Genomic DNA, 144,179 nt, shown 5'->3' on the forward strand with positions numbered 1-144,179 from the left:
TTTGGGGAAAAAAATCTATTTAAGAGAGGCAGTAGAGAAAGTAAAGATTTGGGTACGGTTTTATGAATGATTCAAATATACTGTTACAAAATGCAGTCAATCACATTTCTAGTGTCAGCACCAGCACTCCTTGGTCTGACTGCAAGCTAGCTGTGTGAAATAAACAAAGCTTGAGCTGTTTCTCTTGACCAGAAGCAATAGTACAAGGGATAGTACTAGGAGCCTCCTTTGCACAAGAAAGGAGATTTGGAAAAATTAGACCATGAGTGAGCTTGAGGAGAAAGCTGGGGGCCTCTGTTTACAATGGCAATTCTAATTGGTTTGTGAAACCGCACTTCTTTGACACTGATTTGAAAAATGTGGAATCTGCCAGAAACAGCCTGCTGCAGAGCTGCCTTTTTTTTTTTTTTTTTTTTTAACAAAGCAAAGAAAACAAACAACAAAAAAACCCTCAGGCACTTAGAAAAACTTACTTTGCATGTATAGATCAATCCATATATTTGGAGCAAGAGCTCTTTATTACAGACTTTTGTATGCACTTGTCATGTATCAGTACTTCCCTGGTTGCTGTCAGGATGTTTTTAATCTTAAACTGGATGGCTTGACCCCAGGATGCTTTTCCTCTGTATTCCAAATGCATAGATACTGCTTAACCACAGCTGAATTCCTCTCCAGAGGCTGATAGAAAGGTGAGGGAAGGGAAAGCATCTTAGAAAACAAACAGATCTGCTTGACACCCACGATTCACAGCATAATTCTACATGAAAGCTACATCAGAGACTACCTGGCAGGAGTATTCAAGAAGATACTCACAGCAAGTGTCTGAAGCAATAACTTCTAACCTATCCCCTCAAAGGAGTTGTAGTATTGCATCAACATCCTGTGGAGAAGTACAGAAAAAGTCCAGAGAAATTGCTTCAGGATTTTTACATTACAAATAGCTTATGTGCAACAACAGCAGATAAATGCCCAATTATTTTACAGGTGGTGGGCTCTTATTTAGCAGAATTGGGCAGTCTCTACGAAGCTTGGAATTCAACAAGCAGGAAAGAGATGACAAAAGAAATGCTCTCTTTCAGCATTGTTGTTTTGAAACTTTAAAGTGCATGCAGTACTGAAACAGTAAGTTATTACATATTGGCAAGTAGTAATGCAGTTTAATACTGCATATCCTGTTTAAAGCATGTTGGCAGTTTCGTTGTCAGACTTGGCAGTAAGATATTCCACACTTCATGTGAAGCCTTCATTTTATCAGAGTATAACATAATGATTTAAGGAGTTATGACATTCAACATTACTGATTGTGAGATCACTTCAATAATTCTCTTTATGTCATGGTAGGAAATTTGTTAAGTTTATTAATACCTTATCTTGCATGTCCTTCCTCATGAGCTGACATTTTGTGCAAAGTAATTCATTAAAATTCCCCATTTTCATTTTTTTTCTCTTCTGGGTGTATTAAATATAAAGTTTAAAATCATACTTATAACAGTGGAGGTTTGTTAAATTAGAAATGCATTTAAGATTCTGTTCATTTGTGCCTTGATAGCCTACTGTTTTTTTTTCAGGTAACTCTATTTCTTCTTCCAGCAGTCAGTAGATGAGGATAAATAGACTAAAAGCCCAACAGAATAAATTATGTTCAAATGAAATAATCTTGTGCCAGAAGAATGAAGGGTGATGTCTTGATTTATAATGTGAATTCTTTCTATTAGAGAGTGTGAGGTAACAGAAATATAGTATTTGATAGTCCAAGCTGTCTTTGATTTGTAGTGGTGTCATGGCTAACCCCAGCAAGCAACCAAGCACCATGCAGGTGCTCACCCAGTAGGATGGGGGAAGGAATAGGAAGAGCAAATGAAAACTCATGGTTTGAGATAAGACAGTTTAATAGGTAAAGAAAAAGCCACATGCACACAAGCAAAGCAAACCAAGGAATTAATTGATCACTTCCCATGGGCAGGCAGGTGTTCAGACATCTCCAGGAGAGCAGGGCTCTATCATATGTAGTAATGGTGACTTTTGAAGACATACGTCCTCATGTCAAGTGTGTCCATTTCCTTCTCCCCCCAGCTTCATAAACTGACTATGATGTCCAATCACATGGAACATCTCTTTGGTCCGTTGGTGTCACCCATCCCATCTGTGTCCTCTTCCAACTCCTTGTGAACCCCAACCCCCTTGCCAGCATGGCAGTGCTAAAAGCAGAAAAAGCCTCAAAAAAACCCAGCAAAAACAACAAACCTGTCTTACCAACGTTTCCAGCACAAACCCAAGACACAGCCCTGTACTGGCTATGGTGAAGAAAATTAGCTCTACACCAGCTAGAACAAGGACAAATTGCTAGCTTTAGGCTCACTCAGACTTATTCTCTAGTATGAGAGTGTGATGGTATTTTTGCCTAGACATGCATTATCTAACAACCCATGTAGAACAGGTCATATAAATTATATAGACTATTTTATCATCAATTTGAAATAACTGAGAAGCTATTCATACTTCATTTTCTGAGTAATGAAGCACAGTTAGTCTATTACTTTGATAAGATAAAACTTAAAAGTTCTCTCTTCTTTCATTACAATTCTGGGCTTTGTTAAGGAGTGAAATAGAGCACAGGATAGTATTCTATCCACATCAAACCTCTTAAAATGCATTGACTCTCCTTCAGCCATTTGTTTTTCATGGGATGTGGAGTGGGTGGGGAAGGGCTGGGGAGTTGGAGGCATTTTCATGTAGGATAGTGTTTGACTGAAGTTTAATATAATACTTGATCCCAATTTAAGCCTTCAGATTTATCACGTGTTGTGCTACTAAAACTGAAACAGGTTCCATTAAGAGCACAAATCCTGTGCTGTTCTTCAGGGAGCAGAGGGTAAATGGTGAATGTATCTTGCTGGTTACAACAGCTCTTGCAAGAGGAAAAAAGTATTACATCTTTGAAGCTTATAACAGTAAGATTTTTCTGCATGCCAGTCTTGTCAGTTTTTCCCCTCTGCAGTAAGAAATGAGCTTGGAGGAAATTATCCTTGCTGTGGAGACCCAAACAAGTACGTCTAAGGGGTAAAGAAGTGAAGTAAAAAGAATGCATGACAGAGGAACATCTCTTAATTTGAAACATCTCAGTCTTCCCTCATAGTACAATATTGCATTGTAACTGCAAGTGCTACAAGTCCTGCTACAAGCATGACAAGTGATGCCACCCAAAATGTTGCAGTAAAAATTTGCTCTGCATTTGAAGGAGCTCGGCACTTGTATGTCATTAAAAAATGAAAGTTATTCACAGTATGCAGAAAATACACAATATTGCTTCAGTCATTCTGGCTTTCTGTTTTCTTTTTTAAAGACTTCTCCCATGATAAATGGATCTTGTACATTAATTTCTCATTGCAACATAGTTGCTGTATTCTGTGCTTTACCTGTAACAACTTTTTTGCAGTATTAGGGTTCATTTTGAAAAAAAGTAATTTGCTTTCCTGTATTCTATATAACCCAGTGGGAGTAAAATTCCCACTGGTATTACTGAATGCTTGTAACACGATAGGTGGAGGAAGAACGTGGAAAAAAAGCAAACTGTCCGCAACCAGATGCTGGAGAGAATGCAGGAAGCCTGCCTTTGAGAAACCTTTACTAATTCTTACTATAGTAACCAGTCCATACGTTTAATTGCCAACTCAACAGCAGGAAGAGGGGGCTGAAAAAGCAATAGGCTTTGTCAAGCAGCATACCTTACCAGAATGGCTGGTTGCTATCTCATTAAATATGGGTAAAGGAGATGGTCTGCAGCCTTAGAAACCTTTCCTTTTAATTTTAAACAAAAAGGAAAAAATCTAAATACACTGTTATCTGCAGGTTGTAAGATGACACATTTGTCAATCCATTTTCTATTCAGACTACCATTGTGGAACAAAAGACTGTGTACAAGTGGTTTGACATGTTAAATTGCAAAGCCAGCAGGAATTGAATTCTCAACAACTGAAATTATTTTCTAGCACAGAATTTTCCTTAGCCATATTCTAATGTCTGTTAGGGAGTTATTTTGGCCCTCAAAAATCGTCAGACAAGTAAAAATCGTCCTTAGGACAGAATTAGCAATAAGTCTGTAGATACAGGAGGAATATATTCTCGTGTGTCACAGAATCAATTAGGTTGGAAAAGACCTCTAAGGTCAAGTCCAACCTGTGACCTAGCACCACCTCATCAACTAAACCTTGGTACTGAGTACCACATCCAGTCTTGTTTAAACACCTCCAGGGACAGTGACTCCACCACCCCCCTGAGCAGCCCATTCCAATGCCCAGTCATCGTTTCTGTGAAGAATTTCTTTCTAATGTCCAACATCAACCTCCCCTGGTGCAGCTTAAGGCTGTGTCCTCTTGTTCTGTCACTGATTACCTGGAAAAGAGACTTATCCCCACCTGGCTACAGCCTCCTTTCAGGCAGTTGTAGAGAGCGATAAAGTCACCCCTGAGACTCTTTTTCTTCAGGTTAAACAACTCCAGCTCCCTCAGCTGCTCCTAACCATATACCAGCTTTGTTGCCCTTCTCTGGAAATGCTCCAGCACCTCAATGTCCTTCCTAAATTAAGAGACCCAAAACTGAACATGGAATTAGACGTGCAGCCTCACTAGTACTGAGTACAAGGGAATGATCACTGTCTTTGTCCTGCTGGCCACACTATTCCTGATACAGGCCTGGTTGCTGTTGGCCTTCTTGGCCACCGGGGCACACTGCTGGCTCATGTGTCCAGTAAATCTGCAATCTGTCTTCCTGAAACTCTGCAGTTTAAGTAATCATTCAGACCTTTTCCCATTGTTTTCACTGAATTTTGCTTGGAGGTAAATTAATTTTATTTCTGATCAGTTTTGTTTGTCTTTCCCATTCTTATCCAGTAAAGTTCATATATGACAAAAAGCAAAATTCAATGTCAAAGCAGACTATGATATCAGTCTTATAAGGAAATCCAAATAGATTTGAACAAATTAACAGGAAACGAACCAATTAAGAGGAAAATAAAATATGCTAGCTGTGCTTGAGACACACAGTGAAGGCTTTGAGCTACAAAGGCAATCATACACTGGATTTAAGATCGTGAATGAAGAAGCACCATTGTCTGTCTCCTGGAATCAAATTTTAAAAGTTCTGAAATAGTTAACTAACAGGAGAAAGCAGTAGTAACTTTCTAAAATTCATATCATAGATTTATAGACTTTGTAGATACTGGGAAACTGCATTGGTGATTTACATTTTGGAGTGATTTTCACCTCTTTGAACTGAGTGTGGATGTGAATTTACCATAACAAAAGGGGAAGAGAAAACATTGAAGACAGTAAAATATCAAATTCTGTAATGTACTAAAACACCTCAACAATGCCTACCTTTCTTGGTATGATGTGACTGTCCTGGACGACTAAGGACAATCAAGTTGCTTGTCCATGACACAAATTCCTCCCCCGCTCCCATTCACAGCTCGGCCGAATTTGAATTTGGGTTTGTTATTAGTGTGTTTCATCTTGTTTAAATGTAACCACTAAAGGAAGGTACTGTTTCTAACTGAATTTGCCTGGTGATCACCAATCTCCCATTGGTAACTTTTTGGTTTTATGATAATGGGGGCTAGAGAGTGGGGGGATGTTATTTTGGCTTAAACCGAAGGACTGAGGAAAATCTGAAATCTTGAAGAAAAAATCTGAAAATCTGGTATAAGAGCTATTATTCGCATAGCGCATCAAACAAAAATCTGAGAATGTTTATTGCATTACAAAGTGGAGAAGAACAAAAAAAATCAAGAAAAATGTGTTAGTTAGAATAGGAACAGTGAGGGTTATGCTGCCAGACTTTGTGTTTCTCAGTGGGTGATCTCTCTGTATTCAGCATATAAATTTTTTTTTGTTTCAGTTTGGGTCATTATACCTGAAAGTTTTTATAACAAGAACTGTAAGGAAGTTCTGCATAAAGGAGGAATAATCCAATGAATGTGGCTAAATTTTCTCAATAACTTGAGAATAATCTAAAGAGAATCCGTATGACAAAGGTCAGTGTTTTCGCAAACTTAGTTCTTTGAGTTGCTGCTTGTCATGCATTCTTAGACTTTACGTAGTTGGTCAAGTCTGTAATTGGGATCTCATTGTACTCTACTCCTATGGAAATCCATGAGTCTTACAAAAATTCTTAGTTTTTGCTGTCTTGAGCTCTAGAGAAATCTTTCTTGGGCATCTTGCGGGGGCTTCCTTCTCAAATCCATTTCTGATGTTTCTTTATCGGGTAACTGTTGCAACACAGTGCCACAGCCATACTCATCCATTGCGAACACAAGCAGCATCTGAAAAAAATTTTGGAGGATGTTTAGTGCATTTAGAATGAATTTTGAAAAAGTTCAGAGACTCTTGTAAGATGATGCCTTTTATACCTCCTGTTATTCCAGCCATTGAGGGAAAGAAACGTGCTCCAAATAGTACACTTGCCTTGTTTTGACACTGCAGCTTTAATATACTAAAGTTTGACATTTAGTTCCTGAAATTAAATTGTTATTGATATCCAATAATAAGATTAATATCTGAAATTAAATTGTCATTGGTATCCAGTCATAAAACAATCTTTAAGCCATTAAATCGAAAACTGATTGTGAAGTGCAGCTTTTTTAATATGTGCTATACTTGCAGTGAAGTTATAGGTTTATCCATAGAAAACTTTTGAGGAAATATTTACAACATAATACTTTTGTACATTATTGCAAACACATTAGTACAGCCCATTTTGGCCATTTGATTATGTAATGCATGAGCAGTGCCTTCATTACCAGCTCAAATCGGGAAATTAAAGTATTTGACAATTGACTGTTCTTTGTAATACAAATATTGTGAAATATCTTGTGGCGGGAGTAATGCAACTTGGAAGTATTTCAATTGTAATAAAAGCTTGTGCAAATGAGTTCTAGCCCTTCATTTGGGCTAGACAGTGACCAAAACTTCCCTTAGTTTGGTCATTTGAATAGCTTTAAGCCTCCTGATTTCTCCTGTAAGTTACTACTTACTTTATTAAATATTAGAACTTAGATTTTTGTCTGCTTTATATTCATAGTTCAACAAATCTTCTGCGTCCTGAGATGAAGGTAAATTTATGAAACCCTTTGGCATTACAGTGAGGAAAGCTACTCGAGTACACAAACCAGTAATGTTTCTCAAGTAGACAAGAACCAGGCCACTGCTTTGTATTTTTTGTCTAAGAAATAGTTGTTATAATCTCAGAGAGGGACAAGGAGAGAAAACAATGCTTGTTGAATAGTGAAGGCAATATTTCTCTTCTTGCTTCATGGGAAGAAATTCTTAACTTTTGAATTGAGCAATTTACCTTTGCAGCTGGTGAGTTCAACTATCTTCCAGTGTTGTCATGTTCTGTTTAGTACAAAGAGAGAAAATAGAATTCTGTTGATCAAATAAGAAAGAAAAAACATTGTATTGTAGAAGGGAAAGATTGAAATAGAAAATGTTCCTGCACAGTGGTCATCAATTTAATTTGATGCATAGTCATTTCATGTGACTCTGTATTAAAATTCAAGATAAGTTTAGGCAAAGGGAATTAAATAATTGAAAAAAAAAAACCAAAACAAAACAAAAGCTACATAGTAAAGGCTAAAATTAATGGACTTTGAAAGGGAGAAAAGATGAATATTATTTGGTTAATGGGGAAAAGTGATAGGTGCTTACAAACAAAAACCTCCACTACCAAGGAAAAAGAAAAAGCACACGTACACTCCTCCCAAAAGACAGACTGGTTTATGCAGAGAAACAAGATTAGATGAGGCAGATGGTCAGCTTTGTGTGCCACCTACTATCTCCAAGGAACATCATTATTAAAAATGTTGTATTGACTGAAATGCTATCTTTTGACAGCATCTTGGACTTGTAATATGGTCAAAATATTAACATCTAACACTCATTTTTTTTCCCAGTCTCTGTATTGGCAGTAATCAGCCCAATATCTCTGACATGCCATATGAAAGATAAGAGATATGTGGAAATTAGTCAGCTGAAAAGTCCAGTAGGGTGACTTACATGGGATATCTGAATTCTGATAGCACAAGTGACACCAGGTAGTCTGTTAGACTTGTGACACTCACTTGATGCTGCTTCAACACACATTTAAGCAACATCGAAGTATTTTCTAGTTCAGTCTTAACTATAGGCACTCATGAATACTCTCCTAGCAAAAAAAAAAAAAACCCACACAAAAAAACTGCTAGCCAGCCAACTAAAACTCCAAAAACCCCCACAAAAGAGAAACCCAAATACCAGACTGAAAGACTGAATTAAGAATGCGTAAGATTTTAACATTACCAAAGGAGGAAAAAAAACAAACATATTTTGATAAATTATGCATGTAATTGATCTTATCTAGGACTGATTTTAAACATTAAGGTTTGAGCACTGATGCAACTTACTGTTCCCTGATACTTTGATTTCATCAGAGCTTTGCAAATGGTCTGGGTGACTCGATGCAGAATAAAATGTGGTGTCACTGAACTGACACTCGACACTTGAGAATTAAAATTGTTGAAATTGAAGTTACTGGGAAAAAAATAGGATGCAAAATTTGTGAGGAGATACATTAAAGCAGAAATTTTAAAATTGTTCAGTTATAAGATATCAAACAAATGTTCAGGTGGCAGCTATTTCTAAAAGCTCAATAATGGATCTTTAACTGAGCCATAACCCAGGGATATCCTGCTGTTCTGGGAAAAAAAAAAGTAAGTACTATATTCTGGTATAAGTGAGTTTACATTCTGTAAGGCCTTTTGAAGTAATCTTCTCTACCAAATACTACGAGGATCTTGGCTTCTGTCCAGTTCTGAGCTTTACACAGCACAACTGGAGAATGCTCAGAGGGGATAATAAGGGTGATCATAGGTCAACTAAACATGGCTTACAACAAAGATATGATTCAATTCATGTTATTTTGTTTAAGAAGATAGTCTTAAATATGTAGAACACTATTGCAAAGAGAACTGGAATAATTTTTTTCCATGTGCATGAGAAGATAAAAGATTATTAATTCATGAAAGGGTAAGAAAGATAAAGGTTAGATATTTTAACTTTTTTTCAAAATGCTTAAGTAGGTAAGCACTGAAATGAATTGCCTGTATGTAGCTTCTAACTGTGGAGGACAAGCAAATAAGCTGGTCACACAAATTATGTAGATAAAATTATGCCTTAATGTAAGGCAATAGACTTAAATGATAAAGCAACATGTCTTTAAACCCCGTAATTTCATGGTAAATGAGGAATAAATATGTCAATCCTTTAGCCTTAAATAATAGAAAAGCTTTCAATTATCTTCCTCTCACATTTTTGTCAGGGGTATGGAATCCTGCACCTTTCTTTTCTCTCCCTCTGTAGCTGCTTGTAACCTTCTCTGGCTGTTCCTGTACTCTCGATCTCCTATTTTCCTTGTCTGTAACAAGGTAGTACTCAGAATATTTCAGTCTTGCTCCTGTTTTTTTTATCTGGGGATTCAGGCATTAGCAAGGATATCCCTTGCTATCACAGCAGAGAAATTACCCTTGGATGTTGCCCACTGAAGAAGGTAAGGTTGTTTTGTTTTTTGTTTTTTTTTCCCCAGGCTTTGTGTTTGCTTTTTCCCACTGATAATTTTATATTCTCCTTGATCGTGAAGTTAGGATGAACATGTATGCATGGTAGTCATTCATTTGGTTCACCCAACTCTTTCGTTCACACACTAGTAAATATTTGTGACATATTTTAAGGATTTAAAAACGTGGTGGTTTTTAACACCAGGTCATCATCTTTCTTATCCAGAAATAGTTCTCTGCTAGTAATAGTGTCCATCCTATTGATTTGAGAAATTCAGCTGGAATGTGCAGAAGATAATTGAGTTTCTAATGGAGAAGGTGCTGCTTGTCAAGAGATATATAGTCTCATCAGTCCAGATGATCTAATTTATCTGATGCTTTTCAAGAAATCTGATTGTCTTGACCAGGCTAATATTTAGCTACTTTTCAATTGACATAGGTATTGCTGCATTTGCTCTTTTATTTGAGTACTGTTTTCGACAGTACCATAGAGCTGTATATCAGAAACACAACAAATCTTCTTAAGATCTGGAAAGCATTAAAGGTTCAATATAATTGCAATAGGAAACAAATTTAACACTTCCTAAGGATCTGATAGCTCATACTTACCAGTTACACCATCTGTGGTCTTTACATAACAAAGGCTGCAATTCTGTCACTGAAAGGTACTGAGTCATGCTTAATTGTGCAAATATTTCTGCTGACTTTCTCACAATTCCTTTGGTTTGTAAAATTCACAGAAGATTAAATTCTCTTATGCCCTCTTGTCTTCTACTTTTATAAAACTTGGTTTAGTTTGGCCATTGCAAACATTAACTCCTGAATGAATAATGACCAAAACACTATTTTTAATACCTACTTACAGTGAAATGAGGCTTTAAAAATGATGCTTATTTTCTAGTAGATTTGAGGTACTTCACAGTATTTGAAATACCTTTTCAGCCCTGAGATGAAGATAATCATGAGCAATCATCATGATTACTGAGGATCTATGCTCATATGTTAAAGTATGTGTATGCTAGGGACACCTGATTCCAGTCTCTCTCGGTTCTCAAAAAAGTTTTTCCTCTAAGTTTTAGTTACTTGCAGCTAAGTCCAAAAAACTGATTGAAAATTTTAATTTTCACATAACTGATTTTATCCCAGTAATTTTTTGTTTTGGTTTTTGTTGTTTTTGATTTTTTTGGTTTTTTTAGAGATTATTTAGAGAGTAGAATTGCTCTGGTTTTGATTAGCTGGGAAAGCATTAGACTTGCGTTCCCTACTTTTTTGTTTCATGGAGAACACTACCACCAATGCTAGATTTCATCTTGCCAGTTATACATCCTTATTCGCAGCAATAACATTTATATTCCAGGCAGTGTGTGGGATGTGTTGCTATTTGTAAACCATTCTAATTAACTTATTCTCCAGCTTAAGTATAATATTAGGTAAACAAAAACTAATTATCATCTGGTTGTAACAGAATTAATCTCACTTCTTTCATTGACTCCTCATCACTGCTTCATTACTCTGAAGGAAGAGCACTTGTTTTTCTTTCAGACTGCAAAGATATTCCAGTAAATATCAATCTCCAGATTTTTTTAAAATAAAATATGATTAAACACCTTGTTAAGTACACAGCTCTATGAAAAAGACAACCTAAGCATTTCATTGCTTCTAACTTCAGCTTCTTTTCTCCCAGGAGATGTGTAACACATTTACATTTATACAAAATGTGTGTCATAAATATTGAGATATAATTGTGAGTTTTAATAGTTAGATTATTTGTACTGTGATTAATAACAGAGATCGGTATGCACATTAGGTGGCCTTTAAGTGATGTTTTTCTGTGTAGATATTATAACATACCTGCACACACCATGTTTCAAAGACTTCAATTGACTTTGCTTTAGAAACAGAGTATTTCCTATCTTTCCACAGTGACTTTGCAAATGGCCAGAGAGTAAAATACATTTGTAATTTTGCAGTGTAAGAAATAGTCTCTTCCAGAATGTGAGCATAGGAAGAATAAATGGGCTGAAATACAGACTTAATAGTGTAAGTGAATGGGATCCATATTTCTGCCTGAAACAATTTTTAAAATATTCTTAGATGTTCCATTTATCCCTGGTTGCAAAGTGAGAGACTAAGGCACTTAAAACTGACTTTCCATTTATGAAGGAAGCATCACTAAGCTGTGTCCCAAATGGCCTTACTGGTAACCTGCACTGGAGCCCATGAACTGTGACAAGAAAAGTACTTCTGTATCTTGTGGTCTTTGCCAGCCCTAGCATTTACCACATTTCTGCCACTGTAGTGGCATTTGAAGGTCAAGTTCAGATCACAGGTCTGTATTTCATCTCTTGCTCCCCCGTGTCAACTTTCCTACAGACAGGACCCCATGCTATAAGCTCATCTTTGTATTCTTCTTCAGGGAGGACAGAAACAGGAAACAAAGTTATTCTCATCAACCTGCATCTTGGCAGTGTGCAGTTGCCAAAGAAAAAAAGAAAGTAAAAATAGTATCTGCAGCTCTGAAACTACTCTGGAGAACTAGTGTGGATCTGTCTGTCTCCAGTCTTGCACACTGTTGCAAAACATTGAGAAGGCATATTTTTCAGCATGATATTCTGTTTATGGAATTGTTTGTTTTGGTTTTTTTTTAAAGATCTCTAAGAGCATCAGGTTTAACTGTTAATCCATCACTGTCAAGTCCACTATTAAACTTTGTCCCTAAATGCCCCATCTATGTGCCTTTAAAACACCTCCAGGGATGGTGACTCGACCACTTCCAGGGGCAGCTTGTTCCAGTGTCAGAGAATATTTAATGTGAAGAACTTTTTTTATAATCCCTAATCTAAACCTCCCCTGGAACAAACTGAGGCTGTTTCCTCTTGTCCTTTTTCTTGCAACTTGGGAGAAGAGGCTAACCCACACCTGGCTATAACTTCCTGTCAGGTAGTTGGAGAGTGACATAAGGTTCCTCTTCAGCCTCCTTTTCTCCAGCTTAAACAACCCCCAATCGCTTTCCTGCTTCTGAAGCCCTGTGACCTATCAAGTCTTACGCTCCAGACCCTCGACCAGCTCCATTGCCCTTCTCTGGACAAGCTCCAGCACCTCAATGTCCTCCTTCCTGTGAGGGGTCCCAAACTGAACACAGGATTTGAGGTGTGGCCTCACAAGTACAGAGGGACAATCCCTGCCCTGGTGCTGCTGGCCACGCTATTGCTGATACAGGCCAGGATGCCATTGGCCTTCTTGGCCACCTGGGCACAACTGCTTCATGTTCAGCTGCTGTCAACCAGCATCCCCAGGTCCTTTCCCATGGGCCCCTTCCCAACCACTCTTCCCCCAGGAGTGCTGTCTGGGGTTGTTGTGACCCAAGTGTGGAATCAGGCATTTGGTCTTGTTGAGCCTCACACCACAGGCCTCAGCCCATCAATCCAGCCTGTCCTGATCCCTCTGCAGAGCCTTCCTAACCTCCAGAGGATCAATACTCCCACCCAATTTAGTGGAATGCATGAAATTATAATACAACACTAGTGTCATAATGTTGGTGTAGTGTTTCAGAACTGTTCTTTTTTATTGTTTATTGTTCATGATACCTCAATCACACTGAGGGTTATGGGGGATGGAGGTGTGGAAATTACTGTCAACACCAACTGTGTTAGAAAACCTGTATTGTTTATAGTGATTTCAGCATCACTTCATATATGAGATTTTTGAAGTGCGATTGTGCAATATTGCAGATCACTTTTGTTTTGTTTTTTTTTTTCTGGAATTCCTATGCTTTTGGAACTGATTGCTCAGCCAAAGAAAGGGAATTAATATTACGCAATTTATTTATGTGGAACAGCAAAGGAACTAAATAATCGTATTTATACTCCTACTTCTCTGAAAGTGTTTCAGTCTCTCCTGAATCCCCTTCTGAAATTATGCAAATGTTTGAATGCAATAGTGTCTGATACCTGGATGTTTTATTCAGAGAAGCATATGAAACATAATCATTGGTTCACTTCAGACTTTCCAGTTTTTTATTTGCTGTTACTTTTCTCTTATATCCTGGATATGTATACCTGCCTTCCTGTTCTGCATATAACACTCAAATTATGTCCCTACAAAACAATTGGTAAGTGTTGCATCTCATTCTTTTGACGGTGCTTCAGGTTATCAGAATAATTTACCTGTGGAAAAGGTTTTCTTGGTTTTATTTTGGTGAGTTTTATTTTCTTTACTCCTCTTTGCTCTTCTTCTTTCCCTTTCTCCCCTGCCCCCACCTACAATTTAATTCATACTATAAATATGCCTGCACGGCTAAAAAACAGTTCATGAAGTTTCAGAAGTGTGTGGTCAGAATTGTTGCATCCTGAAAAGACTTGTAATTAAGAAGGAAAAGTTTAGGAGGAAAGAAGAATCATGTTCATTGTGAACTGGAGGATTGAAACACAAGAGTCAAGTATACATATTCATGTACAGCAATCAGTGACTGGCAGGGTAGGCATTTAAACCAAGATCTTCAGAGAATTGGAAGTCTCTCTCCTTTTACTGTTACAAACCATTAAACTGCACACAAAAATTCAAATGCAAATTATATAATCTTTTCTAAATTGGCAAATACAAATTCCTCACTATCCATGAGTGATTTGATGAATGCTGAAGATTTTACCTTTAATATCTGGATAGTTAGAAAACATTTTTGGAAAATAAACCCATAAAAATAGCACACTGTATTAAGTAGTGTTTATTAATCTTGAAAATGTTAAAAATGCAAAGAAGGAACAACTGCAGGTGAGAAATTATCACTTGTTAGCACTGCCCTCTGGCTAGATATGAAATGCCAAGTATGCCTATGCAGACACCTGAGCTGTGTGTCTGAGATCTGTTACTAAGCCCCATAAGAAGCTCTGATCTTTGCAAATAAAACCAGTAGTGACAGTAAACCCTCCTTAGACAAAAGCTACAGCCTTGCTCTACAGTTACCAATTTATTTATTGTGTATCTAACTTGAGACTTCGTGTGAAGAGTAGGAAAGCATGTCTGTTTTCAGCCTTTTCATGATCTATTGGTGACATATTTGAGATCAAGAGACTTTATCACATCCTTCTTCAACAAGTGACTTTTCAACTGAAGCTCATTTCGTGATGAAATCACAATCTAGGTACCATAGAATTAAATGTAAAGTTGAGTATGAAATTGTCATCTCACTAATTAATATTTCTTAAAACATGAATTCCTTGAATATGCAGTATTGTAGCTGTATATTTTGTGCTGTCTTGCAAGGGTTTTTCCTGTGATAAAAGGTAGTTAAAATAATTGAGTCTTATGAAATTAAATTCATCATATTAAGCACTATCAAAGGTAAGGTTACTGATACAAGTTGTCTTTATGATCCTTCCATGAGACCACCTCTTGTTCTGTTGGCTTGAAGTCAGAATAAGCACCAACTATTTACTATTAATTTCAAAACAGATACTATTTTAGGACAAGGCAGGGCTTTGTATCAACAGGTATCCTTTTTTTGCTAGAAATCCTAGGGGTTTTTGAAAAGGATTGCGAATTGATTTTCAAACATGCATTATTTTTATTAGCCTTTTGATGGAACTTTGGAACTTTAGGCAATTACTTCCCAGCAAGCAATATTTTCAAATAGGTTTGAAAAACTTGCCCAGGCTGAAAAAGGAATTTTAAAAATGGAAACATCTAAGTGGTAGTAATAAAGCTTCTGATGCATGCTGCTGTTATCTTAAAATAAAGTCAGTGTATAAACACTATTATACTTAACACTACCGTAACAAATAAATTTACTGGTTTTTAGTTCAACTCTCTACTAGAAATTTACTCCCTGTGGCAAAATTAATGGTCCGTGTTGTTTACTAGAAGAAAATGGTGTAGTGATATTCTTCATGTAAAAGAGAAGCTGAGGATCAGTAACCCCAAATTCAATTGCACACCACCTACTTTTTACTGGTAATGATCTAGTAATAATTACTTAATATGCTTGCACAGTTTTTAATGCCTCAGTCAGTTGATGGAGAGTATACCAGTGTTACATGTGTTCTCTCTAAAGCAGTACAAGCAACTATCAAAAGGAACAGAATTTTACCCTATTTTAAAGTAAGGATTGTCTATTGTAATCCAGGAGGGGAATTGCCAATACTAGAAAATCTTTTTTTGTAACTAAAGCACTCTCTCTCTTTAATTAAGAGTGGACCAGACTATGTTGCAAAAGGAAGGAAAAATTGGTTTGGAGTGAAGGACTTAATCTGCAAGGAGCCCTAGGTAGGGGAATTCAAGAGAAAGCTCACCTCTAGAAATAACATCATTGTTAATGCCACCACCATCCAGGAGATCTGAGAAGGGAGTTCCTTTGCAATTTCTTGTAATTTTCTAGTTATCCATCTAAATATATTTACTTTTTATGAAGTATATGAATATAAGATGTGAAGAATGGAGTATATCTTAAAATACATTCAGTACAATCCTACATTATTTTTTCATTTTCCTAAGTGGACCATATTTCTTTTTCCTGACAATGATCTTTCTTTTGTCGTAGTGAAGTCTAATATGATCATATTCAAAATGCATAAAAACACAAGAACTGCATCTCTGAACTGAACTTGGGGTTCATTTGCTGATTGCTGCCTTCAGTAGTGCTCAACAAAGGACAAAAGAGCTTGTAATTGCAATTAGATAGGACATGGTGAATGAAGCCTGAATCATCAGATATAGCAGCTCTTCTAATCTGCTTTGAATTATTAAGAGTACTTTGTCTTTTTTCAGTATTGGCTCACTTTTTTGAAGTTCTATGACAATCATGGCTTTGTTCTGCCATCCTGTGACAATGTGCAATAAGGTGGTCATACAAGATGGTCATACACAGTGCAGAAGGAAATAGAAAAATGCAGTCAATTAATCTAAATTTACAAGCCCTTACTTGCAGATTAGGACTACCTAATAATCTCTACCCCATTCTTAAAAGTCAGGGAAGTAGCAAATGTGTCCTTGTAATAATTATTTTAGTCCTCAGCATTGCCAGTTGTGGTTAGGAGTTATGATAAGAGCTTCTAAAGAGTTACACACCCAGGTTTCATCGGTACATGGTTTGAGTGCTTGGATATCTGAAAAACATTTATAGGTCTGAGATTCAAATATTTTGACTGCACTAGGACTTGGTAGTGACAGGTAGTTCTCTGTCATCAATATCAAGTGTTTACCTACATTAGAAATTCTGACTGAAATAATCAAACTCTTAGCTAACTGTAACCACCTAAGTAAATGATGATGATAGAATATGATCTAATCTCATATTAATGAAAAAAGTTCCCCAGTGTCAGCCTTATCTTTGCTTTTTAACTACTGTAGTAATAATAATTTCCATTTTTTAGTAATCAAAAATTACTGTGCTGAATAAACAGCTTTTTTAATTGGTTAATTAAAGAGGTCTGAGTGAACAAAGTTTAAATATTGAGATTTACACCTTTTGAGACATAAGAAGCAAATATTTTTATTTTTATTACTATATTTAGTACTTCGTTAGATAGGATCATTACTAAAGTTTAATTTTGAAGTAAACAAGATCTCATCAAGACACAAATGATATAGAAACCTGCTGCAGTGAAAGAAGTTATTCCCTGTTGAATTATAGAGTCAATGAAGTAGGAAAATCCTGACATTTAATATCTTAAATGAAAGCCTCTTTAGGGAATGTTTCAGCACTTTAAACTAGTGTCTAATAATTTTTTCTCACCTGTCTAATCCAGTATCCCAGTACAGATGTCAACTTTTCAAACTCCAAATTTCTGGTACTGCTATCAGATTTAGAGAGAAAAAGACGATAAGACAATCTGCAATAATAAATGTGATATTTATAGGTATTTCTAATCATGACGTTTTTATGAGCCATAATATTTATGCAGTTTAAAAAGCCATTCATTTAAGCATATTGTAATATGAATACTACTCCAGTTAGAGTTGCACAGCTTTTCCATTTCTTTGATAGTGATGAAATATAAAAGAAGGTGAAATTTTTGTGCTGTATCCAAATAAACTCTTTCTGTAGGACATATATGATGGCGATTTTGGGAGGATTGCTAAACTCACAGGAAAAATTTCACCAGAAATCAAAATTATTGAATTTTAAAACTTAGTTCTATAATCTACCTAGACCTCAAAAAGGGCCACATTTTTTTTCTATGTAAAATGTCCCATTACTTATTTTGAAAAGCGGATTAGTCTTATTCCACCAACCATTAAACCTGACATGTTTCAAAGGACTGGGTCTTGCTCTTGGGTCACAACAACCCCAGGCAGCTCTGCATGCTGGGGGCAGAGTGGTTGGAAAGCTGTCCTGTGGAAGAGGACATGGGGGTGTTGATTGACAGCAGCTGAATGTAAGCCAGCAGTGCCCAGGTGGCCAAGAAGTCCAATGGCATCCTGGCCTGTGTGAGGAATGGTGTGGCCAGCAGGATGAGGGAAGATTGTCCCTCTGTACTCAGCACTGGTGGAGCTGCCCTAGAATTCAGTTTTGGGCCCCTCACATCAAGAAAGACATGGAGATGCTGGAGCATGTCCAGAGAAGGGCAACAAAAAAAAGCTGAGGGGTCTGGAGTGCAAGTCCTATGAGGAGTTGCTGAGGGAGCTGGGATTGTGTAGCCTGGAGAGGAAGAGGATCAGGGAAGACCTTTTAGCTCTCTCCAATTACCTGAAAGCAGTCTGTAGAGAGGTGGGGGTTGCTGTTTTCTCCAGAGGAGCAAGTGACAGAACCAGAGTAAGTGGCTTTAAGTTATGCCAGGGGAGGTTTATGTTAGATATTGGGAAAATTTTCTTCACTGAGATTGTTGTCAAGCCTTTATACTGGCTGCTCAAGGAAGTGGTGGAATCTCCATCCCTGGAAATGTTCAAAAAACATGTGGATATGACACCTGGCAACATGATTTAGTGGTGAAAATGGAAGTGCTAGCTTGATGGTTGAACTCAAGGGTCTTAGAGGACCTTTCCAACCCTAAGGATTCTATGATTCTTTATACTTTTTTGTTTACTGCAAGAGCGTATAAATTATGGGGGGGAAAAATTCTATGTCAGGTTTCATTTGGTTGGTGTTTATGCACTGAGACAGCTTTATAGATAATAATTAGTAAAAGCTAGTGGCTTGGAAGCCCCTTTACACTCACAAACAGACAAGGCAAGCAGGTATATTATGAGATCATGGAGCCTGGGTATCTTTGCATCTTTGACTAACATGATTATGTACTTGGACATTTGAGTGTGGCAGGGTAACTTTTTGCATCAAATTTACTGTAAAAAAAATAGGATAAGCTCTATTTCAAAATTAGGGGAAAATAGTAAATGGATGCATTAAAAATAGCTGTCTTTGTTTCTCTATGCTAGGATAAGAAGAAAATACCTCAGATATGAATGGTGAGAGCTCTAGCATATCAGTATCAGAATACATAATGGTATTCTTGTCCCACTCCACAATTTCATAAATGTACAAATTTTGTTGGAATGTTTCCCCAAGTATATGTCTCCATACCAAACTAATGGAACATGCTTTATCTCAGACACTAAGAGAAGTTTAGATATGACAATGGAGCAATAAAGTAACCTGCAATCATGTTTTATTTGCTCCGAATATTTATTATATTCCCTAATTTATTATGTGTTGAACTGTCAAGATTTTACATTTCTTTAACTTGTTACTGATAAAGGCTTAATGCTTCTTTTCAATGAAAACAGTAAATAATCATGAGTCAAAGTTTTAGGGAAAAATTACAGAAGAAACATGGGTTACGGGAGTTGAAATGGCCAAAATCCAAGGTGTTGTCCTAAGATTCCTCAGGATTAGTACAAAGAAAGGTAACTCTAAGAGGCAAATCTACAAAGGCATGTTTTTTCCATGTACATACATTGCTTCAAATTGCAGTCCAATTCAGAACTTCTCACAACTATTTTTTTTGTTTTATTTTTAGCAGTATTTCCCAGTTCATATTTTCTAATGTGATTAGGCTTAACATGCTTACTTATCTTCCATGGGAAAAACAAAGCCACCATCTACTGTAATTGGGGCAGGTAGAATGTGGTGCAAATACTCAGATTGTTTTTGGTCTGAAGGGAAAGATACCTCAAAAGTGTTTTTATGCGCATTTACTTGATCCAAAGAGGATAAGGCTAGATTTCAATGATTCATACTGTACTCTGAATCTAGCTAAGACCAATACAGGTTTAGAAGCTTGCTTATATCTAATTTATAGGCAGAAAAAAACAGCGTAAGCTGTTGGGGAGAGAGGATTAAGGGCCAGGGAACACAGTGTGGAGTAGTATCTTGTATGTGCAACTAAATATCTATAAAACTGAGAGGTTATGTGGGAGATCTCCCTAGCAAAGAGTCAAGCTGGAGTGCAGAGGGAGAAAGCAGCAGGTCTAGGAGAACACTGGTTATGCTGCTGTCAATTGGTATGAAAATCAATGCACCAACTGATGGTTTTGATCACTACAAAGGTAATTATATTCTTTTTTTTAAAGGCCTTTTAACTGAAAATTTTAGTCTAGAAGATCTTCATGACGATACCTTCATATTAATGAATCACATGTGCTTAGCTCTGAAATTTTTATCATCTTTCCAGCGATTAATATTCATTGTGCTGGGGTTTATATTTGTAGACCACATTATTATTAATAAAACATTAATTGCCAAGCTGAACAGCAGGCACATTCTGTAGCAGAGTAGGGTATGGTAGCCTGTGGGGGAAGGGACTGGCCCTGACCTGGGGAAATGGCAGGCAGTGCTGAGACCTGCAAGGGACTGGCAGCTCTCAGGGGAGGGACTGATGAAACTGTGTGTGGGGCCAGGAATGATGGTGTCACCCCCAAGCTCACAAAGGGCAGCCCTGGGGAGCACAAGTGACTAAGAGCAGAGTGGCCTGGGTGCTCAGAACAAGACAGGGTATGTCAGCCAGGGCATGATGAGGCATCTTGCACAGGAGGACATGCTTGTAGGGTGCTGCTTTGAACGAGGAGCAGTCCACTGGCCACGCGGAGAGACTTGCCCCAGTATCTGCTGTAAATTCCTGGGATGCATTGACGGTAGCTTCCTTCTCCATGTGATCATGGAGCCAAGGAGGAGAGGTGCAATGGTGAGCCCTGTTCTCACCAAGGAGGTGCTGTGGGGAACATGCAGCTGGTTACAGCTGCTGTAACCATGAAATGGCAGAGTTCAAGATGCTGAAGGCAGGGAGGAGGGTGCACAGCACACTCGTTACCCTGGACTTTCGAAGAGCAAACTTTGGCCTCCCCAGGAGACTTTTTGGTAGAATACCACGGAATAAAACCCTGGAGGGGAGCCCAAGCAAGCTGGTTGATATTCAAGGATCACCTCCACCAAGTTCAGGAGTGATGCATCCCAACAAAGAGGAAGATGGACAAAATAACCAGGAGGCTCATGGACAGGAAAAAAGATCTTCTGGACAAACACAAAAAGCAAGCCTGCAGAGGGTGGAAGCAGGGGTAGTCTGGGAAGGATATAAAGAGATTGTCTGAACAGCCAGGGATCTGGTTAGGAAAGCCTGGCAGAATTAAAGCTTGGCCAGGTGTGTCACTGGCAAGAAGTAAAGCTCCTATGGGTATGTCTGTGATAAAATGAGGACTAGGAAAAATATGGCACACTCCATAAGGTAATGGGAGACCTGGTTTTCTGGGATTTGGAGAAGGTAGAAATACTTAACTTGTTTATCTCAGTTTTCACTGGCAAGTGCTCCAGCCACACTGCCTGAGTCACACACATAGAAAGCAAAAAAGGGACTGAGAGAATGAAGAACCACCTGCTGCAGTAGAAGATAAAGTCTGAGGCCATCTAAGATACAAGAAAATGCACAAATTCATGGGACCTGATAAAGCAAATCTGTGGGTCCTGAGGGAACTGGTGGAGGAAGTGGCTAAGCTGTTGTCCATATTTGAGAAGTCATAGCAGTTAGATGGAGTTCCCACTGACTAGTAGTTACCCCTTCAAAAATAGGAGTTACCTCTTCAAAAATGAGGGTGGTAAGGCACTGGAACAAGTGGCCCAGAGAACCTGTGGATGCCCCATCCCTGGACATGTTCAAAGTCAGGTTGGGTGGGATTTGTGCAACTTGGTCTAGTGGAAGGTGTCCCTGGAAGGGGGTTATAACTAGTTGATATTTGAGTTGTCTTCCAAATCAAATAATTCTATGCTTCAATGGTTTAAAGAATGTTAAGACAAGAATCAGAGTATTTTAAAAACTGTGAATTACTATAAATAAAGGGAAACTGTGGCAAGGAATTTGTTCCTGGATGGTGAAGAAAGGCTAGAAAACATTATTTTGCTCTTCATGAAGGCAGAAACTAACCACCTTTCAGCTCTTCATCTCCTCAGCTGTTTGTTCAGTGAGAAATTTTGTTTAACAGGAAAAAAGAGCTTTTCTTCTGCTGTGACATCAAACCACAAGAAGCTGTATAGAAGGGTTTTCTGGATGATTTTACTTTCTTGATAGCAAGACTTCCAGACTTCTATTCATGCATCACTTGAAGATTTAGGAAAAACAATTCAGTGCTTCTTCTTTGAAAAGTTGCAATACAGAATAAAGCTAAATACAAAGGTCTTCTAAAGTTGACTTCCACTAGCTCTTAAATACTTACAACTCCATGAAAAAATCTTCAGTCTTTCATTATTTGGGAGTTCTCAGAAATTATATAGGCTAGTATAAGTGTTAAATGTGGAGCATATGTATGTTCTGCAACAATTATCTTGTTATTCAAATAGACAGTTTTGGGAGGGCAAAGGAATATTTTGTAACTCACACATGGAAGGCATAACCAAGATCTTAGACCAGGATCCAGATATTGACTTGCATCTAGCTTTGCTTTAGAGTGTTCCCATTCACTTTATATTATTTTAATAACTATCACCATTACAATATAAATTGATGTTCCATTTGATCAGGGGAGAATAACCTGACAGTATTTCATAACACTTTCTTTGCCTTGTCAGGCACCTCCAGATATTAAAGGACTTACTGACATAGTAAGTATATTAACAGCTTTTTGTTTTAATTAACTTCTAATGGCTCACCCATTAATACATGTAAAGAACAATCACAATTCGAGAGATAGCTGACATTCCATGGCAGCACAGCTAATCAATATAAAAGCAGCTGAGACAACACAGCTCTGGCACTGTAATAAACTCAATCCTTTAGGTGTACAGGTCCCCTGTAAACAGTCAGATGCCAAATTTTCACTTCTAATTAAAAGTAAACATGGCGACCCAATCATATACATCTCAAATATTGACATTTCTTTCTCTAAAAAAAAAAAAATCTGGTTTGAAACTTTCTTCTGTATGATTCTTCTTGCATAGTTATAAAGATCACAATGGTATTAAAAGAAAAACCCACACAAATAATCCATTCTACTTTTAGGCCTGCATATACATATTAATAAAAATTGGATTAAACATACTTGCTCTTGCATTCATAAACTGGACAATCCCCTAAATTTCTAGTTTATTACTAAAATGTGAAAACTAACCAACCTGATAAAATGTAATTGAGAGATGCTTTTGTGAGAAAGTAATGACTTGTTTACCTTTCAGTCTACCCTCACCTTACAGCTATTGTTACATCTGTATATCTTTTCTTTTTCTAACTTCGATTTTTGGTTGAAGTGAAGCTTTTGGATATCTTTCGGTTGCTTAAACTTTCAATCATAAACACTTCAAAGTGCTTGTAGGAGACCTAAATGAGGCTTTCATTTACTTCCTTCTTGTATCACAACTTTGATATCTGTTTTCAATATTAGAATAAAGTCTTGTTTTTGAAAGAAATTTCTGAGCATTTATTGTTTCTGCTATAAATGACTATTCAAATCTATGCTATGTCCAACAGGGTGAGGATGCATTAGAGTAAACCTGGCCTGTCTATTTATGTAGAACAAGAGGTTGGCGCATCAAGCACCTCAATTTATTTAAATGCTGCTTAGCAGAGCATAGGCTTAATCTTAAGAAACAGCATAAACAAGGCTTGATCTACGTGCTGGAATGCTTCCTAAAATTTAGACAGAATTATGGAGGTTAAACGTAGAGCACCATAACCTTACCTTGAAAATACTCAGGAATGGAGATTACAAATAATTTAAACACCTAACTTCCATTTAATTTCACTAGTGTTTGGGCTCCACAGTGACATAACGACTGGAGCTTTAGAAAACCATCTATGTTTAAAAATGGGTCATGAAGGTGACTGTGGATCCCTCTAATGTACAGAATTATCTGTTTAGATAAAATTCTGCAGATTGCAGTATTGAATAAAATAGTGTTCTCTTTCTTAAGAGAAAGATGAAGGAGAAAGAGGAAAGTAAGCCATGAGAATGTTTTCTTCCACTAGAATACAGTTAATGAAGGTGAACAAAGTTAATAAAGATTAATATCCTTAAGCTTGAAAAATTGATTTTGATGTCAGAGACTGTGGATGTGTTCACTCTTCAAAGTTTAGCAATTTAACTTCAGGAACTTATAAAGGGCATAGGTATCTTGTTTAAAAATTAATGGCTATGGAAAAGCCTTTGAAATAGGTGAATGATTTGGAAAAGAAATCTCACACAGGTGGGACACCTGTGTAATGTCATGAAGGAGCTTAAATTTTTTGTGTTCTTATTTCAAGTGGTTAAAGCTGACTCTGTGTATCCTTTCTTCCCCATGTATATTACATTCTGATCTCATATTCTGTATGTTGGTCATATAACTTGAGTTGTGACTGTAGTAAAAATGATCCCTCCCCTGAGAAAAACACAAGACCTTCATCTCTTCTGTAGACATTAATCTTTTCTGTGTTATGCATGGCCACACTTTCTTCAAAGTGCACTCTGTTAGTGTACATCATTCAAAGCACTGCAAGGAATTAATGGTCCTCTTAAGCAAAGCACTTAATACCTCTACTTCATTTACAGCTAGGGTAGTCTAAAAGAACAAATAGGATCTTCTATCTCCGTAAACTGAGGGTAATAGGTACCTTGGTTCCTTAGAAGTTACTTTAGAATTTTAAAACATGTTTGTTTCTGTTTAAGATCTTTGGAAGACGATTTGATGTCGATTCTAAGTCAGCTGAGAATTAAATTATCTTTAAACCATGACACTTCAGACATGCTTATGACAGAATAAAAAGTCAGGAGAAAGTGAATAATTTTAATTAATTTTTATTTGTACTATCTTAATTTTCACAGGTCTCATACATTGAATGATAATAATAATACTTAAAACTTCATATGAAGGTTCCTGTGGATAGTTCAGCTCCTCTGGGAAAATAGGATGGGAATAAATATTTGGAAATTTATATTAACATGTGAACAGGATTGCATAAGAAAATGGGTGTTTGGGATTTTTTCCATTTGGAAGTTTGATTTTTCAAAGCCCAAGTCCTTTAATACCTCATTTTGGACAAAAGATTTCTTCAAAATGTACAATAAAATAGGATAATAATATTTAAAGTACTAAGATACAAATCTTCTGTAAAAAACATGGAAGGAGAAAAATTATTCAACTAGGCAGCATATCCTTGTTCTTTCAAGTGGCTGATTGTAAAAAACAGGTTGTTTTGAAAATTGCTGGTTTTATTCTCACACTATTACATCTAAATATATCTTGAATAAATAACTTGACCTCCAAGTGCTGAAATATTTAGATATGTTCAAGTACCCTAGAAATATTTTAAGAAATATTTGTCTCCAAACATTTGGAAAAATATGTATTTGAAAGTAAATAGCAAATAATATTCTATAACAAACTAATACTTCAAACTCTGCTTGCATACATTACAGTAATATTTTTTCACATGCAAAGGTAAAAAGCTCTTATGGACCTGTTTGCATTGCAGAATATCTAAAGAGATTTTTTTGGTTTTTTTAATAACACTAGGAATAACAGTACTTGTGAGTACTGTTCTATAATAGTTACTGTAGATAAAATCTCTGAAATATTCTCCAACAGGTATATAAATAGATTCTGCTGTTATGGTCTGGTTTAAATTTGTAAGGGGTTTTTTTTGTTTGTTTTTTGTTTGGTTTTTTTTACCCCTCAGATTTAATTGACAAGCAAGTAAAAAACTCTCTTTAATTCATAAAATTATGATTATAAGACTAAGTCTTTCCTCATTCCTCTTTCCTCTTTTTTCCCTTCCTCCTTCTTCTTTCTTCTTTCTTTTTTTTTTTTTTTTTTTGGGGGGGGATTTGTTTGTTGTTTTTTTCTTTGTTTGGTTGTTTGTTTTGTTTTGTTTTGTTTTGTTTTGTTTTCAGAGGAGAAAAATAGTAGGATGTATAAAGATGCAGGACCAAAGATCAGTTTGAATATAAGCAACTCTCACCTTTTACTATGTTGCCCTACCTGTCATCTGAGCTAAGAGGATTAGTTCACTGAGAGCTAAATAGCCTACCTGATTGATACAGTTTTGTAAACCTTTGCCTCAGGTTTGTGGAGCTCTGATCATGAAAATACAATCTATATTCTGTACCACCATAGTATTTCCCTTCTTTGATTCCTAGTTTTAGACTTGTTATCTGAGTATCAACCACTAAACAACACACCAGTATGGGACTTTGGGACTGTCAGTCCCCAGGCTCATGCTCTTTGCAATGCAATTGCCCAAAGCCTGTCAGTGATGTTACTAGGCACTGTCCTACTTGGAATAACACAGCACCACTTTAGCACTTAAGAGTACTCTAAGAGTGAAGCATCCTTATTGATAGAGAGCCCAGCACAAGTGGCATGAAGTGGCTCTATTTAGTTCCCTGTAATTTTGACTTTTTCTTTGGCAATGTGGAAAAGACTATTGCTGACTTTTAAATGCTGTTTTGTGCTGTAGGTATGCTGTTCATCAGCCTGCTAGCTGTTTTTTTGCTGTTTTTTTTTTTTTTTAAGCCTGATAGAATTGCCCTAGTGCTGGCTCAGAGATCAAACAAAAGAGGCATTGCTCCCACTTCATGTTCCAAGGCCTCACATGTTCAATCAAGTTTTCCTTTCAGTTTACAGAAGCTTTTGGAACAGGGCTCTCTGTGTGTTTGTAATGCCATACACGTTTCATGTTACAGGATGGAGTAGGCAGAAACCTAGTCATTAAGTTATTATTCAAGTCAATAGAGAATCACAGAATTGCAGAATCAATTCGTCTGGAAAAGACCTCTGAGATAAACATGTCCAACCTATGACCAAACACCTCCTTGTCCATTAGATCATACAGTCATTCCTTAAATACCTCCAGGGATGGTGGCTCCACCACCTCCTGGTCAGATGCACTACCTAACCACCCTTTCTGTGAATAATTTCTTCCCAAATAAGAGAGAGATGGTCTCTGGAATCCATCATCTTTTGGATTAGTCTCTCAAGTGGATGAGCTTTAGTCTTCGGATGGCTTGGTAAACATGAACGTATGCAACATGGGCTTGCTCTTTTGCTTATGAAAATAAATGAAATCACTTTTTTTTTTTTTTTTTAATGAGAGACTCTGGTCTTCTTCATTATGATAATTAGTCCTCTGACATAAAATTAATTATTGGAACCAATGCTGAGGAAAGTGAAACTGTCATCAACAGGAAGTATTTAATACACAACCCAGTGTACTGAATAATGTAAATTTTAAAACATAAAAGGTAAAACAGAATTACTAATATACAAACAATTACCTTGGTATTTAAAAAAAATGCAAGAAAAATGTGAAAGGGACTAAATACTCTTTTGTGTGGGATGTTGACAACATACCACTACATTACTTGCATGACCATTGAACAGCTGCTTCATTTTTTTCCTTTTTTTTTTTCCTCCAACAATGAACTGGAAATTAGGGGTGTTTGCCTGTATGTTATGTTTTTCTTTCTGTTAGTGGAATCTTTTCCACTGAACTAAAAAAAAAATATTGAACACTGGTTGGTGAGTTACCTGGCTGTAGTAATCCATAGGAAAGGGATAAAGATATCTTTCAAAAGCTCCCTTGGCTCAAGAGCAAATGCGAATAAAAGTTGCTGTTCCTATTGAAACAGGATCATGTAAAAATGGTATTGCTATGAAATCTGCTATATAAATAAACCAACAAGCAATAATCTGCAAAGGTGTTGAATTGTTTTTTGATCATTTATGCTTGTGCATATTTTGCAACTATCTATGAAGATATAGCATAATAATGACATTGAAAGATGTAAGATAATACTTATCTATATTTTCCATGTCAAGGAACACAGAAAAGAATTCTATTATGAAAATTCCAGTAAGCACAAATTATCCTTTTCTATTTTTAAAGCAAATTAGAGTTTGGTATATTTAAGAAAAGTAGCTCCTTTAAAATGCGAAGGAAACAATCTCATTATCATGCTTGTCATGATATCATTCTTTTTCATGTTTTAGTAAGTGCATTACTGAAAATGCTCAATAAAAAAAAGCAAACAAGATGACTAGTACTGCAAGATGTTATATTTTACTGCATTGCTATAGAAATCTGCTGTGTCACTTTAAAATGGCTTGGCGGTTGTAAGGTACAGAATGGTTGTTACATGGATAGGTCCTTATATAAATGGCCATGAAAACCAAATGCCTCTCCTTTACTCAGCTCTGGAACTATCCTACAAAATTGCTTTAAATATTTGGATGGCTTTGTCAACATTTAATGAGTTCTGGCCATCATAAATCTCAGATGCCCTCCCTGAGTAAAACCCAAAATTATCACAGTTTCATAGCCTAAGCTGCCCTTGCCATATGGTGAGTGCAAATGTTTCTAAAGCAGCAAATGTTCTGTCAAGAGTTCCCAGTGTTGTTTTGATTGGATTGCTCTATTATCTGAACAAGTCTGCCAAAAGAAAGCACCTGCACAATGAAAAGTGTGCAGGAGCTGCCAGTCTGTAGCAAGGGAAGGAAAGTGAAGCATGTAGTGACAAGTTACCTGTCATCAGAGGATATGCTGCATAGTTTACAGTAGATTCTACAGCACACCTGATCTCACAAAATATCTCTTGCAAAAGAAGGAAGATGGGAGGCATGTGTGTGTGAAAGAACTAGCCTAGCTCCAGTAAACTTCTGCCCCTGAAGGTGCCAAGTCATAGTGTAATGTGCTGTAACAGCTTACAAAACAGTAAACTCCTCAGTGGCTTTTTAGACAGACCTTTTCAGAGAGGTTATCAAACAATAACTCCAGAGAGGGTAAGTTCATTCCTTTTCCATATTCAGTTTTGTTTCTGTTCTAAGATGCCAGTGTTGTATGCAGATTTTTATTCTCTTGAACAATCTGGCCTGGAGCATATCATTCACTGGTTATAATTGATAGCTGAATATGCAAATGCATTGAAGAACTGACAGAAGTAAAATTATTTTTGCTCTTCTGAGGAGGAATACTTAATGAGATCCCTTTGCTATAGTCCACTTTTCTGGACTGTATGTCATCTTTAAGTAAATTAAAGTTATATTTTGCATAAAAAAGTTTCACATGAACGTGTGACAGATACTATCAGTTATGTATGTAGGTTTACAGTTCATTACAATTTGTGTCAATGAGAAGGATGTGCAGCTATAGTGCACCTGTTGTTCTCAAGAAATCATAAAATTTAATCTTGCTAGTAGCCAGAAGGGCGTGAAGTGTTACTAGGACATGATCTCTGTGTAAATCCCTCGACTCGGCCTTTGTACTATAAATTTTGCTGCGTACTCTGTCATGGAACTGAGAGAAGGGAAGTGGTCCAGAGAGGGAATTATAGATCAGGGGAACAGAAATAGACCTTGTCAGAATGGAAAAAAAGAAAAGAAAAAGGCAACTGGATGGTGGGAGTAGGGTGGGGGTTGGGAGATTTCTCTTTCTGTAAGGTAGATTAGACCTGAGTGGGAGTACAGTAAAAATCCAGGGCATGGGGGATATGGGGGGAGAATGTACAGGCATTGGTATTAACAGTTTTATGAGGACCTTTTGGGATAGAATTTTTATTCTATCCCCTCTGTAGAAAAGGATCAGTTCATCTGTTAATGGATTTTAAAATTCCAGTTTAAGGTTTATAAAATGTAATTGTCCTTCCAGACATACCTTTGGATATTGCAGTACTAAATTTTTCCCACAGTAAAATTTCATCAAAAAAAAAAGGGAGAACTGGAGTCTGATGGGTGAGTTGCCTCAGTAAAGCATTCTCTCAGCATACCTGATCTCCTAACACTCACAGGGTCAATGCAGATCTTACACAGACACTGCATCAAGCATCAGCTGTGCATTGTCTAAATGCCACATGTGTAGATGTTTTGAAAGACTTATGTTCTAGAACATGCTGTAACAAACCTTGTTGAACATGGCATTGGTCTTGGGACTTGTAATGTTCTAGCCCTCAGTAAAGCATTCTGTTAAAGAAGCTAGTTCAAAATTCCTGGAGGTTGTGTCTCATTCTTTAAAATTCTGACTCAGAATAATAGCAAATGTGAGAAAAAATTGTGTTGTCTTTTGGGATCTGTCTGATAGAGGCCGAGTGATCTCTGCTACCAGCATTTCCATAATTCATGGAGTGTTGAAGTGATATTCTCACTTTCCCTCCCCCAAAATCTGCTTTGGGTATTTAAAGACTACCCATTTTGACTTTTCTTTATTCTACTCTCTATATCCTTTCATAATTCACCTGAGTTTGAAGTCGACAAAATAGGAGAAAAAGCATAATGCTGTCTTACAAAACCTTTTACATTCTGTCACCTTACCATCAGTCCACATTTGCCTGATGGTTTTCTTCTTTTCTCTCACAGTGTACTACTATCCAAACCAAATCACAATCCAATGAGACACTAATGCAAAGTTGTATTCTCACATCAATGATGTGTCCTGTACACTATAATTATTTTCTCTAAGTTTTTCTCCACCTTTAAAATTGTAATTTTTTCTTCATGGATGCTAAGTATGATTTAGGGTTTTCAGAATGCTTAAGGCAGTAGAACTGAATATTATTTGGATCTTAACCCTATTTAATATTGGAATTCTTAACTGTTTTTTGCTTCCTTTTCATTATTGCCCTACTTAAAGTAAGAGCCTTTGTAAAATAAAAGGGCTCAGCAATAGGGGGAAAAGAGTTCTGTGATTACAGTGTCTCAAATGTTGAGAACATGCAAGCAGATCTCTAAAGACTATCTTGTACACAGAGTACCTCTCAGTTATCCCAGCATAATTTTGCTCTAAGGATATGAATGATAGGAATACAATTGGTAGGAATACCTATCAAATAAAGTACTAAGATTATGCTTTCTTCTGAAAGATCACTTTGAAAAGCAAGAAAAATAAAGTTGATTGATGGAAATGCATTATTTAAAAATGTGCTGTCATTTAACTTTCAGGCATTTTCTAGAAGTGGTTTTTTTTTTTAGCTGCATATATTTGGGCACATTGGGAAGTATATATGCACCATGGTCTGGTAAGCAACAAACATACCTGCATAATAAGTAAGAAAATACCTATGACAGTGTAAATGGATTTATTCATTTGGTAGTCTTGGCATTTTATATGAAGAAGTAGAAGTTAGCTACTGAATTAATAAAACAGATTTTTTTTTTTTAATATGAGTGCCTAAGATGAAAAATATTTGTTTTGTTTACACATGGATATTAGTTTTAATGACATGGAATTAATACTTAGACTAGTCTAGGTATGGGAGACTGTAATTCTTATAAGCCACTGCACCACAGGCATTTCTTAATGTATGTTTTGAAGAGGAAAGTGCTTAAAGAAGCTATTTTATAAATGAAATTAAACACTTCACTTGCAACTGTTGCTGGCAGATCACAAACCTGGTACACCTGCATGACAAGTATTGCATCCTAGTGATGACAAAATAAGAAAGAAATCTAGGCACCTGGTGGCTGGCCACTTTGTTGTTAGACTTAGACACATCCATCAACCAGCAGGTTTATATTGGATCCATTAAGCAAAAAAAAAAAAAATAGGATGTTTTTCTAAAAATCTCAGGCAACTTGCTATGCTTTCTTTTTGTGAAAACAATATGCAGAACAAGAAAAAGGTTATTTCACTCTCCGACTCTTTAATTCAATTATATCCTAAAACTCATTGTGTGCTTCAAAAATAAATTAACTCGAGATGTTATTCCACTCTCCATCTGCTGCATTCCTTTAAATGTATTACTTCCACTCCTAGATCAGCCCAAGTGATTTTTTTCCCCATCAAATCCATAAGCATATTTTCTCTCTCTTTTTTTTTTTTTTTTTTTTTTAATGCCGCTGTTCCAGAAATTGCCTCATAAACCATGTGACTCTAGTTTACTCTTTTTTTTTCCCTTGCGTGAAAAGCAGCCAGTAAAATGCAGCTAATTGTTGGTCTGGATCTACACTGCTGTAGCCTGAGTAACAGCATGCTTTGTGTTTTCCATCTGTGGTCTGTGTCTCACCCACAGAAGAGGGTGTAATTGCAGAGCAAATGATCAGAGTACATTTGCATTGTTGCCCCTTGATAGAGAGGCAGCAAATGGCAGAAGAGGCTACTTGAGATAACCAGATCTTGTTTTCCTCACTCACGGATGTTCCATTCCAAAGCATTTCTGCTTTAGCTTGATCAGCTGATACTGCTACTCAAGATTTCCACAGTAATATTAGTCATGCTAAATAAAAGATGTAAAATGTCTTCATAACAGAGAATGTTTCCTCTCTGCTCTTCATGGTGTAAGTACAGCTTTAAGATCAGTGAAGGAGTAGAATAAACTTGTGCAGTTTTCTCCCAAATATTAAATGAAACCTGAATTAGTATCACAGCTAAATGTTTATGGTGAGCTAATAAATCACAATTATACCTGGTTGACAGGAGCTCAAGGACAAACATTGTTTCACTGATTACAAAATGGAGACTGGTAAAAAAAACTGCAGCACTTTTCCTAAAAAATTTAAATACTCTAAGATATAATAGCACTGTCCAACTTTGAAATCTCTATGTACATTTACATTCAGATTATTATACATTGAAGTCAGCCATACTTTCATTGGATTAAGAGTAACCTGTCTGAGGCTTTGTCCAGGAGGCCAAGGATGTTGGTAGAATTTTTAAAAATATATGATTTGAGACTAGGCAAACCACTTAATTCTTGCATCTGTTTTTCTCTTTGTGAAATACATGTAATTCTTGTATACCTTAAACTCTTTTTATTATGTGCAATTTGCATTTTTAAAATTGCTTGGCATCCTTAAATGAAGATTTATTAAGAAACACAGAAATTAACAAATCTTCAAGATAGATATATGTGCAGTTGAACAGATGTCTCTCTTGATACCTTTATGCCAATCTAATACTACCTTCATAGAGACAAAAATTGAACAGCTGTTGAGTTTTCAAATGAATATAGTGAAATTAAGGATTCATGTCATGCTGATAGCAATCCTAACAACAAAAAAGACCATTTCAAAGTTTCATGCCACTGCTCTAGTTCTCTAGTAGTTAGTACAATGTCTTAAGAAGTCCTATGTAATTGATTTATCTAACTGTGTTAGCTGAGGTTTCAAGCTTTTAATAACTGATTCAAGTCTTACCTCCTTCCCAGAAAAGCCCATCACTTTTAGAAACCTGTTTCACATTTTTCATTGCTTGTTGTACATGGGTCTGATGGTTTTGTCTAGGGTAGAATTCAATTTCTTCACAGTAGCTGGTATGGGGGCTTTATCTTGGACTTATGTTGAAAGCGGGATTAATAACACAGGAGTGCTTCCACCACAGCTGAGCTAGGTTTGCCCAGAGCCAAGGGCTTTTCTGCCCCTCATCCCACCCTCCACCAGTGAGGAGGCTGGGGGTTCACACAACAGGGGACAGGAGAAGGCTGGGACAGCTTATCCCACTGACCAAAGGGATGTTCCATACCATATGGCGTCATGCTTAGCATATGTATCAGGGGAAGAAGGAAGGGATGGGACACATTCAGAGTGATGATGTTTGTCTTCCCAAGTAACTGTAACATGGGATGGAGCCCTGTTGTCCTGTGGTTGAACATCTGACTGCTGAACACCATGGCAAGTGGTGAATTATTTCCTTGCTTTGCTTTGCTTGTGCGTGAAGATTCTACTTTGCCTGTTAAACAGTCTTTATCTCAACCCACGATACTTTTCCTATTCCTTCCCACATTCCACAAAGGAAGAGCAAATGAGAGGCTGTGTGGGGCTTAGTTGCCTGCTGGGATTAAAACACGACAATGGCTTATGAGATTCAGAGGTTTCTAGATGAGTTACAAAGGAGACTGGGACACAAAGATTGTATCTGAAACACATACACTATTCAACTTTTCTTTAGGCTGTGTCAGTATTTTCTAAATCAGAGTGAGAAACACTCTGTAACTGTAAAGGGCAGAAATCTAATCTGATTTGAATCATATCTCTTTCTGCACAGACTGCACATCCTAAGGGGTGATTCACCATTTTTTCATATCAACCGGGCCAATTTTCTGAGAAAGGTGGCTCCTATTGTCCTATTCTGTTCTCACTTTGCCTGGGATGTTCTGTATCTCACTGATATTTAATGAATCCCAAAGGATCCTCCACAAAAGAGAAAATATTGGGAATTTTCAATCTTTTTCTTTTGGGAAAGAAGTTTCCTTGTTCAAACAGGAAGTGAACTTAGAGGCAGCAGTGATTTTTTTCAATTTATCCTAACAACATTTAATTTTCTCAAGGGAAATGATTTCCAGCTCAGAAGGTGAATCTTGTGATGGAGGTATTAAGAAATCATTTATTATCATCTTAGATTCTTATTTCTAAAGAGCCACATGTTATTAAACCTTTGTAAGCATTGAGCTACTGTGTATGAGCAGGTGGAAGGAAACTAATAGATGTTAGCTGTCAGTGAGATGTAAGAAAGAATACAGAAAAAATAGAACATAGAGTAGAAAATACAAAAAAACCCTCTTCATCTTTAGTGACCAAATGATTCAGTCCCCTGAAAGATTAATCTAAGTGTAATGGTGACCTTTCATCATAGTTTTTTTTTATTCTAATCTATCTTCTAAGACTACATTTCTGAGTTTAGTGATGTATGTGCTGTTTCTAATTTTCATAAAATGCAAAAATGGACACAGAAACCATTTATTTCTTGATTTAGTATGTAGGCCACTAACCCCATGGATTAAGGTAGTTGGGCCAAGGTGTTTTTAAAGACACTCCACTCTGCTCAGATTAACAACTATCTTGTTCAAGGACTCTATTTCAATTGAAGTCCTAAATATGTGACTTCTGTTGCAGATGATAACCAGAGGTATTTTCTCCTTCTTTGATTCTGAGGAATAATTCTTCTCCTACTTATTTCTGCCTAATATTTTCTTCCAAATTCTTCTCAAACACAACCTCTGAAAATGAAAATATTTCCTTTCTAAAGCTTTACTGCCAATAATGTGATAACTCCCAGTAAGAGTGTAAGAGTAGATCACTTTTTCTCAAATAGATGGATGTGAAAAACTTGGTAGCTAAAAATTCTGTAACTGAATAAGTTATCAATAACATGTTATGAAATGATTGTGTTTTACTAGGAAAATACATCAGCATTTCTAGAGGTACTTTTGATGTTGTTAAAACTAGGAATAGCTGATTAGACACCAACACAAAATTACCCCAGTTAACTGATTCATATTCCATTACAATGCATGGAAAATACTAGTTAACATACTTACAGTATTTATAGATTTTCATGTATTGCAACATTCAATGACAGAAATCAATAAATATTGAGAAGTTATAGACAAGTGTAAATAATGAAACATTTTTGCACTGCCAGAAATATGTGAGGACTAGAATACAGCAAATTCTTCTAGTATTATTACTGAGGAAACCATGTAAGTCTGCAGGTGAGTCAGCTGATCTGGTGACAGCAATGTGAATAAGAAATTTTAAACTGTACAATCTCATCATGACATTGTTAGTTCTTTCTAGCCAGGAGATCTCACAGTTTTCAGACCAAGAGGTCAGTAGTCTCTCTGTTTTATGTGTTGGGGAAACTAAGGTACAAAGAATAATTGGATATTCTGGGCACTTGTCATGCTGTAGTAGTGTCTACCACAGCAGAGTGGAAATACAGCTTGCATTTCCTGAGTTATCTCTCTTGATTCATTGGAAGGAAATAATTCCTGTTTTACAGCTTAAGAAGTCAATTCATGCTGTTGAGTAAACTTACTGATCCTACTAAAATTCTGAAAGACTTCACATTAGCTGAGGCTGAGTTTCATGCAGTCAAAGTACATGTCAGTAATCATGTGATTTGCATTAACTTATCACAAATTATACTTGATATTCATTGGTCTACTTACACATATATGAAAGTTATTCTGAGAAGTTACTATTAGGTCATCAAGGCAAAAACTTTCCATCTCTAGCTTGACATTTAAAACCCAGAGTTAGGAATGTATTGGCTCAGTATGATAGATTTGTATACCTATGAAAAACTCTGGTATCTGTGATGAGAAATCAGGCAGGACTATATCAAAAGGTATTTTTAATACTCTTCTGAACGTAGATGTCTCATAATAATTAGGAAGCAGTTGGAAAGCAAATTTTCACTCCATGTGCTTTTGGGCCACGTGGAAAAACAATCTGATCCTAATAGACTATTATGGAGAAAGTAAAATTCTAAGTGGTGGGGCTAATCCAGACTTTCTGCAGAACTCAAGAATCATGGAGAATGCCTTGCAATTTTCCTGTGCTTCTGTCTCTAGTTGAGCATAAGAGCAAATTGTCTTGAAACAAAGTGAAAATACTGGAGGATTAGGTACTCATCCAGTTTCAAGTGTTGAGTCCTAAATTATACCAAGAATCTGTGAAGGAGAATGAAAAACATTGTGTGTCCAAATCATCATGTCCAAGAAGCTGTGGGATAAAGTCCATATACAGGAAGTGGATAGCATCCTGCTGCAGTGAATTGAGAGCCACATAAAGCAGCTATAGACATGAAAAAGGAAGGAAAAGGTGAATCACTTCTTATTATTGAGATATCTTCCAGATGTTATCTCTCATAGGCACGTCCACTGGAGTTGTTGGGGGGCAGAAATGCAGCAACTCAGGAGCTATGAAACTGATGGAGACACCTTCATTAGCCATGGCAGTTAAACTGTGAAGGAAATGGAATGACATATTCTATAAAAAGTTGTATGTAGGTGGGATGGTACATTAGCACAATTAACACATTTTTTGCCACAAGATCAAGAATGTCTGATACACCATTTTCCTACGTAAGTAAATCAATATGATGTTTTGTATACACTGTATGCCCTCTTTCCCCATCCCCCAGACAATAAATTTGCATCCACACACATTCAGCATGGAAAAAAAAATTAGTATCTTCTCCTAAACTGACAAGAAATGTGCAATAATCATGCAAAGGAGACGTTTTCATCCAGAGAATGACATTCCTAGTAGCAGAGGTGATCAGAAAATCCCGTGTTTAAGAATCTTTAAGCAGCTCAAGATGATGGGATTAACACAGTAGTTTAATAGAGGATGAGAAGAGGGAACATAAGCAAAGAACTTTTCAAATCCTAGCAAACAAAATAATAAGCAGACAGTAATTTATAGGCTGAGGAAATTTTATTGTGAAGAAATTATTTTTAAAGCTATCAAAACGGAAAATTTGTGCCACAAAATGTCATTTCTCTAGTGCCAGTCTGAGGAGTGCTTAAATGGACTACTGTCCATTAACAGAGCTTACAGTTATTGTAACAGTAAAATAAACGTTAATTGTTGGCAGACGTAGGAATTTTAGAGATCTCTTGTGTAGCCCTGCATTTCCCAATAATGCACTGTTTTTCTTACAACTTACACCACCTTCTGCACTGCAGTAGTTAATAAGTCCCTTCATGGATGTTGAATGTTTTTAGCACTTTCTCTACATAGTTTTGTGACCAACCTCCCACACAACCAGCAGATCTTTTCACAACCAAAGGAAGAGAGCAACTGAAGTCCATATAACAACAAGCCTTTTGGGTGGCATCTGTGTGTAACATCTCCACTTGAAGTTTTAATCTATTGATTTGTTTTCTTCCATCAGTAAATGAAAATTTTGTTGGTTTTATGTCACTGAGGAAAAATTTAGTTACTTGTCATATCATTTTGTGTTTTATTGTAGCAGTGTAAATTAAAGATAAAGGTCACACAGTAATTCTGTAGACAAATCCCATATGAAGCAATCAAAACACAGTTAGATATAACAGGAATACCCACCCCGCAAAAAAATAAATGCAAGCCAACTGAGAGATATTGATGTTAAAGTAAAACCCCTTTGCAACAGGAGTTGCCAAAATGTCTGACATACCTACTGTCAGTATCATCTTTTTGAGGTAAATCAAACAATACATTGAAAACTCTATTTAGAGTAATGTGTAAAAGTTTTTGACAAATCGTCTTCTCAGTAAAAGGAAAACCATGACTGAATTAAGTAGATATTCCTCTTAACATATGCAGACACAAATGGGCAGCATTAGTGGTGTTTGTTTTCTTAAGAAAGATAACTGAATATTTATTGGCTGTGGAATGGAGTATGTGACAAAGCAAACAATCCTGGAGTTAATGAAAGAGCAGTTACTGGACAGCATCCATCACTGAGTGAAAAAAAGAATAAAATTAGTTGTATTTTTTTTTTCTCCTAAGGCCTTTTCATAGAAAAGGATAACCACATATCTATGTGGATATATAGATGGATAAATAGACCTCAATTTCTATGACTAGAAACATGTCTGAAAATTACAGTTTAATTAATTTCGGTATTACTCCTAATTAAAACATCTATTAGGATTCCAAGAGCATTTTTGAATAAATAATTGCTAACATAATATTGTTTCTCTATATTTTCTTACTATGCTATGCATTTCCTATCATTATGTCTACATGTGTCAAAATTATTGAAAGCTGATCATTATGGAAGTAGGCTATTAAAGGACATACACAATGAAAAAGTGTTTACAATTTTTAAAAGTTTATTTATTTATTTATTTATTTATTTTATTTAAACACCAAATATACAGACTTGGTAACTTATTCCTTTGGTTTCAGGGGGGAACAATCTTTGGTTTTGGTTAATGCTGTCCAGTGGGAATTAGAAGGTCTTGATATCTGTTGCACGTCTTTGTCCCCTGATGTCACAAAGTACTGTGTAATCCAGGTAACCTTTGCTTTGAATAACAGGTTTATCATCTTTCTTCAGTTTGTCTTGTTTGTTTAAATTTTAAAAAAAATGTATTCTACTGGTTTCCTTTTGTTCTACAGTTGTGCAATGTTTACAAGATTACTCTAGTCTCAGTGGGAGTTTTAGATGTTACAGGAATACAGACATTTTTTTCCTGAAATGTATTCCACCATCCCAGAGGAAAGCATTTTGAGATAATTTTTGGCCTCTTCCTAGAAGAGTAACTATAGAAGTGCCTGTAAAATAAAAGTGAGTATATCATGGACAAAACTTGCTAATAGAGATACCTGACTTTATTTGGTGCTTAAGAGTTTATCAATTCCTGGCATTCTGTCCTCAAATCACAAGACTTACAGAGTCACACTGCATCTTATTTGAAGGCAGCAGAAACCTAATTTACTGAAGCCTAATTCTAAATGATTGACTTGTTTGTCAACCTTACGGTAGAGCTAACATCAACAGTGTTCTGTTTTATAACACCAAACAGTGCAGGTTGAGTGGATTACAGTCGTCAGTTAAACTGCATTTACAGCTATTCTGTTTTGCCAAAATAGCATTAAAGTAGCTGAAGTACATTCTCAAATATCTCTCTACCTCTTTACTGTCACTCCCTCATTTTTCTTCCACAACATCTCTCACAAAGACACTGTGTATTCCTTTCCAATATTGTTAACATATACATTGCTATATCCATCCTTTTCCTCTATTCATCTGTTCTTATTTAACACTCTGACAGCAGTCTTGGGGAAAAAAGGAGAAAACACATTTTGAAGTCACCCTCCCAAGGACTGGGAAGAGTAAAAGGTCTTTAGTGACTACAGATATGCACTGGTGTGCCGAGAGGTACTTTCTACTGGCCTGGATATGTGAGGGAGATGGGCAAACAAAATAATTGTTCTGGAACTTGAAGGTGTTCAAACCACTCCATGAACCAGGTGACAAAATGATACAATGTGGGAGTGAAGTAGCCGAACCCTATTTCTGTCTATATATGCATTGTCACATGCACAAGTTATATGTATGCCTATTTGGCAGTGTTTCTAAGTCTTAGACTATTTGGGTGGAAAAAGGAAAGTGCTCAGTCAAGTTGAATGCAGTGGAGAGTTACTGAAAATAAATAGTTTTACTTATACAGCCATATTGCACTGCTAGATATTTGCAGCTTAATTTATCTAGGTTTAGAGGAATTACACAAAATTTGTGTTCCAAGAAATGTGCAAGTTTCTTTCTGAAGTGATTGGTGCATCTCATTGCTCTCAATGGCACTGAAACAAACTGTCACCTTCCAAAAATATCCTGTCTCTTGTTATTCCCTCTGAGGAATAAAAGCTAAGAGATATTCGAGCATCTTACACTGCCAGGAGTCACAGTCAAATTGATAAGAGTGTGAGGTAGAAGCTATTTTGCAAGTGGATACTCCTTTATGGAGTTTCCCTTTTAGAAAGAACCCAAGGGTGTTCAGTCCCAAACCTTCAAAACACAGAGAACAAGCTATTAATTTAAAAGATAATTAAGAAAAATATTAATTAAAATTGAAAAATATTCAAAAAAGGTCTTCAAATGTTTCAGTGTACAGTTTTTAAGAGTGTATGCACTTCATTCTTTAGGGGGAAGAGTCAAGAGAACTGCACAAAGCACTGCTTTTTGTCTAAACTGTGTTGTATTTAAAGGATTTATCTGTAAATGGATATACTTTTCAGTGAACACCTTTTTGAATGAAAATAGGCATACGATGAAATCTCCCCGGACCTCATAAGAGGCGCAGAGTCAGCACTGCTTTATCTTATTACCTGAATGTTGCATCTACATATTTACTATATGGGATATATTCTGGGTGCACACTGCAGCACTGCACCCGTCATTTCACTGTTGGGTTTGGTTTTCCTCAGCACCTACTTTGGTATGAAACTGCATTCTCAGGCACTGGATTTCTGCAGGTGCACGTGTGTATGTGGTCGTTCAAGAGATGCTCTGTGGCCAGGGAGACCAAGGCCTGATGGGGTATTATAAACTCATGAATCTTCCCAAGAAGCAATTTGTGATTAGTTTTGTGTGCTTCACGGAAGATTGCTCTTAGAGGTTAGGTGTTTTTTTATTTCTCTTCTGTACTGAAAAATTATGAAGAATTATTTTTAAGACCAAACAGGCTTCCATTTCCAGAATATGTTTGTTTATTTTTTTATTCCTCCAAATTCATCTGAGTACTTTCATTTCACTTTTTCTCCCATGGAGTGACAAATGACTTTTCATAACACAGGAAACTGTAGTGTATTAGCACATGACTGCATGGATTGAAAAGTATGTATAGTCTCTTGATAGAAAATATTGAAAGCTCTCATTAAAGATATAGTTAGTGATATTTATTGATACACCTATGATGACATTTTGGTTTATGTAACTTGGCATTATATATTCACCGTTGCCTAGTTTTCTATTTAATGATCAGGAAGAAATATTTTCTATATAGGCATTGTTTTGTATTATGGCTGAATATTTCCTACCTTTTTTTTTACCTGATGCTCCTTACATTTCTTGGTTTTAATTAGAAAAAAAAAAAATCTTTTGCATAGAGAAGTGAAAAATTCGGTGATCTGAAATGCATAAGGTTATTGACTTGATACCCATTGTGTCCTTAGTATTCTTGGGATGGGTATCTCTTACTTGACTATGTTCAGAAGATATGAAGCATGGTTCTTGCGCCAGTAGATCCACGATGATCAGTATGAACAGGTAATTTTTCAACTTCTGCCTAGAGCAAGTGCTGTACCTAACAAAAACAGACTTGGTGAGCCAGAGGCCAAGTCAGATGGCAGCTCTGTTCAAGCTGCTTAGATGAAAAGCATGGTATTTCCATTCTTTAACAAAGGGAACAACACAGTCTTTTGCATTGCTCCTAGTAGGGTACAGCAGATAAATTTTGCCATAGATGCCCAAAACAGGTAAAAGGAATTAAAAATTAAAATAATCCTAAAATGTGAGAGGACTCTTTTGTAACTGAACCTCATTTTGGACATACAACTTGCAGTATTAAACTAGTTCTATGTGACAAAGGAAGGTGCTTCTAGTTTACTAGCTCTAAGAGTCAAATGACATTGTTTCCTCCTCAAAATTCTCTTTGGAAGGACTTCCTCTATTTCAAATATTACAAAAGGTGATGGGACTATGTTGTTGTTGTGGCAATCCTGTCTAATGAAAGCTTTATGTCTCCCTGGCCAATTGGCCCTGCACAGCTGACATCAAGAGGTGGCTGTTTCTAAAGCAGACTGGTGAATCCATGCTGAATACCACCAGTGGGACAGTTGTGGATGACAAATAGGTTACAGACACCTTTGTTTGTATTCTTCCATCAACTTTTCTAGCATGTGTAACATATACACTTCTCTAGTTTGTCCATACATCATTCATTAAAATTGAGCTGAGCCCTGAGTACCACCAGTAATTTGTTACCACTCATGATAGTTGTGACAACATAGCACGGTTTTCTGTTCCTTCTGCTGAGACCTCTGCCTTAGCTGCTTTCATTTACCACGTCCGTGATGCAAGAGACTTTCCTCCAGTTTCAAGCTGGGGAACCTAACTTTTCAGGATGATGGTAGACATACTGTTGTAAAATGGGTATAGCCTGCAGGAAGTGATACCCCCCAGGCCTACCACAGTAGGAGAAACAAATTATAAATATGTGATGAGCTGTTACTCACCATGTGTTAGCAGTGAAACCATCTGGGTCATCTCCTACAAACATCCTTCTGTTGTTCAGAAGCTGCTGATCAGGGAGGCAATACCCACAGGTGGGACAGGGCAGTAGTCTGCACCTGAGATGATAGCTGTCATGTGGAAAATATAAAGTACACACATGTGGATTTCTCCCTAAAGGTGCTTTGTTCTTGCTACAGAGCACAAGCTCACTTTCTTGGATTTAATGCATTAGTAAAGAGGTTGCCATCAGCAGCCTTTTAATATTTGTGCTCTTTTAAAAATAACAAAATAGAAACCAGAACTGTCTGAATCCCTCCTTTCATCTACAGATGGGATACAATTCCAGCTCCCACACTAGCTGTGGCACAAACTAGGAGACTGACAAAGCAATCTCTATGCCTGGTAATCTGTCCTGAAATGAATGAACATATATGAAAATATTAATTAAAAAAAAAAAGCATTTTCTCATAAAATTTCTCATAATCTGTTGTATGAAGTGATGAGTCTAGTGTTATTTATTCTTCTAAGGAGATATGCTGCTGCACCAGGATGAGGATTCATTTACATGTCATGGAATGTGCTGCACCCCAGAGGGACACAGCCTTGTAACCTTCAGCATCAGGTACAGCAGGTTCATTTGGTTAAGCTCAGAAACTCATGAAAACTCACTGAGGCTGAAGATTTATGAAATAAGAAAAGTTTAATTAAATAAAAGGAAGTCAGTAAAGACTCATTATTGGAGGCCATAATAACAGCGCTTGGCCTAACTCCTTAATCCTAGCTGTCTTTTTATGTGAATTAGCTAACAAATGATTTCTTCCTTGAACTTAGATGGTATTTACTGTTCTCTCAAAATTTAGGAATTTTTTCTTCCTCAGAAGAGATGGTCTGCATTTTCAGAAACAGGTGACCAATATCAGATATCAAGACAAATTTTTTAGTAAACCTTTAGTAAACCTGATTGACTTCTTAACCCTCCAATTCAATTCTTATATTTTAAATGTCTTTTCTTCCTTCACATTCCTCAAAAAACACATCTTTAGTGTTAAATTTTTAGTTGTTGATTTTAAGTAAGCCAGTGCACTTGGTTTAAAGATTGAATCAAATCATAGTCAGAAAGCAGAGAATTTTTAAAGTTTTAGATACATGGACCTGGCAGTCAGCCAGCCAGTCAGTCCTATGACTTTGTTCCCTCAAAAGCCTCACTCTGTCTTTATTTAAACTTTGTTTCGGTAGGTTTTGCAGTGGTGAAAACTTTTTCCACAGACTTATTATTCTTGCTTTTCTGGGGGATGTTTTCTGCCCTGTTTGCACCTGAGGGATGCTGAGCAGGCAGGATTGCTGCTGGCCATGCACTGTGCTGTGAGCCCCTCTGTGGCTGTGGGGCTGAGTGTGCTCTGGTGCATGGCTGCAGCTCCAAGCTGGCCACCTTGTGCAGCAAGGAGAGATCCCGGGGGAAACCCTCAGCCAGGCTTTGCAGGGCAGTGAAAGATATGCAACAGCTGGAAACCACTTATGGAAATTAATAATTTCCTAATTATCCTCCATCTTAGAACAGACTTGCTGCCTTCTTGTGTTCTGAGCTATTATTGACACTTGAAGCAGTCTTACGTGCCACTGCTCTGATACCATGAACATTTTCAGTTCGTTCTGGACAGACACACATGATTCCACAAAGGAAGGGGTAAATCAAACTCTAATTCTGCATGTCTGATGTTGTTCTTTCAGCCTGAATTTCTTCTAATCCAGTTGAAGTGAGAGAAAAAAATTAGGCTTTGTTATATTTTGTCTTCAGAGGTTCCCTCATTTTCATGGGATTAGCAGGTCAGCCAGTGTATGTGGCTCGCTTATTCTGCTGCTTTATTAGACTACTCAGTACTGCAATATTATAGCAGAAACAATTGGCACAGTGCATTCAAAATTTACAATAGGTGTTTTTTAAATATTATCAGTCTTTTAGGAAGGAGGATGTTTAGAGCTGTTTCATAGAAAAGGGAAATAGATTACCTTAATTAAGTATTTGGCTCTAAAATTTAAAATGTTCAGAAATGACCTATACTGTTTTTTACTGCAGAAGTGAATATTTGGGGGAAATAAAAGTAGATCAAAACCAGGAACTTACAAATGAAACCCTTTTGAAGGTCTGCTGCATTTGCTGGTAGCATGGACTGTTTTGCTTACACATGCATATTTATAATTTTCTTCTCCTGAAGCCCAGCACAAAGCAGAAAATTTCTTTTTATCTGATCTTATTGAAAGTGATAACCCTTACTGATATCACTGTGCTTTCTAAATGCAATGTTTCCTCCCAGGCCTTGTCTGAGAGAACTATATATAACCAACATATGGATATAAAATAATTCTGATGTTTTCTTTGTAAACATGCATCTGTGTATATATGAACACAGACCCACTATCAATATATGTAGTCTATACAAGTGCAGAAAATGGAAAGTAAAATTCATTTCTAAGGGTTTTTTTTCCATTTGCAGATCCTATGGCTATGTTACCTAGCCTAATACTCTCAGCAGATTCTGTGAAGAGATTCACAAAATTTATGTAGTGTTTTGCATGCAGGAACTCTATAAAATTATGTAGGCATCTGTTCCTGCAGATGCTTTTGGAGATGTGTTGAGCTCTCAGATTGAATGCTGTTACAGTATGCACATTATAAAAATTATGAATGTGTTAAATCTTCTTTAGATTAGAGCTAAAAACTGATGTTTCATTTTTTTTGTAAGACATACATACATGTATATATATATGTGTGTGTGTGTGGGTATACACATATAGAACATAGAACTAGAGACTGCTGCTTTTGAGACAATAAGCTAACATTTTTTTCATTGCTCTGTTACTGAATACTGGGCTGCTGACTTTTCGTTCTTGCATGAATAAAAATAGAATATAGAAACTATTAAAATAACTGCCCCCTTTTCTAGCTCCAGGTAGATGGGAGTCTATCAAAGACCAGGTGTTTTTGAAGCAGTAAAGATACTGAATTTCTGTTGTTTTTTCAATTCTTACAACAAGGTTTGTTTTCAGACAAATGGGACAGGCACTCTTTTTTTTTTTAAACTCATTAATCCTGTTGAAAATACAAGCACAACTTTATTGATTAGCTACTGTGGTTTTGGAACATTTTAGAATATATAGTTGATAATATATCTCACCTATAAAATCACAAGCCAGTTCCATTTCAGATTACGAACACGGAAATAGAATTAGGAGTTGAAAGTATAGGCATTGATTTAACATGTGGAAATATTGTGCAGCTGGTTAAAAAAGTAATAAATCCAAAGAATGGGAAGAAATACAGAAAGAAATAATACTGAAAGACATAAAATTGAAATTGGATAGTGCATTTACAAGGGATTTTAATATCACCAGTTTCAAAAAAATAAAATTGTGATTTTTAGCTGCTCACACCAATGGTATGAATTGGAGAAGAAATAATTTTTTTTTTAAGCCTCAAAACTTCTCTTGCAAGTGTATTGTTGCCATAAATTTTTTATGATATCTTAGCAGAATACTATTCATAGGATTCAGGTTCAGATAAGAGCAATGAAAGTTATTGGGAAGGAGAAAGAAAAAATACCTGGAAGAAGAAAAACAAGCAACAAACAACGTGGAGAAGTGTTGCAATTTTAACAAACTTGTACATATATTAATGATCTGATCAATTATATAATAATGTAATTAGCATATATAATTCAAATATTCAGATGTTTTAGCAGAGGAAAAATTGTTACAAGTAATCTATCTTTTGTCATAGAAGTGTGTGTGCAGAGGATCTGTAGTACCATTTATTTCTACAGGAATTGTGACTCCATGGAAAGAACAATGTTCTAAGAGTGATTTGAAGTTGAATTTAATTTTATGCCATCATTCATTCTCTACTGCCATGTCATATTTTACTTCATTTCATCTCTCTATTGAACTGCCTATGAAATAATAGGTGGGCTTTTCCTTGCAAGCCTTTATTCATCTTGAAAATTCCTCTCCCGGAGAGAGATGAAAAATTATGTCTGTTTGACAGGTGGAGAAATGGCACAAGATAAGGTGAAAATTATTCAAAGCATCCAGTGATTTTGAATCTTATTCTGAAATGACAAAAGCTCTTTTTTTTTCATTTAATTTACCATTTGAATAATATTTAATAATTTTGAGCCATTTTTGTGATAGTCATGGGTACCCACTATGCTCTGTCAATAAATTTTGTATTTTGGTCATTTAAAGAGATGAAAAATCAAAATGATGGTCAGTTATGAAAGATATTACAGGGACAAAAGGTTGTAAACTGTTGCACAGAAATTTTGAAAAACAGGACAGCACCCACTTCTATGGGGAAAAAAGGCTCTAATGCATTTTCTCTGTTTTGGAAGAGTTTTTTTGCATCTTCCCACAGTAAATAAATACCTCAATGTGCAGTCATTGTTTTGTTCCTTGAAGGTGCCTAGTTCTATGTATAGAACAAGAAAAATCAGCAGATAATTGACTATTGAATCCTAAGAAAATTGCCCATTCGAATTGGACAGGCAATTTTAATTCCAGCCTTATAAAATGTTGTGATCCTTGGTTTTGTGATGTTTTTCGTCCATGTTCTAAAAAGGGTCAGGAAAATTATGCCTTTCAAAACTTAGACCACTACAAGAACTGTAAAATTTGTGAGACTGACAGCTACTGACCTGACTGGTGGGCAATACTGATGTTCACAGATCGCAATTCTTAGTTTGGAGTCAGACCTTTTTGCGTTTCGGAGTAATATTCTTTGCAGTCTGTTTCCACCACCTCTAACATTCATTTTTGCAAGAGTGCACAGAGTGCCTGGGAGGGTGGGACCATGTGCTCTCCTGGCAGCCTCAGCTGCACCAGCGAGCAGGCAGGTATTATCCTCCAGAGGAATGAGAAATGGTATGTCCCTGACAGACTGACAGCTGTGTGTTAAAATTCAAACTAGTACAGCACCAGCAATGCAAAATAAGTGCAAAGGAAAATGTGAACTAGCAAAACAACAACAAAAAGTGTAAATAATGTTTCTTTATTATAATTATGACAATAGTTTCTTTTTGTTGCTACTTTAAAAATAAATAATGAAGCATTATATGATGAGGTAAATATCTACGACAGAAAGTTTCAACCTTCGTGTATGAAGTTTAACAAAATTATAACAATCTGAAAATGGATCCAAGTATTGGAAAATGATGTCCAGGATTAAGTATAAGCTAGCTAATATTTATAAGACGAGCAGTGATCCAGAGAGAGAGAGATATTCTGCAGAAGAAGATGAACTTTAAAAACTAGGGAGGATGATATATCTACATCTTTTGAAGAAAAAGAAGAATATTCATATAATAATAGAGTTATTTGGGTTGGAAGTGACCTTTAAAATCATCCCATTTCAAGCCCCTGCCAGGGCACAGACACCTTCCAATAGACCAGTTTGCTAAAGTCCCCACTGAACACTTCCAGGAATGAGGGATCTGTATCCTCTTTGGGCAACCTGCTTCAGTGTCTCACCACTCTCACAGCAAAGACTTTCTTCCTAATAACTACTTTAAACCTACTTTCTTTCAGTTTGTTTCTTGTCCTATCACTACATGCACCTTGTAGGATTATCTATTTTATATCAAGTCATATGTTAAGATTAAATTATTGAGAGATACCCCTGTCCAAGTTAAGGTGCAGACAAGATAACATACCAAAGTCAGAAATACAGATTTTGTTTAACAATGAATGTGAAGTAGAGAGATAGAAAGAAATAAAAAAAAAAAAAAAAAAGAGAGAAGAGAAAGAGATCAAGCAGAAGATAATCACCACCTGTGGATCCAGTGATGTCTTGATGCTTTTTTCTTCACCCTGAGCTTCTCAGTGGTGGGGAACTTGAGGCTGTTCAAAACTTTTCACCATGTACACAGTTTAGCAAACAAAGGAATTAATGCTCATGACTACATAGTTCTCGTATTCTATTGGTTAAATTACTCCCTCACTTCTACTGCTGATTAGTCCACATGCTCAGTCTTTCTCTTTGTTTCAGTTGGTGGGTTTCTTGAGTTGGTAGGTCAAAATCTCCCCCTGCCAGAATTATGTAGTACCCAATTGGAACTGATTCAGCATGTTTGCTGAGCTGGCTTCCCTTGTGTTTCCTAAATTCTGCATTCTTTGTGTCCATTATCAGTGATACATTGTTCTCCCCCAGTTTTTTAACCTCCCCCTAGGTCTGAAATAACCACCAGTCAATAGTACCACCTTTATCTTATCTCAAGGTCCTGATAGGGGTCCTTCTCTTACAGTCCAAGTCTGTGCAGGGATGTTCTGGGGGGCTTTGTTGTTTATTGGTGGTCACAGATGCCATCTGTTCCATAACTTGGGATGGTTTCTGTTTAACCAGTGATATGTGTATGAGCAGTTGCTTTACACAGTTTGCCACAGTGGGAATTTCAGCCCAGACGTGTTAATCAGGATGAGCTAACCAGAGCTCACCTCTGCCAGCCTGGAGTTCATGCCATCCTGTCACTCCTTCTGTGCTTATCTCATGGCAAAGTCCTTCTGTGCCCTTAACTCCTTACAGCATACAACACTATTTTGACCTTCTGAGTGAGTCTGTGACACAATTCTTGCAACTCTTTTAAAATAAACCAGTAATACATGAGGCCTTACAAACAGTACATAGAGAAATCCAGCATTGTTCTGTTTTGGCTTTCGTACATTTCTAATACTTCCAGATGTAATATTATCCTAAGTGACTTTAGGAGCCAATTGCTGTTTCTGGGGCATGGCACAATGTATGAACTACCTCTCCAGTACTCTATGCATCTGGAATTGCTTTGGGAATGGTTCATGTAATCAGATTCATGATACGTCAGAAAAAGTGTTTTAAAGACTAATCGTGATATTAGTCCAAATTTCTTCCTGGGAGACCTTAAATGACTAAATTAGTAGTTATCAGAAACCTTCAAACTCTCTAGGCTTCTGATGTAAAAATTGTTTATTATGGGCAAAGGGCTTCATTGTTGATCTACTTTTATAGAAGTCTAGAAGGACTAGAAGGCATTAAGGAAATAACAAACAGAATTCTCTTCTGAGTTGTGTCAATATAAACATGTTTCAGAAGCCCCATGCTAGTTTAAGTGTTGCAATTTTTTTTGTTAACAATGTCACAGCATGTCACTGAAACCTTTAATTGTGTATACTGTATTCCCACATCTGCAATTATCTCCTTTCACTAGCATGAAACTGCATTAATATAGAGTATCTCACGCTGTCGTGTTCTGAACACCAAGCAGTGAGGGAGAGGTTGCAGTCGAGAACCTGAAGCCTTGAACTTTGGTTCATTTGTGGCAATTTGTCAATATATCACCTAAAGGTTTTGTTCTGTTCATAGTGTGAGGTTATGACTGTCAAGAGGATTTCTATAAAATGAAATTTTGCCTTCTTCTAGGTGTATCTTGAGCTGAAGAAAGATCAAGACTGGTATATTTATAGCTCGACATAAGAACACCTTTGGTCATCACTGTCAATATATGTAAAACTTGCATGGAACAGCATGAAAAGGCTGTTAAAAAAATAAAGAAGTAGGCATGCTGCAGACACAGCTACCAATAAAACCCCTTAGCACACAGAGCCACTCAGTGGTTTTCATTATGTCTCAAAAATCCTATGTTCAACCAACATGTCCATCCTATTTCGATACTAGCATTCATTGCATGGCCAGTTGGATTTTTTTTTTTTAATATTTGTTGCAATTGACAGAAGAGTTGAAATCTTGTGTCCATTGGTGCTTAAAGATGATTATCATTTTACAAGGCTACTCTTTGAATAGTTAAGGATTTTTGTGACCTGATAAAAATACATGATCTTTGCCCCAGAGACCACATATTACTGGTAGAGACAGATATTGCTTAACCATATGTGCCAGAAATAATCTCATAAATTTTGGATTAAATGGTCAGTGGTCACAAATTCAAAAACATTGTTCTCCAGCACTGCAGCATCACAAACGTATATTTATGCAACAGAACAGTAGTCACTGGTTTCTTGTTTCTCCCACACAGAGTAATGTCAATCCTCCTAAAGCAGAGTTTTCTTATTTCATTTGTTAATCACAGCATTTTTCTTTTGAAATTTGGTATAATTTGATGACAACTGAAATCACCATTTTACATTTTTCTTCCCCAAATTAGACTGACATGCTAGGTAGAATGATTGCAATTAATTTTCTCTTCAAATTTATCAAGTAGGAATGTCTATCATAATTCTTGACTATGTGACTGTAAGAGATTTTCTTGTTTTTCAACTGTCAATTTTCCATGAAATTGAATTAAGATATTTCTTACAACTAGCAAAATTGCACTGACGTTGCATTGACTTTTATTGCCTAGAAGCAGTGCATTAGATCTTTATCTGATTAGAGTAATGGCTACCTTATTGATCACATCACTATTATCCTTCTCTGAGAGTTGTGGAAAAATCATCATCTTACAGAAATAACTTACTAACTATGGAAATTATTAGTATGCTGGCCACTGGCTGGCTGAGTCAGACCATGCCCAAGTTAGTAAGGCTTCCTTTTATTCAAGCTTGTTCTCCTTTGTACTGTCAGAAAGTTCAAATAAGATACTTTTCACCAGATTCTTCAGAAACTCTGTCTTCTGTAAATTTGAATTGCCTTCTTGATCACATATAAGAGCATCTGACAGGCATAATAGAGATGAAACTTGCAGTGTCACTTTTGATTATTTAAAATTTAAATTCGTTTGTTCAAATATACTGTGAATAGTTGTGGATACCATTAGAATTTTCTCTTGCCATTTTAGAAGTTTCAATGTAGTGTATTCCTGTATTATGTATTTTCTAATTTAAGCTTAATAATTGTATTTTTAAATAACTTTCTATAAATAGAATTTCTAAATAATCATTTTGCTACATATAGAAAAACATTCCTAGCTACTGCTATTCTCAGAATCTTGACTTTCAGGTGTCTTACATGACAAGTGAATGCTGCAAAAATCTTAGAATACGATTTTGAGAGGAATCAGTGGAGAATACTTAAATAGATGTTCTGTAATCCTTGCAGTTAGTGAACCTGTCACCTCGGACTAGATACCATATTTCAGAGCAAGGGATCATGGGTCAGAGGATACTGAGCTGTCACTTACAGGCATAATTATTCACAAAAAATAGAGTTTTATTTTTAAACCTAGAAACATAGCAACAGGTTTGTCCTTAATACTTCTTTAGAAATGTATACTTCAGAACTTCAGAATTACCAAGGTAAGAATTACTGATGAAACAGGACTTATTTTTTGTGCTTGAAGTAATACCAACATAAACTATAGCAATTATCCAAATTCATTCCACAAACAATGTGTCAGATAGCCCAAGAATTATATTGCAAGCATAGTACTTCCAGCTAGTGCCTTAAAAAATTAATAATATTTGTACACACTCGTCTTCTTTCCAAAGTAAACCGAACTAGGAATTTTAAAAGTGTATAATGGATGATAATTATTCTTTCACTAGATTAAAGTTCCTTAAAAAAAACAAACTAGCGAACAAATAAAACCCCTTACACTTTAAGTAGGCACGTCAGATGAAAAGTGAGATAGAGTCACAGCAGACACTGCAGTTATTCTATCACCACTATTTTTATTTACTTTGAAGATGAAGGCGTTAAGCTGGGGAACTCAACACACGAGTGGGAGAGTGAAGGAGCAGTAGGAAAAATGTGAAGGAAGAGAGTCTGTAAACAGCCACAAAATTGGGGGTTTATAGGTCCATTTCTTTTAATAAGTTCCTCCTATATTTTATAAAATCCGTGCTTCCTGCTTCAGCAGAGCATTTATTTTATAATATGCATCTGGTTGTCTTATGGTTTCCCTCAATGACCTTTGGTGAAACAGGGATATTCAACAGTTAGGTCCTTCCCTTAGAAACTTGCAGTGCAGAAGTAATGTTATGAATATTTTCTGATTCCTTTTCAATGCAATAAGTTTTCTTTACCTATCTTTATCTGTAGACTGTTTTGTGATACCTTGAGAGAAACTCACAAGTCATACTTTCTCTTTCCTATTTTTGTCAATATTCATCATTGTACAATCAATAATTTATCAGCTGCTTTCCTTCAGCAACACAAACTAGTGACACAAAACCAGCTAAAGAACATCTGTGTTATTCATGGCTGCCTCAGTTGGCTCACTGTTATTGTGACATCTCAGCAGTGTCTATTTATGCATTTATCATGCTGCTACCATGGACCTTTGGCCCAAAGCTGTTCTGTAAGTCACTGGTGCCTGTTTTGTGCAATTCATTTTACTAAGTAGATACACTATGTCCTGGGAGAAGTGCATTACAGCAATGAGTAACAGGGCAGAATCTTGAAGAAAAAAACGTTTTTTATTGTAAGCAGAAGTTGTCAAACTTGTGCATCATTTATTCTTGATCTCATTCTGGTGTTTTTATAGCAGGTGTTACCTTGCTGTATGAATGGTCTGAAATGAGATACAATAAGACTATTACCAGCATAGAAGAGACATGACAACACTCCTATTCATAGGAGGATGAGTTGCTCTGGGAGAGGAATGCACTCCCAGAGGAATTGAAGTCTATTGTAAACATTATATCTTTCACCGAAACAGATAACTTGATTTAGAGATGAGGGCATCTCCTTGGTTGTGCTTTCTCTTGGGCTGTATTAGCAAGTATTCAGAAAGCCAAGGGAAGTAATCCTTCCCCTCTGGCATTTATAAGCCTGTGTCTGGAGTACCACATCTACTTTTGAGCTCCATAGTACAAGCTGTTCTGTGACACGGTCACAGAAGGCTGAGAGGAGTGCTAATTTCTCTATAGAGGTACCTCATGGGAGGGTACAAAAAAACCAGAATCAGCCTTCCCTAGAAGATGTACAGCAGTAGGACAAGAGACAGCAAAACCAACTTGGAGTTACTAATGGCTGATTAGATATTAAGGGAAAAGGAATTGACACTGACATAGGTGGTCCAACACTGACACAGGTTGTCCACAGAGACTGTTGTATCTCTATCATGGACATATTCAAAGCAAAACAATATCAGGCCCTAAGCAACCTGGGCTAATTGAACCTGTTTAGAGCAGGAGGCTGATCTGGATAACCTTCTCAAGTACTTTTCAACATGTAAGCCTTATATATCAAGGATTCTATGGCAGAAAACCAAACCACAGCCTAAAGAAATGTTTTACAATATGAAAGGAAAGAGATGAAGAGAACACTATAGAATTTTATATCCAGATTTTCTAATCTGTGAAGCAGATGCCAATATTTGGATCACCAGGGGAAATATAAAACCATTAAAATATGTAAAAGTATAATAGTATACATGTTTACCAAAATTCTTGATTATTATCAAAGTAGCTAGGGAAATAATATCACATATTTAGTGCATTTTAGATGTTTTTATTGTAATTGTGCTTGTCATTGCAGTACATTTACATTGTAATTGATACTCTTGGCTTAAGGTGCTCTTTGGCTGCTCTACTGGCATAGTATTTTATCTTATTTGTCAGCTACAGCTTGTGTTATGTTATGACATGACATAAAGCTGTGCAACATAAAAAAGGGGGGAAAAAAGGCAAGTAATCCATGCTGACATAATTTATCTAGTGCAAAACAATTTTTTTATTCTAATTCAAGCCTCAGAACAAAATACGTCATATCAGTTGTCAATCATTATGTGTGTTAATGGAAATATATTAGCTCCAAAAAGAAAAATAAGGCTTCAGAGATACTATTTTTATTTTGTTATAAACTGTTATTTCCTCAGGTTTTATTATATAAGGCGATTAGACTTCCCACATAAAGCACATTAAAAGTGCGCTTCCAAAACTGTCTTTGTTTTAACAGCATACTTTTTTAATTACTGTGCACATTTCTTTTCCATCGTTATGGCTACTATGATAGTAGAAGGTAAAAGTATATGTTAAATCCTAAAACTAGCAGATCAAGTTGCATTAATTTGAATCAAAACAAATCCTGGGAAAAGAATGGAATTGGAAGCAGTTTCTCTAAAAACAAAAAATATCCTTTGAAGAAATAATTTCAGTATATTTCCTCTTATAATGTTCATGACTATAGCATCTCCCTCCCATATGTCAATAAATTTATCGTCACATGCACATTTTCAAAAAGAATTGTAATACATGTTGTTTTTCCACTTCTTGACAGCCTATCCTCAATCTACTGCAGTTCTTAAGTTCATAGTTACAGTAGCTACAGGATTTTAATATTTCTGGAAAGAATGTATATTTGTATCCTCACACATAGATTATATAACTTCTAATGATTTCTTGAACACACATTATTTTAAGGACTTTATTGACAAAAACTTTAATGCCTTTTCAAGTATGTAGCTGATAGATTTATAGTGTTTTCAAGGAAATTAGCTCTTATGTTTAAAAGATAATGCTTCTGGTAATATAAGAATGACTGTCTCTGTAATACACATAATGTGCAATCAGTTGGTCATTTGCATACCCAGTTTCCTATGCTTAGATTTTTGTCTTTAGATATAACTGTAGCACTAGTCAAAAGGAGAAAGAAATACTTGGATTAGCACAGACAATCTCAAACCACAATGACAAAGAATATCAGAGAGAAGAAGAAATTGTCAGCTATCTCCTCTGGATGACTTCATAATGCATGCAACCTAAGGTTACATGCATGAATGTTTAAATGGCTCTTCTATTCAAAAATCAAGTATGGGCATAATAGAAGATTGGTATCATTCTATATAGGATTTTAAATTTGAAGAGCTTTTCTTAAATCAAGACTCAAACTAGTTCTATCAAGTAACCCAGGTGATTTTCTAAGCCGAGAAAGTATTGTTCTCAGATTTGTCTTGGATAGGTTTAAAGAATCATAATTTGTGTTATAAATTCTTGTAAGCTCGCAGTGCTTACTCTCTGTTAAATGTGCATATATACCTTTATAACAAATAGATGAGAAATTGAATCCTTTTATGGTAATCCAGTCTTTGCTACTTGTATTTTCCACCATGAAATTATGTACTTTGATTTAAGTATACTTCAATGAGAGTATCAGGGGCTTTATAACACAACAAGACACTGAGTTTCCCTGATATAAATACAATATCAGTAGTGTGTACTGTACTCTTATTTGACATGCCCTATATAAGATAAGTTCTAAGAAGCCTGGCATAACAAGGTTTTATTTTTGTGGTTTTAAAATGGTTATTTTTTGTATTAAACAGTCTGGAAAATCTACCCTATATATATGTATATATATATATATTTTTTTTTTTACATGACTTTATTTTTCTATAATAAAAATGTTTGATTACCTTTCTATAGAAAAAATGCACGTTAAAGGCAGGAAACCTTTCCTCTCATTTTTCCTTTAACATCCTCTTTTTTCTCTTGGAAATTTCTGTGAAACTAGAAGTCTCTCTCTGTCATTTCTTCCTTTGACTTTTGAATGATTCATTATGATCAAGATTAAAATACAGCAAAGGACAAAATTACATCTAATTTTTTATTCATTGAAGGTTTTATCTTCTAATTTATGTTCTGAGTTTTCCAGGTGGAGTTTCAGCATTTAGACTTGAGTTTAGTAAGCTCTGTTTCTTACAATCCTGTGTCCCCTTACCTGGAAGAGTTTGAGAGACCTGGCTCATTCCTGGTCATGTCTGAGTAAAGTCTGGAGCCCATTGACTCAGCAGATATTCCACTCTCTAATTTAAGAACATTCATCCAAGTAGACCAAAAAATTCCATGGGTAGTTTTGGGGCAAGACATCTGTGTTGTTCTGCTCTTACACTACAGGACTTTCTAATCATCTGCAATGGCACACCTACAGTAAAAATTCCTCTTCTTTTAAGATTTAGTCTTCAAAGGATCATCATTCCGGAATGATCCCATTAGGTAATTCAAAAAGGAAAATAATGTTGCTTGTAAAAATGTTAGCAGGGAAAACTGAGACATCCCTACAAATAATGTCAGGGATGAGAATTATTTACAAGACTGATTCCCAAAGTTATGATTATTAATGTAAGACAACTTTTTCTAAAGAAATAATAAATAAGAAAAAAGGAGCAATGAAAATAAGGCAGGTTGACCTCAGCTGGCTGCCACATGCTGCTATCTCATTCCCCCTCCTCAACAGGATGGGGCAGAAATTATAAAAAACACATGGATTAGGAAAAAAAGGGCAGTATAATGAAGGAAAACAAAGAAAAGAAAGAAAGCAGAGCAAAATTAATTATTCTCTTGTTCCTCACCAGCAGGTAGAGTGCAGCCACTTCCCAAGAAGTGAGAATCAAGTAGGTGTTACAGTTACTTTGGAAGAAAAATATCTCTATAACAAATGCCCCCTCCAGGCCTTCCTCCTTTCTCTCAGATTTATTAATGAACATTACATCATATGGTGTGGAATATCCCTTTGATCAGTTTGGATCAGTTGTCCTGACTGTGCCCCTTCTCAACCTCTTGCTGTTCTGCAACCTCCTGGTCTTGGAGAAGGGGTTGGAGAGTCAGACCTGATGCTGTGCCAGCACTGCTCAGAACTAGGAGAAGCACTGGTGTATCATCAACACCTTTCTACCTGCCAATACAAACAGCCTATGAAGGTTGTTATGGTGAAGGTTAACTCCATTCCAGACATGCTCAGTACAGAAAGTTTGGGTATTTGGCAGTTATTCACTGTTTATAGAGAAAATGAGAGCGAGCCTAATACACCAGGAGGTCAGCTTATGTATCAATGACTTTTACAAGTTCATCTCTTATGTAGACAAATACAATCGTTCTTCATGTCTATCCACTGAGGGCTGATACCATATAATTTTATAACCAATTGTATTTCATCATGTTATTCTTCTCTGTCCATGCATTTTCTGGTTCACTTTCTTTATATTGTAAATATAAGTGCAATCTTATCACTGTCACTCTGAGGTCAATTAGTCCATCTTCCACCCATCCTGTCATCTCTAATTCATGATCACAAATATTAGTGCAGACCACCAGTCTGTGGTGGCTTCCATCATGTTCCTCAGACAAGCACAACCAGGCTTTTTCTACTGCTTCCCATCAACCTGCCTATAAATAAATGAGCAGTTTTAAATTTTTTTCTCTTCAAATTCTCCTTAAGTTTTTCTTGTCGTGTGTTGCATATATGAAGTTTCTAATAGCCTAAAACTTTTGTGCTCTTCTCTACTACAATTCTTCCTGTAATTTCATTGTTTAAATTTCCTTTAGGACAATTTTCAATCTTTCTTTGTACAGCATGAAGCTCAATGGAGTGAGTAGTGGTCTCTGAACAGGACCATGTGTTACCCTGATAGCATACTGATAAAAGAAAACCCACAGGATTCACAACCAAAGGCTGGTAGTGAGTTGTTTTTTCCTCCTGTTCAACTACTTGTGACTTATCATTAGGAGATTTAGACAGTTTCTAAGTTAATGAATTAATAAATGGAATTAAAGGCATTTTTTTTATAATGATGAATGTTTACAGATTTGTACTAGAAATTAATAAAGAAAATAATAAAGAAAGATGTAAGTACTACTCAGTGGTTTTGTATTCAGTTTAAATCAGAGATAAGGGAAACATTTTAATTAATAAATCATTCAGTGTACAGTTTGTTCCTGCTTGTTTTGGTAGAGCCTGGTTCTATTGCCACACTGGGTTGCCTATACATACAATACATTATTGCACAGTGTGGTGTGTGAGCCAGTAAGGGGGAGAAGTTTGAAGTGATGGTTGTTTGGAATATCTGTTTTTGTTAGTCAAGTCTTGCAAACTGGCTTTTCTGCAGAGATTTCAAAACCTGCTATTAACAACTGTATTCTCTCCACTGCTCATGTACTGAGGGAATGTAGTCAGTTTGCATATTTTATAAATGGAAGGAAAAATAAACAAAAGAAAAAAAAATCAGGAAGCAGTAGATATTTCTAAAGGCATTGCCAAAGGGTTTCCAGCCTGAAGACTGTTTAAAAGAAAACAAACCAACAAGTCAAAACAACTTTTGAGACATTTTAATCTCAGTATAACATGTCCATTATCTGCCTGAGGAATGCCTAGTGAGAGATTAAGTATGTTTACTAACTTGAGATCTAATTAAAAAGCTCTGTGACGAAAGAAATTAAGGAACACATTTCCTATAAAAAAAAAAATTCTCTGAATTAAATTCTAGCTGCTGAGAGAACTTGGACTGAGAATAAAGCTGAGGAGTTATACTTGCTTCAATACAATGTTCCTGTTGAAGACAGACACATAGCAATGTTCCAGTCTGCGACAGATGCATAAAATGTATTCATTTAAATGAAAATACACGTCGAAATTTTCTCTTATGCCTTACCCAGGTCCAGCAGAATAGACAAGTATTTGGATTTTTGAAAACAAGAAATTTTTTAAGAAATACCTTTATACTCAAAAACTGTCATGTTTGCTGTTGAAGTATTTGAAAAGGCAATTGAGGGCTTTCACGAGATTATCAGCATTTTAATGAGTCAAAAATTTGCCTTTTGCTAATACATTAGAATAATGTGCCTGATTTCTTAAAATTTCCAACTTAAAAACTTTTCAGTGAAATAATCAGAAGTAAATTGGGAGGCAGATAGAGGACCTAAGTTCTTAGAGAAAAAAAAAAAAAAGAAAAGGTTCTTGGGGCACAGGCACAAGTTTTCCCTGAGTTTATTTACACCTGCAAGTGTATCATTAGGCTATGTCTCCCTCGATTTTAGTTTGACATTCGCTGGAGTAATTCTGGCTCATTGCAAAAATTGTTACAAAGGTAACAATGTCATGGTATCAAAGAGTGTGTTTAAGGTTGGTAAGTGCTAGTGAGAAAGCTGCCTGAAGCACTTGCTTCAATTTTTTTTTTTCTAATCTCACTTGAATGATCATTTTAACTATTTTCCCCCCCAAATTCTACCTATTTACTCATTTTTCAAAGACTGCTGATTTTTTGTTTCTCTTAGGTGTGTTTTAAGCAGAAAATATTCAAGATTTTAGACTTTACCCAGACAGATTACTCAAAGAGTGATAAGAATACTATCTTTAAGAAAGAAGTTTGTCAGCTGTTATATATTGATTTTAATGTGTCATTTTAAATGTCCCAATATTATTAAATTTTAAGCAAAGACTTACAGGAAAACCTGTGTAATGTAGGTCTAAATGGTAAGAGAATTTTAGCTTAACTACATAAATGAATATATTTTTTTATTTATTCAGCTATTTTCAAAGCACCTATTGTTCTTGGAAAATTTAATAGTGGGACTAAAAGTTTGAATATACGACACCAGTGATTCCATATTCTGGAAAGAAATAGAAACATGGTCACAGGAAGAAAAAGGCACATGCCTGCAACATTTCTCAGAACTTCTGCTTGTGTTGAAAGGGACAGGAATAAAGCTATTAATGACACCACTGGTCAAAAACATTATTCATTAATTTGGAGACTGGAAAGATTTGGGTTGGATAGATTTACTTGGTATTCTTTGTGTCTTCTTCTGAATCTTTTTTTGAGGCAGGAAAATATTCAGGTTGTATAAAGAGGTTCCTTTAATAACATGGTGGAAAGAACAAAGCTTGTCTGTTTTAGATCATTCCAAATATTTTATAGCTTGTGGAGGATAGTGGTTGTCTGGAGTGCTGAACATAGTTTTTAATCCTAATTTATTTGTTTAAAAAGTATATTCAATGAAAAAATTTCCTTAAAGTCTATACTTCATCAGTCAGTATCTACTTTCTAAAACATCTCATCTCTGAAATGAACTTAAAGATCATCCACTGGAAAGATTGGGTCATTTAACAAATAGAAAACTGTTGGTGACTTCAAAATTTTGCTAACTGACATCTAATCCATATTGCTGCTATTTTCTTCATAAGTGTCTGATAGCTGATACTGAGGCCGAACTGAAGAATAGATCTTTAATGTATTTGAGAATTTACAGATATTCAAACTGAATCAGAGTTAAAGTGCTTCTCAATTTTCTACTGCAATGACTTTAAAGTTTTGAAGAGCCACTGTAGCTTGGATACATGACCAAAAGTAGAAAAGATGGAAAATGTTAATATCCCATGGCAGAGGTACTTAAATATTACCACTTAACATTTTATGAAATATAATAGCCTATGGTGCCCAGGTGGCTTCCTCCCCTGGTATCTTGATTAAATATTTACTTTGTTTAAGAGTCAACACAGGACAAAGAAAGCTCAGAAAATGCATTTTTAAACATTCTCTAAAGGTTCATATTAAAAAGGAATTTTAAGCAGAACTCTGTAAAATTTATTTTATTTGCATTAAAAGAAAATATTTCATATCATGTTTCTTGAACATTTAGACAGTTGCACAAGCTTGGATTTTGAATTATTCATTTACAGATATTTGCTATGTACAGACATAGAGGGGGAAAAAAAAACACCAACCAAAAAAAAGAAAAAAAAAACCAAATCCTGTTTCAGATATCTTAAATGCCAATAAACACTTACAAATAAATTACATCAAGCATGGCTACATGAGTTCATCAGAATCCCATGAAAGAAACTAATGCTCTTTACTTTGGACAGGTGTTCTGAGTAACCTGATGTAGTTGAAAATGTCCCTACTCATTGCATGGGCATTGGACTACATGACCTTTAAAGGTCCCTTCCAACCCAAAATATTCTATAATTCTATGATCTGCAATTTATTATTTTAAAAAAATGACATGAAAGTTTTGGGGAAGGAATTTTTGTGAAGGAAGACTATGAAAAGGAATATTATTGCAAAATTGCAGTAGCATCTAGATCAACATACAATAGTTTATGTTCCTTTTTGCCGAGTTATTCCCAAACACAGATGGTGTTTCAAAATTCTAAGGAATTTCAAAGAATGGAAGAGATTAAGTATCCACCTTTATTTAGATGGAAAATACAGACATAAGTAAGACTTGTCAAAAAATAGACAAGTTGTCCGTGGCTAAGTCATAAGAGAAAACCTGTTCTTTCTCTGGAGGATTTGCTCAATAACTACTATCAAAACACAATCTTTCTTACTACTATGGCAAAATAAAGCACCAGCTGTAATCTGAATGCATCATTTATTAGAGGTTATCATGCCACTTGATCTCTTTTTTGGAATGACTAGAAGGCAAGATTTCCTTTTGCATCAGTTTTGTTTGTACTAATGTGATAAACAAATAAATGTGGTAGGAATCACACTGAAATAACCAGATTAATTTTTCACAAGCTACAGAAGGATGGTAAGATATATTTCCAGCATGGCACCACTGTCAGTCTTAATCAAAGATTGTTAGTTTCCAAAGAATGTATGAATGGACCTAAACCTCATGAGATTAGACATATAAGACAATCTTGTTAGCCCTAAAATTTTATGTTTCTAGCATAAATTTTTGTTCCATTTAAAAATTATAAGAATTGGAAAACTACTGTTTGAGCTACATCTTTAAAAGTCAAATTCATTATAGACAGTGAAAAAAAACCAAAAAAACCCAACATGATTCAAAGCAGAACAGGAGATTAAAATATCCATCATGAAACCATGAGGGAAGCCTTTCCATGTGAAAGATACAGAAGATAAAGCTTGGAAATGTGCCTCAGGTGAGCACTATGTTGTCAGCACAGACAGTTTTGCCCACAGAGGAGCAAAACATTGCTTACTGGTTTTCTTAGCTGTGTCACTGGTCTCCTACCAATTCACAAAAACCTAAGCAACCCAAAAATAACCCTCAAACAAATGAACAAACCATCAAATAAACAAAAGCAAAAACAGAGTCAAAGTTCACTGTCAAAAAAAACTTTCCCAGTCAATCCTGGCACAGAAGTTAAGGTGAATCAAACCAATAGGCAACTTCAAAGACTCATAGCTCTTAGGGGTTTGCTTACCCAGCAAAAAAATGTGATTAATAAAATGGAGTTGCTCTGTGAGCAGTTTTTAATGTCTGAAAGCTGGTAAAATTGCTGAGCTTAAGAAAGAAAAAAAATATTTTTGACAAGTTAACATGAGCTCTTGCAGTCCAGTGTTATGCATTGAAATATATTTGCCAACAAGTCACTGTCACTTATTTCTCTTGCTGTTTTGAAGGTCCTGTTATTAAAGCATTATTCCTAGTGCAATTTGTATTTGTTCAGGTCTGGCATATATAAGTACAATGTGCTGATGGAACAATGTGTTTTTTGAAAAAACAAGCAGAATCACACTTTCCAGAAAAATAACAAAGACTACTTTAGAGATAACAAAGCTATCATGAAAAAGTTGAAAGGTTTTTAACTATATACCTGGCATAATCAGGTTTTTGCTTATTTATTCCTTTATAGTCATTTGCTTCATGATCTTATTCATAGTTGATGTAATAATACCCTTTAAATTTATTACAAAGAAAGCCCTGGCTCTTTTAAATGCTTGGGTATTGAAAAAATACATTTTGTATTGAAATGTACAGTTTCTCTTGAAATTTACAGCTTTTCTTTTTTGTGTTTTTTGTTTGTTGTTGTTTATTTCAGAAGACAGGGTGTCTTCCAGTTCTGCCTTTCAATAATACATAGGATCAGAAGGGTTTCTTATGGAATACTTAATATGTATTAAAATGCACAAATACATTTTGTTGATCTGGATGTTTCTATTTTATCATTCTGTCACCACTTTTATGGACTTGACAAACCAATGCTGCAAACAACTTTCACTGAGGTTTCCTTAGTTGTGAAGCAGTTGATATATCAGAGTCATAGTTGTCTTTCTGTAGAAGCAAATTTCAAAAAAGAACCTAAAAGGAAGAAAAAATAGCAGAAAAAATTGACAATGATTTTAGAATCCAACAGAATTTCTGTTGCTGTACTGCACAAACCTTTTTTTATGTTTGGAGGTTTTTTGATTTGGTTTGGTTGTTTTGTTTTTTGGTTGGGGTTTTTTTTTTTGTTGTTTTGTTTTTTGGTGTGGGGTTTTTTTTGCTTGTTTTTTTTTTAGTTTTGGGTTTGTTTTTTGTTTTGTTTTGTTTTTTTGGTTTTGTTTCTGGTTTTTTTTGTAAAGATGCACAAGCTGAAATTGTGATTACCATGAATGTAGTTGTGGAATTAATCTTGTGTGCTAAAAGCAACAGTAAACATAAAGAAAACCAAACCAAACCAAAACAGCAGTATTTTTATTTGAGAAAGAGCTAGTTCTAGAATCATTATGTAGCAGGAAGGATGGAATATAGAAAAGTTTTTCCTCTTCTATCAGATAGTAAAAAAAAAAAGAATGAAAACTATAAAAATGAGTAGACTTTCAGTGTTGGAACAAGCAAACAAACACAAAGGGAATTTGGTAAATGAAACCATATGAACTAAAAATCCATGCTGAGGACTTGGTTACTAGTGAGATTTAATTAACAACTCAGTACTGGCAGAAGAACCAATTATAGGAGCACAGAGGTTTAACTAGGGAGGTTGAATCCTCAACTGCATCTTTTAAAAAGGATCTTGTTTAGAGACAGAGGAGGTTTTTGCTATCTTGTTTGTTTTCAAACAGTAGCCAAACCACTGAAAATAATTCCAGGAAAGATTAGAAATTAATTTTATTTTGGATTGTCATCCAAATTTTAGAAGAATTTCCAAATGTATTTTAACATGGTAAAGTTAAAAACCTTAATAAAACCTGGTTCTCCCCACACATCTTTTCTATACATGTTATGGCTGTTTCATATTTGAGACAGAGTAGCATGCTGATCTTTCTCTATGTACAGACCCAGGGAAACCAGAAAACATGAAAACTCATCCACTATAAAATCATTAATAATTATTCTTTATTTTTTAACACATACTCTCACTTTCAAATTTTCCACAAATATGTTTCTTTTCCTTTTTTATTACTAGATGATGCTTATTGTTAAAGCAGATCCTTTTTATTGGACTATAGTATACTACTTGATCAGTGAAAAGAAGGTTATTGGTTGCTTTGTATTTAATATTTTGATCAGTAAAGCTTATTAAAATTTTAATTTACAGGCTTTCACTTAATTCTGAAATGCACATGGCTATAAATAGTTACAAAGCTAATTTGTAGCACAAGTATCTGCTTAAGTGTCTACATTAATTTCATCCTCAAATCTCTGCATTGTCAATGGATACAATACTAAATTAAATATTGTTCAGTAATCATCAAACTCCTTAGTCATGATGATCAAGTTTATACCTTAGATATACTGCCATGCACTAGAATTATCTCAGGTGTTCCCAAAGACAAGCAAGCATTGAGTATGTGATACTTCTAGGACAAGAACTAGAAGTTCTACAGAATCTGAATTTTCTGCAGTTTTCCATCTGTGAAGTCAATGTCCAATTGAGTTCTGAGTTCTGCAGACTATATTGTGTTTAATTCCAGATAATCAGGTTGGATCACTTTGTTCTCAACTACTGTCCTTACATTGCTATAACCTGGTACACAGAAAAAGCAAGATGAATTAAAACTCAGACATACAAAATTAGCAAGAGGAAAAGGTTCAGAGCTCTTCATACCCAATAAGTAATGCTCACCCCCACCTTTTGTATGTGCCAATGATCCAATTTTGTATGTGGTTTATGGCAGCAACCACATTCATGGTCTGATGGAGATGCTGTTTAGAGGAGGGTCTGGAGTTGGGAAAGGTGAAGACTCATGTTTTTTCCCTCAACACATGTTCTAGACAAAGAAAGGCCTTTTTATGCATTTTGCTCCTATGATGAATCCACCCCTATCAGTGTGTGCATCTCATCAAAAAAGTTGGTGCTGTCTGCTGTTAATTAAAAATCTTGATTAACCAACAGCATGTCTGTTTAAATCCTGTTTTGGTCTGACTTGCTGACTAGAAGCAAAACATTGGTTTTCAATACGAATCCTCAAATATCTTAGATTTTTTAACATCTTGTTGAAGCTGCAATTTTTTTCTTGGCCAGCCTGTATCTTCCAGAAAGTCATCAATTAATGTGTATTTACTGAGTTAATGATACTCATTATCATGATCATACAAGCCAGTGACACAAGAGAAACAGACATTTTGGATACCTGTATCTAAAGAGTTCTGATTATGATGAAATCTATGTGAATAATATAATCTGATTTGGTATCTGAACTATAGAAAACCATAGTTATTTGGGATTAATACCAGTATCAGTTGTTTTCAGTATGAAACAAAACATTGTGCTTCATTGTGAAATTAATGAGTAAACCCCAACAGTTATTTGAAAAAGCAAACTCTCACACTTGAAATCTGAAAGATTTATCTGAAACAATGATATTTGTCTTTATTATATTTATCCCCATTTTATTCTGCCAAAATTGTTTGTTGAATTCTGTGTGGATTTCCTGTCATTAATTCTAGTTTAGTTGTTGTTTCACTTTGTGGGCATGTCCCAATGGTAGCAGTCATATTATGAGAAAAGTTCTGAAATTCCGTTTGGTCCAAGAAGTTCTGTAGTGCAGACATCAGTTTCCAAGGAGGACAGCATTGGATGCTTAGCACAACAGGCAATAAAATTTAGCAGTTTTCTAAGAAGCAGATTTTTAAATACTCATTGTTAATTCCACAACATATACATCAACAAAGCCCAACTTTGAGATTTAGGTGTTTTGTTCCCTGAAAACTACTGTCTGTCTAGAGCTAAAAATGGCTGTTCACCTTGTAAGGTATTATAAAAGTCCCCATTGCTTTTCTAAGTAAATTATTTTTCTTGTAGCCTGAAGCTGCTAACAGTACTTGAAGAATTAATAATGGTTTCAGAACAGGTCAGCATGTATCCTGCCAGCTCTCTCTCTCTCCCACTGAGCACACTAAGAATACAGGACTTGTAACGCTAGTGGGGTTTATTACATTTGCTTATAGTGAAGACAGTAGCAATCTTAAGTGTCTAGCAAAACAAGAGGGCCCTAAAAAGTTATTGCTGAAATACAATACCAAAATAAATGGATTTTTTCTGGACTCCATCAAAAATCTCTTGGAAGAACTGAGGTTATCAGATACTGCATCAGTGCTCCACTGAGGAAGTTTCACTTCTTCCTGTGACAACATGGCAAAATTAACTGATTTTTAGACAGACCTGACATTTTATACAGGAGTTTGAAAATCAAAATAGCAAAATCTGGTGTCAATTCATAGATGTCATTTGGTTAGCTGCTGGTTTATCAGTGCACGAAATAATCATCTTTCTATTGGGTTTGGAAAGTCAAGTGATGTTCCAGTACAATTAATGGGACCAGGGAGGTTGTGTTTTCTTTAGGTTTCCTTGTAAGGGTTCACGAAGCTGCTCTAGATTTAGTTTAAGAAAGTTTGATTAATAGGGCTGAGCACTTTTTGATTACGATTGGTTTTACTTTTCTTTCCTGGTATGAAAATGAGGCCAGAGCAGGATCCCATTATAGAAGTCACTAAGCAAACGTATAATAAAATGCTAATCCCTGTCACAGAGACCTCACAACCTAAATAACTGCCTGACATTTCAACAATGCTTATCAAACTATATAAGTGAAATTTTATTCTCATTACAAAATAGTATTTAAGCTTTAAGAAATATGAATGAATATGAATACAACTTGCCTCAGAAATTTATATATTTTAAATTATAATTTTAATAAAGAGATGTAATTCTGAAATAATGGATGTTGTGTTATGGCAAGATGTCACGTTTATTAATTTAAGAAGTAAATTTTTGCAAATATTCTTTTTTAGAGAACATAAGAGAAACTTTTATAGAAACAACCAGATTATTTTCCATACAAAAAGACGTTAAAAATTCTCCTTTTGGTGAGATCTTATATAAGCTTGGCACTGGATTTTTTCAATCATGAGTTAAATTACAGTATTGTTAATTGTGATGATCAAATCAAATCTCATACACATACCAAGAAGAGTTTGTTTGATCACTGCCTTCATTTCTGTTCTATCCAAATTGAAATAATGACTTTTATTTTGCAAAAGCTATTCTGTCTCAGTTTAGACATGTCATCCTAATTTTAGTGACACTACCAGAATACCTGTAGGCAGTCCGAGCTCCCAAGAAGGATCTGTAATACATGAAAGCAGTGCTCACCCACAGTGATGTGTGCTGACAGCAGGTGGTGCTGCACTTTAAATTAAGGAAAACTGCAGCTTCCCCACCACATCTGCTTGGATAGAAAAGCATGGTTCAAGCTTCATCTGCCCTCCTCGGTATGAGGGCACATGAAACTTGAAGCATACCTTTATTTTTTTTTTTTAATTTTGGTGGTTTGTTTTTTTTTTTTTTTTTAGATCTGTATGGATTCACATAAATATGTGTTTATATATGTGGTACATGCTACTTCTGGTTTTCCAGTTTAGAAGCCCTTGTGGGAATTGTCCTTTTTGTGAGGCTTTGCAGAGGTAGCAGTCAGATGGTTAGTGTTCCAGTTAGAATTAATCTTCTCAGATATGACACTCTTTTTATAGAGAAGAAACCTCCTGGTTATTTGTTTAATGTTTTAAAGCCTGAGGTGGATAAAGCATATGGAGCTACCTACAGTGGAACAGCTCACATCTGCGACAGGCTTTTCTGTGGTCGTCATTGCTGTTTTCAAGTGCCTTGAATTCATTATTTACTTTTCTTTTTTTTTTTTAAATGCCAGATCTACCAAAGGGACAGCAAGGCATAGCTGTATTATTTGATTTTCCTGGGAAAATGTTGGGCTTCTCTCCTCAGACAAGTACAACTCCTGCTCCTGCTGTATGGTTATTTAAGGGATAGATCTGTAGATGGTGGTGAGGACTCTCTATGTAGAACTGAAGGTGAATTTAAATGTCTCTGACAGCAGTAGTCCAAGTAAGTAGTAAATTACAACAAATTACCACATTCCTAGAGGTTCTTGTGAAGATATCCCAGTGAAGAGCTTGTTATAAGAAATATAAAACAATTCATTTAACCTGTTTCAAGGCAGGGCTAACAGTCATGGTAATCAAATGCACAGGATGTTATAAATCTCTTGAGATTTATCCTTCCATAATAATTTTTATATACAAAGTTTCCTTCTGTATTCATTGAACTCCACTGGCAAACAAGAGGTTCAAATGGAATATCGCATTTAGGAAAAAAGACCTACATGCAGTGTATGAAAAAGTCCACAGCCCTTTATGAAACTTAATATGCAAATTCTGTGATCTACTGGGTTAAAACATAGAGACTAAATCTAGGCACTTCCTGGTTGTGCAATGTTATGAATGAAGCATGAAATGGACTTGCTAATTAAAATCCAGCTGAGCGTTATAAATGTATCACTACCACTGCATTGACTACATCTACAGAGACTTCTGTTTATTACGGGAAAAAAAAAAAAAAAAAAAAAAAGGCTAGTCTTAGATCCTGATGGTACTTAAAATAAACTACCAAAGTAACTTACTGAATGCCTATTTAAATACTTGCCTGTTAAAACACATGAAAAAATTAAAACACATGAAAACCACAGCATTTATTGTGTTCAATTTACAGTCAAATGGATTTAAGGAATAACATTATTGACAACCTAACTATCACTTGGAGCTGGATGTGTGATACATTTATTCTGGAAACTTAGAGAGCTTTCACTTCTATTGATACAGCAACAAAGAGTGATGAATTCTTTCAATAAAAGCAGTTGTTAATATTAGGGTTAAACTGCATACTGTATTATTGTTGTTTTGCAATTCAAATAAAATAAATACTTGTTAATAAGAGACTAGTCTAATTACTTTTAACATAAATGAAGAAATGCAGCTTTCTAATATATGCTAATTATAAAATGTGTTTTGATTATGTAACTGTTTTCAGGACTGCTGTTCATGTTGAGGGTTTTTTCTTAGGTAGCATTAAAAATTAGGAGAAACAAAAATGAATACAACTTTTTTTTTTTCTTTTTTTTTGCCTTGCTGTGCATAGGTAAGTTTTAATTTGACATTTTTATATGAATCGATTAAGACCCTACTGTTTCTCATCCTGTGAGGTATGGTAGGTACTAACAGAAGAGCTGGGTTAGTATCTCATAAAGCATTTCATTGCTTTTAAAAGGTTTCTCTTAAGGATATATGATTTACATGTGCTTAAATTGTTATTTAATTTTTGGATAAAAAATATTTTCCTTTTTTTATTACATCTCAATATGCATAATTTTTGTTCAAAGTGAGTGTTACTACAGAAAGATGTATACTGGAAAAATATTCTGAGTTTGCTGGTGCTAAATTCATAAATTTTGCAAAAGACTAATTAAAAAAGCCAAAACAACAAACAAACAAGCATGCGATATGCAAGCTCAATTTTGCCTCCTTTTAATAATGTTCTTTTCATCATATGCTAGACCTTGTTTAAAGTTAAACATTTACCTAACTCCTTCTTTGGTGGTGACGTTTTATTAATCACCTTACAGATGATCAATAAAATATTATTCCATTAAAATTTCAGAAAATATTTGGAATAATTTCATGCTTGCCATAAATGTCACTGAAGTTCACTGCAGTTCTTTTGGAACAAAGTTGAAACAGTCATTAGCAGGGAAACCCAGAAATAGCTTGTACAGCTTTAAAAGTATGCCTGTCTAGACAGCAGATGAATGGAGAAGAAATTCTTCCTGCATTGGCCTTGAGCAAACTCTACACAAAATCACAAGCACTTATATAAGCCAAGACTGCAGTGACCAGACAGGAGAATTTAAAATCCTCACACTAGATTATATTTTATGCAATCATTACTTGTTTACGTGTTATAGATGAACGCATATCTTATGTGTTAGGTACTCTGCAACAGTACAATATGTGGTTCATGGAACTCCAATGTTAAAAATTTATACATAGAAAGAAATAACCCTAGAGAAGGAGTAGTGATAGTATTCTTCCATCTCTCATTGTGAGCTATTCTTGGCAGAAAAAATAAGCTGCAGGACAGAGCCATTAATCTGATCTTTGGTACACTCAGAAACATTTGTAGTGGTCCTGCAGGCTGACAAGAACTGTGAGCCTTCCCCAGTGAATTCCTTGTACTTGCTTCCACAGTGTAGACCAAAAGGCTCAGTTCTTTTACAGGGAAGCCCCCCTCTTCCTCCAAGGAGTTTCTGACAACCTAAATAGACTATGAAACGTAGTGAGCAAAGAGACATGGAAACTCCCAACACTTGGCTCTGTCGTGCAGTCACCAAGAAACACAGTAAAGTTGGCTTATGGCTGCCACTTCCTAGGGGCAAGGGAGCTCTTGCTCAAATGTTCCCTCCCTTCCCTCTTCATTAATATGGAGGCAAATATTTACTCTGGTAGATGTTTGCACTTACAGTCAAAATATGGCATGAACTGAACTGAGAGCATATATCTGCACTCTTAATTCATATATAGTATAGCTTAACCCATAGTGAAAGAGTTCAGATAAATCACGTTACTTCACAATTGTTGCAAGCTAAGAACATACAGTATATGTGAAAAGTAGCTCAGCAGATGCTTGGTAAGCCACAGTAACTTGATTCATTATCTATTCCCCGAGAAGCAAGGCCACAAATCATATAAAGTTGCATAGGTTAAACTCTCAAGAGATTTTCACAGATTCCTGGCATAATGTACTCGATATATGACTGTCAACATATTGACATTTGCGAGTTTTAGCTGAACTCTCTTTAAAATATCTTCAAAAAAGAAATTCTGCTCATGACTTATTATTCTAAATGATAAAAAGGGTACAGCAGATATTGGAAGCATGAGAGTATGGGGTCAAACCTCAGGAATCAGGCAAGGAAGATGTAATCAACACAGTCTCTAAGTGTTGGAATGGACTTGATAAAAGCCTCGGGGGAAAGGAAGGAAAGACAGCAGCTTGAGCAGCTGTTTTCATAGTGTGCCAACATACCCTCAATGGGAAGTAAAAACTGGACAGAGTGGATGGATCTCGTGCCGTCAGCGCAGAACTTGGACAGGTTCCCCTAAGTCAGCACACAAACAGGCGCTGGTGCCATTCCAAAAAGTCCTTCATATGAGCTGTGAGGATAAGCAATTAAGAATGATGGTAAGGAGCTCAGAGCAGCAGTGATCTCACTGAGCCATCTCTGCCACTCAGCTCTGGCTCTGGCGGATCAAAAACTAAATAGCGACACGTTTTAACTGGAGGAAGCTTAATAAAAAACACACATGTACTCAACCCTGCTTAATGAACCTCTTAGTCTAAAGACAATGGCAGAAAAAAAGGCATTTTCAAACATAGCATACTTCACGTTTTACTGATGCCTGAGCTTACATTGTTTCCCATTTGCATAGTTAATACAGAGGTAAAATACGTGGAATTTCCTTGCTTTGCAGCACGCTGGGATGAGCTTGGTGGAGCGGTTACTTTCCAGATTGTATTAGAGGGCTAAATGACTAGTTTCTTCAATCATCCCAGCACTGATTGCCAAAATTTTGTTTGATCTTTTCCCAACTGAGAAAATACTAACTTTTCCATGTTCACCATGTGAGACTCCGTACATTTTCACATTCACATTTCTCTGTTTTGAGGAACTTTTCCACATCTCACTGATGGGAAGCGAGAAGAGTTAGTAAAACTTGGTCAGCAAGCAAAAATTTCCTGAGGTTTCCATTTACATTTTGTACGTTTGCTAAATTCATTAAGTCATTCAGAGCAGTCACCCAAGAGTCACTTTAGGGAGCTGGACTTTACTGGCAAAATGGAAAGTAAGCTTGATTATTACCTTTATTAATAAAACAAATAAAATTTCAGAGGAATTAATGGTTGCAGCCCTGATAGGACAGGCACAAAATGAGGAAGTATTAATATAAAACTTTAGGGAACAGTTAAAGAAAAATCATTGGTTTTGTTTCCTTTCCAAATCAGAAAATGTTCATGGGTATTACTTCTCTGTACATAATATATGGAACCTGGCAGTAAATTCGGGATAGCACACTTGGTTATTTTATCATGTTAATTTGAATCCATACAAAAAAAAAAAATACATGTCTTTTTAACTACCTTAACAAATAATATTTCCTTTTTCTAAGGAAGTAAATCTACAAACCATTTTTCTCTGAAGTCATTAATGAGCCTCAGACCTAAAACCCAATTGGATTTTCTTCTACCAGACACCTTGCTTCTCTTGCTAATGTTAACAAAGCTCTTAATTTTATTTTATTTTTCCATTGTCAGGAAAAAGGTGAATAGCAGCTCTCACTCACAGCCTTCTCCCTAAGACTTCTGTAGTCCCAATTTCCCCAGAACAGGCAGAGACAAGCTGGCAGTCAGCCTGGAGGAGGAGGAGGGGTGACAGTCAGGGCACTCAGGCTCCAACAACTTGCCAGAGAAGTGCATGCCAATTTTACTTTCCCCCTGCAGTGAGAAAATTAGTTGGATAAAAGCCTTTCAGACAGGCAACAGGCAAACTATTTTTTTCCCATTTGTACGCCCAGTATGGGATTTTTCTAGAACTCATCCTGTCTCTTTCTTCTCATCTCACTAATTTTAAAAAAAATTACCTTTATCCTAATTTGCACCATCAAAAATACCTACAAAAAGCATGGAAAGAGAAACAGATGGAGGCAGATAATGCTGGAGAGGAGACTGAGGGCTGAATAGCTCTGTATGGTTAATTGGCTGGTTAATAGCTCATATCACTTACACTATTACACAGTAGCTGGAAGATGCCTGGAGTTGGTTGAAGGAAGTGCAGCACAGGGTTTCAGAGGTCCAGTGGACTTACAGAAAAAAAGGTGCCCAGTAGCAAAAATAAAGAATGTTTAGAAGAATAGCCACATTGTATGGCTGTTGTAATCCTTGATCTAACCTGATTATTTGCTAAAACATGTCAATTAACGTATTCAGTTAAACTTTCATGTGTAGTGCATAGATATAGTGAGTGCAAAAAACATCTTTGAAGGCCAAAAAATAGGCTGTAGGAAAGGAAAAAGCATTCAGCAGCTGTATGCTTAAATAGTACAGAGGAAGACACTGCATTCTATCTTCTGTAATTGCTAGTTACAGAGCTTCTGGAATTTATAGACCCCAGTGCGCTACTGTGGTTTCTTCCAAAGCAAGACCCTGAAGAGGTTTTAAATAAATGTTTACAGTTCATCATAAACTTGGAACATGTAGTGCAGTTGCATATACTTAGGTTGTTGCAGCAAGACAACATTTTAAGTTCATATTCCTTGAAGAACAGAGTAAGGACTCCAAGCTACTTCAGTAGAAGCATGCAAAATGTTGTGTCCTCCCATGCTTCTTCATGAGTGATGATTAGGACATTTTCGTAACTTCCATTATTGACTATAAAAGGTAATTCTACATGGAAAGATTGCAAAAATTTAAGAAAATAGCATTGTTTTATTTCCAGGATATTACTGTTAGTTGTGTATTTTATTTAAACCATGCCCTCTCCTCCTGGACTCATTTTCTTGGAATTTTTCTCGTTTTTACATAGGTTATTTTCTTGGAAAATGTATTGCTGGTTTTTAATTTACTTTTAGGCACTGAAGTGTCTTATAATCAATTGAAAATATAACTAAAATGTATCCTGAATTTTCATTTAGGTTTGTAGGGGTTATTTTAAGAACAAAATCATCAGGGATTTTGGAAGGAAAGCTGACACTGAATTCTCAAAGCTGCTAATGCTGTGATAACAAACATGTGACTACATTAGCAAAAAGAAAAATTCAAGCAGTGTGTCACATTATTTTGACCAATTGTGGATGAGGGAATTTAAAATTTAATTATTGACTTTTTACAGAAGTATGTTGGATTCCATGCTAGTCATAGACAGGAGGCTCACATGACAGACAGGAAAGTACATTTGTTTTTACTTAAGGAATTAGGAGAGGTGACACAGGTCTGGCTGTAGCTGCTAAACCTCTGGCCTTGCTGAGGACTGCTCTGGACAGGCATGAGCCAGTAAATTGCAGAGGTACCAGCACCACAAAAGGCTCACAGAGGATTCAATGTTTACTGTTTCTTTGCTATGAAAAATGTGATGTTTAAAACTTGGGCTGAGGAAAAGATGAGATACAACTTGTGGTTTTGGTATTAGATCACTGAAATTGCTGGTTTCTCCAGAACACCTTACAGAAAACAATACACTGGATAGACTTCTTTCTAGTGCAGCTATTCACTCATTGCTGAGCTTTAAGAGTTGTGCCAATGATTATCAATCAAAGATCTCCTTGACTAGGAAATATGGAACTACAAGAAATCAAAATTAGCCCTTAAGCCATATCATGAGAACTTTGTGGGTAATTCTCTCTGTTTTTTCCTTAGGTCTGTGTTTTTTTACTTTCATGGTATTTCTTAACTGGACAAGTGAACTGTTGAAGAGGGAGAAATAAAGAATAACACAGTGTTGATTTATGAGACATAATGTTAAACTTTCACCAAATGTTATTAGATAGTAATGTTTTAAATTCTCAGAATTAACAACTCCATCAAGTGTACAGTACAGCCAAGAGGGCAGCTGGGCACAATTGTATGGTGGTGTTTCATGGACTACCCCTCATGGGTGGATTGTGCTCAGCAAAAAGAGGGACTGAAAAGTGTTTTTGAGGAAAGAGTAGATCTGTGAACTTCGTTATTTCTGGCATCTGAAACCAAAAGACAGTTTTCTATATCAAAAGGTGCACCTGTTGTAAACTTGTGATTTCTGAAAAGGAGCAAAGCCCCTCCTAAAGGTGTGACTTTAACACTCTCTGGAACTGCCTGAAAGGAGGTTGTAGCCAGGTGGGAGTCAGTCTCTTCTCCCCAGTAACAAGCAACAGGACAAGAGGAAACAGCCTCAAGTTGCACCAGGAAAGGTTTAGACTGGATATTTGGAAAAAATTTCTTCGCTGAAATGCTGCTGAAATAGTGAAACAGGCTGGCCAGGGAAGTGGTGGAGTCACCATCCCTGGAGGTGTTTAAAAGATGTATAGACATGGGTTAGTGGTGAACTTGGTGGTATTGGGTTGATGTCAGCTGGACTCAATGATCCCAAAGGTTTTTTTAAACCTAAATAACTCTGTGATTCTATGTACTTTTTGTACAGTGGTTTAGCAAACAAACATCTACATGTATCTTTCTTCTCTATCTGAAATTATTCCTCTTCTGTTTGACTGAGAAATTCACCTGATTTGGAAGCTCTAGCTATAAATCTATAGTATTGGCAGAAGGCTATTCATAAAACATGGGGATTTCACTGTAAGTTCTGGAGGAAAGTCAATGTTGCAAAGTGAAGTGTAAAATTATTCCTGTCTCACTGTTATTTTTGAGTCATATATCTCTGCCTTTTATGAACAGCAGGCGTATTTGGAAGAATTATGTCTGAGTCATAAATCCCTATTTGCCTGGGACATGACTAATAGGTGTCTTTAACACAGTAAGATGACATTACTGTCTTAGCTTGCAATTTTTTTTCAACCTCTGAAGCACATACAACAGACGAAGTTTAAACAGTACAATGACGTTAATCTATGATTTGTCAGGATGTTGTTACCACCCTCCTCTTCTGGTCCATTGATTCCAGCCAGCAGATGCTGTAATTTATATGAGTCCCAAAATTTATTATTTTAATATTTAGCAAGCACAATCAGCATGGTTGCTTTCAGAACCTGCTGAGTGTCATAGTCTGTGGGAGAAAAGGAGTGAGCGAGTCGAGGCAGGGAAGGAGGGAGGAGATCATTGTTCGTGCACTCCCTCACGCTGCGTTGGCTGAGCTGTGACCAGGGAAAACAAAAGTCTGCTTAAATGAATCATGTTGCAGATCTTCCTGCTGTAGCTACCAGTGGGGGCCGGTCTGTTTGTAGGCAATTACCAACCCCTTGGGTTTTGAATAGCTATGCATCTTGAGTGCGAAAAAAAAATCTCCACTAGCTGGTTTCTGTCATCCTCATTGTCTTGTAGAAAAGACAGAGAACAATTCTACTAACACATCTTAGCATTAATATTTCATATTTGTGAATATCTCTGCTAGTCTAAAGTCTGCCAAGCATTGCTTATAAATAGGTTCTGAATTTTACAGAAGAGCTTATTATTTCAGTGGAAACAACACCTTCTCTACGTGCCTTTGATAGCTGCCTATTTGTCAGTATCACGATTATTAGCTATTTATTTATTTGTTTTAGGTCAGACTGTGCACTCCTGCACAGCACTATGTATGGTTACACAGTTGCCCCAAACTCACTCCCTTTAAAAGCCAAAGTCTCTTCATAAGTATGTATACATGCACAATGAATTACATGACACACTGATAAATTTTGCAGCACATAACAGGAACGAACAATATTTGGTGTTTCCTAAATATCCTTAATTGTTCCTGAAAGTGTGTTACCTGCAATACTAATTTATCTTGGCTATGCAATGTGAAAATACTATTGAGAAGTTTTTGTGGGAATTTTTGTTTTTTTAATGTTGAAGTTTGCACTTTAATATTCCTGGTACAAAATTTCTCCCTTAAATCACATGGTATTGTATTTGCTCAGTCAATTAGATGGCCTAAATTCCTAGAAGAAAATAACTGCTGAGGAATAATGAATGAGGAATAATATATAATACATCATTAATATGGAAATTAATCACAATTTATGCAGAAACTCACAAGCCCTTCAGCAATTATCAGCATTTTTTTATAAATAAAATGGTAGCTGTCAAAGTATTTACAAACAAATAACATGCCCTATCACTATTATGGGCCTAACTGATTAGATATATATGCTAAAGCATCAACAAATTATGGCTTTGCTGTTCGATCAGTTCTAATTAATTCTAGATGTTCCTCAAGGGACATCCTGTTCAAATGAACTGATTATTAGCAGTGATGAGAGCTGGATGGTGACAAATGTATCCTTTTCTACAGCCTTCAGGAATGTGATAGCATTTGCTTGGATATGAAATAAGGCCATGATCTGTGTATTTAAATATGACACATAAAAGAGATTTTCTTCTTCTGGAAGAAAAGACCATCAGAGGCTTTGTGTATTTATTTCTTCCCACAGCCTTTTAGCCAGAAACAAATAGTGCAAGAGAACACTCCAACACCCTAAACCAGAAGGTGACTGACTGTGGTTAGGATTCAGCTCACTAGCACCTACCTCCAGATAAAGCACGCTGGTGGGTTATTTAGGTAGGTATTTATATTGTACCAGGTAGGAATTTATATTCTTTACATTGGAGGATGGCTTTCTGAGCTTTGGGCTCTGCTTGAAGTAGAAATGTCATCTTGAGGTACCAAAAGGTACACGTTTAAAACAAACAGCTGAAATGACAGCAGCTGTTGCCCCCAGGCTGATCAAGCTGAGCACTGAAAAGGATGATTTTATGCCTGTGCTGTGGAGACTGTCACTTTCTGATGCAAACAACTAACACGCAGCATTTCTTCTTATAATTGTAGGCAACGTGCCACAAATGAAAGAGAAACTGTGCTGCTGCATCTGCCAGCCCTTGAAGGCTACAAGTGGTGACACTGGCTCAAAAATTTAGACAATTTGGATTCATTTTAATTTAATTATACTAAATTGTTTTAGTGGAAGAATAATAAAAATTAAAAATAAAAAAGAGCAGCTGTGAGAAAACTGCAAGGACCAAGTTGATCATTTTGCTTTGTCTCCAAAGTAAAAACTTCTATGTTATTGTGCTTAATTTTAAATACACATTTAGACATGTTTTAAATGTGGATTTCTAGCTTCAGAGATCTAGCTTCCTCAGACACCAGTGCTTAATGGGTAGAATTATCATATGCATCCAATTTCTTTGTGATTGAATTTTCTTCATTATTAAAATTTCATACTGTTTTTCTACGACTGTAATGTCCTTTGTAATTATTTCATGTTCTTACCGTAATATATTTCTTTCTCACAGAGTCCCACAGTTTACATATTTTTCAGGTCTTCATAGAGCTTATAACTATTTTATGTCTTGTGTAGTCAAAAATGGGCTTTGGCTAAAGCAAGAAGATAGAATTAATCAGTGCTTGAAATATACCTTCATTGGAAAGCTAATTTCCTATGTTAAGAGAAATTAAACTCCTGGCGTGACTGCAGATGTTGCTTTATGCTACTTTTAATTAAGGATATTTGTTTAAGACTGAAAATACCTTTTAAATAGACATTACTTGTCAAATATTTTCCTTTTTTATTAAAAAGGTTAATTTTATTTCAGAAAGTTATAATTTATGATCTCATTTCTGAAAATTTGTTGCAATCCATTTACCAAAGAACTCCCAGACTGTAGCCTCTGTTCATAACCAAACAGAGTTTCAAGCAAACTGTGTTACTGAGGACATAGATCACGAACTTCACTACCAGGCTCCCAGGCTGCTGAAACCCTCCTTCAGGAAGTTTATTATTTTGATTTTATGTGTAATCACAAAGAAAAACAACAAAAAAACCTGTGGAAAATTTAGCTTAAATACAATTTCCAGATTCTTAATAGAAATGTTCTTCAAGAGCAATCAAAAGCAATATATCATGTAAGGTTTATGAAGAAGCACTGATATATTCAAAGTGCTTTTTCCAAGTTTAAGATATGATCTTATTACCATACTACTGAGGTAACAAGAAAAAGTATTCAAATTCAAATGTTTGAGTTCAAGTGGAGAGAGAGCAAATAACGTTCCAGAGAATTTGAAAAAATTATCTTTTCATTTTGACATATGCTGTGTAGAATATTGGCTCAGTGACCTGCAAGAGAGAGAAAAAAGAAGAAAAATACCCACTTTAGTTGAAGTGTGATTGTTTATATACTACTGAGTAGGTGAAATTTCATAATCTTGCCAACACTAGCTCTCTGTTGGCAATATATGTGCTGGGTTGTTTTGACAGAAGTTTATATGGGACCACTGCACTAAAGAAAGTACAAAGCTTTGTGCCTTACATGTTATTAAAGATCTTTATAAGATCATATGGTAGTAATGTAAGAATTGGAAGAGAAATGTAACTGTGATTTCAGATTTTTATTTTGGCTGGCATATAAAATTATCATTTTGGGACCCATAAATATCACAGCAGGCCACTAAAGAAGAAAATCTCTGAACTCCCATATGGTTTTGTTATAGCATTCTTACTAATTCAAATTGATCAGCTGAAATTAACTCTGCAACAGAGCTAATACCAGGAAAAACCATCATTATTTGTTTTCACAATGGAAGAAATCAAATGCATTTTTTTTAGTGAGGATTCAACTCTGAAACAAATTCCTTTGGAGGTTAGCAGTCTCATATAAGACTACTCCTCCTCTGTAGTAATTCCAGTGGAATACCTATGGACATACACTCTATTAAGTCACTATTGTTTTATTCATTGCTGATCAAGCCTGCTAAATCTACCATTGCTTTCCCTCCATAGGTTTTCTTTATATTCAGTCAAATTTTATCGGAATGTGTCTGCCCCACATCTCTAGCAAGCATGGCAGCATGATATTTCTAAAGTATTTCTGTCTTCCTAGGATAGAAAAGTCCAGTCCCAGAATATTCCCTTTTATTTTTTCTTTCTGAAAAACTGGTATATTTTCACCTTCCTAAGAATGTGGCAGTGAATACAGAGGAAGAGATTTAGAAGCTGGATTAGAAGATGAGTATTTTTCTGGCAATGGATAGTTTTGATCGTTTGAAAAAGCACTGATGCTTACCCAAATAAAATGTTTCTGAAGTTCTCCTTTGTTAGATTTATGTTTGAATCTTCTGTTTGTAGATCCATTTCTACCTGCTTACTACACATTGCCGTGGTGTGGGTGGCTTATTTGTATCCATGATAGCTCCTTTATACTTCCACTTTCAAAATTTAAAGACATATTTCTACTGAGAGTAATAAAACACAATCAAAAATCTGCTCAAGAGCTACTGCATTTCCTCTGTCTTAGAAACAAAGGATAGCTGATGGATATATAGTCCCTAGCGAGCTTTTACATGCATCTTGGACTAGACTTTTAGCAGAATCTAGCCTTGTTCTGCAGAGAGACATAAGTCTTGCTTCTTTACCTCTTGCAAGAAGGACATCCTCCATTATCATCGGCGTATTTCTAGATACAAATTTATTTGCCTTATAAAGATGGTGTTAGTCACACAAATCTTAGTAGGCTTTTGTACTTTACCGTGTTCCTCTCCAGATTCAGTAAAGTGCACAGTGAACTCCCCAAATCAGTATGATTTCACTGATTAAACATATATTTCACTAGATGGATGTAGCTAAGAATTACTGGCAACCGTTTTTCCAAGATTTATCTCAGCTTCAAGCTTCATTAAAACACTGTGAATATAATGACATTAGAATTTTATCTCAGACATCTAATTTAATCAGAATTATTTCTGGCTCTTTTTTTCAGCTCTATAAGCTTGACTTATGCAAGTTATTCTTAATGTTTTTTAGTTGCAGTGCAATCAAAATCAAAGCTTTCTAAATGAAACAGAACTGATGGATATTCTTGTATTTTAAATGATATTGCTTTCCTTTTTTTTTTTTTTATTTTACTTTAATATTCTTTGTGCTATTTTCTGGGTGGTTGGTTGATTGGTTTTGGTTTTGTTTTTTGGTTTGTTGGGCTTTTTTGTCCTGAAAACAGTCTCCCTGGTATTTATTTGAATAGGTAATGTGCTAAAACATATGAGAAATTAAAAATAAAATATTGCTGTTTTCACCCAAGTGAATTTCCACAGTCCATACATGCTTCCAGACATGCATTATTTACATGCTAGTTTCAGTTTTTCAGGTATTACTTACACAATGTTATCATTACCTGGCACTAGCAAATGAATACTTTTTAGTAGAGTCTGTCTTTATCTTCTGCTCACTTGTTCTCATTACTTAAAGGCTATGTCTCAAAGAAAATTAGAATAAACCAAAAGAGAGTAGAAGGGAACAGATGATATTGAGACAGTCTACCTGTCCAGCTGGGGAAAGAGGAAAAACAAATGGTTCACATGTTCAAAAATCAGATATTCTGTGATTTTCTCTGTATAGTAACAACCTTTCTAGAAATAAGTAAATAAGGTAGCAGTTCCTTGCAAAAAGATGGATTGACATCCACTGAGATACCGTTCAAACAAATCCAAGAGTATCAAGTCTTACCTTTCTCTCAAGCATGGAGCAACATCCATATGTAAGGGGGATTACAAAATTAGTTGCACATACTATTTCCTTCATCTTCATAGCATCTGTTCTAACCCATTTCTGGAAGCAGGTACCAGATTTTAGGCAATGTACTTTAATTGCTACTGGTATCATAGGATTATAAAATAATATTTTGACATCCTTTACTACCTTGTGTGTAAGTTCTTTTAGTTTCTGTCATGAAAAAAGAAGTCTGCAATAACTTTCAGTGTTCTGAAGCAAAACAACAGGCCTGTTCAATGTTCTAAAGCAGAACAACAAGTCTGCATTTATTAACAGATTAAAATTCTCTTTAATGTTTTCACATAAAGCAATTATTTCACATTTCCTTGGAAGTGTCTACACATAGCATTAGACCTCAGGAAAAAACCTAACAAACTAGTGTGTGTGTGGAGGGGCTTGTCAATAAAAAAATAACTGTCTGCTTCAAAACTTTGTTTCCATTTTCCTGACTTATCTACTTAAAAACAACATAAGGATATTTCCTTTGGTCCTCATTGTGGGTGTGACATAAAAGAAAGGAGTGGTTAGGACCCATTCTGTCCCAAGCAGAGACAACTTGTTTTGGTAGTGGTGGTGCCATGTGTTGTCTCCTCAAAGTTATTTTGAAATTGCAGCATTGGAAAAAATGACAAATATTTCAAGATGTCTAACCTAAATCTTGGACCATTTTTCAGTATTCTCTTGGAAAAACAAGATGTTCAAGAATAATTTTAATTAAAAGATGGAATGAGAAAATCAACCATTTTCTAATGTTTGACACAGATATCAATCTTGCTTATTTTGTTTCTATAGTGTGAGTGGAAAAAGAAAGAGCCAGTGAGAGGACAGTATGCAGCATTTCAGCAACACAAAAAAATCACAGGTATTTCTTTGATTTCTTAGTTATATGTAAAATTAAGAGAATATGTATTAGTTTCTTATCTGCAGCTTTCAACAGAACTTGCTCTAATCTTCTACAGACAGCTGTATTTTTATGTTGCAACTTGCACCTAGAACATGTCTGTATAAGCCACTGGCTGAATTTTTGTTCCATCTTAGTTTTGGTGCCCTTTCTGCTAATGCACTTGGAAGCTAGAGTGAGCAGTCAGTGTAAATACACAAAATTTGTGTGAACAGTGCTGCAAGTTTGTTGAAACAAATTCTGTAAAGCATTAAAAAATTGTAAATATGTAACTTTAGAGATAGCAATTTCCACATGCTACAATGCTATAAGATGCAATTAAAGTTGAAAAAAATAGATAATTGTTTCCATCAGTGCTTTCAGTAATTATTATTTGGTTCTCTTGTAAGCCTGATAAATGTTCATTATTTATTTTTGGCAGGGACTGTGAAGGATCACTTGTGCTTTTTTCCCCAACCTACTACTTTTTTTCATCTAGTAGTGGTTACCGGTTTTCAGCAAGATGGATGGATGCACTGGCCTATGTACATCAGCAGTAACCAAGGTACAGAATCAAAGAAATAACTCCCAACTAATAGATGTTTTGTGGACTGCAAACATATGTTCTGTGAACACAGGGGTTGGAGGTCCCTTGATGCTTCTCGGGCATCTTTGTGGAGAATACTGAATGAAATATTACTATACTATATACTGTATTTACTTATCCAGTGGCTGATAAATCTTGCCACCTCCAAAAGCCTTAGGAGAAGAGGGTAATGTATTTCAGGGTGATGTAGAGGTACACACTGGAAACAAAAGGAGGGCACTGTCTTGTTCAAACTGACTGATGTTAGAGCACAAACTGGATGTGAATAGACTACAGGACACAGGAACTCAGTTGAATTGCTCCCCCTGAAAGATAATGACAAAATACCTTCTAAGGCAACACTTCATCGCTGTGTACATATGCTCAGACTCAATGGGTTTTTCTTAACCTGACTGCCAGGAAAAAACCTCTTTTCAGTGCCTCTGTACCTAGTGCTTCACTATGAAACATATCCAATCACCTCCCAGAACAGTTTCTATGTTATTGAAAGTGTCTGTATTCACATTTCACACATTAGTATAACAAAAAACACAAATGAGGGAACTTGTTAAAAGTTGAAAAAAACTTGTAAACACAGTATGTTGATTTTTGAGGTCAGAATAATTCCATCCTGTTTCTTCAGTAGATATTAAAACACTTTAAATAGGTACATGTAAAATTCATGCTGTTCTTTTTGGAGGACTTGCAAACAAGTACATGCCATGCCTTTTTTAAGTCTGCCACACTGTTCCAGTTCTGTGATTTACCACTTATCTATCCTTTGTTTATAGAAAATACAGCCTCGAATTATCTCGTTCTTTATTATTTGCTTGTGAAAATGGTGCTGCTACTACTATGAAAACTAATTTTGGATCAACATGTATAAAATTGTTATTCAAATGTAACGTATCTGATGTCAACACTTGATGGAGATGAGTACATAGTGTATACAGCATAGTTGCAAACTTAGCCAGGCAGAAACATTTTAACAAGTATAAAGCACTACTATTTATCTGGAAACTTATTTAAGTTTATTGTGTTTCTTGAGAGAATCTTTGCCTGTATGTATCACCTAGATAAATATATAAAATGACAACAGACTTTCAATAGTTTCCTTAGATATTAAAATAACAATAACAAAATACAACATTGTTTTAAAGGTAATGTCTATTGCTTAGAGAAGGTATTGTACTGGGATTTAGGACTTTCTGAGTTGCAGGAAAATAAATTTACCTCTCAGTGAAATAAATTCACTGTCTTGTTAGAGATGCAGTAAAATAACAAATGACTAAAAATGGATTACATTAATATGTATATATTTATAATTGCACTCCTGTGAAAAAGCTTGCAAGAATCTAAGGTTAGTGATAACAATTTATGGAGATGTACTTATCCCCAGAAGAAAACAGTGATAACTTGCTAGAACACAACAGTTTCAACAATACTATCAAAATACATAATGTAGAAACTTACCATTTAGGAAATGTAGGTCAATACAATACATTATTTAAAAGCAAAGTTTGTATTGAAATAAAAAAATATATATTTTATGAAATACTGTCTGTGTACCTTAGGGCTGATTTCCATTCTATGATAACTACACATAGTTCTCATCTGTGCTACTGACCTAGCTTTGTATTTCTTAATAACTACTATAGCCTTTGCTGTCCCTCTCATGTTGATAATCCATTTGGTGATGGTGATGCTAATGAAGTTCACACAGAGCCAGGTTTAGTTTGCATCAATTTGACATTCTTCATAACTGTATGAGGTAGATACTGTATTCTATTTGACTTACTGCTTTTGTGAATGCATCACAACATTACTGTTTTACTGGGAAGTGAGATGAGTAGTCACTTGTGTGTGTTGACAATGGTGGTAGAGAGCAAAGCTACCTGAATTAGTAGGCAGGTTTTAAACAGGGATACGCCTCAACAGAAGGATGAAGAAGATTGTCCTGATGCTTTGTTTCATGTTTTCAGCAGTAGGCCAGGCAAAAAGTGACTCAGTGCTGGAATCACCAGCAAGGAACACTATTCAGCTGGTGAAATCTGCTCTCGCCTTTTTAGTAGTCATTACCTCATTGTGTAAGATAAAAGAGTAAAAAAAACAACAAATCCACAGAACACATTCTAAGAAGTAGTATTAATTGTGAAGTTGAAAAAAATCCAGGTAAATAAATATTTTATATTAAAAATTTTGCAAATTAAATGTGGTATATGTTAGGTTTTGTGTCTAAATGTGCATCTTCCAATGGGTAGATGGATAGAAAGCACTACAATTTGCAGACATATAGACATTGTGGAAAGTAGGCAGCTGGATGAGACAAAGATAGTGATAGTGATTGACATACTGAATACTGACATACTGACATAGTGATTGACAAACTGAAAGCTTTGTGGAAGGATGTAATAAGAAATAGGAGGAGTTTGAAATGCCTCATGCAAATACTATTACATCCTGTTTCTCCTCTCATTTCCTGTGTTGACGATGATAATTAAACAGTCATGACTGCACTGTTCAGTTCATAGTGTCCTGCTGCCTTGATTGCATCTGAGAGTTGTCTCTCATGTTTTGTTTAAAGTTTAAGTTCTTTAGAGAAGGGACTGATTATTAGGATGACAGCATGACAAAGAGAAGAATGGTATTGACCCTGCATAAAGACAGCGCTCAAATTTGAAAGCATTACCTTTCTAATAATTCTCAGGATGTGCCTTACCAGCACAGAGCACAGCAGCCCTATTGTATCCAGTATTAGACATTTAATTTTAGGAAACAGGAAATCTGTTGAATAGAGAAGAGAGCAGAATAAAAAGAATGATCAGAATCTAGGAAGCAAAAAGTCCTGTGAAGAGAGATGGAAGGAATGGGGATTGTTAGAAATGATATATCTGTATTTAATATCTGCATGATATGAAATATCATAGCAAAAAGGAAGAGAATAATACACATTATGCTAAACCAGAGTATATGTAGAGCAAAACCCAGGGGACTTAAATCTCAACCAGGCAGTTTCATGTTAAGCACCTGGAAAATCTTTCACTTGTAAATGTAGCTAAAATGTGGAAGAGGCTAGTTGAGAGACTATGAATTTTCTGTCCTCAGAGGCTTCTAGGGACAGATTAGACATCATCTAGAAATGACACCTGTTGCTGACTCTGCTTGTGACCTTAGGGAGGGATTTCAAACATTATCCAGCTCTACTTAGGATAATGCTGGATCTCTGGTTGGTTTCTCTAGGTGTCACTATAGCAATCTGTATTAATAACTACAGTAAAAACAGAAGTCTGATGGCTGCATGGATAACAGAGGAACAAGGTGGGAAACCACTTAAGAGGCAGGTTACCACTTTATTAATGTAATAAACTGGTTTAAGTTTAGGGAGATCTAGCTGCAGAAGTTTCAGAAATTGTAGAAGACACCATAGGTTCCTAGTAAGTGTACCTATAAAATTAGGCTTTCTATTTGAATCTTGTCTAGAATAAGGCTGCCCAAATAAAAGGAAGCTCTCAGGCAAAGACTGTTTGCCTGATCTTTTATGTATATATATATATGTAAATATTTATAAATTTTAAAAGTTCACAAGGGAAATGTCAGATCCCTTTTACCTATTGTGCAATACTTTGCTTTTAGTCCATTTTTTACATGTGTAGATGAGTGAATTCTCCATAGAAATGGCTAAACCTTAAATTCCACCACCCACAAGTCAGGTGAGGAAGTAGATGCATAAATAAATTCAGTTATTTTGATAAATGTGCTTCCATGATGCTGCAAGGCTAAAAATCTCAGACTTTATTTTGGCTGAAGTTGGAAATCTTTCTTTTAGACCCTGTAAAGGGTCTAAAGGGTGTTTTTGCAGCCTGCATTTTATTAACAGAGGTCTTTGAAGGATCCTAGGAGGACTCTGCACATCTAGTAAGAGAAAGAAGAGACTTGAGTTATCTGGACCAATTTTAAAAGCATTTGTATGGATATAGGGGCAAAATTCAATCATGTTTACTTCTACTGGCATTCAAGGACCTTTTCAGAAAGGAGGAATTCCAGTTCTTCTGCATGCATTTTCTTTCATGCTACATACATTTTCAACTTTAATGAGTATTCTCTCATAAATAAGTAGCCCTATCTCCCCTTTAGAGTGACACTAAGAAATGAGCTATTCATGCTTCAGTGTTTTCTAAAAAAAATAATTTTTAAAAACAAATGGAATTTTAAAACACACACATACTTCTTTATGACAGATAGCAAAATTGGAGGCTAAAATTAGCAATTTAACTTCATGGCTTTGCAAAGACTCATATGCTCCTTTGTAAATGATACTGGTCTCTTTTCAAAGGTTTCTTTCGAACTTTCAATTGTCAAACTTTAAATCAAACCGTAAAGCGAAAATAAAGATAATTTAAAGCAAGCTTTTAAGTGTTGCAGGAGTTTTGCAGCTTGTAGGAGCTTTCTTATTGGTATACTCCGTTATAAGGGAATAATTAGACTGAACTTTTTACAGCCACTTCTATGCTATCATTAAAGGAAATGCAATAACAATGTTTTCCTTGTCATCAGTTCATACGATTGACAAAGATGAAAGTTATACTTGCTGATGATCTCCTAGATTTAAAATATGGAATATCCTCAACTCTTCTGCAGTCACTACACCTCTAAATTGCAATGATTGGAAGACACTTTCATGGCTTGTTCACATGATGGACAAAAAAGAAATTATTTCATTTGCTAAGTCCCTAGTAGTTATTTCAATGTCATGATGCTCACAGCTTTTCCCACAACAAAGATAGGACTCTAGTAGTTGTCTTTCTGAAGAACATTGCAACAGAGGGAGATAGTAGCTTTGGGAATATATACAAATGTCTCTTAGGGCATGAGATCTTTCTGCTTAGCTATCAACATTTTCACATGCAACACAGTAACTGACTGTTTTGGGGAAGCTGGACTTTGATGAATAGCTCATGTATTAGTTTTGAGTGCACATGATATCTAAAAGGGATGAGAGAGAGCTACAAGACAGGACTGCTGCTGCTGGACTGAGTGGGTTGGCCAAACTGCAGAGGAGGCCATTTCCCTACCATCAGTATCATAATCTTTCATCCTGATGGTCTTGGTGCTCACTGGGAGAAGGTTTTGATTTTGTCATGCTCATTTAGCTATGTATGCAAAATCACAGTATAAAAAGCCAGTGTCCATAAAGGAGACAGAGGAGTCCTGTAACTTCATCTGAATAAAGGGAGAGAGTCTTTGTTGCAATGTGGAGTTTTAGGATTCCATGTGCTCCTTTGTCCCTCTGCTTTGTATACCATTGGTTCATTTTGAAATATGCTCTGCTGTACCCCAAAATCTATTGGTGGGTTCCCTATGCCTGTCTTCCCTTCAGACTCCCTGGGACTGGCTCTAGGGGAGACAGTCCCTCCTCTTCCTTTCCCTTTATAAGGCGATGTCCAGATCTGCTCGAGGTCTGCATCTCTGAGCTGGCAGCCCTTATCCTTTCCCTGCCTGTCCTCCCCCCTTCTCCTCCCCTGCAACCCCCTTTTCCCCCATTACCCCAAATAAACCAATCTGCCAGAACAGAGATGAAGTCCAGTTCTTCCTTCGTCTCACTATATTCCTGCTTGAATTGACGTGGTTGGAAGACTCATGCCATGCCGCAGAACCTCGGGGGCCGCCCACCCCAGATCCAGTGGGATTTGCGAGGACAAGGGACCCGGTCCGGGGGGGAGCCGGCCTGTGCCACCCTACCGGACCGTGATACAAGTCTCCTGGGGCACATCCCCGCAGGGTTTTCTCTCTCGAGTTTTCAGAGGATGCAGCATCCCTTTATCCTAAGCTCCCAGCCACATATTGCCCTCATCCTTTCCCCTTTGACTGAGGTGCTAGGAAGGTACAGCCTTCCCGAACTGAGTACCACACATTTGGGGTAAAATGAAGCTCTCATTTTACCTCAAAGTTCAGAAAGTCGGGCTTCTGCAGACCCACTTGTCTGTTTCAGGATTCAGGCTTCCTGGGCTCTGTAACAAACCTGCTGCTTGAAATTAATAGAGATATTAAGACTCATTTCAAAGACATTAACACTCATCCCCTCACCCATGGAATTGTTTGTAGAGACATCAGCACACATCTTTCCTATCAGCTACATAATAACTCACAAGCTATTAATTATGGAAGAAGAAATGCACTTTTTTCATGTTATCTAGGAATTTGGTTTTAGCAAGTTACACAGCTACATGCAGTTTGATTTCAGTTGTAAAATCTGTGTCTGGCATGGGCAAAGACAGAGAATCTTGTCATAGCTTAGCCTAACATCTGTGGTTTTATGACTTTCTGTCTTGCTGGAAAGCCCACCTACCTACTGCAACTGGATGACAAAATGAGGCCTTTTTTACAATATAGCCAGTTGTGCATGTGTGTGTACTTATATAGATGCCCAATATGATCAGTCTGGAAATGTCTCTTGTGCTTCTGAACTTTATGATGTAGGTATGCCTTAGATATACTGCATACTTTTCATTTCTTGCTGCACATATCCTGCATACTTACTACTCTCCGCAGAACGTTCTCTGACTTGATCTGAGAAGCACACACGAGCAGACTGATAAAGACTTTTTAAGGCTTCTCCAGTGATAAACCATTGACCAGGTGGATTTTTCTACTGCAGGTACCATGCTCAGAACTGGAATCACATTGGGAAAGCAATTCTCTAAATGTCAGGGAGCTTGAAGCTGTCTTGCAGCAACTACCAGAACAGCTCAGCACACCCTACCCTCTTCCACAAGTTACTTTTGGAAAAGAGGGCTGCTGAAACTGAGACTAGAGGTCATACAAATTATCCTAACATGCTGCAAATGGCCCATGAGCCAGAAGCCTAACCATCCTGAACTGTCTTTGTAATGCAGAAAGTGGTACTTATTTTCACTGAGAGGGAAGCCTTACCTCATATGTGATAGCTGCTTTGTGTTTCCCAGAGTAGTTAGGGCTCTTTCCCCATTTGACTAAAATTAATGAAGTTGCTGTCTGCTACATTAAAATCCATGCCTGTATCTGTAATTTATTTGCCTGTCTCTGTCAAATGAACATTATGTTATATATAGTGCTGCACTTTTTTCAAGTTAATTGAGGGAAGCCCAAGTGTGTTTTCACTAGGCAGGCTATCTAATATACAGGTACAAACTTCAGATTATCTAAATGCTATGAAGACTGTATTGTCCACACAAAAGAGGAAGTGCTAATCTCTTACATTATTGACTTACCTCTGTGTTTGTGTATTTTAGCCAGGTTTCTTTCATTCAAAATTTAAGTCATTTTAAAATCCTCTAGTTTTGCAGTAAGTCATGTAGCATGCCTTTTACTTTAAGTCCGAGAAACAGGCTCTCAGGTTTAACCTATTTTAAAACAGTTCTTACCTGCAAATGAACACCAAGAAACAAACAAAAAGGTGACATATTTACTATAAGGGTCTAGAAATACAGCTATAAGGGTCTGAAAGTAATTTCTTTTAATGTAAAGCAGTCAATGTCCCTGATGAAATGAAACAGTCATATCCACTAAATAAATTTCTGGACTGGCCAGGATAAAAATCTCTCTTCTGTAGGTACATTATTGTGACGGTATATGCCACTATTTAAGGGGTTTTTTCCTGGTTGATTGAAGTACAGGCATGTTTCGTGGTCAGAAATATGGGAAGTCTGTGGGGAGAAAAAATAATTATGTCTGGATGATAGATTGGATGCCAGGTTTTTTTGGGTTTTTTTTTGGAGGGGGTGGTTTGATGGTTTGGTTTTTTGTTGTTTTTCTTTTTTTTTTTTTTTTGCTTCTGTCATGGGCTATATCTGCTAGATTGCATACACGTCATCCTCCCAGTCAGTTGATTGCCATGTCACGTATTTTAGTTTTCTCACTGAATTTTACCCAGCTTTAAAGAGTCCAGGTGGGTATACTTTGGACAGCCAGAGCTTCTGTTAAGGTAAAAACAAAAAAAAAGGAGATTATCCAGAGCTCCAAAAGCGCAGGGTGGTTTTCATGCAAGGGGTTAAAACTACTTTTCACAACTCCCAAAATTTCAAATGCAGACAGTGTATTTTTGTGGGAGGGGGTTGCCGAAAGGGAATCCTCAATACCAATTGGCTGCTCTCTATCAGCTGCAGCTGAGCTCAGGCTGCTGCTGAAGTGCAGTATTGATCTGAAGGGTAAATGTGTAGGGAGCCTCAGAGAGCGATCCAGTCATATCTGAGAAAGGAACCAACCTCTTCCAGTAAGAAAGTGGTTTCTACCTGCCTTTGCTGCCCGTGAGATCCTTTGTGAATGAAGGGGAGCACGAGAAAGGGCAGTTTGTTGCTACAGTGATTGAGAGAGAGAGCGAGGTGCTGCCGCTGTGCTCACTGCTGCTGCTGCTGCTCTGGCTGGTGCTGCTGCAGCTCCATGTAGCAGGTAAGGCGGCTTTTCCTGGGAACGGGGAGGAGGAGAGGGTGGGATGGCACGCCGGTGGCCGGGGCTGTGGTGTGGGAGCCTCTGGAGCAGGGCACTAAGGGACAAAGCTGCCTCGGCGGAGGAGCTGCAGGGGCACGGGCGAGAATCCCGACCGTGTGCGTTGGGCAGCCTGTATTCCCTGCTCATCCCGCTTTGGAATTGCGAAACTTCAATAAGTTCCCAACAAAGTGTGCGAGTCCGCAGTGCCCAAAGAAAAGAGGGAGCAGCGGAGAGGGAGGAAGGAGCTGCCCCTTCTCCTTGTCTCTTTGCAGGCGTGCAGCCCCCCGGGAGCGGGGCAGTGGCTCCGGGAGGCACAGGGGCAGGGGTGGCACCAAGGTGTGTGTGCAGCCACTGGGGCTGTGCTGCCTGCCCAGATCAGCGCTGATCAAAGGGAAAGCACAGCGTGCCAGGCTGGCCACTCAGTTACACGGGAAAATAGCTAAGAGATGGTGTGAAACTCGTGGGAATGGAAATGTATTTGTCATTTTTTATGTCCTTTTTGTGATTTTTTTTTTTTTTTTTTTTTTTTTTTAAGCGCTCAATTCTGTCTGTGTGTGAATACGGGGGGGGAGGTGGGGGGTGATTTCTGCAGCATTGACGTTTAAAGCAATAAGGTTCAATTAAGGGAAAGAAGGTAAGGAATGTGAATTTGACTTGAAAGAACTTTGAAAACACCTGAGCAGCCTCCTTCCTTAAAATAATAAAAAAACCCACAGAAAACCAAAAAAAACCCCAACAAAAACAACAAAAAAGGCACTGCAGAAAAAATTTAATAGTGAGAAATAAAATTTAGCCCTGACACAAGATTTTCAAATGTGAGCCATGATTTATCACTATATGTTTCAAACTACATTGAAAACACTGATCTTCTACAAATTAGTCATGTGATGAACAGTATGAGATACATAATCTTTATACAAACGTTTTAATAGTGGGTTTTGCTCTGAATTGCAAATCATGCTGCAAGTGTGCCTATAACAGAGATGTGTGAAGGTACTTAGCTTGAATATTTCACGTAATTTTTAATGTGAATGGCTCTGTGGCTTTGGTATTTCAATTCTTAATATTTAATCTAGAGTAAGGAGGATGTATCTTTTAAATACTCATGTCAAACCATGCCATGGTGTAGTGGTGATTATGGACTTGGTGTAAATTTCTGTGTTTATTGAGTGATGGTTAACTGGGGTTATTTTCTGTATCTGCAAATATCTCTACAGAGCTAAATAGGATGCTGGATAGCATCAATGAATGGTTGAGGTTACTGGTATTTTTCCCCTATTTTCAAATTCAAATATCAATAGCAAAAACCGAACAATTCAGGAATACTAAGTAGGTCTTATTATAATGCACCTTTTGCTGTGTATGTGATTGCATTTCAGATTCAAAATAAATCAGTATTAAAATATTCCCATGAAACCATGCTTTTGGGAAATTAACAAATTTGTCAGGACATCTTCATTTTGGTTTTCTGCACATGTTAAACCTTGCATTGATCACAGTGTGTTTTCAAGAGGTTTCGAGGCTTCTTACAAAATATTTTCCCAGATCGGAAAGCCAGATGGTTACATTGCAGAAGTCATAAGCAGTTAATTTCTAAACTGATCTGAGTGCTCCAGAACATACCAGCATGCAGACCAAAGGCTTCCAATGCAACTGATCAAACTAGTTACGTGATGTTGGTCTTTTCAGGGATTGGGGCCCCTGTGAGAGACAGTAGGGAAAAGAGATTCTCCTTTGGGGAAGCAATAAACAAAACAATTTATTTTGAAAAGACTGTTTTAAAAGCTAATTTATTTTGCCTTTCTTGCATCTGTCACATTCATCACATTCATCCTCAAGTTTGCTTTATTCCAGTTAATTGTACCTGTTGTGCCCCCTCCCTCGCAACTGTTCTGAATGTCAGGTTTATGGTATTTGTTTACTGTGCTGGAGGGATCTCCCACAATTTCTATTCATAAACAGAATTCCCTCAAAGTGTTCGATACTTCACAATTTTTCTTCCGAATATATAAGAAAATATAATATTTCAGTTGCAAAGACATGCAATAGAGAATAGATAACAACAACAAGTATAAATGTTACAGTTGTCTTGCTATATGCAGTTTCTCATTTTGTAACCATCAGTTGTAGTTTTGTTCTTCTGAAGAAAAACTTGACTTGTAATCAGTATTCAGAAGAAAAACAAATGCTTATTTTGCTTTCTTTCAACATTAAATAACCCATCAGTTCAATAGTAGTGCTTGAGATGATTTAAAAATTTGATAGGTTAGCAAATTCCTAAATTGCTTTTCTTTAAGTGTGTTTTAGACTGACAGCTTTATCAGTATTCAGGTTATTTTAAATATTTTTATATAAGAGAATGTTTTAGAAATTGACACCTGTGTAATAGGAAAATGTCATAATGTTTTTGTCTTTATCTGGATGCTATTATCACACCATCTTAAAGGTATGGTTAAAAATGTTTCATAGAAGGTTACACAGTTGTGTTTAAATAAGTATTTAAAGAGTTATCACAGAATTAGAGAAGGGAGTAACTTAGATGTAACTGTGCAAGTCATCATTATCGAATTTTTCATATATTCTTCTAATCACCCACAGCTCAGGTAAATTGCCTTTAATATGCTCAGAGGATCTGCTAGTCTCATATTAACTTTTCTAAACTATTCTGATGTGCCCATGCAATGTGAAGTCTTACAGTAAAACAGAGCAGATAAAGTCAGGGTGGAAAATTGTTCTGTCTTCGTGCAATGAAGCACAGAGGCTTGGGGGTTGGCATGCAGCCTGGCACTGGCTGTACCTGAGAGCCACTGAAGTACATGAAACCACCCTTGGTGGGGAGTGGGGCTCTCCTTACCATGTGCCCTGCTGTAAGACTGGGAAAACACTCATCATTTCCTATGCCATGACTGATTCTTAAATTGTAACAACAAAGATTGTTTGGAGCACGGTTTTCTCAACAGGCATAACATCATAAACACCAACTTTCTTGAGAAAGGCATATAATGGGAATTTCTGCACATACAGTTCTTCACGGCAATGTCTGCCTACAGGGATCTCATACCTTTTGTTCTGGAATGTATTGCTTTTACTTATCCTTATGCTTTTAAAGATTATGAAAGAGTGCATGTGCTCATTACATCTCTATTCCTTATTTTCTAGCTATAATAAAATTATCTGAAACAACAAAGAAAAATAATGTGAGTTTGGATATATTTATTTTAAAACCTTTATTTTTGTCTTATATGGTACTTCTGATTCCAAGAATATATACTGATTTTTATATAAAAATATACAAAGTTTACTAAAACCCTTGCCTCTATTAATTATACTTCATTACCAGGCAACATAATTAGTCGTATAAATATTATACTGAGTATTGTGTGACATCATGTTGTGATGACAAAATGCATTGCATTTTGATTAATCTACCAGAATTGCCCAATTCACAATCATAAGGCTTGCAAAATGATCATGTGTGTATGTATTGCTGTTGAGCATCCCTCCTTTTAGGAATAACAATCTTTTCAGAATATTTACAAACAGTGATACATATGTGTGTGTGTGTGTGTGTGTGTGTGTGTGTGTGTGTGTGTGTGTGTGTGTACTGAACTATATGTGTGTGCAGAGAAGGTCAATGAAGCTGGTGAAGGGTCTGCAGCACAAGTTTTATGAGGAGCAGCTGAGGGAGCTGAAGCTGTTTAGCCTGGAGAAAAGGAGTCTCAGGGGAGACCTTACCACTCTCTACCACTGCCTGAAAGGAGGTTGTATCCACGTGGGGTTGGTCTACTCTCCCAATTAACAAGTGGCAGGAGAAGAGGAGACAGCTTCTATCTGCACCAGCTGAGATTTAGATTGGATATTAGGGAAAGTTTCTTCACTAATAGCATGGTCAGGCATTGAGATAGGCTGCCCAAGGAAGCGGTGGAGTAGTCATCCCTGGATAAGTTATGAAGGCAGGTGGATCTGTCACATTCCAACATGGTTGGGTAGTGAACACAGCAACACTATGTTAATGGTTGGACTTAACGATCTTAGATGTCTCTTCCAACTTTAACAATTCTGTGATAAACTATAAATGCAAAGACAAATATAAACAAATTGATGACAGTTCTGCTGGAGTTGTTCAACATTTTGTTAAAGGCTAGAGAAGAAACATAGTTCAATTTTGGTGTGAATTATTTTAAACAATAACATATACTGGTTTTTTTCCCAGTATGTTGTGGAGTGGAACAGCCATATTTTAATCTTATTTCCACATTGTGATTAATTTCTGACTGATTATGCATTTCAATATATGCATTACAGACTGTTAATGAAAAGGTGCAGGACAGACGCAGAACAAGAGAAGATTAAAACTGATGCCATATTGTCTCTGATTTTTCTTGATTTAACCATGGCTTTCTATTAAAGTTTTAAGAGAAGAAGCTCTTAATACCTCTGCATTTGTCCACTCCCATTCAAGTCATATGTACTTACCCACAGCATCAGTATCTGTGTTGGTTTTGAGGCTTTTCATTTGCAAAGCACTTCGAGGGATCTTGAATGTGAAAATTGTTATATGAAGCCAAGTACTGTTCTGCTTTTAGGTGACTCATAAAAATGCCTCCACTTAAAGCATTTTTATGTATGTGTCAGTTTGGGTGTGTTTACCCATACCCTTTAAATGAAGCCATTTTTATAAGGCATTTTAAAAGGTGAACATGATTTGAGTTTGTATAACACATTGAGCTGAAAGTATCACAAAGAAATGAGTTATGGCTCAGGGTGGCAACAGAGACTTAATAGACAAATGCTACTAAGAAGGTATGTTATCTGAAGTATTATGCTTTATTACACTACATTATGTAAAATATTGTGTGATTTTTGCTTTTTCTTTGGCACTTGACTGTTCACTGAAGGAATTGGAATATAAGGTCTATAATAAAAGGTGGTACGCATTTTCTCACTTTTCTGAAAACCTTTGATGTGGATGGAGGTCTTGGGTCTGCTGTGTACATTGGTTTCTCTCAACGTACTCACTCCTACTGGCATACAGTTAGGATCTGTATGATACTTATAAGTGGTTGCATCATAGTAGTTGGAGTATGTCTTCATATACGTGGTTTTTTTGTATTGTAATACTGTCAAAATTCAGAGAGTAAACCTGACAGTGTGCTTACTTCTTCAGGTAAAAATGAGGCTAAAAGGGTACAGATTCTGTCATCCCTCATTAATACAAGTTGCTGTTCAGAGACTTAGATTTCAGAAGGATGGTTAATTCTGTCTCTTTTCAGGATACCACTTAAGAGTCTGCCTAATATTAAGAGATAATTCCCATATATGCCAGTATGGTTCTAAAAAGCTGTCTGCTAAAGAAAGTGCTCTTTTTCCCTGAGACATAGTACAAGATATTAATCATCTCTCATTACTGAAAAACTTACATTGCTATCAAATAAAACAGGGCTAAGACATACTATCTTGGGCTCTTTGTTTTAAAAGATCCTCTTTCCTAATATCAATGTTCTTTATTGCTTTTTCTTGACTGTTTTCTTCTATTTAGTGAAACCAATTGTGAGGGACTCTGAAATTGCTACTTTGCTAAACACCAGAAAGGGATTGCATTTCCCTGACAGATGAAGTGGACTTTGTCATAGCTTGTTATACCTACCTCCTTCTTGAAATCTCGTAACAAATATTTTACTGTTTTTTTTTTTTCCCTTTATGTTCCTTCTCTGCTTTCTCTCAGTGCATAGATCTTCCTATCTGCATCAAAATTTAGTTATAAACTGAATTTTGGGATGCCCTGACCACTGCTTCAATGTAGACAACCCTGTTGAACTTACTGTATTTTAATTCCCGCTGTCAGTTTTTTTTTCCTCCCAAACATCTGTCCTCTAGTAGCAGAGTCAGAGGTGGTAGACTGTGCAACACCTTCACTCACAGGAGCAGTCTCTTTTTTCAGTTCTGTTCTGTACATTATGTGTCTTTCTTATAAAGCACTGAAAACTTTGGTAAAAGCATGAAATACAATGGGACTTGTGTGGAATTAGAGCTGAACCATGAAAATTACTTCAGCCAAAGGAAAACACTTCAAAATAACAAATTGAGTCTCATGGATAATGTGTTAATGATCTGATGGAGTGAACTGCATAATAAAAACTAATGATGGTGGATAGGGAAATAGTAGAACTTGGTTTAAAATATCAAGGTGGAAGAAGAGAAATAAAAACTATCTAAAGTTAAATAAAAGCTCTGCTTCAACTTTCCTGTCATTGATGGAAATAGCCCTAGTTCTGGTCTTTGTCAGAGAAATGGAACTGGATGATTCACTGAAAAGACAGCTCAATGAACAAGTATGACAGGCTTGATTCATCAGGATCTTTTAATTTTTATTCCAGTAGTAATTATTTATTCCTGTAGAAATTTGCTTTGAGGTTAGGATTTTGGCTAGGTTGATTATAGCCTCGTTAGGAGCTTATAGTAGGAATAAATCTGGCTTAACCTTGACTGGAGATTCCCTCAATCCCAAAGGTGGTACTATTCTGTGGCTGACAAATAGCAAGCCTTTGGCCAGGCAGAGAGATTATGGCCATCATGTTTCTACCCTGCTTATTACATACCTACTGGTGGAGCTTCTTCTGGGAGCTGTTGTTAATATGAGTTAGGGAAGCCCTGAAACTGAAGCTGGTGCTCTTTAATATCTTTATCAATGACATTAACAGTGAAATCAAGTGCACCGTTAGCAAGTTTGCAGATGGCTCCAAGCTGAGTGGAGCAGTTGACCCTGAAGGACAGGATGCCATCGAAGCAGACCTGGACAAGCTCAAGAAGTGGGCTCATGAGGACCTCGTGGTTCAATGAGTCCAAGAGCAAGGTGTTGCACTAGAGTCAGGGCAATCCCAAACATGAGTTCAGACTGGGAGCTGAACTCACTGAAAGCAGCCCTGTGAAAAGGACTTGGGCTATTGGTGGGTGAAAAGCTTGACAATAATGTGTGCTTGCAGCCCAGCAGATCAAATGCATCTTGGGCTGCATCAAAAAAGAAGTGTGGGCAGCAGGCTGAGAGTGCTGATTGTCCCTCTCTACTCTGCTCTCGTGAGACCCAATTTTGTATATTGTGTCCAGCTGTGGAGTCCTCAGCACAGAAAACACCTAGACCGGTTGAAGTGGGTCCAGAGGAGGGCCAAGATGATCAAAGGGCTGGAGCATCTCTCCTTCAAAGACAGGCTGAGAGTTGGGGTTGCTCAGCTTGGAGAGGAGAAGACTCCATGTGGATATTTTAGCAGGTTTTCAGTACTTTAATGGGGCTTATAAAAAGAGGGAGAGCAACTGTTTTCATGGCAAGATACTGATAGGAAAAGGGAGGATGTTTATAAACTTCAAGAAGAGAGGTTTAGATTATATGTTAGGAAGAAATTCTTGGAGAATAGTGAGAAACTGGCACAGATTGTCCAGAGAGGCTGTGGGTGCCCCATCCTTCAAAGTACTTGAGGCCAGGTTGAATGGGGCTTTGAGCAATCTGATCTAGCAGGTGACATCCCTGCCCATGGCAGGGGGTTTGGATCTAGATAATTTTTTAAGGTCCCTTTCAATCTTAATCATTCTATGTTTCTATGAAATATTGGTATTCATTCTCTATTTCTTTTGAGAGCAAGGTATCTCAGTGCTAGGAGCAAAGGCTAATTCTATCTATTTATAAAAAAATGTCACTATAAAAGGAAAAAATCAGCAAGATTCTGCAAATGTTTGATTCCAAAAGCTCATCCAGATGTCATGAGACAAGAATGAATATTTCAGGACAATGTAATTATTATTTCTACAGTGTGCAACTCAAAAGAAAATAAATTAAATGTCAGTGTCATTTGATTGGCTATGACAGAGAGAGAGATGATCAAAGAATAGGTTGCAGCTTTTTTTGTCCTGTGTTTCTAATTTGTCATAAGCAATTGTGTTGATTTCTATACATTCTTCCCAAATTTATTAGTTGCCTTTTTAGACTGAGAAAATGGATTTTTATTTAATTACTAGTTCAAATACAAATCGAGAAGAACTCATCAGTGGCCTGAATACAATCCTAACAGTTTAAGGGTAAAAACTTTTACCTATAAAAGCTGATATGCTATTTATATTTTAGAGACAATCATAGATATCATCAGGGAGGTTCCAGAAATACAAGTGTAAGTCAGACTTCAAAGTTAGAGGAGGGTCTGATACAGTAGCTTACTCAAGCATCTAACATTCTGCAAAAGCTGTATGTGGTTCATAGGGACTTCGTTGTTTTGCACAGGAAAGGCATTTCACTGGATTTTTTTCCCACAGCTGTAGAGTGAACTGAATTGTTTAAACATGAATATGAATGTCTTTCTTGAAGCTTCGACTGGAGAAAAAAAAAATTGCATACCCTTATACTTGGCTCTTGTCAGTAAAAGCAGTATCCTCCAATGAATTTCAGTCCAGCAGGGAAAAGTGTCAGAGGGTCTTGAGGAAGTATGCTGGAAACAAGTATATAATTTCAGACTATCAAAAGAAAATATGTCCCAACAATGAAATTAACAATACAACAGTAAATAACAGTGTACAGTAAGTTATTCAGGTAAACCTTTAGAAATGTAACCAAAATTATTCTATGTGCATGCCCTGGAATTCAGAGACAGTGCTACAAGACACAGCCCCTTAAAACGCCTTACATATTCTCAGAACAGCTGTTTAACACAGTCATACGGTAAATGGTCACAGATATTTTTTAATTTTTCAAGGTAAAAGTAAAGAAAGTAGAAGGTAACCATATGTCCTTCCTAGAAGGAAATAGAAGTACTTTCAGGTGATTACCAATTTCTCATTGTTTTTCAAGTTCTTTTGCATATGCTCCTCCCAAGTTACCCATGCAGTTCCTGGAGATCTCCTCTTCTCAATTGTGGAGCCCATTCCTACCTCTTTCAGAAAAAACTGGTTTGATAGTTTGTAATGATTTGATTAAGAGACTCATTTATTTCCCTCTTTATTGCAAAGAATTGATGTAAGCTTTATAGCTATGAAAACAAAAGATTTTTTTTTTAAGAACAAATATATAATTCTTGATTTAATCTTGATTTCAGGAATATTTAGGGGGAAAATAATTCTTTCTTCATTTATGGTTCAGCACTCTCAAAGGATGATGTCCATATTTCCTTGTTGCATCCATATTTGAATAAAGCTGCCAGGATGCACTAAGAAAAGGAGAGTGGTGGGAGTCCTCGAAAGGTTTGTCTTAACTGGTTTTGAAGCTCAGTCCTGTTATCTAAACTGAACAGTGAAGAACTGGTATTAACACCTGAACTTATGTCTATGCAAAATCCAGAGTTCCTGAAGTAGCAATTAATTGGCTTAATGTTGAAAACCTGCTGTGCTGAATTTTGAAGTTCTTTTCTGAAGGACAGCGTTAATTTGTCATGTAGTGCTGATACAGAAAAACTAGAAGTGCATTAATTTTCACACAGTCCCAAAGTCTTAACTCCTTGCACTATGAATGTTTGTGAGGAATTTAAAAAAAAAATCTCAATTAGTGATAATTTTCTTCCTTCTTGAAGACAAAACTAAAATTGAGGTACTTAAAAATAGCTTTCCATATATGTGCAAATAACTGTTTCAATGGAGTATTTTAAATTATTCTCATAGAAATCTTAGGTTTTCCCTTCATTGCTACCTATCCTTTAGGTACACACTTAGAATCTCTGGTGTACTTGGGCTGTGTGCTCTAATAGAATATAAGACCTTGGAGCATTAACAAATCTCTCAGCTTTTAAATAGACTGTGACCTATTCATTTACGGGGCTACTTCAATAAAGAAATAGCTCACTTAGGTTAATGATGGATCATGGTGTGATTCGATTTGCAGAGTGCAGACTTGCCCATTATCCCCTAATGTTTGTAAGGGTCATGTTATCACATCCAAATAATGATTCATGCCACCCCTTGTTCCTGAAGATACCACAGTGATTACAGGAAAGCTCAGCATGCTAGTAAAAGAAAGCCTTTAGGGTTCTGTTGGATGCTGTTGAATTATTATTTTTGGCTAGAGCATGATAAAGCAGGGAAGTCTCAGGTTTCTCTGTGACACCTTCCTCTTGTGATTCAATTGGCCATCTGGCTGAGCAGACGGGCTGGACATTTGCAGAAATCAGATCTGTCTCTCCCCGTCTTTTGCTTTTTTCTTTTTCCTTCCTTTTGGTGAGGAAAGTTAGCCTGCCCTGACCTGTTGTGACAGTTTATTTACAAGTCAAGTGCCTTATGACTTTCCCCCTCTACCTTCTCACAGCTTGAGTTTCTAACATGAACATGGAGCAATTTCCAACAGGAAGAAAACATCAATACGTTGTCCTCCTATAGTTATCCCACAGGAGAGACTCAGGCTGGTAGCCACACTGAGAAGGGAAAAAAATGATATATTTTCTAGTTGTGAATATGCTTTGAGTACCAACGTAATTTCTCTTCCCTGTGTTGCCACATTGTCATTTACACTGAAGAATTGTTGTCACTTAGCCATAGCAATGTAAGGCAGTCTAAGTGATAAGATGAGAAGAGATTTTAGCTGTGATTCTAAATGTTTGTACTATGCTCTTAAGGTTTATTTTTACTTCTCATTTTTGGGAATTATCTCGATTTTCTCACCCTACCACTGTGTTTATGCTCAATGACCATCAGGCTGCTCACTGGTTCAGTTGTTGACAAACAATGAGTCATGATAAATGCTTCCAATAAAACTGTCATAAACCTCACTAGCTCTAAACTCTCCCAGACATAAAACACTTTTAGTTAATATATAGTACAGCTAAAACATGAATGGGTAGAGGAATAGTTTACTTGGTTTTTTTATACAAAGATATAAGACTTACGGAAATTAAAAAAAAATGAACTTTGTTTTCTACCAAGTGCACATGCAACCTGGATACAAAAGAAATTGCCATAAGAAATAATGCTGATCTTCAAGTGAATTAGTTTTCTTACAGATGAATTTAAAGATCTTCTAACAGGTTCTGTCACTAAGGAGATAAATTAGTTTCACTCAGTTAAAGAATATTTTTCTAAGGAAAGCCACTGACAGTGAAAAAAATCTAACTTGAAGGTACGTGTTAATATTATTTCTTCTCCTTTCTGTGCTTCTACACTTTGGCAAACAGAGCCACACTCAATGATGTCAAGTAGTGATAAAATATTTAAGAATATGCTTCTTTTTAACCCCTTTAACTTTTTCTCATCAACCCATAAAAACATTTCTAAGAGAGTTGGAATACTATAGAGGGAGTTTGTTGTTTAAATCAGGCATTAGAAATAGATTTGTGATTGAAATAGTATTGCTGTGTTGACCTGTTGGGCATGGAATGTGGTAAAGAGATGGGCACTTAAAATATTTCATATATTTGGCTCTCATTATATAACATTTTTATTTTTCTTTAGAAGTATTATACAAGGACCTCCCCAGAAATAGTGCCAAGGATCTCAAAACCGTAAGCAGATTTCAAACCTAAATTAGGTTTCCCAGCTGCTTAGTGGCACATACTCACATTCAAATAGTGGAAAATGGCTTTTGAAATGTGTACTACGTTAGAGCTCTGAAAAGTTTTACATATTTTAATTTGCTGAGTGTTGCAGCAAATTTAAGACATGAAAGTCCCTTGTGATAGCTGCCTGAAGCATGTATAGAGACATTTTCCTCTTTTTCCCTCCCCTTGCATCAACAGTATAATGATTTTTGAGGATCAATATTGTATTCCTGTGTTTGGAAGCTCAGACTCATGCAATTTTATTTCTGTCCAATGCTTTACCTCCTTAAGAATGTAGGGCTTATTGAAATTTGAAAGGATATTCAAACTCACCATTTCCAAAGACCAAAATCCAAGGTCATTCTCTCTCCTTTCCAGATAACATTTCCAGTGATAAATTAATCAAAAAATCCTGGTGTTGTAATTGTACCTAAGAAACATACAGACTTCATTTATAATCTGAATACAGTGACCCATCTTTCAAGCTCAATGGACAAACAGCAGGGAACATGTGACTTTGGGCATTTTTTGCAAGCAAAGCAAAGATTTTCATTCAAACCATAACCATAGCTGTAACTATTACCTACTAATTTTACAGCAGAGTGATTTTTGTAATGAAACATAATGACACTTCAAGATTTCTGGGTTTGTGTTAATGCTGATAATTGTAGATTAAGCTGGCTGCCAGGTATAATGCAAAAGCATAGGATTTTCCCATTTTGTTTTTATTTTTAGCTTTATCTTCAGTATGTAAATATAATGTGGCATATCTGTATCACTGTATCCTTATTTTCTTTACATTGAAAACAGTGAAAAAGATGTCCTGAAACAAACGGTTTGTTCTATTGTTACTTTTCATCTAGGCTGGTGGAATCTATCTCTGGAAAGAAGAAATTGTAAATGTCACCACTATAAAGTGTCTACATAGGAATTTGTGAACTTGTTTATTTACCATTTGAAAATATGTACATACTTAAACCATTATTTTTTATTGTCTTTGAGATGACAAAATTAGGGTTCTTGTTTTTTGTCCTGATTTTTTAAATGGGAAAAGAAGATCCTTAGAGAATTTAGAGCCATAATATTCTCTGTTGTATTCTAGCTCTCAAGTAGGAACTAAGCTCAGATTTTTTGAGGGTTTAAGTTAAAATATTGTATAGAGACTGAACCCCCATAAGAAGCAATGCAAAGCAAGAAATGATGCTTTTTATCTCAAGTACAAAGAGAAAAGCTTTGCTTTGGAAGCTGTCAAGTATTTCTTGCCTGTGTCTTACCTAAATACCCACAGACATGTAGACTTACCCCTGTTATGGGAAGCTCATTAAATCCTACTCTTAGACAGAATACCTGACAGAAGAAGAATCTTCCTCTCACAGCTTCTGCTGGAATTTTCTTTATGTCATGAGCTTTTTCCTCTATGAAGAATAGACTTTTCAAACTTTTGTGGACTCAGTTTAAAATTATAACATTGGGCTTTCTCGTCCAATTAATTTAGAATTACAAGGAAAATGTTATTTCTGACTCATATATAATTTAACAGTTCCAAGAAAGACTTGGTGTCTTGGCATGTTGGTAAAAAGAATGAATAAGAGAGAAAAAAATGGCCTTATTTTGGTAACAACAGTGGTTTTCTGATGGCCACTGTAGTTATATTGTTTCAACTCAATTTACTCATTTATTTACGTAATATGTGAGACTAGTCAGCAGTAATGCTGTAGGAAATGCAAATTAATTTCTGTGGATCAGCTTATTTTTGATGTTAGGCATCTAGTCCCGACATACTGTACTTCCATATTGTATGTGGCAATTTCTTATTATGAAACTTTCCTTCCCCAGTTAGGGTTAAGTCACCCTGTTGCAACAATAGATGTTGGCATAATGAGATCGTTATTTAATAAAAAAATGGGAAATTTTACCAGTGGAATCATAAAATCATGGTAGTTTGAATGTTATCTAATACTAAGTAAATGTACAGATGTGATGGTTCAGTTTTCATACATGGGGAACTGAAAAGAGAATTACTTTGTGAGTTCCTGAGAATGTGTCAGTGTTGTCAGTCTTGGGCTGAGCTGTAGAGGTCCTGGTCAAAACCTTCCTGGAAGAAGTATTTTTCTGTTGAGAATTTGATTTGTAGCTGATAAAATAATTTTACAAACAGAATTTGCTTTCCTGGAGAAAAAATTAAAGGAAATAAATAAATAATGATTGAAACCAAATATTCTGCAGAAAAACACATGAAAATTGAGAGCATTTAATTAAGAAACATTGCATGATGTTGTAGTTGTTGCCTCATGTGCCTTACTGAAAAGCAACACTGCTTTTCCCTCCATGTAATGCTTCACAGGCCTGTCAGTGTTATTCACTAAGAAAGGTGGTGATCTGTGGAACAGAATGGAGAACACAATAAATAGGAAGAGTCCCATTAAAAAAGAGTAAGACTAAATCTGAACTCTCTCTGTCATTTAACATCAATAAATTATTCCAACTGGACATTTTGGCTAAAATTATATTTTAGATTTTGACCCTTCTTTTATCTAAAAAGAAAATCCCTTAATTTTAAACATTCCTGAACTGTGTTATTTAATATTACCTTACTCCACATTCTATGCATAAGATTTAAGTCCCCAAAGTATATTTTATCCATTGCTTCTGAACTTAATAATGTGGAAAGTTGTGTTTATCCATCTTCTTTATAGAGGTTTTCACCTCTAGTTTATTCAGCACTATGTTTATTCTATTGCTTCTTCACTCCAGATCAAGACTTGGAGGAGTACGAGTGACACCATAGACTAAATTGTAGAAGCTTAAGAGCTTGAAAGAATTATTAGGCCCTGGTTGGTGTCTGACAACCTAAATAATTATCTTAACATCAAGGCTTGACCCTCTTCTACACTTAGTGGAAAGACTGCATGCTGTTTCTGCAATCTTCTAACAGCTAAGGCAGATCATTTTCCATCTTTCCTTGAGGATATTTATCAGATAGGTAGCTTAATGTTGTTACCTTATGATTTCTTGACAGCTGGCCATAAAACCTGACAAATGCTCCTGCCAACAAAACAACACGTGGGTTCCAAAAAAAGTTTGCAGTTTTTAATAAGGTAGATTATTTGATTGATGTGCAGTATGCATTCTAATTACAAAAAAAAAATGAGGAAGAGGAAATTTGTCACTTCCCCATTCATTATTCCTTAATTAGACTACAACTAATCAGGATTTATGATTGGCTAAAATAACCTCAGATTTCATTTACTGCACTGTCATTACACACAGATAAAAAGAAATAATGAATTATATCTTGCTGCCAAGACAGCACAAAAGAACAAGAAAATAAGATGAACCTTGAAATATGGTAAACAGGACTCTGTCTGCAATCTCTCATATTGGTAATTTATTACAACAAATGAAATGCTTCTCTTGTGAAATGACACAGTGAATTTTTTTCAATATTCAATATTTATGTATATCTTGAGTACCAGAATAGATCAGTACTGCACATGAGACCAATGCATTTATTTTGGTTTTGGCTTGTGTAAAAGCATTTTGCATACTTTACTTAACATCAAAATATGTCAAATGGACCAAGTGAGTGGTGATAATAACACAGCTTTGACATTGTTACAGCTTCCTTGTGGAGCCTAAATGTAGAATGCAAACTTCTATCTAGATGGGTTTTTTTCCATAAGTCAGCTTTATTTTATCAGTTTAGCTTTGCTGCAGTGTCTGTTGTGTATTTCCACTACCTGCATTGCTGGTCTATGTTTTAATGTGTGTATATTAGGGGAAGAAGATAGGACAAAAAGAGAGTAAATTTTCTTTATTATGTTCTCATTCATGCTTTATTCTTGCATGGTGACATCAAGCTTACTTGTATCTCCATGGTACATATATGTGCACATGAAAACAATATATTTCTTTGTTTATGGGAATCTGCTAACTAGGCAGGCAAACACACCAGGTGCCTGGGGTTCAAGGGGTGGGAAATTCTGATTAGTCAAATTCTTCTACTGAACTACTGTCATTGTTTTGTATGCCCAGTAGAGAAGAGAGAGATAGAAAGAAAGATTTCAAAACAGAAGTCAGCACCATGGTTAGTGGTACGGAATACTTTTGGGCTATAAGAAAATAAAGTTTAAATCCTTTTTTGCTTTAGCTCTAACCCAGGTCTCATTTTAAGTAAGTAACTTCACCTCCATATTTTACAGCCTGAGTCTCTCCAAGGAAGTTATTTTAATTTTTATGAAAAATTAAAAGATCATTGGTAGGGACAGGAATTGTAAATTACTCAGTAGCACAGTGGGTGGGTTACCCACTCTTTCGGAGGCAGGTTGGGTTTCTGTTATGAATTGATCCAGGCAGAGGCTTCAAACCTTAGTCTCCCTAAATCTCAGATGAGTTACCTTCCACAATATTAGCTGGTCCAAAATTTAACTTTAGGCTCTTTTTAGATGATTCAATATGGCCTGTTAGGAGTGCTGCCACTTGAAATCTGAAAAAGTGTATAAGGGACAAAAGGTACGTATTAACTACTACTTCATCCAAACTATTTTTTAAAAAAAAAATTGAATGAGTTCTAATCTAGGGGATGTGTTTTGGCTGCATTTATTTTCTCTTCTATTGGTATAGATCCAAAGTGCCTCAAAAGTACAGGCAGACAGTGAGAAACAGTAATCTGAAGATCTGTAATCCTGAATTTCACAGCACAAAAACTCTCAAGGTCCTGGCTACAATATAACCAAATCATTGAAGACACTTATCTCATTGTAATGCAGCTGCACACAAAAACAGCTGTTGTGACTCACTGTGGGCTCAAGGAACAAGCCACAGGGTCATTTTTGTTGCCTTTCATTCTATGTCTTGTAATTAAGTAAGTGCAATGCGTAAGATTGAGTCATGTACAGTCAACCAGTGGTTCTTACTGCTTCAAATAGCATATAAAAATTATCAGTTCACTAGACTGTCATTGACAAGGAATCACTGAAAATGGCAGAAAGCTGTGTACTTGTCTCTGTTTCTGCAGAATCTTGCCTTGTTTTTAGGCAGAGCTTGTCCATGACGTGCAGGGCATCTTTTCTGTGTATGTGTGCGCAAGTGAGATCTCAGCATCCTGCTAGTGTTGCTGCTGTCCCTATTATCCCTTTTTCTTCTTTTTTTTTTTTCTTCTAGGATTTTATATTCTTTTCATTATTTTACTTTTTATTTCTCCAGCATATTTCTTCTCCTCTAGTAATTTCTGCCTCTCCTCGTCTTTCAGTATTTTCCCTTCTCCCATTCGAAAGAGGTAATGTAGTTCAATAATGCTGCTGTATTAGATTCAAGGAACCTTCTGTTTCATGCCAAGAGAGCTGGGTCACATCTGCAGCAAACAATAGTTCTCAAATGCATCAGAAACAGAGAAAGAAGCCTGAGGCTTTATGTAGCACAAAAAGAGTTGGAATATTTTTGTAGTGATCTTCATTTGCATCATGCTTGTACCTTAGAAGACACCTTCTATTTGATTGCATATCTATTTTTACTTCTGTACTTTGTAGCAATACACAATTGCACTATGGAATTGAGGATGTGAAGATACAGCCACTCTGTCTAAACATTTGTCTGTAAAGACAAGAAAATATGCATATATTTAATGGACATTACGATGTACATATATATTATGGACTGATCAATGAGAAAATTAATTAAAGGAACAAGCTGGAAACTACTAGGTAATCAATACCCTTGGAATTTCTGCAAAAGTTCTGATAGCATTTTATTGTGCAAAGCTGTATCTCAATTCTGATTATTATTAAAGCATTATGCATTAGAAGGTCTTCTTCACTACAAAAGAAATACTTTCCTAATGATTTTTTTTTTAATTGAGGCCCTTGAATAATTAAGCAAACAGCAAAGAAGAAATGGGACAGTCTATTTAGGCTAAACCTAGGCTCTTATGCTTTTTAAAAGGTGAAGAATTATTTTTATCATGTTCATTTACTTCAGACACTTCCTGTCTGACCTTGGCAAGACCTGCAGTGAGGACTTCTACAATATGATTTCAAGGAAAATGGATGTATTTGAAATTTCCACATGGATTCAGATATCTCAGCAATATTTAAAAACTGCCCAGTGTTTTATCTGTTGAAGAATTTAACTTATTTCTGTTAAACATACAGACTGGATTTCTCTTCTTTGATGGTAACCTTTGAATGCTTTCCAGGTGCTGTTGTGTCTCTTGGAAAACTGAAACAATAGCTTTGCAAGTGATGCCATCTGCCTGCATCCTTTGAAATATGTTAACTGAAAACAAGTAGCCTTGGAAGAGGATTAACTGTTTCAGTGCTGACCATATTGCAGCTGGACCCTTAATACTGTGAAAACCTTGGCTGTAACTGGCACTGCAGAGCCACACAGGAGCCTCTGTGTCACATCACTGAGACAGTGATTGGCACAGCAGGTGGATTCCAAGGTGGTCTGTGGCCTTCTCATCCAGGAAATTCTGTCTACCAAACAGTGCATAGCTAACAAATTGTTTTGGTAGGTTGAATGTTTCCTTGTTTCTTAGTTTAGGGAGGGTTTGCACAGGTGAACAAATAAATGCTGTTTCCCATATTGCCAGATAGGATGGGGCAAGAAAGTTCTAAAAAGGGAAGATGGAGAAGGAGAATCTAGTTTTAGACACTCGGCTATGTGAATGGAGACTGCACAAAAGTTAGTTGACAGGTTTAAAACTGGTAATGGAATGTTGTAGCTGATACTTCAATTACAATTTTTCCCCAAGGAAAATTATACTGCATTTTTTCTTAAGTCCTTTTTCTGAATGTGGCTTGATCATCGTATGGAATACGTTAATATTTTGACCTGTATAATATTTTGTTTGCTTATATGGCTGAAACCCTTGGCCAGTAACTTCAAATGTAAGGCTTTAGTGAGACAAAGAAGGAGCATAATTTTACTGGTGATATCTTAAAAAGAGCTGGAAAGCATTTTCCAAAATGTATTTGACTGTACATTATGTATTAAAAGAAATGTGTAAGACTTATCTAATAATTACGCCTGACATAATTGCTTTGGCATAATTAATCTTACTGTTTATCCATATGATGAAATTCAGATATTGCCCTGTTTCAGTTTAATCAAAAGGTTGCAGTTGATTAACTCCCTTTTGTCTGAGTTCTTCCATAATGGAGTCCCCACGACACCAAACAAAAATAACTAATTGATCAGCTGCCACTTACCATTTCTTCCTTTACACTGGCTTTTTCTGAAAATGCTTCTCCTTAGCCTGAGGCATAATCCTGAGACATGCACACAGTTAGGGATGATAAAGCTGCAGGACAGGGTGATCAAGCCATAGAGCTGTGCACAGTGACAAAAAAAATAGGTCCCCTGTGTTCTTTATGTGGCTTGATTTTGTTAAGATCTTATTTACACACTGCAGGGGGTAAGTAAAGAGTAAAACAATGCAGGCAAGGTGTCATGAGCATGGATGGATACAGATATTACATGCATGGTATATATATATTAGAAAGCTAAAATAATGGAAAAACACAGCATTGGTGATATTATCAAATGGTTTGTTTACTAGGGATTGTGCATGATATCATATATCTATATTTTGTAGAATGTGTTCTTCCTGAAAAGTGGTATGGCTGGCAGCATCCTAAATCAGAGCTTGTGACAGCCTGAGGGTGAGAGTCTATGTGGAACCTGAGAGTTCAAGGACGAAGGAGAGCTATCTTGGAGGACTTTGTCATTGTATTCATTAGTAGAGAAATGCACTGCCCTAAATAGAGCAAGCAGATCTATTTTATAATTTATTATTATATAATCTGTGCTTCTGAAAATAAAGCAAATTTATTATTTCAAGCTGTCTTGTTTCTTACTCTTCCCTTGGCTTTTTCTGGTCTTGATGAATTGAAAGAGTGTTGTTTTTATCCTCTGAGAACTAAAAAATATGTTATTCCAAGTATTCTTTCAGAAGTGAATATCATCCACCAGCTTTAATGAGACCTGACTTGGTGATTTCTTCCTTGTTTTGAGAACAGATTTCTTGATACCTTTTTGTACCTAAAAGTTTAATAGTAATTTCCACCTTTCCTTGCTTACTTGTGCACTTAATTCTCCCCAAACACACTTTTCCCCATCTTAACAGTTTCCTGTTTCCATTTTCCATTCAGTTCATTCATTATATGTTGGATTTGATTAGATCATCTTAGCTTCTAAAAAAACATTATCCCTTCTGTAAGGAATGCATTTAAGATGACCTTCCTTATTCCCTCCCACTTAACTTGTTGATGTTATAGGTGGTAGAGTTACCCTCTTTGGAGCAGAAGAAGACTTTCATAGGTCAATAAGTCTGTGTTGCCATGAAAATGTGCAGGTTTTTAAAATAACTTTCTCTAGAAGGCTTTTTATTAGCAGTAGGCAAACTGAAATTCTATCTTTGGTACCTGTTATCATATTTGCTATAATTCTCTTCTGTCTAAGAGGGGCCAAGTGCTGTGAAAAAAGAGAGGTAGCAATGAAACAGAGCAGATGGTGAGGCAGCAAGAGAGTAACCAGGAGGGTTCTGCAAGGATAATATCTCAGTTAGCAAATACTTTACCACAGCTATCCCCAAACCAGTGTTTGCCTCTGTGTCCCTTGGAGCTTTACATCTAAAAGGGCAGTGGCAAAATAAAGACAGGGAGAGATGATAATGAACCAACAGTGAAAGCGCTGCTTCTACAAAAGTTCCTGCTCCCTCAAGCTCACTTGGACGTGCAAGCCTTGCTGAGCAGAATGAATGAAAAGAGGACAAAATTGTCATTATTTTATTGTCTTTCAGAATCTTTCTGTTCAAGCTGTACTAATGGTTAAATTACCTTGCTAGGGCTCTTATAGCTGGAATGTTGACAATTTGGATTTTAATACTCAGTTATTAGGGAACTTGTTATAGGCAGGATTGAGATGAATTTTAGTCCTTTGAACATAACCTCTGCAAAGAAGAGGAACCTCTACATTCACTCAGTGCATTTGTGCAATATTGTTTCTCTTATAAAAAAGACCAGTTTTATCATGAAAATTAAAACATTTGAAGGCAATTTACCACACAACTAATAAGAACTCCTCCCATTTTTGGAGAAGTGCTTTCTAAAAATTATCAGGTCAGAAAGCAAGGATTCATAAAAGGAAGTGGTAGCTGCTCTTAACCTACAGACCATCAATATATTACACAAAATAATTTTCTTACAGTATAATTAACTACTACACATCTCACCAAGCAGATCTGCTTCTTCTACAAGCAGAAACTTTTTGCATATATTTAGATGTCCAAGATTGTCTTTCTCACACATTTGAGAGTGCTTAAAATGCAGCTAATTTGCAGCTGAAATATTCAGTTGTTTTTCAGACTATGTGTTGTTAGTATGGGCATATTCTGTTACTTAGCATTTCATAATTTAGGATTTGTGGATTGCTAAATTGTAGTAATAGAACTGGTACAGAATTTGCCATAGAACTGTGATGGAATTTATACTGTTGCTTGGGCAGAGAAGAAATAAAATATATCTGTCATTGCACTGCGCAGATAAAAGTAACCACTGCTCAGTGATATTACAGAATCAGAAAAAAATATCTATCTCTAAAATTATTTTCTAGCATTACATGTTATTTCTAACTTCATTAGATCATCTTACCTGAATTTCACTTACCTTGAAATAAATGCTGCAAAGTGACCACTGAAGCTTAGCTTTATTAGAGGTCATGGTTTTGAAAGCTTTTGGATGGATGAAAATAACAGCTTTTGATTCTAAACTTGTTTCCATTAGTTTTTCAGTAGTGTCACCTGATGGTTATAAGCAAGTAAGTTTTTGAGTTTGGGCAGAGCAAATGACAGCAAAACCAGCCTGAGGTCATTCTTACTTTGCATGTAACTGGTTTAAAAAAAAGGAAAAATAAAAATCTTCATCACACAAGCAAGAAGGGCTGTGTTTTACTCCGCTAGCAATTCCCAGCATAAGAAGTTGATACGTCATCTGCTAGCCCTACAGTAAAGCCCATAATCCACAAGCAGGGAAAGAGGACATATAAAAAGTTTTTTCGCTCAATTTAGACCTGTCTTTTCTACCGAGATAACAAAGGTGAAATACGATGTCTATGTACACTTTCATTAAGATCTTAAAACACCTGAATGCCTGTGTCTCACACTTATACCTCTCACTTCCCTTGGTTCTCCTTAGAAAGGTGCTCAAGAAGAGGAATAATAACCCTACAAAACTGTCTAAAACAGTTGGCATACAATTTTTCATACAGGAACATCTCTGTACACTGATACCCACACACCCATTGCTGAGGTGCAAATGAATTTCAAGTGGCAGCTAGTATGTGGTGTGTTCGTTTATCAATACTAGTCTGCTGGGCTTTGGCTTATTTAATGTGTAACTTTTAGAATCAGCTGTGAAACTGCTGCTGGTTTTATATCTCTGAATCACACCTTTTTCTAGGTACACATTTGTGATACCCAAACTCTGAGAATTTGCTTGGTATAAATGCTACTTTTTCAGTAGTGTTTTCAGTTTCTTGTATTTCCCCCTGTTGACCTATTCTGTAGAAATTTCCCTCAGTTTCTTCTTCAAATTAAGCAATATTTTTCCTGTTTTCCCAAAGATCTCTATCAGTTTCTGAGCTACACATAGTTGAACTTCCTAATTTTTGATATGATATATATTTTTCAAGATGTTTTTACTTATATATATGTATATTTATGTATAGGACAGGGACCAAGTGACCTGGGAGACCTCAAGAGAAAGAGAAACTAAGGAAGGTTTATACTGTAATGAGTAAGAAAATAAGAAAGGAAAGCAGAACAAATTGTTTCTTCAACTGAAGAAATTATTAAAGATGGTTTGGGGGCAACTGCACTAAGTTTTCACTGTCACAGATTCTTGGCAGTAGCTGCCCTAGTTTCAAACAGCATGAAGTGTCTGAATTTATAGCTGGTGTGAAATTATGCTCTGGTATCAGCAAACAGAAATACTGAGTTCAGATCATTTCTATGTGCTTCAAATTCTAGAGCTCTGAAATAGATGTTTAAGTATCTAATTTTAGGCAGTCTGATTTGAAACTGGACCTATTATTTGTATATGTTTTGAAGACCAGCTGACAGTTTATCTCATCACTTTAAATCTCCAACATTTCAGACAGTTTCACAGTGCTAGAAGGTATGATATTTGAAAGGCACTTTACTGTGTAGCAAAGCATTCATTCTTACTTCAATGAAAGCTGCAATAAATTTGATGGAAGTAAACAGATTTGAAATGGAATAGACAGACAGTTCACTAGTTATATCTGAAATATCTGACCATGAACAGTCTAAATTTCAAATCGGTTTTTCAGTGTCAGAGAATGTATTTGGGTTTTAGCTGAAGGACAACTAAATGGTTCTATTTCCTGCTTAGATCAAACTCCATTATTTTCTGGCATGGTAAGGACCAGCATGAAAGTCAGTACTAAATAAATTTTCAGATAAACAGCAATAACACCAGTAAATGTTATTGACTTATGTTAAAAATTGATAATTGTCTCAACTACAACATTTAAGAGTAGGAACCATCAAAATGGGTCTTTTCAGTTTTAATAATTATACCAACATTGAGGCTGTGAGATCATGAATAAACTTGGAGCATTTTGAGAAACAGAGGAGAACTTGCAGCTCACAAAGATCAGTCATATTGCAAAAATTTGAAGACTTCATGTTAGACACTAAAATTTCAATCAAATACTTTAATAGTAAAGATAAATTCAGCTGTAAATTTAAAAATTATAGTAAATTATTTATAATTTAGTCAAAATTACAACTTTCCAAAAACAGTTATATTTTGAAATTGTTTCAAGAAAGGGGTCAAGCTGACAGGTGTTTTTATGGTTTTGTTGTTTTTAAAAAAAAATCAGCTTTTTTGTACAACTGTAAGTAAAAGATTAATAAATGGGACCTTTGACAGCTGGGATTTTGTGTGTGCAAGAATTTTGTTATAAGGGATAGTGACACCAAATTTTGAAGTGGACTTTTCAGTAGCCTTTGAACAAGTGAGCCATTTGCACAGGTGAGCAGGCACAAATAAATTACCTCACTTGCTGATTTGGTCTAGCAAAACCCTTGTTAGCTGTCCTAAGTTCTTGCACTTAGATTGGTTTGCAATGAAGTTACTGAAGAGGGATGTGTACACCACAATTGTGGGTTGAAACAAAGATTTTTTTGTAACTCCATAATGAATTGCAGAGTTGAGGTTGATGTAATATTGCAAACAACGCTGTTTTGCAGAGCCTTGTGTACTGACTCTCTAATTGCATATATAAATATTGGTTTAAAAGCAGTAATCTTATTAAGAAAAAGCAATGGCATTTAAGAAGAATCCTAGAAATGTCAAGGCAAAGGCAGTCTTGAGGAAAAATTAATCTCCTCTTGATTGTTGAAGTCACAAATGAAATTATTAGATTGGAAAATAATTAATATTAGCTGATTGGTTTCATGGATGTTTAATGTGTGAATAGTATCAGAGCTTTTGGCAGAGTGGCTAAACTGAGAAGATATTTTGATTAGAAAAACATAGTCACATGGCCAAAGTCCTTTCCTTGTGTGCTTGTGAAGTTCTTTCTGTCCGTATGTGCATACAAAATCTTTTTTTTTTTTGCATAAAATACTTGCAATAAGACTACATAGCTGGTAAGAAAATGCTGGTATGGATTGAGTTTTTAATTTTTTTCCCCCAGAAAAAAACTAGGTTGTATTTCAACAAGAATTTTCTCAGGAACTATTGTCAGCTTAAGCATAGCCTACAAATGTTACAGTACAGGCTGTGTGTGGATGTCTGTGAGAATAGAATCATATGCAGGAACCAAAATGTTCACCTCTGATGCATAAATGGCAGAAATGGCAGCGCATCTCAGTTGAAATCTCAGTTCTCTTCTCTTGAAATATCAGTTCTCCATTGGCAGAACAGGGATTTCAATTTGTGTTAAAGTCTTGAAATAGAAGACTTGCGAGGGAGAAATGCAAAAATCATAAAACAGAGAGATTTTCTTTACAAGAGGCAATATTTAATTATTTTTAAAAGTTGCAATAGCATATAATATTAAACAAGGCATTTGCTTCCAAGCTCTGTGGTCACAGACCTTATAGTGTATAAAATAAAAAAATTACATCCTCTAGGTTTTAAAAGCAGACATTCACCTGTGTCTTCTGCGGCCCAGGTGACTGATCTGACCACTGTGTCCTCAGCAATACAGGGACAAGGCAACACCTTTGCCAACAGGAAACATTGGATTGTATTTTTGGGACAAAGCAAGTGTGACTGTAGGACCTCCTGAAATCATTTTCTATTTCATCCCAAAATAACTCTAAAATCTTACCATTCCTATGAAACATCCTTTATTTTGGTCAGTTGTACTCAAGAGTTTCTGTTTATCTCCTCCAAGTATTACTGTGAGAGAGTTGTTCCAGATTCAAATAATTTTCCTGTATTAAAAAAAAAAAAAAAAAAAAAAAAAAAGGGAAAATACACTTAAAATTGCTTTTTTTCTGATCTTAGTCATCAGTGGGTTGCAGATCTGTGCTAAATCCCATTGAATTCAATGAGGTGGCCAGCTTAAAGATGCCATTATGGCATATTAGCACATCGATTTTTAAAACAGAAGAGAACTTACACAGATATTTCAATAAGAATATTAATACACTTGACATATTCAAATCAAAAGATCCTTTATAATTGGTAAGAAAATATAACCCAAAAAGAAATTTCCAATAAATACTCTATATACAATCTTGCTCATCCAATGGACCTTGTTTAATTATTGCACTACTAATAAAGCTACACTCAGCTTTAATTTTTTACTCTTGTTTATTTTGGGACAATCAATAATTCTACATTTGTATTAGCTGTCTAACATACTTGTGAAAATAAAAGAACCTATTGAGTACTTCGCCAAAAGCCAGTGTTTGTCATTTGGTTGATCTATGGAAGATTAAATCAGTTTTTTTCACTTTTGCTATTTTCTTCTTTTAGTTTTTGATGGGCACATAAATCAGGTGACACTGTTTCAGCTTCCTCATTATGGAACTGAAGTTATTTAGAGGGAAAAATAGTAAAAAAAAAAAATCAGTAAATTCTTTAGTTTGTATGTGTATGCACTCATTTTTCACATGTCTTTGGTGGGAAATACTGTCAGTGCTCATGCATTTCATGTAGAATTATTATAAATAAGATGACAGAGAAGGGAAAACAAATCATATCCTGTCATGTGTGGCAAGTTTTTTAAGCAGGAATTTTCCATCTGCTTTTCTTCTATGGAAGAAAAAAAATTCAATGTTTACTAATAGAATAGAATAAACTCACATCTGTCTCAGGGAAGGCCTGGTGAACAAACTATTGAAGAATGGGATGATATTATTGTGAAAAAACACTAGATGTTTGCCATGATCTTCCACTCTTGCATTTTGACTTGAATGAAGAAGGAAAACTGCAAACTTCTTAACAGCTTGTTCCTCAAGCCTTCTGAAAGTAATTTCTCCTCCAACAAATATTGTGGCAAAGGTAGTATTTTGGGGCTTTGTGTTCAACCAGACCAAATCAACATGCCAATCCTATGTGGCACCTGGAATTCACAGAGATTGTCCTAAGAAAACTGTTTGATGTTTATTTGCACTACTACAAGAAGCATTGGGAAGTATTTTAACTTGTTAGGTTGGCTGTTTGTCTGTCTTCATCTTTATATGACTATTTGTTCTCTGTGCACCATCTTAAATCATGTGTTCAAAGTGGGTTTGTTAAGTTCTTATGTTTTTTTATTCTGAAATAATACATAATAATAAAAAATGTTGCTGTTGCCACTGATGACCTCCTCATTAATCAGGACTGGAGATGGAATGCACTGAAATGTTTCACTGTCAATGATTTTCAGAGTATGGCTCTGGTAATAAGACATTAATTGTCAATTTTTGTCCAAATTCTTAGATAAGTGCCACTGATAATGCCTTTGGATTAAGTTGGCAGTACTCTTAATTCATCCTTAAATATGTATTGTGCAGCATCATTGGCATCTTTTCAAATGCTGCAAATCTGCCCTATTGAAATGAAAATAAGTTTTAGTGTCTACTGACAAAAGGCACTAAAGGTAACAAAAATGTAAAAGAACTGGAAATAAATACTATAAAAATCCCTTTTTAAAGTAAGGGCATTTTTACTTTTAAAACCCAAGAATGGCACTTTTAAAGTTAGGATTAACTTGTGTATGGTTTTCTCAATACATTTCATTGGCAATACAATAAAAAGTAAGTTAAACTTTCAAATATTTAATACTTTAATTTTGTTTTGTTCCTTGCTTACAAATGTATGTGCTTTTCCTCTCTTCCTTCCCTCTAATGACATCTGGATCTCACAGATCATGGCTGAAGTACAATGCCCTGTAATAGGGTTATGAAACTATTTTGAGATAGAAAAGAAACCCTATTAGTAAGATATATATACGTTTGCAGTTCTAGCCACACATGAAGTATACATGTCCTGCTATGGGAAGATATGAAAGTTGCATTAAAGAAGCTTTTCTTCTGTGGTCTTAGTATTTTCTTAATCTAGGACTGTTTTTTTGACTTTGACATTCACTTGACATCTGATTTGCTTTTATTTTCGTCTTTTCTGGATCACTCATGTTTATGATACACTATTTTATTTGTTTTTCTCTCTTGTAATCTAAATTCCAGCTCCTGTTCTATCTTCTTCCTTAAAAGATCAAGCTCAACAATGGAAGCTGTGGGTAATGTGTCCATTGGGATTGTTCTTTTATTACTTCTGGTTGAACTAGGGCATATGGCATGAAAGGTCAGTGACACCTAACTGAAACATTGACTAAAATACTAAAAATCATCTCTGGACAGATATGTTCCCTCTTAAAAATCAAGTGAACAGGCTGTCATTAAGGTGTCTTGTTCCATTCTACTATCTGAACCATTTGTTAACCCCCTAATACTTTAAAATAGGTTATATTAGATTGAAATTTAGATTTAAAGAAACAAATACCAAGAGTCAGTTCTCTGAGGTTGTGCCTGGTCCACAATCTCTTTCATGTACTGCAGTCAGAATTTTATGAAGATGGTCTCTTCAGCCAACAGAATTATCTGGACTAATATTGTTATACTCACATTGCAGTTTAGCACATTTATGTGCTACAGAATTTGAATTTGTGTCCTTTACAATAATCATAAATGTGATCATTTTTTTCCCCTTGAGGATTCTGGGAAAATCATCATAAGAGCCTTGAGAGCATGATTTGTTTAGTGTTTTCAGAAGGCAACATAGTAGTTTCAAGTGTTCATTAAAGATTAAGGTAGGACCAAAAAATAAGGGCTATGTAAGTATCAGGAGAATTGAAGTAGTATGTTTTAGCATTTTTTTTCCTTCATGATTAAAGCTAATTTGGAAGGATTATTTTGCAATCTTCCTAATTCTTCCCTAACTGTGGAAAACTGATATGCGGACATTAATTTTCCAACTTATATCTCCATTTTCCAGTTTGATTTAAGATATAGTATTTTTTAATAAAATCTCCTAATAATTTTTCATTATTAGTCAGAGAGATAATTTTAGAATTACTTATCACAAATTCACTGAGTTTTTTAGATTTTTTGGTTTCTGAGGGCTGCTTGGTAAAAATTCTATATTTTTCAGTGATTTCTTCCCATCCCTCTCCATTAACATTTGCTCACTCTATATGTTCTTGGTTATTTTTCTTCCTAGAATATATTCTGTAAATGACAATATTGGAAGGCCACAAAGATATCCTTTTATCATGCAATACTCTTCCTGGTTACTGTGTCTTCTTTTTTTTACTATTTTAATAATTGTCTTCTCCAGTGACAGTCTCCATTTTAATGTACCGTTCATGCTTGCCTTCACATGTAGAGTATGATGAGTCTTTTGAAAGGAGTATTAAACTGAAGTGTGTCAAATAGAATAATTTATGCTAGCTGATTAAAACAGGGTTTTTGGTGGGAGGTGGGTGAATGTAACAATCAATTCTGTTACAAAAACTTAGTGAGTCTGATGCTTATAACAGGCTGCCTAAACAGAGGCCAAGACAAATTAGGAGTATTAAAAGCAGACAAATGTATTCAAGGCCTTCAAGGTACATTTGGGCAAGCAGTTCCACCCAAAGGGACTACACCCAAAATGGACTCTGGGTCACAAGCTCTTCACCTTTTACAAGTTCTGTCCTATTAGCATATTGGTCCCTAATTCCCCAATCACACCTTCAGGTGATGATATTGACTGCCCCAGGCCCTGTTTCCCCCCTTTCCACCATTGTTTACATGGTTTTGGGCCCTAGGGCAACTAATGTGTCCTTGAATCTCTATCCAGAGAGCTTTGTTTTGGCTAAAGCTGCTAGGAACAAAGGTTTTTAGCATTTTGTAAGAAGCGCAGAACTACACCAAGTTACAGATACATGAAGAGTTAAAAAAACCAGAAATTGTTAAGGCATCAAGTCCATCAAATCTGTGGGGAAGGCAGGTTCTCACACATCTGAAATGACCAAAATCTCTAGAATCTGGTTCTCTCTGAAATGACAAAAAGCTATGGAATCCTTCTCGTTCTCTGCCCTGCCTTTCAAAAACTAGATGGAGAGAGGCATGCTTTTTGGAACAGCTTGCAGCATACTCATTGTGATAGAAATACGGAGTGTGAGATGGTGGTAGAATGGCTGGCAGATTTTAGAAATCCTTACCACTCCTCTGATTGTGTTAATCACCAAAATATCTGCCTTTTAGTGATTATTAAAAGCTCAAGCATTCTTTTCCTGGAATGGGGTGACTATTATTTATGTTTTCCCAGTCATCTTTTTTTTGGTTTCTTCCACCTATTTAAGTGTTTTTAAAAACCTCCATGGTCCAGAAATGACGCTTAAGTTTCTTCTATTTTCAATAATTATTCTGAGGTATTTATACCAAATACACGAATTCCATTTTCTTCTCATCACTTCCTTACTCTTATAAAATACCAGTCATGAGTAGTACAGCTGCTTTCACTAGTATCATTCACCCTTATTCATGAAGTTAACTATGTACTTTCATTTATTTATATTTACCTGTGTGTCTGCCAGAAAGAAGTACATTCATACAGTCTATACAAGACCTTTGTAGTAAAATTAATGCTAAGTTCAGCTGGGTCTTCTATCAGGAAGGAGCATTCCAGAGGCAATGGTGCAGCGCAGTAGCTCCTGAGTATAGGAAGGATGAGTTTCTGCCTCATCTGAGATTTTCTGAGAGCTTTCGGTAGAAAGCCTGATGAGAAAGGATTAAATGAGAGAAAACTTCCAGCACAAACCAAAATCAGCCTCAGGCTGGGCAAAATCTTGAGGTGGTGTGCTAACAAATACTATCTCTTCCTTCCTGGTACTTCCTGATACACCAGGACAGAGACAGGAACTCTCAAAAAATAGCTCGTGGAAACCTGTTTGCAGGTGCTGCAACAGCCCCTTTAAAAGTTGGCCTCAGCAATGTCTAGCTGGTGCTCCAATGGCTATTGATTCCAGCATACCACAGCACACCACACTGATCCCCCAGTAGAGCAGTGGCACAACCTCAGGGGCAGTGGGGAGGTAGCTAAGAAACCCTTTGTGATTACAGAAAACATGTTTTTAAGACATGAAGGGCAGAAGGAGCTATTCAATTGACTGGTCTGATTTGAGTTCATAAGCAAACTGGAATGAAGGACTTCCTCAGATTAATTATTATTTCCTATCAAGAATCATTCTTGATTTACTGATTTGTATTGATCCAAATTCCTGGTTTGGATAGTTCTCTGCAGTGCTTGGCCAGTAGATCCAATGGCTAATTACTGCCATTTTGGAAACAAGAACTGTGCTTTATTTTCAGGATACAATTGGCTAACGTTAGCTTACAGAAATGAGTTGTTGATTTTTCATCTTTTGATAATGTTACCTGGTAGAGTGCATATTCTTCCATTGCTAAATAATGAACAGAATGGTATCAGAGAACCAAGTCAGTAGTAAAATAAAGCAGTAAGATAATAAAATCTGGTCCAGTGGAATATAAAATACTATGTGTGGTAACATTTTTTAAGATTATTTCCTCTATTAATCTCCTTAATTTTATGCACATTTTAACAGTGCAGCTATAAATATGATAGTATTAGCTAAATTTATAAAATATTTTAATGAGAAGGGTAAAGGAGGGTTAAATGACTATGTAAAACACCTGTTAATCAAAATGAAATTGGAAAACCAAAATAGATTAACAGATTTTGTTTGGAATTGGGGAATATAATTTTAGTTGCATCTTGTCCTTGACTGCCATAGACTAGAATAGTCAAAATAGAACATGTAAAGATGACATTTTTAAAGAAGCTAAACCAAGAGAGATTCTTTGGACTTGGAGTATTGCTTCCCCCTTCCCCTTCTCCAGAAACATAGGAGTGTCTTAACATTGGCTGGTACTTAGGAATATAAACAACATATATATTAGAAACCATCTGGCTGTGAAGGTACATCTTAGATAAAAATCATATTAGAGATTTTTAAATATTAACAATATTTTATTTCTTGTAGGATGTGACTTATAGTCTTACAAAAATCAGGGATATTATAAAATCAAACCCATAAAATTTTGTGCCAAGCATAAAATTAAATTCTTGGAATAATTTAAATTTTTTAAAAGGTTCATTAATTTTTGTTTCACCAAATATGAAATTCATCCTCTTTTCTGGAATTGAACTCAATTGCACAATATAAATTTCCAATATAGGTCCTCAGTACTTTGTGTTGCTACATCATTCCCTTACTCTTCCCTCCCCAATCTCCCCCATTAGTTACAGAGTAATTTTTCTGCATATGAAGTCACATGCAAACTCTCTCTGCTGCTGTCCTCCTGTCTAAGCTTTCTGTAATCTTAAATTCATGAAATCCTCAGTGACAGTGCTTTGCTGTGCTTTGCAGCTAGAGCATCTGGCATATCCAAGTGGCCTCATGCATAAGCCAGGGACAGAAGATACTCTAGTCTCTCTCTCTCAGGCTTTGGTATTCATACAGCCCTGGTTGTCATAGTTCAATCTATTTACACTCTCTAATGAATTCATACAAGATTCCTTTCAGATACGGAGGATGTACTGCTGTTCACATTTTACAGGTGGGTGTTAAAGCACCACAAAAAGCGTGTGATGCCTTTTGAAAAAGAATGAATTGTTTTTTCTTTTGCTTTATATGACTTTCAACACTGAAATCTCTGAAGTCAAAATTGAAATGAAACTGCTAATTCCAACTGATCCTTAATGACTGGCTGGGAAGTTGTGTAACAGAAAAATTGATGGGGCTGGTGGTCCCATCTGGTTTGGTAAAAGCTCATAGTCTCGATTACTCCAATTCTGTCCTCATTATTCTACCTCAATCACTCTCTGTCTGGAAGGAAATGTGACTCATCAGAGAACAGAACTTCCTATTTGGCAAGAGTTGCCCTGACTTTAAATAATAGCTTTCTAGACCATGCATTTCTTTATGGACTCCTCTCCTGTATTTAGACCTTTGTCTTCTTGATGGACTGAGATCTGGCTCTTTAACGGTGCACTTAGCCAGATTTTCTTTTCCTTATTTCCTTTTTTTTAATTTTTTTTTTTTTTAAATTTTTGCCTAGCTCCTAAAAATATTAGAATTTGAGTGAAATTCTGCTCATTCGTGCACAGGTGACTTAAGGAGATATTTTACACTGTTAAAGAGATGTTTTACTAAATTGCTAAAATTTTGTGAAGTTGAGCATTGAAATGCTTTAAACAATCTGGCAGCATGTATCTTTCCCAAGATCAAAAAGGAGTGTTCTCTCATATTTCAAATTTGCCGTCAAGATTTTGTCTCTTTCCCATTTTATGCATCCATAGCTGGAATGCTATGGAATATATGGAATCAAAACCACCAGTGTATTCATTTGTTTTTCATTGCAAGAAAAGAATTCTTACAAGATGGGGTACTGAAAATAAATTACCTCTCTCACCAAACACAGATGTTTTGAGTCTCTGATGAGGTTCTGAAATGTAAGTCTATATTTTCTCCTTAATTTCACACTCCAGTTTTCCTAAAATTACCTATTAAGAGTGAATTAGGGTGAATTGCAAAGAATTTAATAAAAAGATTTTTTGTTAAAAAATATTTCTGCTGCAGGAACCTGATTTCTTAGCATGCCTAATATATCCTCTTCGATGTCCAAAAAAAAAAAAAGAAAGTTGTTTTAGAATGGATGGCGAATCTTAAGTTTTGGTTGTTTGTTGTTTTGAAGAAAACAAAACAAAATATATACCCAGGATTTGTATTAATTACTTCATTTGGTTAAATTATAACTGGTTAGTTTTTAATTTATGTGAATTCATTAACTAGTTTTAACACTGAAGAACTTCCATGGGGGAAATGTTTTCAAAATTTTTCAAATTTTTTATGTGCTCTGTTTATCCTTACACAGTACTAAGTACTGACTTTTAATTTGATACACAAGATGAGACTTTCATGCTGACAAAAATTAATTAATTCCTAGAAATAAGAGAGGGTAAAAAATATGTCTGAGTGCCTTAAGGAAACCTGAATATCTTTCTGCTATAGGCAGAACCTGGAGTGAAATGATTGCCAGAATGGGGAGCTGTGAGAGTCCTGTGTGTGCTGTAGGGGAAGCACGAAAGTTGCCATGGTTTGTTTAAGAGTTATAGCCCCCTTCCCTCTAAGCCTGAGGATCATGTTTTTATTTCCAGTAATACCAAGGGTTCAAATGTATTCCGTTTCTTTTCATGATTCTTACTGTACTTGTGAGAGAACTCTCTAAATTGGATTTTGAAGGTTCTAGACCAATCCTGGCAGTTAAGCCAACAGCCTTCTTAAATTATTAAATAATGTAAAGAATTATCAGATTCATACATAATTTATAGAGTATATCATTAGTTTAGCCAGACATATCCATTTTCCTGTAGAGGTTAATCTATCCTTTATATGAATTAAATTTTATTTTATTTGAATAATGGTTTTTGTTGTTACATGGGGACCTATTTATTCAATATAAAGGCAATTATCAGAGTTGTTGAAGGAAATATTAAGGACCTATTTGGTATGTTAGAAAATAATAAAAAAATTCAGATTGTTCTGAATTTTAATCAATTTCAATGTCTTGCATTTGGTAGACTTAATAGAAATGAAACATTATAATGTCATTTTTCATTCTCAAGCAGTATCTGCCTCCTTCCTGCATTTTCAATGGTTTGCTCCTGTTCAAGCTGCTGGATGAGAACCCAAACTCTGTTAGAGGTCAGCCTGGTGCATGAGATACCAGTAGATAAAGCAGATGGATATATCTCACCTGAAATGAGGCATTATCTTTCCTGTTCATGTGTGAGTATTTATCTCCACAGACATTATAGCTACTGGTAACAGCAATGAATCTGTTCGAAGAAATCATCCAGCTAAGAAAAAAAAAAAAAAGGAGTGAGAAAAAACTGTGCCCCCACACCTAAAAACCTGCTTATATAGCTCATGTCAGTGAAACAGTTGGACATTTAAGTATCTGTCCATTTAAAACAATTACTTAAGAGTTTTGCTCAATTTAGACTTCAAAAAGGGTGACTAAAACAACTCTTACCTATTGACTTTCACTCAGTTTTAGAAAATGTAGTTTTACCTTTAGGAATCATTTTTGTGGAGGGTAATAATGCCAGTAAGATGCTAATGTCTGCACTACCATTACTGTCATTGCAGAATTGGCAGAACTGTGAATTTCTGAGTCAAAAAAGAAAAAAAAAGGTATCACTTTTATGTATGCAAGAGCACAGAAGAGAGAACAGTACCGGATGTAATTCTGAGAAATGAGATTTGCATAAGATCTTGGTTCATAACATTTGCAGATGTTGTGGCAAGGACAAAATAAATTATTTAGATGTGTCAAGGTAGGGAGAGGATCCACATTTATATCAGAATACTTGTCATAGAGGACAGGAAACCCAACAAGGGAAAAAAAGAAGGTGCTTTTTCCATGCAAGAGAGTCTAAATATGAAAAAAGAAGTACAATAGTGGCTAAGGAGGGAAAAGGCAATGAAAGGAAGAAAATACTTTTGAGTGGGTGGGGAACAGCTATTTAAATACAGAATCTGAAAAGTATAAGGGCTTTCTTAATTTATGAGAGCAAATTGAAATTACAAAATGTGGTACTGCAAAGAAGAAACAGGAATCCAATATGATATCGAATTCAGCAGTAGAGTTAAAATACCAAGGAAAAAAAAGAAAAGAAAATTCTATAAAGGAGAAACCATTGCATGAATACTATTACTACTACTAGTACTGCTGTTACTAAAGGTAAATTAATTTAAAAATTCCTCTAAATCATAAATTTCCCTTAGTAATTTTGAAAACAAGATATCTGAAGCACCAGCAGACTGTAAATGGAACAGCCTTTAAAATGGGAACTGGTCCAAAAATGACAAAGCCAATTCAGGATGGTAACATTGCTCTGTTAGAATGCAGTGATTAGCTATTGAGATTTCACCTACTTAATGTTTTGTACTTTCTTGAGGATACAATAGTATAATTTCATGGTCTCAGAATGCTGATTACTGGACTGGTTAAAATTAGCCATGATAGTCATGACTAAGACTTGTACTTGTTTAGCCTCATATTGTAAACCTGTAAGGGCTCTCCAGAAGAGAATCTGAACTCAATCTCTGTATGGTGCAGGATTGTGAAAGCATTTGTGATGAACTCAGGCTGCATCTGGCAGCTTGATGCCAACTTACAGTTTCCAGTCTTAGGTTATAGGTTTTATATGCCTCTACCTAAGATGGGTATAACTTATACTATCCTAGAATGAGCTAAGTTGGAAAGGACCCACAAGGTCCTGGACTTGCAACCCTCTTCCAGGGTCTAAACAACCTCTGAGAGAAAAACTTTTTCCTGATACCCATCCTAAATGGCCCTTGACTCACCTTCATGCCATTTCCTTGAGTACTGTATGAATGAAGAGGTCAGTGTCTGCCCCTTCTCTTCCACTCCTGAGGAAGTTGTTGACTGCAATGGGGATGCCTCTCAATCTCTTCTCCAGGCTGAACAGACCAAGTGACCTCAGCCACACCTCATACAGCTTCCCCTCCAGACCCTTCACCATTCTCATGGCCCTCCTTTGGGTTGTCTCTAATAGTTTAATACCTTTCCTATATTGTGGCACCCAGCACTGGAGGTGAGACTGCCTCAGTGCAGAGCAGAGCAGAACAATCCCCTCCCTTGCCCAGCTGGCAATGCTGTGCCTGATACCCCCCAGGACACATTTGGCCCTCCTGGCTGCCAGGGCCCTGCTGACTCGTGTTTACCTTGCCATGGACCAGGATCCCCAGGGCCCTTTTTACGCTGCTTTCCAGCCTGTCATTCCCCAGTCTAGACACACAACCTGGGATGCCCCATCCCAGACGCAGAATATGGAACTTGCCCTTGTTAAACTTCATACAGTAGGTGATTGCCCATCACTGTAATTTCTAGAGGTCTCTCTGCAGGGCCTCTCTGCCCCAAGGGAGCCTCTGTGTTTGATCACATCAACAGTTGCAGAAATACAGTAAATATTTGAATGCAAATTTGAATGCATATAATTTGAGTAATTTAGAATGGTATTATATTCATTCATTATGTGATTTTTAGTTGAGATGAGATTAACAACTTTACAGGTGAAATACTTGTTCCATTGAAAAGAACGGACAGAATGAAGGACAATAAATTTTAATAAAAGACTGAGAAGTAAGATATTGAAGTATTAAAATTTTCTGGCCAAGAATTGCATAATATTCCAGATTAATCTCAGTCTCCTATCCCTTTTAACTGAGAAGAAATGTATATTGACAGAAAAAAGATTCATAGGTTAGCCTGGAGCAAAATGTTCTTATTTTTCTGAATCTTCCACTGCATTTGAGAAACTGCCAGTAGTATGGTTTATATTTTTATGACATCTCCACTTTTCTCTTTTGCCTAAAGCAGAATGAAAGTGTAGGCAAGAAGGAGCTGTAGAATCCTCCTTTAAAAAAATGCTGAAAGTCTGCTGCTCCTCAAAGTGGAATTTTTCAGAGGACAATTAAGAGTTTCTGACTCCTGACTAAAATCTTATTTAAATCTGAATCAAGATTTAACCTAGAAGTTTTGACTGCTGCCTTTTAAGGGTTGGAGAGTGTAGTAGTGCAGCAGCCCGAGGCTGCTGATCCCGAGTCCCAAAATATCGAGTTGCATCCCGTACAAGTGGATGCCTCTCCTGACAACATCTCATGGGACTCGGAGGAGGCCGGGCTGTAGGCTGCACTCTCCCTCCCTCCAAAAGTTTGTATTAAGTTTATTGGTTCTAAGTTTGCTGTCCCCTCCCCTGCTCCTCCCCTGTTGCCGCCTACCCCCAGAATGTTCTGTTGCTGCCCCGCTCCCATTGGTTCTATGTACTCCCCTCCCAGTTATACCTGATTTGCCCCCTATGATGTAATCCCTTCCCCGGTTGGTCCCGCCCCTGATCTCCGCCCCGAGAAACCCCGTAGCCCCCCTTAAAAGGTCGTGTCCTGCCCGTGCTCGGGGCTGCTCAGCTCAGCAACCCTGTTGCTAGGGAACCCCCTCTCGTGCCCTGCACCGGGACTCCCTGCCGAGTTGCCTCGAGGGCTCGAGTGACGCACCTCCCCCGCCTGCCATCCCTCAAATAAACTGGTGCCTTGCTCGCCTTCACCTGTCTGGGACTGTTTTACTCTGAGGGCATCCGGCCCAATTCGCCTTGCTCGCGCGGCTGGCACTGGCCATTGCGCCAGGGTCTCCTCGACCAATTGGGCGACCCTGAGGCAAACCCCCACTGCCGCCCGGCTGCGGCTCGAAGGATCCGGACCGCTTGCCCGGAGAGCCTGCGGGGTCCTTCCTGACCGTGCAGGAGCTCCGAAAGCCCGTACAGGGCTAGGCGCACGAAGCGGACACTCCCAAACTCTTTAGGAGAGCTCTACTGAACAGAGTGAAACAGACTTCCACATTTTTAAAATATTAAAGTTTCATATAGATAAAAGGAGATGCATTAATTCCTGTCTAAACAACTCAGTTATACAATATTACTGACACACAGGAAAATTCAGAAGTGTGCTGATAATCCTTACACCACGATTCACAGAATTTCACATTTTTTCTTTGCAGAATAGCTGTTTTCTTTTTTAAAAAATATGTCAAATATTTCACATGAGCTATGTGAATGAAGCAGAGGTACTGAGATGATACAAAAGAGTATTAAAAAGAAATAATAATAAATAAAAAAATTTCATCCAGATAATTTTTTTTAATTTTTGTGGTTAGGATTTGTACATTTTTTGCATTTCAGACTTGTGTCAAAATGTATTGCAAGGTTTGCAAGGATGGGTCTGATAAAAATACATCTAGTTTCTAAATAAGATTAAAATCTCTGTGCATACGAAAAACCCAACCCAAAACTTATTGAACAAAACCAGTAATGGCGTAAACTTATGTTGAATTTCCTTCCTTCCAATCAAAGAGCCTCACAAATTGCACTATGTGTTCATTCAATCAACTAACATAAACTCTATGTGGAAATAATGATTTTTCAGCATTTAAGATAGTCTGTCAAAAGGGATTTGAGTTTTAAATTAAGAGATGAAACATTTATTACAAGTGGAATGTTATCTGAGGTATTCTGGTATATTAATCAGGAAAAGTTCCCTGCAAGCTTTTCCGGATAGAATTGATAAAAGTTTATCTGAAGGATGTTATTTGCTTCAGTATGGTGCTTCTCCCACACTCAGCTGTGGGAAGTGCAGTACAGTTTACAAGATGTTCTTTCATCTGAATTACCAGCACAATTTGCTAGATGTTCCAGGGATTCTTCCCTCATTCAAGCATTTCCTCATCTGGAGTTCCTTATCTTTCAACTAGGATAAAAGGATATGACTGCGAGCCAAGGCAAAAGAAACATACAGATCCAGGAAGCACTGGATTTAGGCTCAATACCTTAGGCATACATGTTCAGTGAAATTGCAAACACCTGAGATACAGATGTAATTTCAATATATACTTTATTAGGACACTAAGTGGCAATACTCAGTCTATTCAGCTTTTGTGAATAGCAGTTATAAAAATTTTGCCAATTTCTGATAAATTGAATATACAAATGGTTTTGCTTTAGTACTGGTACTTATCATTTGTTTATTATGTTCTGTTCCAGGAACTGCATGTAGTTCATTTATTCTATTCGTTTCCAAAATGAAGTTATTTCACAAGACTATTATCTGACAGCTTAAAGGAAATGAAAAAGCCTGATAGAACTAGTATTAATCAGGCTGCATCCTATCTAAACCTGTGCACACACACATGTCAGCATAATTTACGTGTATATATGGTATGCATGTTGGTGTATAGTATGTACATTTGGTTATAGACACATATATTACATATATATCTTCAAATGCAATAACTGTAGACGAGTAAATTGAGCAATAAAGGCTATTTCTCTACAAAGTGTTGAGCTTTAGACATTAAAGTAGCTTCCTGATAGCTAAATTATTCTAATATTGCAAACTTTCAAAAAGGCTTGTTCTTTTCTCCCTAGTGATGTGCCAGTTTCCTAGCTTAGGTAAAATTTATAGGCAAGAGTTGTAACTCTTCCATTTATAAGTTTACTTGACCTGAGCTTGAGTGTCAAATTTACCAGTTATCTTTTTACTTCTCTAGTAAAAAGTCCTTCCATCTTTGTGATCTTCCATTATCTGCTGGGAGAAAAGAGGAAAACCTTTGGGAGCTTAGGTGATTTCAGATTTGTCAGTCTATACTTATTATTTCTACTGACCCTGTGAGCAGCATATCGAGGTTTTTGTAATACCAAGAGCCACAAGGCATAGTTCATATCATGTAGATAGGCAGAAGAGAAATACATGGGTAGTCCTGAGAAAGGAGGTAACTGGTTTCCCAGGGCCAGCTTTACTCTGCTGAGGAAGCAGATGTGATTGGATTCTTCTAGACACTAAGTGCAAGTATTTAGCCTACAGCCAGGGCAACAAACAGTTTGGATATCAGCAGTCACTGCTGGCTCATTTCCCTCACAGATGGATGTCCTAGTTTCCTTTTGCCCATACATCACCTTTCTTGACTGATGGTGTAGCCTTGGCACATAACTGCGCTGCTTGAGTTGACTGCAGTCAACAGCCACTGGATATTCACCTCTGAGATTAAAGGAGAAAAGCTTTCCATGGGCACAGCTGCTTTTCAGAGCAGCTGTATCTGGGAAGATTAAACGTTGATCCAACATGGTCTGTCATCTCTTACACTGGCCAAAAGTTGTAGCCTACAATAGTGTAAATGAGGCTCCCATATAGAATCAAACAGGATGATTGAGGCTGAAGACACTTCTGGAGAAAAACCAGGACCAATCTCTCGTCTCAGAGTTGACCAATCTCTCGTCTCAAAGCAAGTTGCTCCAGATTGTGTCTCAGTGAGTTTTGAATATCTCCAAGAATGGAGGCTTCTAAACTTTTCTGTGTAACCTGTTTCAGTGTTTGACCATAATCATAGTCCATGTTTTCATTTGTTTTCATTTTGTGAGGTGGGTTTATTTTTTTTTTTTTTTCTTTTTAAGCTTTGAATGGAATAATTTTATGCCCATCATCTCTTGTCCTGTCACTGGATAATACTGAGGAGAGTTTACCTCTTTCTTCTTAACTCCTCCCATTAGGTATACACGTTGATAAGATCCCCCTGAGCCTTCTCTTCTCAGGACTGAGCAGTCCCAGCTCTCTCTTGGCATGTCCTTCTATGTCAGATGCCCCAGTCCCTTAATCATCTTCATGGTCTTTGCTGGAGTTGCTCCAGAAAATCCATATCTGTCTTTACTGGGAAGCCCAAACCTGGACACAATGTTCTAGGTCTGTCTCATCCAGGCTGAGCAGAGGGGAAGGATCACCTGCCTTGAGCTGGAGTGAGAGGTCTTCCATATACTGCCCAGATGCTCTTCCATATACTGCTCATCTTCTTTACTTCAAGCACGCAATTGATGGTTCATGGTCAACTTGCTGTCCACCAGGTCCCCCAGGTCTGCCAGAAAACACTTCTTTCTGGAAAGCTGTCCTCCAGTGTGTACTGATGTGGGGTGTTGTTCCACCCACGTGCAATTTCCATTACTGAACTTCATGAGCCTCCTGTCCACCCATGCCTTCAGCCTGCTGAGGTCCCTGTGAATGGCAGCATGATGCTCTGGCATAGCAAACACTCCTCCCAGTTTTGTATCTTCTCCAAACTTGTGCCATTGCCCAGGTCACTGGAGAAGTGATGATAGACAATTGTTTGTTGTGCTATCAGCCCCTGGGGCACATGCTGCTCCGTCCTCAAGGTTCAGCTCACTGACTTCCTGAGGAGTATGTTCTTTCCATAAATTTAGTACTTCTGTATGTATGAATTTGTCTGTAACGAACTTTTCCTCACCTCTTTTAAGAGAGATATTTGCTAGCAGGGTAACTTGCCTGGATGACTCTCAGGATTTCAGACCTGTCAACACAAAACCACAGGAGGGTCAGTAGGGTGCTTTGAATTCCCAACAGCCATGTTATTTTCTTCTAAGAGACACTTGGATATGGAACTTTTAAAATTTATTTAGTGACAGACCTCACACAGTCACATTTGGTAAATTTATTACAGTTTCTGCTCATAAAGTGGAAATATGAGAGCTTAGATATCTCAGCATATCTTTTGACAAATACTGTCACAAATAGCAACTATGGTTAATTTATGAGTCCTGTTGTTAGCTTTTACAAATGATTGGAGCAAATTTATATAAAATTTGCATTTTAAATCTACCAGTTGTGAAGAAAATTGCCTCTGAAAATCAGAAAAAATTACAATCATTCACTAATTATAAAATTGCTTGGTTTGTGTTTAGCTGATGCTTCTTCCAAGAGACTGACAAATCAATAGAAATTGAAATCAGTTTGTTGGCTGAATAATTTTGAAGCTCCGATTTCAGCTAAATGGTCTAAGTGGAATTAAGTTTATCAGATTTTTAAAAATTGATTGACGTGTGAGGGAAAAATCCATTACAGTAGTAGAGTACATGAACACTTTGAAATGTATAAGAAGCACATCTCTGATAAATATGGATGACTGTAATGACTTGTGGGAATTCTTTTTAAAATTTTGCCAAGGATATCAAAACCAAAGTGATAGTAAGAAATTACAACTGTAAACATTATTATAGAATGGTCATAATTTTTCTATAAATTAAAAATTATCTGGAAAAGGTACTTTTTCCCATTATTTTCTGCATTTTTATCAGCTTTTTGTTTAATCAGTGAGCATTTTTCAGAAATATGGTAATACTACACTTTTTGTAGAAGGCTGGCTCCTTTGTTTATTCCTGTTTAAAAAAAAAAAAAAAATATATATATACACTTGTCGCTTTGTGAACGTGATGCTGTATTACTGAATTTTGCATTATTACTGAAATACTTTGAATTTGACTTCGTGGGTTTGAAATTGTACTCCATGAGGAAAAACTCTCCTTTTGGGAGTTTTTGTAGGTAGAGACAGAGGCAAGTGATAGGGACAGTCTAACTTGAGAGCCTTTTAAAAAATACTGGCAGAAAGCTACTAGTTTCACACACTTGTTCTCATTTTCATGATATTATAGTGATGATTTGGAATGCCTTTCCCATGACAGTGATACACTGTATGCAACAATAACACAAATCAGAATTTGTTCACAATATCTCAACCTTCCCTTTTTTCAAACGAAGGTAAATCATATGGTTAGATCATAATATTCTGTGATCGACAATGTGAGGCTGATCTGTCTGAGTTCCACATTGAAAAGTCACACTTGCCCACTCCTTTGACACCAAATAAGGTACAAATTGATGTTATTATCTTTTATCTTCTATTATCTATCTCCTGAAAAGCTGAGATAGATGAAAAAATCTAAATATCTTTATATCTAGAAGAGGAAACAAAGTTTTTAAGCTAATAATTTTCCTGTTGTCAAGCAATGTTGCAGTGTTTTGTAAACCAAATTATGCTTGTTTTACATTTACATTACTTGCAATAATAATAAATTGCTGAAACTCAGCAAAGTGTGTTTTGTTTGTCAGTTAATGTACAATTCAAGTGTGTTGTATGGCTGAATGTTTTTACCACCTGAAGTTTGTATTAATAGGCTAATAAAAATGCCCCGGAACACCTTACTACTATTACTCTATGTCTCTTCAAGCACCAGTTAATTTATTTAAACTATCTTTCTAAAACATTTTATTTCTTAAGATTACTTCTTTCCACGTAAAATTAAAATCCTTCTAGCAGTAAAATGATGAAATAGGAAAGACACTATTTTATTGTCATAGTATTTTTATCATTCATTACATATTATTTTATTTTTGTGTATTTTCATCCTTATTCCCTGTCCTGTATTACATTTGAATCTTACTGTCTTTTTCCTTTCTTTGCAGCTTAGCTCTGCTTTCTCCTTTCATTGTTTTTCCAATTCTTCACAGATGTGTTTTCCTTCACATTACAGCAAATATTCCTCTATCTGATGCACAAGTTTCACTGTTTTCTTTTGTTTTTACCAGCAACTGCAATTACCCTTATATTTTAAGCTACTGAATTGCTTAAGAGCTGTCCTAAGCATTTCAGAACTTGTAGGGTTTGTTTGAGATGCTTCATCAAAATGCCCTAAATAAAAATGGTAGTTATAGAAAGATGGAAACTCGTGCTGAATCTTATATAGACAACTGTTTTACTTGTGGGTTGTCAGGTCCCTCATGGGTTGAACAGATATGCTGGTTATTTTAAGCCCTCACAGACCATATGAGCTGTGCCCTTTAAATTCTGTGAAAGTCAATTGTAAAAATGTATAATGTATCCAGGAAAAATATTCCACTTAGGAAATTGTTATGCAGCAGAATTCTGGTGTGTCTGACCTTTTCCTTAGTTGTGTAGATGTCACCGTACAGATATAATGAAGTGCAAGCTGCCAGCTACTTTAAACAAAGCAATGATACAGAGCAAATTTAAATCATAGCATATTTCACAGAAGCCCTGAATTTTTTAATAATTTCTACAGAATCATTGCCAATTAAAATAAGACCATCCACTTTTTACAAATAGTTTCTGTTGTCTTCTGTTAGATACTGTGTGGTCACTTGTGGATGGCAATTGAGGTATTGTAAAAATTTAAAAAATTGGGCATCTCTACCATGTGTGTCAGAAAACTTCGTGATTGCCATTTAAGAATATTAAAGCCTTTTAAAGTCCAGCTACAGCTTCAAGACCTAAGTTGGGAGCTTCCATTTATCTTTCTACATGAAATCAAAATAGAAACTAAATCATTTCAACATGTCTGAAATGCTAATGAGATGAGCAGCCAAGCTTCAAAGAAAATTGTCATCTAATTCTGGAGTCCACCAGTTACATTTCCTCTCAGTCAGCTCAATGCTGAAAGGCCTGCCTTTCACCACAGAGGTAAATTAGCTCTCTCTGAAGTGCTACAGCCAGGTAGGAAGGGCAGTTTCTCTTTGAAGTTCGGCCACTAGCACTTCTTTCTCAAGGAACTGAACTTCAAAGAGAAATATTGTTTCTTTTCTTTTTTGGATGTTGTATTCAGTAGTATATGAGACACAGCTGGTCTTTGTGTGGTGGGGGGGGAAGGTCTTTTAAACAATATTTCTGCATACAAATTAAATTGAAGCTTCAGATTAGTTTCTCTGTGATAGGATAAGCTGAATAGTGGTTAGGAAGAGCTACTAGGGACTTATAACTTTCTAATTTACAGGATTTTCAAAAGAAGTACAAAGAATGGGTATGAAAGAGAGAAAATATCAAAATGGTGATTTTTTCTTACTAGTATTCAATTTTATTTACAGGAGGGACCAACCCTTTGCCAAAGAAGCACCCAAATCCAATGACTGGGCACCTGGTTTAACTTTTATGCTTTACTGGACAAAATTTAGGAGTTTGTCATAGAAATGGTGGTTAGAAGTACCTATGAAAGCCATCCAAACTCCTGCTCTCAGCAAGATTATCGGCAATAGATCACATCAGCTATGGTCTGGTCTAACGAAGTTTTACACGTTGCCAATGATGGAGGCTTTGCTGCCTCCCTAGGTGACCTGTTCACAGCTGCAACAGCCTCCAAACATCTAATCTGAACCTCTCAGGCAGGTGATTTCAGCAGTTTCCCCTTTGTTGTCTGATACCTCTAGGGAGAGTTAGGCTCAGTGGTCTTTGCACCTTTCCTTCAAGCACGCTAGTTTTCCCTTTGACCTTGGCTTTTCCAGATGAAATAAGCACATCTTGCTCAACCTCTCTTAAAGGTCATGACCTTTGTTAAAACAAGTCACAGTATTGCAGATTTTGGTCCACTGTCACTGAGCAGAGCGGGATAAGTGGTCTGGTGGTCGTAGTCTTCATAGTGTAATTCAGCGCACTGATTGCTTTACTTGTGATGAGAAAACACTGCTGGACTATATTAAGTTTTGTGTCAACTGTAATATCCCCTTTCTTTTCAGCTAGTTTCCATGGAGCAGTAAAACTATCATAACTGCAGCTGGTCTGATTCATACCAAGCAGCCCCAATAATATGCTATGGCAGTCAGAGAAAGAGGAGTGTGTCATTAATACAGCTATCTGGAACATTTCCATTTAGACAAAGCTTAAGTGATGCTGCTCATAAGCTCCACACTTTTCCCGTCCATGGGAGTGTTTCTTGCACATTAATAATACCCTAAAATTCGGAAGAATGAACATCAGTTATAATGATGATCACTAGTGTCTTCTAGACATCATGAATTATCTTTAGAACTTCTTTCTCTCATGATTAAGCACTTATAATCTACACTTAGAAGAAACAGACTTACATGCTTGAAATATTTAAGGGTTTTGTATAGAGCAGATGAGCTGTAAAATTACATAAAAGCCTTTCACAACTGACCATTTTCAATTAACTTCATGGAGGGATGTTAGGAGTAACTTGAAATTTTAGTATGTGCTGTAGCAGTTAGGAACATCAATGGATTGACTTCAATAGGTCTGGAGAGAAAGCTAAAATTCTGATACATTCTATTGCAAATGAAGAAGTAGAACGGCGTAGTCCCAAGTCTCACCACTTCTTTCAAGATTAATATGATACAAAGCCAAAACAATAGCAACCCATTTCAAATACTGAAATAAAATGTAACTAAATTGTGTTCTATTGTGCCGAGGAGAGACTTACAACTGTGCTATATTTCTGTAGTCTCCAATATCAATTAAGAATCCCTTTAATTTCTGTCGTTCTTGATCACGTTTTCTTCCCGGGTGTTTCAGGTTTTGTTTGATTTTACTTAATTTTATTAATCTTAATTTACAGAAACATTTTGATCTTAGCCTAGGTGCTTTAGAATTTCACTGTTGTGTATAGGAGAGAGAGAAGTTGCATTGTTTGGCCTCAGAATTGCGCTGAAGTCTTTCATAGCAAAAGATGCCAGTCAGATTTTCTGATAACAATTTCTTTAAATTGTATTTTATTGTTTGTGTATGCAAGTTTCTTTGGTCTATTTTTTAATTCTAAATACGCCGGTGTTGTAGAGAAAGAAACCTAGACAAAAGAAGTAAACAAAATGTTCTGTAAGCCTGATCATTTTGCTATAGCATGAGTCAAATATTGTACTTTGTTTTCTTCCAGTGCTTAGACTTTGTATGCATTGTTTCATGACAGAGAGTTCTGGCTCACTACTTCTCTTATGGAGATGTATGTGGTTCCATGAGGTAATTGCTGATACAGGAATAGTTTCTTGTGGCACTCTTCAGTTTTTTCTGTACATCATCCCTGTAAACAGAACTGTAGAATTTCTCAGCGAACTGAAAGGATTCTGAATTCACACTTTCACCTACTGGAGTGAATAATTTAAATGAAAGAGCTCATTGATCTAGCAACACAGTAGTTTGTTGGAAAAAAAAAACCAAAAAACCAACCATGTGCAATCCATCAAATTAAAATGTTATTGGCCCACCAGTGTATAAGAAAAACAAAACAGCGGAGATTGCTTTTCTGTTAGATGAAGCTGTAAAGATAAATGTAGGGAGGTATACATGAAGTTTATCCAAGGTATTGTAAGATTGTGGTGGGTAAGTCTTGGCTATCAGTCAAATCCCCACACAGCTGTTTGCTCACTCCCCTTATGAGGGGAGAGAGTAAAATGAGAAACATTATGGGTTGAGGCAAAGGTAGGGAGATTGCTTAGTTACTATTACAGGCAAAAAAGGCTCTATATGGGGGAAATAAAACTATTGTCAATTTAAATAGACTTGAGTGGTGAGCAACAAAAGACAAAAAATAAAGCAACACCTTTTCTAATGAGTTTGTGAAGCCCAATATCACTGGTCCACTGCCAAGCCCTCCCCAAACAGCAGTGGAAATTATGGGTGAAGAAGGCGTGTTATCTTCAACTTTTATTTATTTTAGCTATCATGTCAGCTGCAGAAGACAGATGATACCTGGTTTGACAATATGGGTGGATTTTTTTCCAAATTATTTAAACAGCAGATTAAATGTTTACTAAATAAATGCTTTGTATGATATAATCCACATTTTTTATTTTAACCTAAACTTAAATCATACAACACTACTATCCTGAATCTTCTGGAAGCTATATACCAATCTACCCCTCAACTCTCAGGGAATGCTGGTGCAAAATATAAACTCTTCATATATATACACTGGTAATCTGATTTCTAATGACACATTTAGACAATATTTTTAAGTTCTTCTTCATTACGTTGCATTTGATTGCTTTACCATTTCTGAAGGAAGGGCACTATTTTGAAATATTTCCACTAAAAAATACTCAAAGGTAGCTGAATTTACTACTAGTAATGTCAATTGGTGTTTTATTACTGGTGTAGTACATTTTATCATTCCATCAAGTGCTTTGAGAAATAAAGCAATGTACTGTAACAGAGGTGTTGCTTGAGAAGGGTCAGTTCTCTACAGTAGGTGGTTTGAAATGTATGCCAAGTAGCATGGAAAAACAAACCAGAACAAAACAACTCTTCATAAACCTGTGCTTCCCTGTATGAACTTTACAGCTCTGGCAGTCTGGGTTTTCATTGCCAGTAATCTTATATGGAAACAGTCTCTGTCTTGTAACACTGAAGTTGTTTTTCAGAAGTTCTCTCTCATTAATTCTCGCTTGAAGCTATATAATTAAAACCTCACAAGGTGTTTCTTGGTAAAAGATGAGTACTTTTTACATGAAGATAGAACACAAATCCCACTCTTAATACAATGGACCTTCTAACCTGGCACTCTCATAAAACCAAGATGTTGCCAAGTAAATTGGCTGCGAGTGCTATCAGCGCCCTGCAGTGCTTTTGTTAATTTTATTGCCATAGTGCCTGACGCAGATAGCAATCTTTCCGAAAGAGCAGGCAGATTTAAAGAGGCAGAATTAATTAAAATTGATTTGTGCAGTCTGTCATGTTGAGCTCTGCTGGGAGAATTTTCCTTCCCCTTCTCTCTCTAATTCCTGCTGTAGTAGTACATGAAAGAGGTAGTTGCCTCACCTTGGAGTACTAATTATGGTGAATGAATGGGATTTGTCTGCCCTGATAGGTTATACACAGAATTAGAAGATATCAAAATTTTCTCCATTGGAGTACCATGCAGAGAGAATACCTTTTTCTTCCAACTTTCTGGGTGCATATGAAAGGGGACTAAAAAAGAAAATTTCCAAGGTCACAATTTTTACAGCTGAGACTGTAGCTTGCTTTAGTATGTCCAAAGATACAGGGCTATAAACCTTTTTTGCAGATAAGATAGAAAATGGCAATGCAAGGCTAGCACAAGAATGAAAATACTCCAACATTATACAGAGAAATCCCACAGTGAACAGTGAATTTATTTCCTGTGTATGAGGTTCATTGTCAAGGAACACTGCTCACTAATTCTTGAGCTCCTTTATCCAGTTCAAATTTTATATAGAATTCTTCTCATATTTAAAAAACTAAAAAAATTGTGCGTTATAAATAAACTTGAAGAAAATGTCAGCTTTTTCTTTTATAGAAATTTGCCTATCCTACTGGCAAATAATGGGCATATGCGGGAAAAATTCATGCTCTTTAACTATTTAAATCAAGTCCCTCCAAGCCGGTTGTTCAAGAACTTGCTTTTTTTGAAAAATCCTTAACTTTAAATATTTTAAATTTAGTATATGGTTTGCAGTCAGTTTTTTTCAACTGTGATTTATGTGTATAAGTGTAATTTTTTTCATTTGGCAAGATGAGATAGGGATATGATGAAGGTATAAACTATAAAACCAAGTTTCTCCTTATATTAAACACTTTTTTTCAATGAAATGAAGAAAAAGTGTATTTAAAATAAGAGCTAAAGTTTATTTATTAATGAAGGGCTTATCACACAGGACATTCAGTTGTTTTTTTTTTTAATTCTTTCCTGGATTTTTTTAACTGCCTGGGTTTCTGGTGCTGATGTTACCTGTTGAAAAAGATATCTTGATCTAACTTTGAAAAAGGATTACAATTTGCGTTTACTGTGAGAATTTGGATGAGTGTTTTAAGCAAAAAATTGCTTTCATGCAACTCTCTACTGAATCAAAATTTGAAAAAATGTATTTAAGGTGCCCACAACTATTGAAAACTGGGAGAGCAACTGTTTTTCTTTTGGCTTCTTGAATTCTTATAGTCCTCCAAATGGATTAAAAACTAGGGCAAAATCAGGCTCAACATGCTTTGATTATTATTTCCATTTCCATATTTAAGTCTAAGAAACATGCTGTTTCCATTGAAACCAGCTACTCAAGAGCAGAATTTCCTTCATGTTGCATCACATTTCTAGAAATTCTGCTGGGAAAAAGGGCAGAAGGAGAAAACTGTTGTCAGCATAAGAAAAAGAGGCAAACACAGTAAAAAAGTGGAAAGAAGCTAGATAGCAAGCTAACTATGCCAATATAGCCAAGATATCCTTGCAAAGGTCAGTGTTTCTTTCAGGTGTATTTCTTTCACCACTATGCTTTGAGCCTGGCAGTTCAGCCAGCTTTCAGTCCATTTCAATCTGTGTTTATCTAGTCTGTACTTCATCAGTTTGTCTATCAGGATGATACAGGAGACACTGCTGAAAGCTTTACTAAAGTGCTTTCCCCTGAATTAGTATCTTGACATGGTGGTTTTCTATTACTACTTTTAAGTAAATGGTGCTATGTAAGATGTAACACGAGTGCTTAAGGTAACTTTTAACCCAAAAATCAGTGAAGACTATTGGTAAGCCAGGAAAATATTACCGTATTTAATAATAATTGGGATGCTTAAAATTTATCTTCTTTTGCAGTGCCATATTTTAACTGAGGTCAGGCAATCTCTGATGATTTTAAGTATATTCACCATCTCCCCAAGGTTTATAAACTTTATTCAAAAATTAAGTTTTAAGTCTTTTTTGAGACTAAAAAGGTCTTCTCTGAAAGTCTTTCAGTCATGTTGATAAGTGTTTCATATCTGAAAAAAAAGTTCAATTCCTGCTATAACCCAATGAAACTAATGAGGAATCTTAAACAGTAAACTGAATGGAATAATGAATTAAACCTCAAAAGAAAATAAAAAATACTTCTTACCATATCAAAAATTTGAAGTCACAGCACCACTACTTTTGTAGTAGATTGGCTGTACAGAATGGCATCCAATGACAGTACTGGGATAATGCAAATCCAAGTTTCTCATTTTATTCATGTTATTTAACTGTCTTCTATAAGAAGAGACGATTTTTGTTTTCTAGTGACAGATGGAATTAAAACAAACCTTCTACAAAAATAACTGAATTGATATGAAGGTAGAACTCAGCAGATGTAAATACTTCGATGGGATAAAACTTAATACCACAGAGCTATGAAAATAGATTGTCTTGAACTTCTTTATTTGAATAAAATATTTTTATCATGATGAATTAAAATATTTTTTGTATTTTAAGTGGAGCCAATCTGATTGTTTAAATAGGGATGAGGAAAAGAGGTTTCACAGCAAGTCTGCTATTGAGTAGGTGTTACTTTGTGTCATTTGTATCTAATACACAGTGCTTTCCGGTGAAGCTAATTTCCAGGCTTCCAAGGAGTCCTTTAATTATTTTTGTTTTGAGTTAGAGCAAGCAGATGTGAAGTTAAAACAGTAGGGAAAAAAAAAAAAAAAAAAAAGTGTTTTAAATTATCTTAACAAGAAGCTGCAAGCTACTCTAATAGAAGGGATTAAAGCAGAAAATGAAAGCTGTACTATCTCTCTGGTAATAGAATATAGAAAATCAACCAAACTTTTCAGGTGATGTAAACCAGTATTCCTCATTTAAAATCAGTAGTTACAGTGATCTACATCATCTGAGAGCTAGGATTTCTTTATATTTAGGAAAATACCACTGAGATACCATTATTAAACATATGACACTTATATAGATCCCAGGTCAGCAGCAGGTTTTCAACAAACCTTGATGAGATTAGTTTTGAGAAACATGTACTGTATATCATTGCTGACAGTTAGGAAAAAGCTAAGAATCAAACAGGAAAGGAATGATGTCCTGAGAGTTTCAGGTATGAGAAACTATACTGGAGTTTTCTCATTCCCTAGCAGATCTAGAAGCTGAATCCAAACCTAGTGAGTGACTTGGGACAAATCAATTCTGCCATCTATGCTTCAGTTTTCCCTTCTGCCCTTGCTTCTCTCCTTTATTCACATTCATCCTTTTTGAACATGACTTATTTCTGGCAAGGAATTTTCAGTTGTTGCAATATGAAATAATTGCTGGGAAAAAGAGACCTTTGATTCTTTAAGGTGATCCTCAGATGAGAATGTCCGATGATCATGACAGCCCCTTCGCTAGGAATGGGGCATCTAAGATGAGGAAAGCAGCTTTAAAGCCATGCTCTTGGCTAAATTTACCCATCTGTGTTTCTAAATAGAACACACATTTTTTAATATATTCATGTATATATATGATTTTTTTAATATATACATGTATATTAGAGACAAAAAAGAAAAAAAAAAATGTAATCCTAATGGATCTAATTTACAATGACATTCCAGGCATATTGGTCCCTTCAGATTTAACAGACTTTCTTGCTCTGCACGAATGGCATCAAAGTGGCAAAGAAATAACAAACATATATTAAAATTATAATTTTTTCTTAATAGAGAAATAAATAAAAATCAAGACACAAAGAAGCAGTGAGCAATTGTTCCATACTGAGATCTCTTGATCACAATTTCATATTAATATCTCTGAACTTGATTAGAATTATGTCTGGGACATATCCCATATGACATCAATTAAATTAAGATGTCACACATGTATTTATAAATTGTCTTGAGGACAATATGACTTCCAGAAGTCCCTTCCAAACTATACCATTCTGTGGTTGTGTGATTTTCTGAAATCGCCAACAAAATTTAAAAATTACTTCATTTAAGTATTTAAGAGAATAATGAATCCCATTTCTTCCTGTATGGAACCTTACAATGCAGTTAATTTACCTTAACTCTGTTCTGTGAAAACTAGTACAAAAATCCATCAATTCACTTTAAAGAGCTATCTTTAACAATATCAACAACAACAAAAAAAGAAAAACTGGTATTAAGATTTCTGCATTCCAGAATGAAACTTAATATTGCTTTTAGCTAATGAAGCTTGAGTTTTTAAATATCTCTTTATGAATATACAGTGGTAACAACCTGGTGCTTCAACAGAAGAAGCTATTAAGTGGTAAATACAATGACTTTGAGATTTGTTACAGGAAAAATTCAAGCTTAGTCTTCCGCAATGCTTTTATATACATCCTTTCTGTAGTGATGGCAGTCTGTGCTCTGCTCCCTCACACATAAAATGGGCTAAAGTAGATTAGTGATTCTTAAGTTATCAGTAATTCTGTCAAACTTCAAATTATCACATATTAATGTTGACGTTGGTATGTTAAAAAAACTTTCAAGTAGTGAAAGTATTGAGAGATCCATTAATGGTAAAAGGATCATTAATAGTAACCAATCTGGGTCACGGGGAATAATATTTTTTAAGAGATCTGAAAATTGAATCATTTTCTTTTCCTATATTGGTCTTTGTGATCTTTAAGAGTTTGCTCCTATGGCTTTTTTTCTTTTTGACAGATGGTACCCAGAATTGTAAAGGGCAATGGTCTGAAGTGCAGTTCACCCTTAGAGTTCTGTGCAATAAAAAAAAGTAAAAAATAAAAAGAGAAAAAACCCTCAAAAGCTATCTTAACTTTTAGGTACACTTTTATAACCCCAAATAAAAATATATGAAGCATTAAACCAGTATAGAAC

The sequence above is a fragment of the Lichenostomus cassidix genome, chromosome 2 (genome assembly GCF_008360975.1).
Source record: "Lichenostomus cassidix isolate B80296 chromosome 2, HeHo_3.0, whole genome shotgun sequence".
Taxonomy (NCBI): Eukaryota; Metazoa; Chordata; class Aves; order Passeriformes; family Meliphagidae; genus Lichenostomus; species Lichenostomus cassidix.